Here is a 144,179-nt window from a genome sequence, read left to right as displayed (position 1 = left end):
CTGGCTTTTTCTGGTTTGGACCACGTACTAATGTGGTACCACACTGAAACAGTCGATTAAACCTGGTTTCGATCAATATTTTTGAGGATAACGCATGTTAGCTCTGGGTAAGGTCTAGGATTTGCCCTCATCAGGCTCATACTCTCGCATATTACTCATACTTGTTGGCTAGATCCTGGGCTTTTTCTGGATTGGATCACGTATTAATGTGGTACCACACTAAAACTGTCAATTAAACCCGGTTTCCGTCAATAGTTTAGAGGAGAACACATGTTAGGTCTAGGTTAGGTCTGGGATTTGCCCTCATCAGGGTCATACTTTCGCAGTTTTAACATACATGTTGTCCTGATCGGGGGTTTTTTCTGCTTTGTATCACGTAGCAAATTGGTACCACACTAAAACTGTCAATTAAACCTGGTTTCGAACAATATTTTGGAGGATAACGCAGGTTATGTCTAGGTTAGGCCTGGGATTTGCCCGCATCAGACTCATACTTTCGCATTCTTCACATACTTGTTGAACAGATCCCTGTATTTTGCTGGTTTGGATCACGTAGTAATGTGGTACCACACTGAAACAGTCAATTAAACCTTGTTTCGAACAATATTTTTGAGGATAACGCATGTTAGGTCTGGGTTTAGTCTAGGATTTGCCCTCAGCTGGGTCATACTCTCGCATGTTACTCAAACTTGTTGGCCAGATTCTGGGCTCTCACTGGTCTGGATCACGTAGTAATGTGGTACCACACTGAAACAGTCCATTAAACCTGGTTTCGATCAATTTTTTAGAGGATAACGCAAGTTAGGTCTGGGACAGGTCTGGGATCTGCCCTCATCAGGCTCATACCTTTGCATTTTTCACATACTTGTTGAACACATCCTGGGTTTTGTCTTGTTTAGATCACGTAGTAATGTGGTACCACACTGAAACAGTCAATTAGACCTGGTTTCGATCAATATTTTAGAGGATAACGCAAGTTAGGTCTGGGATAGGTCTGGGATCTGCCCTCATCAGGCTCATACCTTTGCATTTTTCACATACTTGTTGAACACATCCTGGGTTTTGTCTTGTTTAGATCACGTAGTAATGTGGTACCACACTGAAACAGTCAATTAGAACTGGTTTCGATCAATATTTTAGAGGATAACGCAAGTTAGGTCTGGGATAGGTCTCGGATTTGCCCTCATCAGGGTCAGATTTTCGCATTTTTCACATACTTGTTGAGCAGATCCTGGGATTCTTTCTGGTTTGGATCACGTGGTAACGTGGTACCACACTGAAACAGTGAATTAATCCTGGTTTCGATCAATATTTTAGAGGATAACGCAAGTTAGGTCTGGGATAGGTCTGGGATCTGCCCTCATCAGGCTCATACCTTTGCATTTTTCACATACTTGTTGAACACATCCTGGGTTTTGTCTTGTTTAGATCACGTAGTAATGTGGTACCACACTGAAACAGTCAATTAGACCTGGTTTCGATCAATATTTTAGAGGATAACGCAAGTTAGGTCTGGGATAGGTCTGGGATCTGCCCTCATCAGGCTCATACCTTTGCATTTTTCACATACTTGTTGAACACATCCTGGGTTTTGTCTTGTTTAGATCACATAGTAATGTGGTACCACACTGAAACAGTCAATTAAACCTGGTTTCGATCAAAATTTTATAGGATAACGCAAGTTAGGTCTGGGATAGGTCTGGGATTTGCCCTCATCAGGGTCATATTTTCGCGTTTTTCACATACTTGATGGCCAGAGTCTGTGCTTTTTCTGGTTTGGATCACGTAGTAATGTGGTACCGCACTGAAACAGTCCATTAAACCTTGTTTCGAACAATATTTTTGAGGACAACTCATGTTAGGTCTAGGTTAGGCCAGGGATTTTCCATCATCAGACTCATACTTTCGCATTCTTCACATTCTTGTTGAACATATTCTGGGTTTTTTCTGGTTTGGATCACGTAGTAATGTGGTACCACACTGAAACAGTCAATTAAACCTGGTTTCGGTTAATATTTTAGTGGATAACGCATGTTAGGTCCAGGTTAGTCCTGGGATTTGCCCCCATCAGACTCATACTTTTGCACTCTTCACATACTTGCTGAACAGATCCTGGGATTTTTTCTGGTTTGGATCACGTGGTAATGAGGTATCACAGTGAAACTGTCATTTAAACGTGGTTTCCGTCAATATTTTAGAGGATAGCACAGGTTAGGTCTAGGTTAGGTCTAGGATTTGCCCTCATCAGTCTCATACTTTCGCATTCTTCACATACTTCTCGAACAGATCCTGCGTTTTTTCTCGTTTCGATCACGTAGTAATGTGGTACCACACTGAAACAGTCCATTAAACCTGGTTTCGATCAATATTTTAGAGGATAACGCAAGTTAGGACTGGGATAGGTCTCGGATTTACCCTCATCATGGTCAGATTTTCGCATTTTTCACATACTTGTTGAACAGATCCTGGGATTTTTTCTGGTTTGGATCACGTGGTAATGTGGTATCACACTGAAACTGTCATTTAAACGTGGTTTCCGTCAATATTTTAGAGGATAGCACACGTTAGGTCTAGGTTAGGTCTAGGATTTGCCCTCATCAGGGTCATACTTTCGCAGTTTTAACATACATGTTGTCCTGATCGGGGGTTTTTTCTGCTTTGTATCACGTAGCAAATTGGTACCACACTAAAACTGTCAATTAAACCTGGTTTCGAACAATATTTTGGAGGATAACGCAGGTTATGTCTGGAATAGGTCTGGGATTTGCTATCATCAGGCTCGTACTTTCGCAATCTTCACATGCTTGTTGAACAGATCCGGGGTTTTTTTCTAGTTTGGAACACGTAGTAATGTGGTACCTCACTGAAACAGTCGATTAAACCTGGTTTCGATCAATATTTTTGAGGATAACGCATGTTAGGTCTAGGTTAGGCCTGGGATTTTCCCACATCAGACTCATACTTTCGCATTCTTCACACACTTGTTGGAGAAATCCTGGGCATTTTCTGGATTGGATCACGTAGTAATGTGGTACCACACTGAAACAGTCCATTCAACCTGGTTTCGATCAATATTTTAGAGAATAATTCATGTTAGGTCTAGGTTAGGTCTGGGATTTGCTCTCATCAGGCTCGTACTTTCGCATTCTTCACATACTTGTTGAACAGATCCTGGGTTTCTTCTGGTTTGGATCACGTAGTAATGTGGTTCCACACTGAAACAGTCCATTAAACCTGGTTTCGATCAATATTTTTGAGGATAACGCATGTTAGGTCTAGGTTACGCCTGGGATTTTCCCACATCAGACTCATACTTTCGCATTCTTCACATACTTGTTGGAGAAATCCTGGGCATTTTCTGGATTGGATCACGTAGTAATGTGGTACCACACTGAAACAGTCCATTCAACCTGGTTTCGATCAATATTTTAGAGAATAATTCATGTTAGGTCTAGGTTAGGTCTGGGATTTGCTCTCATCAGGCTCGTACTTTCGCATATTTCTCATACTTCATGGCCAGATTCTAGGCTTTTTCTGGTTTGGATCACGTAGTAATGTGGTACCACACTGAAAGAGTCCATTAAACCTGGTTTCGATCAATATTTTAGAGGATAACGCATGTTATGTCTAGGTTAGGCCTGGGATTTGCCAGCATCAGACTCATACTTTCGCATTCTTCACATACTTGTTGAACAGATCCCTGTATTTTGCTGGTTTGGATCACGTAGTAATGTGGTACCACACTGAAACAGTCAATTAGACCTGGGTTCGATCAATATTTTAGAGGATAACGCAAGTTAGGACTGTGATATGTCTGGGATCTGCCCTCATCAGGCTCATACCTTTGCATTTTTCACATACTCGTTGAACAGATCCCTGTATTTTGCTGGTTTGGATCACGTAGTAATGTGGTACCACACTGAAACAGTCAATTAAACCTGGTTTCCATCAGTATTATAGAGAATAACACATGCTAGGTCTGTGTTAGGTCCAGGATTAGCCCTCATCAGTCTCATACATTCGCATTCTTCACATACTTCTTGAACAGATCCTGGGTTTTTTCTGGGTTGGATCACATAGTAATGTGGTACCACACTGAAACAGTCAATTAAACCTGGTTTCGATCAATATTTTATAGGATAACGCAAGTTTGGTCTGGGATAGGTCTGGGATTTGCCCTCATCAGGGTCATATTTTCGCGTTTTTCACATACTTGATGGCCAGAGTCTGTGCTTTTTCTGGTTTGGATCACGTAGTAATGTGGTACCGCACTGAAACAGTCCATTAAACCTTGTTTCGAACAATATTTTTGAGGACAACTCATGTTAGGTCTAGGTTAGTCCTGGGATTTGCCCCCATCAGACTCATACTTTTGCACTCTTCACATACTTGTTGAACAGATCCTGGGATTTTTTCTGGTTTGGATCACGTGGTAATGTGGTATCACAGTGAAACTGTCATTTAAACGTGGTTTCCGTCAATATTTTAGAGGATAGCACAGGTTAGGTCTAGGTTAGGTCTAGGATTTACCCTCATCACTCTCATACTTTCGCATTCTTCACATACTTCTCGAACAGATCCTGCGTTTTTTCTTGTTTCGATCACGTAGTAATGTGGTACCACACTGAAACAGTCCATTAAACCTGGTTTCGATCAATATTTTAGAGGATAACGCAAGTTAGGACTGGGATAGGTCTCGGATTTGCCCTCATCAGGGTCATATTTTCGCATTTTTCACATACTTGTTGAACAGATCCTGGGATTTTTTCTGGTTTGGATCACGTGGTAATGTGGTATCACACTGCAACTGTCATTTAAACGTGGTTTCCGTCAATATTTTAGAGGATAGCACATGTTAGGTCTAGGTTAGGTCTAGGATTTGCCCTCATCAGTCTCATACTTTCGCATTCTTCACATACTTCTCGAACAGATCCTGCGTTTTTTCTTGTTTCGATCACGTAGTAATGTGGTACCACACTGAAACAGTCCATTAAACCTGGTTTCGATCAATATTTTAGAGGATAACGCAAGTTAGGACTGGGATAGGTCTCGGATTTGCCCACATCATGGTCAGATTTTCGCATTTTTCACATACTTGTTGAACAGATCCTGGGATTTTTTCTGGTTTGGATCACGTGGTAATGTGGTATCACACTGAAACTGTCATTTAAACGTGGTTTCCGTCAATATTTTAGAGGATAGCACATGTTAGGTCTAGGTTAGGTCTAGGATTTGCCCTCATCAGGGTCATACTTTCGCAGTTTTAACATACATGTTGTCCTGATCGGGGGTTTTTTCTGCTTTGTATCACGTAGCAAATTGGTACCACAATGAAACTGTCAATTAGACCTGGTTTCGAACAATATTTTGGAGGATAACGCAGGTTATGTCTGGAATAGGTCTGGGATTTGCTATCATCAGGCTCGTACTTTCGCAATCTTCACATGCTTGTTGAACAGATCCGGGGTTTTTTTCTAGTTTGGAACACGTAGTAATGTGGTACTTCACTGAAACAGTCGATTAAACCTGGTTTCGATCAATATTTTTGAGGATAACGCATGTTAGGTCTAGGTTAGGCCTGGGATTTTCCCACATCAGACTCATGCTTTCGCATTCTTCACATAATTGTTGGAGAAATCCTGGGCATTTTCTGGATTGGATCACGTAGTAATGTGGTACCACACTGAAACAGTCCATTCAACCTGGTTTCGATCAATATTTTAGAGAATAATTCATGTTAGGTCTAGGTTAGGTCTGGGATTTGCTCTCATCAGGCTCGTACTTTCGCATTCTTCACATACTTGTTGAACAGATCCTGGGTTTCTTCTGGTTTGGATCACGTAGTAATGTGGTTCCACACTGAAACAGTCCATTAAACCTGGTTTCGATCAATATTTTAGAGGATAACGCATGTTAGGTCTAGGTTACGCCTGGGATTTTCCCACATCAGACTCATACTTTCGCATTCTTCACATACTTGTTGGAGAAATCCCGGGCATTTTCTGGATTGGATCACGTAGTAATGTGGTACCACACTGAAACAGTCCATTCAACCTGGTTTCGATCAATATTTTAGAGAATAATTCATGTTAGGTCTAGGTTAGGTCTGGGATTTGCTCTCATCAGGCTCGTACTTTCGCATATTTCTCATACTTCATGGCCAGATTCTAGGCTTTTTCTGGTTCGGATCACGTAGTAATGTGGTACCACACTGAAGGAGTCCATTAAACCTGGTTTCGATCAATATTTTATAGGATAACGCAAGTTAGGTCTGGGATAGGTCTCGGATTTGCCCTCATCAGGGTCATATTTTCGCGTTTTTCACATACTTGATGGCCAGAGTCTGGGCTTTTTCTGGTTTGGATCACGTAGTAATGTGGTACCACACTGAAACAGTCCATTAAACCTTGTTTCGAACAATATTTTTGCGGACAACTCATGTTAGGTCTAGGTTAGGCCAGGGATTTGCCCTCATCAGGGTCATACTTTCGCAGTTTTAACATACATGTTGACCTGATCGAGTGTTTTTTCTGCACCGGATCGCGTAGCAATGTGGTACCACACTAAAACAGTCAATTAAACCTGGTTTCGAACAATGTTTTAGAGGATAACGCAAGTTACGTCTGGGATAGGTCCGGGATTTGCCCTCATCTGGCTCATACTTTCGCGTTTTTCACATACTTGTTGAAGAGATCCTGGGCTTTTTCTGGATTGGATCACGTAGTAATGTGGCACCACACTGAAACAGTCCATTAAACCTGGTTTCGATCAATATTTTAGAGAATAATTCATGTTAGGTCTAGGTTAGGCCTGGCATCTGCTCTCATCGGGCTCGTACTTTCGCATATTTCTCATACTTGATGGCCAGATTCTAGGCTTTTTCTGGTTTGGATCACGTAGTAATGTGGTACCACACTGAAACAGTCAATTAAACCTGGTTGCGGTTAATATTTTAGTGGATAACGCATGTTAGGTCCAGGTTAGTCCTGGGATTTGCCCCCATCAGACTCATACTTTTGCATTCTTCACATACTTGTTGAACAGCTCCTGGGTTTTTTCTAGTTTGGATCACGTAGTAATGTGGTACCACGCAGAAACAGTCGATTAAACCTCGTATCGATCAATATTTTTGAGGATAACGCATGTTAGGTCTCGGTTTGGTCTAGGATTTGCCCTCAGCTGGGTCATACTCTCGCATGTTACTCAAACTTGTTGGCCAGATTCTGGGCTTTCACTGGTCTGAATCACGTAGTAATGTGGTACCACACTGAAACTGTCCATTAAACCTGGTTTCGATCAATATTTTAGAGGATAACGCAAGTTAGGTCTGGGATAGGTCTCGGATTTGCCCTCATGAGGGTCAGATTTTCGCATTTTTCACATACTTGTTGAGCAGATCCTGGGATTCTTTCTGGTTTGGATCACGTGGTAATGTGGTACCACACTGAATCAGTGAATTAAACCTGGTTTCGATCAATATTTTAGAGGATAACGCAAGTTAGGTCTGGGATAGGTCTGGGATCTGCCCTCATCAGGCTCATACCTTCGCATTTTTCACATACTTGTTGAACACATCCTGGGTTCTTCTGGTTTGGATCACATAGTAATGTGGTACCACACTGAAACAGACCAGTAAACCTGGTTTCGATCAATATTTTAGAGGATAACGCATGTTAGGTCTAGGTTAGGCCAGGGATTTGCCCTCATCAGGGTCATACTTTCGCAGTTTTAACATACATGTTGACCTGAGCGAGTGTTTTTTCTGCATCGGATCGCGTAGCAATGTGGTACCACACTAACACAGTCAATTAAACCTGGTTTCGGTTAATATTTTAGTGGATAACGCATGTTAGGTCCAGGTTAGTCCTGGGATTTGCCCCCATCAGACTCATACTTTTGCACTCTTCACATACTTGTTGAACAGATCCTGGGATTTTTTCTGGTTTGGATCACGTGGTAATGTGGTATCACACTGAAACTGTCATTTAAACGTGGTTTCCGTCAATATTTTAGAGGATAGCACATGTTAGGTCTAGGTTAGGTCTAGGATTTGCCCTCATCAGTCTCATACTTGCGCATTCTTCATATACTTCTCGAACAGATCCTGCGTTTTTTCTTGTTTCGATCACGTAGTAGTGTGGTACTACACTGAAACAGTCCATTAAACCTGGTTTCGATTAATATTTTAGAGGATAACACATGTTAGGTCTAGGTTAGGTCTGGGATTTGCCCTCATCGGGGTCATACTTTCGCAGTTTTAACATACATGTTGACCTGATCGATGGTTTTTTCTGCTTTGGATCACGTCGTAAAGTGGTACCAGACTGAAACAGTCAATTAAACCTGGTTTCGATCAATATTTTATAGGATAACGCAAGTTAGGTCTGGGAAATGTCTGGGATTTGCCCTCATTAGGGTCATATTTTCGCGTTTTTCGCATACTTGTTGAACAGATCCTGGGTTTTTTCTGGATTGGATCACGTAGTAATGTGGTACCACACTGAAACAGTCCATTCAACCTGGTTTCGATCAATCTTTTAGAGAATAATTCATGTTAGTTCTAGGTTAGGTCTGGGATTTGCTCTCATCAGGCTCGTACTTTCGCATTCTTCACATACTTGTTGAACAGATCCTGGGTTTCTTCTGGTTTGGATCACGTATTAATGTGGTACCACACTGAAACAGTCCATTACACCTGGTTTCGATCAATATTTTAGAGAATAAGTCATGTTAGGTCTAGGTTAGGTCTGAGATTTGCTCTCATCAGACTCATACTTTCGCATATTTCTCATTTTCGTTGGCCAGAACCTGGGCTTCCACTGGTTTGGACCACGAAGTAATGTGGTACCACAGTGAAGCAGTCAATTAAACCTGGTCTTGGTAAATATTTTAGAGGATTACTCATGTTAGCTCTGGGTTAGGTCGCGGATTTGCCCTCATCAGGCTCATACTTTCGCATATTACTCATTCTTGTTGGCTAGATCCTGGGCTTTTTCTGGATTGGATCACGTATTAATGTGGTACCACACTGAAACTGTCATTTAAACGTGGTTTCCGTCAATATTTTAGAGGATAACACATGTTAGGTCTAGGGTAGGTCTAGGATTTGCCCTCATCAGTCTCATACTTTCGCAGTTTTAACATACATGTAAACCTGATCGATGGTTTTTTCTGCTTTGGATCACGTCGTAAAGTGGTACCACACTGAAACAGTCAATTAAACCTGGTTCCGATCAATATTTTATAGGATAACGCAAGTTAGGTCTGGGACAGGTCAGGGGTTTGCTCTCATCAGGGTCATATTTTCGCGTTTTTCACATACTTGTTGAACAGTTCCCTGGCTTTTTCTGGTTTGGACCACGTACTACTGTGGTACCATACTGAAACAGTCGATTTAACCTGGTTTCGATCAATATTTTTGAGGATAACGCATGTTAGCTCTGGGTAAGGTCTAGGATTTGCCCTCATCAGGCTCATACTCTCGCATATTACTCATACTTGTTGGCTAGATCCTGGGCTTTTTCTGGATTGGATCACGTATTAATGTGGTACCACACTGAAACAGTCAATTAAACCTTGTTTCGAACAATATTTTTGAGGATAACGCATGTTAGGTCTCGGTTTAGTCTAGGATTTGCCCTCAGCTGGGTCATACTCTCGCATGTTACTCAAACTTGTTGGCCAGATTCTGGGCTCTCACTGGTCTGGATCACGTAGTAATGTGGTACCACACTGAAACAGTCCATTAAACCTGGTTTCGATCAATATTTTAGAGGATAACGCAAGTTAGGTCTGGGATAGGTCTGGGATCTGCCCTCATCAGGCTCATACCTTTGCATTTTTCACATACTTGTTGAACACATCCTGGGTTTTGTCTTGTTTAGATCACGTAGTAATGTGGTACCACACTGAAACAGTCAATTAGACCTGGTTTCGATCAATATTTTAGAGGATAACGCAAGTTAGGTCTGGGATAGGTCTGGGATCTGCCCTCATCAGGCTCATACCTTTGCATTTTTCACATACTTGTTGAACACATCCTGGGTTTTGTCTTGTTTAGATCACGTAGTAATGTGGTACCACACTGAAACAGTCAATTAGACCTGGTTTCGATCAATACTTTAGAGGATAACGCAAGTTAGGTCTGGGATAGGTCTCGGATTTGCCCTCATCAGGGTCAGATTTTCGCATTTTTCACATACTTGTTGAGCAGATCCTGGGATTCTTTCTGGTTTGGATCACGTGGTAACGTGGTACCACACTGAAACAGTGAATTAAACCTGGTTTCGATCAATATTTTAGAGGATAACGCAAGTTAGGTCTGGGATAGGTCTGGGATCTGCCCTCATCAGGCTCATACCTTTGCATTTTTCACATACTTGTTTGACACATCCAGGGTTTTGTCTTGTTTAGATCACGTAGTAATGTGGTACCACACTGAAACAGTCAATTAGACCTGGTTTCGATCAATATTTTAGAGGATAACGCAAGTTAGGTCTGGGATAGGTCTGGGATCTGCCCTCATCAGGCTCATACCTTTGCATTTTTCACATACTTGTTGAACACACCCTGGGTTTTGTCTTGTTTAGATCACGTAGTAATGTGGTACCACACTGAAACAGTCATTTAGACCTGGTTTCGATCAATATTTTAGAGGATAACGCAAGTTAGGTCTGGGATAGGTCTGGGATTTTCCCTCATCAGACTCATACTTTCGCATTCTTCACATACTTGTTGTTCAGATCCTGGGTTTTTTCTAGTTGTGATCACACAGTAATGTGGTACCACACTGAAACAGTCAATTAAACCTGGTTTCGATCAAAATTTTATAGGATAACGCAAGTTAGGTCTGGGATAGGTCTGGGATTTGCCCTCATCAGGGTCATATTTTCGCGTTTTTCACATACTTGATGGCCAGAGTCTGTGCTTTTTCTGGTTTGGATCACGTAGTAATGTGGTACCGCACTGAAACAGTCCATTAAACCTTGTTTCGAACAATATTTTTGAGGACAACTCATGTTAGGTCTAGGTTAGGCCAGGGATTTTCCATCATCAGACTCATACTTTCGCATTCTTCACATTCTTGTTGAACATATTCTGGGTTTTTTCTGGTTTGGATCACGTAGTAATGCGGTACCACACTGAAACAGTCAATTAAACCTGGTTTCGGTTAATATTTTAGTGGATAACGCATGTTAGGTCCAGGTTAGTCCTGGGATTTGCCCCCATCAGACTCATACTTTTGCACTCTTCACATACTTGCTGAACAGATCCTGGGATTTTTTCTGGTTTGGATCACGTGGTAATGAGGTATCACAGTGAAACTGTCATTTAAACGTGGTTTCCGTCAATATTTTAGAGGATAGCACAGGTTAGGTCTAGGTTAGGTCTAGGATTTGCCCTCATCAGTCTCATACTTTCGCATTCTTCACATACTTCTCGAACAGATCCTGCGTTTTTTCTTGTTTCGATCACGTAGTAATGTGGTACCACACTGAAACAGTCCATTAAACCTGGTTTCGATCAATATTTTAGAGGATAACGCAAGTTAGGTCTGGGATAGGTCTCGGATTTGCCCTCATCATGGTCAGATTTTCGCATTTTTCACATACTTGTTGAACAGATCCTGGGATTTTTTCTGGTTTGGATCACGTGGTAATGTGGTATCACACTGAAACTGTCATTTAAACGTGGTTTCCGTCAATATTTTAGAGGATAGCACACGTTAGGTCTAGGTTAGGTCTAGGATTTGCCCTCATCAGGGTCATACTTTCGCAGTTTTAACATACATGTTGTCCTGATCGGGGGTTTTTTCTGCTTTGTATCACGTAGCAAATTGGTACCACACTAAAACTGTCAATTAAACCTGGTTTCGAACAATATTTTGGAGGATAACGCAGGTTATGTCTGGAATAGGTCTGGGATTTGCTATCATCAGGCTCGTACTTTCGCAATCTTCACATGCTTGTTGAACAGATCCGGGGTTTTTTTCTAGTTTGGAACACGTAGTAATGTGGTACCTCACTGAAACAGTCGATTAAACCTGGTTTCGATCAATATTTTTGAGGATAACGCATGTTAGGTCTAGGTTAGGCCTGGGATTTTCCCACATCGGACTCATACTTTCGCATTCTTCACATACTTGTTGGAGAAATCCTGGGCATTTTCTGGATTGGATCACGTAGTAATGTGGTACCACACTGAAACAGTCCATTCAACCTGGTTTCGATCAATATTTTAGAGAATAATTCATGTTAGGTCTAGGTTAGGTCTGGGATTTGCTCTCATCAGGCTCGTACTTTCGCATTCTTCAGATACTTGTTGAACAGATCCTGGGTTTCTTCTGGTTTGGATCACGTAGTAATGTGGTTCCACACTGAAACAGTCCATTAAACCTGGTTTCGATCAATATTTTAGAGGATAACGCATGTTAGGTCTAGGTTACGCCTGGGATTTTCCCACATCAGACTCATACTTTCGCATTCTTCACATACTTGTTGGAGAAATCCTGGGCATTTTCTGGATTGGATCACGTAGTAATGTGGTACCACACTGAAACAGTCCATTCAACCTGGTTTCGATCAATATTTTAGAGAATAATTCATGTTAGGTCTAGGTTAGGTCTGGGATTTGCTCTCATCAGGCTCGTACTTTCGCATTCTTCAGATACTTGTTGAACAGATCCTGGGTTTCTTCTGGTTTGGATCACGTAGTAATGTGGTTCCACACTGAAACAGTCCATTAAACCTGGTTTCGATCAATATTTTAGAGGATAACGCATGTTATGTCTAGGTTAGGCCTGGGATTTTCCCACATCAGACTCATACTTTCGCATTCTTCACATACTTGTTGAACAGATCCCTGTATTTTGCTGGTTTGGATCACGTAGTAATGTGGTACCACACTGAAACAGTCAATTAGACCTGGGTTCGATCAATATTTTAGAGGATAACGCAAGTTAGGACTGGGATATGTCTGGGATCTGCCCTCATCAGGCTCATACCTTTGCATTTTTCACATACTCGTTGAACAGATCCCTGTATTTTGCTGGTTTGGATCACGTAGTAATGTGGTACCACACTGAAACAGTCAATTAAACCTGGTTTCCATCAATATTATAGAGAATAACACATGCTATGTCTGTGTTGGGTCCAGGATTAGCCCTCATCAGTCTCATACATTCGCATTCTTCACATACTTCTTGAACAGATCCTGGGTTTTTTCTGGGTTGGATCACATAGTAATGTGGTACCACACTGAAACAGTCAATTAAACCTGGTTTCGATCAATATTTTATAGGATAACGCAAGTTAGGTCTGGGATAGGTCTGGGATTTGCCCTCATCAGGGTCATATTTTCGCGTTTTTCACATACTTGATGGCCAGAGTCTGTGCTTTTTCTGGTTTGGATCACGTAGTAATGTGGTACCGCACTGAAACAGTCCATTAAACCTTGTTTCGAACAATATTTTTGAGGACAACTCATGTTAGGTCTAGGTTAGGCCAGGGATTTTCCATCATCAGACTCATACTTTCGCATTCTTCACATTCTTGTTGAACATATTCTGGGTTTTTTCTGGTTTGGATCACGTAGTAATGCGGTACCACACTGAAACAGTCAATTAAACCTGGTTTCGGTTAATATTTTAGTGGATAACGCATGTTAGGTCCAGGTTAGTCCTGGGATTTGCCCCCATCAGACTCATACTTTTGCACTCTTCACATACTTGCTGAACAGATCCTGGGATTTTTTCTGGTTTGGATCACGTGGTAATGAGGTATCACAGTGAAACTGTCATTTAAACGTGGTTTCCGTCAATATTTTAGAGGATAGCACAGGTTAGGTCTAGGTTAGGTCTAGGATTTGCCCTCATCAGTCTCATACTTTCGCATTCTTCACATACTTCTCGAACAGATCCTGCGTTTTTTCTTGTTTCGATCACGTAGTAATGTGGTACCACACTGAAACAGTCCATTAAACCTGGTTTCGATCAATATTTTAGAGGATAACGCAAGTTAGGACTGGGATAGGTCTCGGATTTGCCCTCATCATGGTCAGATTTTCGCATTTTTCACATACTTGTTGAACAGATCCTGGGATTTTTTCTGGTTTGGATCACGTGGTAATGTGGTATCACACTGAAACTGTCATTTAAACGTGGTTTCCGTCAATATTTTAGAGGATAGCACACGTTAGGTCTAGGTTAGGTCTAGGATTTGCCCTCATCAGGGTCATACTTTCGCAGTTTTAACATACATGTTGTCCTGATCGGGGGTTTTTTCTGCTTTGTATCACGTAGCAAATTGGTACCACACTAAAACTGTCAATTAAACCTGGTTTCGAACAATATTTTGGAGGATAACGCAGGTTATGTCTGGAATAGGTCTGGGATTTGCTATCATCAGGCTCGTACTTTCGCAATCTTCACATGCTTGTTGAACAGATCCGGGGTTTTTTTCTAGTTTGGAACACGTAGTAATGTGGTACCTCACTGAAACAGTCGATTAAACCTGGTTTCGATCAATATTTTTGAGGATAACGCATGTTAGGTCTAGGTTAGGCCTGGGATTTTCCCACATCGGACTCATACTTTCGCATTCTTCACATACTTGTTGGAGAAATCCTGGGCATTTTCTGGATTGGATCACGTAGTAATGTGGTACCACACTGAAACAGTCCATTCAACCTGGTTTCGATCAATATTTTAGAGAATAATTCATGTTAGGTCTAGGTTAGGTCTGGGATTTGCTCTCATCAGGCTCGTACTTTCGCATTCTTCAGATACTTGTTGAACAGATCCTGGGTTTCTTCTGGTTTGGATCACGTAGTAATGTGGTTCCACACTGAAACAGTCCATTAAACCTGGTTTCGATCAATATTTTAGAGGATAACGCATGTTAGGTCTAGGTTACGCCTGGGATTTTCCCACATCAGACTCATACTTTCGCATTCTTCACATACTTGTTGGAGAAATCCTGGGCATTTTCTGGATTGGATCACGTAGTAATGTGGTACCACACTGAAACAGTCCATTCAACCTGGTTTCGATCAATATTTTAGAGAATAATTCATGTTAGGTCTAGGTTAGGTCTGGGATTTGCTCTCATCAGGCTCGTACTTTCGCATTCTTCAGATACTTGTTGAACAGATCCTGGGTTTCTTCTGGTTTGGATCACGTAGTAATGTGGTTCCACACTGAAACAGTCCATTAAACCTGGGTTCGATCAATATTTTAGAGGATAACGCAAGTTAGGACTGGGATATGTCTGGGATCTGCCCTCATCAGGCTCATACCTTTGCATTTTTCACATACTCGTTGAACAGATCCCTGTATTTTGCTGGTTTGGATCACGTAGTAATGTGGTACCACACTGAAACAGTCAATTAAACCTGGTTTCCATCAATATTATAGAGAATAACACATGCTATGTCTGTGTTAGGTCCAGGATTAGCCCTCATCAGTCTCATACATTCGCATTCTTCACATACTTCTTGAACAGATCCTGGGTTTTTTCTGGGTTGGATCACATAGTAATGTGGTACCACACTGAAACAGTCAATTAAACCTGGTTTCGATCAATATTTTATAGGATAACGCAAGTTAGGTCTGGGATAGGTCTGGGATTTGCCCTCATCAGGGTCATATTTTCGCGTTTTTCACATACTTGATGGCCAGAGTCTGTGCTTTTTCTGGTTTGGATCACGTAGTAATGTGGTACCGCACTGAAAGAGTCCATTAAACCTGGTTTCGATCAATATTTTAGAGGATAACGCATGTTATGTCTAGGTTAGGCCAGGGATTTTCCATCATCAGACTCATACTTTCGCATTCTTCACATTCTTGTTGAACATATTCTGGGTTTTTTCTGGTTTGGATCACGTAGTAATGTGGTACCACACTGAAACAGTCAATTAAACCTGGTTTCGGTTAATATTTTAGTGGATAACGCATGTTAGGTCCAGGTTAGTCCTGGGATTTGCCCCCATCAGACTCATACTTTTGCACTCTTCACATACTTGTTGAACAGATCCTGGGATTTTTTCTGGTTTGGATCACGTGGTAATGTGGTATCACAGTGAAACTGTCATTTAAACGTGGTTTCCGTCAATATTTTAGAGGATAGCACAGGTTAGGTCTAGGTTAGGTCTAGGATTTGCCCTCATCAGTCTCATACTTTCGCATTCTTCACATACTTCTCGAACAGATCCTGCGTTTTTTCTTGTTTCGATCACGTAGTAATGTGGTACCACACTGAAACAGTCCATTAAACCTGGTTTCGATCAATATTTTAGAGGATAACGCAAGTTAGGACTGGGATAGGTCTCGGATTTGCCCTCATCAGGGTCATATTTTCGCATTTTTCACATACTTGTTGAACAGATCCTGGGATTTTTTCTGGTTTGGATCACGTGGTAATGTGGTATCACACTGCAACTGTCATTTAAACGTGGTTTCCGTCAATATTTTAGAGGATAGCACATGTTAGGTCTAGGTTAGGTCTAGGATTTGCCCTCATCAGTCTCATGCTTTCGCATTCTTCACATACTTCTCGAACAGATCCTGCGTTTTTTCTTGTTTCGATCACGTAGTAATGTGGTACCACACTGAAACAGTCCATTAAACCTGGTTTCGATCAATATTTTAGAGGATAACGCAAGTTAGGACTGGGATAGGTCTCGGATTTGCCCACATCATGGTCAGATTTTCGCATTTTTCACATACTTGTTGAACAGATCCTGGGATTTTTTCTGGTTTGGATCACGTGGTAATGTGGTATCACACTAAAACTGTCATTTAAACGTGGTTTCCGTCAATATTTTAGAGGATAGCACATGTTAGGTCTAGGTTAGGTCTAGGATTTGCCCTCATCAGGATCATACTTTCGCAGTTTTAACATACATGTTGTCCTGATCGGGGGTTTTTTCTGCTTTGTATCACGTAGCAAATTGGTACCACACTAAAACTGTCAATTAGACCTGGTTTCGAACAATATTTTGGAGGATAACGCAGGTTATGTCTGGAATAGGTCTGGGATTTGCTATCATCAGGCTCGTACTTTCGCAATCTTCACATGCTTGTTGAACAGATCCGGGGTTTTTTTCTAGTTTGGAACACGTAGTAATGTGGTACCTCACTGAAACAGTCGATTAAACCTGGTTTCGATCAATATTTTTGAGGATAACGCATGTTAGGTCTAGGTTAGGCCTGGGATTTTCCCACATCAGACTCATGCTTTCGCATTCTTCACATACTTGTTGGAGAAATCCTGGGCATTTTCTGGATTGGATCACGTAGTAATGTGGTACCACACTGAAACAGTCCATTCAACCTGGTTTCGATCAATATTTTAGAGAATAATTCATGTTAGGTCTAGGTTAGGTCTGGGATTTGCTCTCATCAGGCTCGTACTTTCGCATTCTTCATATACTTGTTGAACAGATCCTGGGTTTCTTCTGGTTTGGATCACGTAGTAATGTGGTTCCACACTGAAACAGTCCATTAAACCTGGTTTCGATCAATATTTTAGAGGATAACGCATGTTAGGTCTAGGTTACGCCTGGGATTTTCCCACATCAGACTCATACTTTCGCATTCTTCACATACTTGTTGGAGAAATCCCGGGCATTTTCTGGATTGGATCACGTAGTAATGTGGTACCACACTGAAACAGTCCATTCAACCTGGTTTCGATCAATATTTTAGAGAATAATTCATGTTAGGTCTAGGTTAGGTCTGGGATTTGCTCTCATCAGGCTCGTACTTTCGCATATTTCTCATTCTTCATGGCCAGATTCTAGGCTTTTTCTGGTTCGGATCACGTAGTAATGTGGTACCACACTGAAAGAGTCCATTAAACCTGGTTTCGATCAATATTTTAGAGGATAACGCATGTTATGTCTAGGTTAGGCCTGGGATTTGCCAGCATCAGACTCATACTTTCGCATTCTTCACATACTTGTTGAGCAGCTCCTGGGTTTTTTCTAGTTTGGATCACGTAGTAATGTGGTACCACGCTGAAACAGTCGATTAAACCTCGTATCGATCAATATTTTTGAGGATAACGCATGTTAGGTCTCGGTTTGGTGTAGGATTTGCCCTCAGCTGGGTCATACTCTCGCATGTTACTCAAACTTGTTGGCCAGATTCTGGGCTTTCACTGGTCTGAATCACGTAGTAATGTGGTACCACACTGAAACTGTCCATTAAACCTGGTTTCGATCAATATTTTAGAGGATAACGCAAGTTAGGTCTGGGATAGGTCTCGGATTTGCCCTCATGAGGGTCAGATTTTCGCATTTTTCACATACTTGTTGAGCAGATCCTGGGATTCATTCTGGTTTGGATCACGTGGTAATGTGGTACCACACTGAAACAGTGAATTAAACCTGGTTTCGATCAATATTTTAGAGGATAACGCAACTTAGGTCTGGGATAGGTCTGGGATCTGCCCTCATCAGGCTCATACCTTCGCATTTTTCACATACTTGTTGAACACATCCTGGGTTCTTCTGGTTTGGATCACATAGTAATGTGGTACCACACTGAAACAGACCAGTAAACCTGGTTTCGATCAATATTTTAGAGGATAACGCATGTTAGGTCTAGGTTAGGCCAGGGATTTGCCCTCATCAGGGTCATACTTTCGCAGTTTTAACATACATGTTGACCTGAGCGAGTGTTTTTTCTGCATCGGATCGCGTAGCAATGTGGTACCACACTAACACAGTCAATTAAACCTGGTTTCGGTTAATATTTTAGTGGATAACGCATGTTAGGTCCAGGTTAGTCCTGGGATTTGCCCCCATCAGACTCATACTTTTGCACTCTTCACATACTTGTTGAACAGATCCTGGGATTTTTTCTGGTTTGGATCACGTGGTAATGTGGTATCACACTGAAACTGTCATTTAAACGTGGTTTCCGTCAATATTTTAGAGGATAGCACACGTTAGGTCTAGGTTAGGTCTAGGATTTGCCCTCATCAGTCTCATACTTGCGCATTCTTCACATACTTCTCGAACAGATCCTGCGTTTTTTCTTGTTTCTATCACGTAGTAGTGTGGTACTACACTGAAACAGTCCATTAAACCTGGTTTCGATTAATATTTTAGAGGATAACACATGTTAGGTCTAGGTTAGGTCTGGGATTTGCCCTCATCGGGGTCATACTTTCGCAGTTTTAACATACATGTTGACCTGAACGATGGTTTTTTCTGCTTTGGATCACGTCGTAAAGTGGTACCAGACTGAAACAGTCAATTAAACCTGGTTTCGATCAATATTTTATAGGATAACGCAAGTTAGGTCTGGGAAATGTCTGGGATTTGCCCTCATCAGGGTCATATTTTCGCGTTTTTCGCATACTTGTTGAACAGATCCTGGGTTTTTTCTGGATTGGATCACGTAGTAATGTGGTACCACACTGAAACAGTCCATTCAACCTGGTTTCGATCAATATTTTAGAGAATAATTCATGTTAGGTCTAGGTTAGGTCTGGGATTTGCTCTCATCAGGCTCGTACTTTCGCATTCTTCACATACTTGTTGAACAGATCCTGGGTTTCTTCTGGTTTGGATCACGTATTAATGTGGTACCACACTGAAACAGTCCATTACACCTGGTTTCGATCAATATTTTAGAGAATAAGTCATGTTAGGTCTAGGTTAGGTCTGAGATTTGCTCTCATCAGACTCATACTTTCGCATATTTCTCATTTTCGTTGGCCAGAACCTGGGCTTCCACTGGTTTGGACCACGAAGTAATGTGGTACCACAGTGAAGCAGTCAATTAAACCTGGTCTTGGTAAATATTTTAGAGGATTACTCATGTTAGCTCTGGGTTAGGTCGCGGATTTGCCCTCATCAGGCTCATACTTTCGCATATTACTCATTCTTGTTGGCTAGATCCTGGGCTTTTTCTGGATTGGATCACGTATTAATGTGGTACCACACTGAAACTGTCATTTAAACGTGGTTTCCGTCATTATTTTAGAGGATAACACATGTTAGGTCTAGGGTAGGTCTAGGATTTGCCCTCATCAGTCTCATACTTTCGCATATTACTCATACTTGTTGGCTAGATCCTGGGCTTTTTCTGGATTGGATCACGTATTAATGTGGTACCACACTAAAACTGTCAATTAAACCCGGTTTCCGTCAATAGTTTAGAGGAGAACACATGTTAGGTCTAGGTTAGGTCTGGGATTTGCCCTCATCAGGGTCATACTTTCGCAGTTTTAACATACATGTTGTCCTGATCGGGGGTTTTTTCTGCTTTGTATCACGTAGCAAATTGGTACCACACTAAAACTGTCAATTAAACCTGGTTTCGAACAATATTTTGGAGGATAACGCAGGTTATGTCTGGAATAGGTCTGGGATTTGCCCTCATCAGGCTCATACTCTCGCAGTTTTAACATACATGTAAACCTGATCGATGGTTTTTTCTGCTTTGGATCACGTCGTAAAGTGGTACCACACTGAAACAGTCAATTAAACCTGGTTCCGATCAATATTTTATAGGATAACGCAAGTTAGGTCTGGGACAGGTCAGGGGTTTGCTCTCATCAGGGTCATATTTTCGCGTTTTTCACATACTTGTTGAACAGATACCTGGCTTTTTCTGGTTTGGACCACGTACTAATGTGGTACCACACTGAAACAGTCGATTAAACCTGGTTTCGATCAATATTTTTGAGGATAACGCATGTTAGCTCTGGGTAAGGTCTAGGATTTGCCCTCATCAGGCTCATACTCTCGCATATTACTCATACTTGTTGGCTAGATCCTGGGCTTTTTCTGGATTGGATCACGTATTAATGTGGTACCACACTAAAACTGTCAATTAAACCCGGTTTCCGTCAATAGTTTAGAGGAGAACACATGTTAGGTCTAGGTTAGGTCTGGGATTTGCCCTCATCAGGGTCATACTTTCGCAGTTTTAACATACATGTTGTCCTGATCGGGGGTTTTTTCTGCTTTGTATCACGTAGCAAATTGGTACCACACTAAAACTGTCAATTAAACCTGGTTTCGAACAATATTTTGGAGGATAACGCAGGTTATGTCTGGAATAGGTCTGGGATTTGCTATCATCAGGCTCGTACTTTCGCAATCTTCACATACTTGTTGAACAGATCCGGGGTATTTTTCTAGTTTGGAACACGTAGTAATGTGGTACCTCACTGAAACAGCCGATTAAACCTGGTTTCGATCAATATTTTTGAGGATAACGCATGTTAGGTCTAGGTTAGGCCTGGGATTTTCCCACATCAGACTCATACTTTCGCATTCTTCACATATTTGTTGGAGAAATCCTGGGCATTTTCTGGATTGGATCACGTAGTAATGTGGTACCACACTGAAACAGTCCATTCAACCTGGTTTCGATCAATATTTTAGAGAATAATTCATGTTAGGTCTAGGTTAGGTCTGGGATTTGCTCTCATCAGGCTCGTACTTTCGCATATTTCTCATACTTCATGGCCAGATTCTAGGCTTTTTCTGGTTCGGATCACGTAGTAATGTGGTACCACACTGAAAGAGTCCATTAAACCTGGTTTCGATCAATATTTTAGAGGATAACGCATGTTATGTCTAGGTTAGGCCTGGGATTTGCCCGCATCAGACTCATACTTTCGCATTCTTCACATACTTGTTGAACAGATCCCTGTATTTTGCTGGTTTGGATCACGTAGTAATGTGGTACCACACTGAAACAGTCAATTAAACCTTGTTTCGAACAATATTTTTGAGGATAACGCATGTTAGGTCTCGGTTTAGTCTAGGATTTGCCCTCAGCTGGGTCATACTCTCGCATGTTACTCAAACTTGTTGGCCAGATTCTGGGCTCTCACTGGTCTGGATCACGTAGTAATGTGGTACCACACTGAAACAGTCCATTAAACCTGGTTTCGATCAATATTTTAGAGGATAACGCAAGTTAGGTCTGGGATAGGTCTGGGATCTGCCCTCATCAGGCTCATACCTTTGCATTTTTCACATACTTGTTGAACACATCCTGGGTTTTGTCTTGTTTAGATCACGTAGTAATGTGGTACCACACTGAAACAGTCAATTAGACCTGGTTTCGATCAATATTTTAGAGGATAACGCAAGTTAGGTCTGGGATAGGTCTGGGATCTGCCCTCATCAGGCTCATACCTTTGCATTTTTCACATACTTGTTGAACACATCCTGGGTTTTGTCTTGTTTAGATCACGTAGTAATGTGGTACCACACTGAAACAGTCAATTAGACCTGGTTTCGATCAATATTTTAGAGGATAACGCAAGTTAGGTCTGGGATAGGTCTCGGATTTGCCCTCATCAGGGTCAGATTTTCGCATTTTTCACATACTTGTTGAGCAGATCCTGGGATTCTTTCTGGTTTGGATCACGTGGTAACGTGGTACCACACTGAAACAGTGAATTAAACCTGGTTTCGATCAATATTTTAGAGGATAACGCAAGTTAGGTCTGGGATAGGTCTGGGATCTGCCCTCATCAGGCTCATACCTTTGCATTTTTCACATACTTGTTGAACACATCCTGGGTTTTGTCTTGTTTAGATCACGTAGTAATGTGGTACCACACTGAAACAGTCAATTAGACCTGGTTTCGATCAATATTTTAGAGGATAACGCAAGTTAGGTCTGGGATAGGTCTGGGATCTGCCCTCATCAGGCTCATACCTTTGCATTTTTCACATACTTGTTGAACACATCCTGGGTTTTGTCTTGTTTAGATCACGTAGTAATGTGGTACCACACTGAAACAGTCATTTAGACCTGGTTTCGATCAATATTTTAGAGGATAACGCAAGTTAGGTCTGGGATAGGTCTGGGATTTTCCCTCATCAGACTCATACTTTCGCATTCTTCACATACTTGTTGTTCAGATCCTGGGTTTTTTCTAGTTGTGATCACATAGTAATGTGGTACCACACTGAAACAGTCAATTAAACCTGGTTTCGATCAAAATTTTATAGGATAACGCAAGTTAGGTCTGGGATAGGTCTGGGATTTGCCCTCATCAGGGTCATATTTTCGCGTTTTTCACATACTTGATGGCCAGAATCTGGGCTTTTTCTGGTTTGGATCACGTAGCAATGTGGTACCATACTGAAACAGTCGACTAAACCTCGTTTCGATCAATATTTTTGAGGGTAACGCATGTTAGGTCTAGGTTAGGCCTGGGATTTTCCCTCTTCAGACACATACTTTCGCATTTTTCTCATGCTTGTTGAACACATCCTGGGTTTTTCTGGTTTGGATCACGTAGTAATGTGGTACCACACTGAAACAGACCAGTAAACCTGGTTTCGATCAATATTTTAGAGGATAACGCAAGTTATGTCTGGGATCCCCTCAGGGGCTGCCAGCCTTTCAGCTGCAGTACGGGCTTAACGAACTCGGGGTACCCGAGTCATACACACACCGTAAGCCTCCTGTTGGTCGTCACAACGACCCATTCACAATTCCCTATTGGTTTTGTGAATAGTACGTGACGGCAGGAAGAGCGGGGGTCTTGGCTTAACCGCCTGGGCCACGAGTATGGCGACTCTATAAAATCGCCCTCCAATCCTAAGCTATGGTGCGCGGCGATGGGATGCATGGTTGGGGGAGAAGGCCCAATCCCATGCGACCACCTCCGGGGAACCTGCCGAACCCCCGGAGTATTAGGCTTACCCGGGTAAGGCGGCTCTGCCCGGGTGGTCCTTTATTTCCGACCATCTCGTGGGATTTTTATGGACACAGAAAATAAAATGGGGATGGGGCGGGTTTTGTCGGTTGGGGAGGACGGAGACGGGGTTGGGGTTAGGGTGGCGGCGCTCGCGCCCCACTGAGCGCCAGGTCCGGCTTCGTGGAGGGTGGAGGAGGACGACGAGACGGCGTCGGTCTCGTCCTTCTCCTCCAGCACGAGCCACATAGGCTCCAAGAGGAAGAGGACGGGGCAGGCCGTCGTCGAGGTGGGCGGGGCGATGAGCCCGTCGGTGAGGCTGAGTTGCCTCAGGGACGAGGTGACCGAGGAGATATCGGAGAGGATCTCCTCGTCCCTGAGGCGGGTGGAGAAAGTCGCCGCTGCCTGCGCCTTTAAGGGGCAGAAAAGCGGTGGCGCGGAGGCCCTGAAGGCCGCGGCGGAGGAAATGAGGGAGGCGGCGCGGGAGCTCAGAGGGCGGAACGCCCGTCTGCAGCTCCTGTTGGAGGAGGAGCGACAGGGGAGGAGGAGGGCAGAGGCGCTGTGGAACAGCGCTGCCCTCCCTCCCATCCTCCCTCCTCCTCCACCGCTGCGTCCCTCGGCGGAGGTAAATAAGCGGAGTGCGGCGGCAGTGGTGCGGGGCACCGCGGGCCCCTCCACCCGCACTCCGCCCGTGAAGAAGTCCCCGTCCTCCTCAGAAGACGATCTTCTGAGGAGGATTGGGGACATGATTGATGGCAAGCTGGCCGCCTTCCGGGAGGAGCTCCTCGCCGGAAGAGCGGTCAGCAGGAAGGCGGTGCCTCCCCGACCTGTTCCGGTACAGTCGGGGAAGGCAAAGAAGGGCGGAGTGAAGGCTCCGCCCAGCGTTGCGGCACCAGGGCCCCGGGTCGCGACCCCCAAGGGGGGTGGTGTACCCGTGGTCGCGGTGGTCGCGTCCTCCACAGCACCCTCCCAAGGGGGGGTGGCGTGGAGTGAGGTGGTGGGGCGGAAGGCGAAGCGGGCGGCGAGGAAGGCCTCGCAACCGCAGCCTCCGCCTCCGCCGCCGGCGGCCAAGGTAATGGCCGCGAAGGTCGGGAAGGCACGACCAGGTCGTCCCCCAAAAACGGCAGCGGTGACGCTGACCGTTGCGCAGGGGGGCGACCTGACCCTCGCGGAGGCGATGCGGCTCGCCAGGGAGAATATCTCCCTGGAAGAGCTGGGCGTCGCCTCCGTGAGGGCGAAGAGGGCCGTGACCGGGGGTCTCTTGCTGGAGATCCCCGGTGCAGAAGGCGGCGCGAAGGCGGATCGTCTCGCCCAGAGGCTCCGGGAGCAGCTGGGCGAGCGAGGTGTCCGGGTCGCCCGGCCCACGAAGCGCACGGAGATGCGCGTTTGTGGGCTGGACGACTCGGTCAGCGCACAGGATGTGTCCCGTGCCCTTGCGAGGGCGGGGGACTGTCCTGTGGAGGACCTGCGGATCGGAGAGATCCGCAGGTCGCCCTCCGGCCTCGGGTCGGTGTGGGCCCGGTGCCCCCTCTCCGCCGCCCGTAAGGTGGCGGAATCCGGGAGGGTGTTGGTGGGGTGGGTTTCGGCGCGAGTGGAAATCCTCGCGCCGCGCCCTCTCCAGTGTCACCGCTGCCTCGAATTGGGGCACGTGAGGCAGTGGTGCACCTCGCCGGTGGACCGCAGCGGTCAGTGTTACCGCTGCGGTGCCAAAGAGCACCGTGCGAGCCAGTGCTCGGCGGCCCCCCACTGCCCGCTGTGTGCGGACATGGGGAGGCCAGCCGATCACAGGGTGGGGAGCAAGAAGTGCTCCCCCCCCCCCTCCCGGAAGGAGAGGAAGAGGCGGGCTGCACCGGCTCCGGTGCCGAGGGCGGTGGCATCGTCCTCCATGGAGGTGGACGGTGCTACGGGGACGGACGGCCAGGAGGAGGCTGGCGCGGCCATTAATTAATGCCGCCCCGCCTCCTCCTCCAGTCCAACCTCAACCACTGCCGCGCGGCACAGGACTTGATGTCCCAAGTCCTCGCGGAGTGGGGGGTTGGCCTGGCGGTCGCCGCCGAGCCGTACCGCGTCCCTGATCACCCTCATTGGGTGGGCGACGCGGACGGCTTGGTGGCGACGGTATGGGGAGGGGGCGACGGGTCCCCACCGTTCTCCTTGTTGGAGCGCGGTCGGGGATTCGTCGCCGTGGACTGGGGGGGAGTCGCTGTGGTGGGGTGCTACATTTCGCCCCGTAGCGGTCACGCTGCGTTCGAGCTGTACTTGGCCGAGGTCGCGGCATGCGTGCAGCGCTACGCGGCCCGGCCGGTGCTGGTCCTGGGGGATTTTAATGCCAAGTCGGTGGCTTGGGGATCCCCCAGGACCTCCGTTCGCGGCGGGATCCTGGGCGATTGGGCGGCGGGGCTCGACCTCCGGGTATTGAACCGGGGGTCGGAGCACACATGCGTGCGGCGATATGGGGGGTCCATCGTGGATGTTGGATTCGCGACCCCCAACGCCGTGCGCATGGTGTCGGGTTGGCACGTGGTCGCGGGGGCAGAGACACTCTCCGATCACCGGTACATCCGGATGGAGGTCTCTGCCGCCGCGAGTGCATCCCGACACGGCCGCCTGCGTGGCACCCCACCACGCCGCTGGGCGCTTCGGCGCCTGGACAAGGACGCCCTGATGGCAGCTGCCCTCGCTGCAACTTGGCCGCAGGGAGCGGCCGAGTTGCCGAGCATAGAGGAGGAGGTCGCCCGGCTCGGAGCATTGGTCGCGGGTATTTGCGACGCGGCGATGCCTCGGGTCGGGCGGGCTTCCCCTCGCCGGGCGGTGTACTGGTGGTCGGACGCGATCGCGGAGTTGCGAGTCGCGACTGTCCGCGCCCGACGCCAGTACACCCGCGCACGCCGTCGTCAACGTACAGGCGACGGCGTGGCGCGAGCGAGGGCAGCTGATGACCTGTATGGAGCATACCGCGTGGCGCGGGTTGCTCTGCAGGTCGCCATCAAACGGGCCAAGACCCAGGCATGGAAGGAGCTCCTCCAGACCCTTGATGACGATCCATGGGGGCGCCCATATAAGGTGGTGCTGAATAAGCTCCGCCCGTGGGCGCCCCCCGTCACCGAAGGTCTTGACCCCCGGCTGCTGGAGGACGTGGTCAATACACTCTTCCCAATTGGGGAGAGGGGACCGCGTCCTCCGGCGGCGGCGGCTGTCCCAGTGGAGTGGACGGCCGAGCTGGGGGTCACGCAGGAGGAGCTGGCAGCGGCCATCAGACGGCTCGGGGTTCGTAACACGGCCCCGGGTCCGGATGGTGTGCCCGGCCGGGTTTGGGTCTTGACCCAGGGCGTCCTTGGGGCCGACCTCAGGCGGTTGTTCGACCGCTGCCTGAGGGACGGGCGATTCCCCCCCAGTTGGAAGGTGGCGAGGATGGTCCTCCTCCGGAAGGAGGGTCGGCCCGCGGAGTCTCCCTCCGCATACCGGCCCATTTGTCTCCTCGACGAGGTGGGCAAGCTCTTCGAGCGTGTGATTGCTGCCCGACCCCTCGTCGAGCACCTGTCGCGGGGTGATCCCGGTCTGGCCGACTGCCAGTTCGGTTTCCGGGGGGGCCGATCGACTATCGACGCGATAGGTCGTGTGAGGGCCCTCTCGGAGGCGGCCGTCTCCCGGGGAGGGGTGGCATTGGCAATATCCTTGGATATTGCCAATGCATTTAACACCCTCCCCTGGGAAGAGATAAGGAGGGGGCTCGAATATCATCGAGTCCCCCCTTGTCTCAGGGCGGTCGTCGGGGATTATCTCCGCGGCAGGTGGATCGAGTATCCGGGCCGGGATGGTGATATGCGGAGGGAGGTGTACTGCGGTGTTCCGCAGGGGTCGGTCCTCGGGCCACTCCTGTGGAACATCGCGTACGACTCGGTGTTGCGGGCCGGCCTCCCCGACGGCGTCAGCACGGTGTGTTATGCGGATGACACACTGGTGCTGGCCGTCGGGGCGCACTGGGGGAGGGCCATGCGTCGCGCGGAGGAGGGGTCGCAACGCGTCGTCGACCGGATCAGGGGGATGGGGATGACGGTGGCGGTCCATAAGACCGAGGTGATTGCGTTTCATTCACCTCGGCAGGATCCGCCACCCCCTCTGATTCGGGTGGGTGGGGCTGACATCGAGGTGAAGCCCCAGATCAGGTATCTGGGGCTGATCCTCGATAGCCACTGGCGTTTCGAGAAGCATTTCCGCTGCCTGGTCCCCCGGTTGGAAAGGATGGTTGCGGCTCTGGGCCGGATCCTGCCCAACCTGGGGGGCCCGGCGGGCCGAGTTCGTCGCCTCTATGTGGCAATGGTCCAGTCGGTGGCCCTATACGGGGCCCCCGTCTGGGCGGACGACCTGGCTGCCTCCCGGCGCAGCATGACTATGCTGCGTCGGGTGCAGAGGCGCATGGCGCTCAGGGTCGTCCGCGGGTATCGGACCATGTCACATGAGGCGGCGACGGTTCTAGCGGGGATGCCGCCCATGGACCTGCTCGCGCGGTCGCACGCGGTCATGTACCGGCACCGCGTCGACCGTCGCGCGGGGGTGGGGGCGGTCCCGGGCGGGCAGGAACCTGCTTGGGGCGATTTGAAGCGCCACGCCCGGCAGTTCGTGTTGCTCGCGTGGCAGGAGCGGCTGGCTCTGCCAACCGCGGGGTACCGGACTGTCGGGGCGGTTCGGCCACTCCTGAAGGAGTGGCTGGACAGAGGCCATGGCAGCCTCACCTACCGGATGGCACAGGTATTTTCCGGGCATGGCAGCTTCGGAAGATACCTGTGCCGGATAGGGAAGGAGCCGACGGCGCGTTGCTGCCACTGCGACGCTGAGCAGGACACGGCGGATCATACCCAGGAGGTATGCCCCGCGTGGGAGGGGGAGCGCCGTGTCCTGGTCGGCGTCGTCGGGCGGGATGTCTCGCTGCCGGGCGTGGTGCGCGCCATGCTCGGCAGCGAGGAGAAGTGGAGGGCCGTGGCCTCCTTCTGCGAGAACGTAATGTTGCAGAAGGAGGCCGCGGGGAGGGAGCGCGAGCGTCAGCGGCGTGCTGAAGCTCGCGCTCGTGCGGTGGCCCGAGGTCGTCGCCCGGTCGCGAGGCGTCGCGGGCGGCCGCCTCGGCGTGGCGGATGACCTAGGCTGGGAGGGGGGTCCTGAGGGGACCCTCCTCCCGCCAGGCGGCGACGGGTCGGACCGTTTGGGGGTAGGAGTGCCTCCCCCTACCGGTCCGACGCAAGGGGAGGCACCCTCGGCGGTCTGGTGCGGCCATGAACGCCCGGCCGCCGAGGGGTGGAAACGGGGTCGCGGGCGGTTGCGAGTTGGGGCTCGCAGCCGCCACTAAACGCGGCCCCGGGACGGATAGCGGCGGGATGGAGTGGCCCCGTCCCGCCGCTATGAGGCAGTGTGTCTACTGGGGGGACCGATTGTCCCCCGGGGGATGGGCGCGAAAGCGCGGGCACGGGGAGGATACCGGAAGAATGCTTCGAGCGATTCCCGGTATCCTCCCAAAGCGTGCCGAAGGGTCACCGTGGGGTTTTTAGTGGGTAGGTCCCGCGCCTGTCGTTGTACGGGCGCGGGGAATCTCACACACCCCTCCCACCTCTCCCCAAGGAGGTGGGTGGGAGTCTTTCGAAGATTTTCCCCACGAGAAAAAAAAAAAAAAAGTTATGTCTGGGATAGGTCCGGGATTTGCCCTCATCAGGCTCATACTTTCGCGTTTTTCACATACTTGTTGAAGAGATCCTGGGCTTTTTCTGGATTGGATCACGTAGTAATGTGGTACCACACTGAAACAGTCCATTAAACCTGGTTTCGATCAATATTTTAGAGAATAATTCATGTTAGGTCTAGGTTAGGTCTGGCATCTGCTCTCATCGGGCTCGTACTTTCGCATATTTCTCATACTTGATGGCCAGATTCTAGGCTTTTTCCGGTTTGGATCACGTAGTAATGTGGTACCACACTGAAACAGTCCATTAAACCTGGTTTCGATCAATATTTTAGAGGATAACGCATGTTATGTCTAGGTTAGGCCTGGGATTTGCCCACATCAGGCTCATACTTTCGCATTCCTCACATACTTGTTGAACAGATCCCTGTATTTTGCTGGTTTGGATCACGTAGTAATGTGGTACCACACTGAAACAGTCAATTAAACCTGGTTTCCATCAATATTATAGAGAATAACACATGCTAGGTCTGGGTTAGGTCCAGGATTAGCCCTCATCAGTCTCATACATTCGCATTCTTCACATACTTCTTGAACAGATCCTGGGTTTGTTCTGGGTTGGATCACATAGTAATGTGGTACCACACTGATACAGTCAATTAAACCTGGTTTCCATCAATATTTTAGAGGATAACATATGTTAGGTCTAGGTTAGGTCTAGAGTTTGCCCTCATCAGTCTCATACTTTCGCATTCTTCACATACTTCTCGAACAGATCCTGCGTTTTTTCTTGTTTCGATCACGTAGTAATGTGGTACCACACTGAAACAGGCCATTGAACCTGGTTTCGATTAATATTTTAGTGGATAACACATGTTAGGTCAAGGTTAGGTCTGGGATTTGCCCTCATCAGGGTCATACTTACGCAGTTTTAACATACATGTTGAACACATCCCCGGATTTTGCTGGTTTGGATCACGTAGTAATGTGGTACCACACTGAAACAGTCAATTAAACCTGGTTTCCATCAATATTTTAGAGGATAACATATGTTAGGTCTGGGTTAGGTCCAGGATTTGCCCTCATCAGTCTCATACATTCGCATTCTTCACATACTTCTTGAACAGATCCTGGGTTTTCTCTGGTTTGGGTCACATAGTAATGTGGTACCATACTGAAACAGTCAATTAAACCTGGTTTCGATCAATATTTTAGAGGATAACGCATGTTAGGTCTAGGTTAGACCTGGGATTAGCCCTCATCAGACTCATACTTTCGCATTTTTCGCATTCTTGTTGAACAGATCCTGGGTTATTTCTGGTTTGGATCAGGTAGTAATGTCGTACCACACTGAAACAGTCGATTAAACCAGGTTCCGATCAATATTCTAGATGATAACGCATGTTAGGTCTGGGTTAGGTCTAGGATTTGCCCTCATCTGGCTTATACATTCGCATATTTCTCATACTTGTTAGCCAGATCCTTTGCTTTTTTTGGATTGGGTGACACAGTAATGTGGTACCACACTGAAACGGTCGATTAAACCTGGTTTCGATCAATATTTTAGATGATAACGCATGTTAGGTCTGGTTTAGTTCTTGGATTTGCCCGCATCTGGCTCATACTTTCGCATTCTTCACATACTTGTTGAACAGATCCTGGGTTTTTTCTGGTTTGGATCACGTAGAAATGTGATACCACACTGCAACAGTCGACTAACCCTGGCCACGATCATCAGTTTAGAGGATCATGCCGGTTAGGTCTGGGTTAGATCCAGGATTTGCCCGCATCAGGCTCATGCTTTCGCATATTTCAAATACTAGTTGGCCAGATCCTGGGCTTTTTCTGGTTTGGATCACGCAGTAATGTGGTACCACACTGAAACAGTCGATTAAACCTGGTTTTGATCAATATTTTAGATGAAAACGCATGTTAGGTCTCGGTTAGGTCTAGGATTTGCCCTCATCTGGCTCATACTTTCGCATTCTTCACGTACTTGTTGGACAGATCCTGGGTTTTTTCTGGTTTGGATCAGGTGGTAATGCGGTACCACACCGAAACAGTCGACTAAACCTGGTTTCGATCTAAATTTTAGAGGAAAACGCATGTTAGGACTAGGTTAGGACTGGGATATGCTCTCATCAGGCTCGTACCTCCGCATATATCTCATACTTGATGGACAGATTCTGTACTGTTTCTGGTTTGGATCACGTAGTAATGTGGTGCCACACGGAACCAGTCGATTAAACCTGGTTTCGATCAATATTTTTGAGGATAACGCATGTTGGGTCTGGTTTAGGTCTTGCATTTGCCCTCATCTGGTTCATACTTTCGCATTCTTCACATACTTGTTGAACGGATCCTGGGTTTCTTCTAGTTTGGATCAGGTAGTAATGTGGTACCACACTGAAACAGCCTGATTAACCCTAGTCACGATGAACATTTTAGAGGATAACGCCGGTTAGGTCTCGGTTTGGTGTGGGATTTGCCCTCATCAGGCTCATACTTCCGCATGTTTCTCATACTTGTTTGCCAGATCCTGTGCTTTTTCTGGATTGGGTCACACAGTAACGTGGTACCACACTGAAACAGTCGATTAAACCTGGGTTCGATCAATATTTTAGATGATAACGCATGTTAGGTCCGGGTTAGGTCTAGGATTTGCCCTCATCTGGCTCATACTTTCGCATTTTTCACATACTTGTTGTAAAGATCCTGGGTTTTTTCTGGATTGAATCACGTGGTAATGTGGTACCACACTGAAACAGTCCATGAAACCTAGTGTCGGTCAATATTTCAAAGGATATCGCATGTTAGGTCTCGGTCAGGTCTGGGATTTACCCTCATGAGGCTCATACTTTCGCATATTTCTCATACATGTTGGCCTGATCCTGGGCTTTTTCAGTTTTGGATCACGTGGTAATGTGGGACCACACTGAAACAGTCCATCAAACCTGGTCTCGGTCAATATTTTAAACGATATCGCATGTTAGGTCTGGGTTAGGTCTGGAATTTGCTCTCATCAGGCTCATACTTTCCCATATTTCTCATACTTGTTAGCCAGATCCTTTGCTTTTTCTGGATTGGATCACACAGTAATGTAGTACCACACAGAAACAGTCAACTTTACCTGGTCTCGATCAATATTTTAGAGGATAACTCATGCTAGGTCTAAGTTAGGCCTGGGATTAGCACTCATCAGACTCATACTTTCGCATTTTTCGCATACTTGTTGAACAGATGCTGGGTTATTTCTGGTTTGGATCAGGTTGTAATGTCGTACCACAGTGAAACAGTCGATTAAACCTGGTTTCGATCAATATTTTAGAGGATAACGCATGTTAGGTCCGGGTTAGGTCTAGGATTTGCCCTCATCTGGATCATACTTTCGCATTTTTCACATACTTGTTGTAAAGATCCTGGGTTTCTTCTGGATTGAATCACGTGGTAATGTGGTACCACACTGAAACAGTCCATGAAACCTAGTGTCGGTCAATATTTCAAAGGATATCGCATGTTATGTCTAGGTTAGGCCTGGGATTAGCCCTCATCAGACTCATACTTTCGCATTTTTCACATACTTGTTAGCCAGATCCTTTGCTTTTTCTGGATTGGGTCACACAGTAATGTGGTACCACACTGAAACGGTCGATTAAATCTGGTTTCGATCAATATTTTAGATGGTAACGCATGTTAGGTCTGGTTTAGTTCTTGGATTTGCCCGCATCTGGCTCATACTTTCGCATTCTTCACATACTTGTTGGACAGATCCTGCGTTTTTTCTGGTTTGGATCACGTAGTAATGTGGTGCCACACGGAAACAGTCGATTAAACCTGGTCTCGATCAATATTTTAGAGGATAACGCATGTTAGGTCTTGGTTAGATCTGGAGTTTGCTCTCATCAGTCTCATACCTTCGCATTCTTCACATACTTGTTGAACAGATCCTGCGTTTTTTCTGGTTTGAATCACGTAGTAATGTGGTATCACACTGAAACAGTCCATGAAATGTGGTTTCGATCAATATTTTAGAGGATAACGCATGTTAGGTCTAGGTTAGGCCTGGGATTAGCCCTCATCAGACTCATACTTTCGCATTTTTCGCATACTTGTTGTAAAGATCCTGGGTTTTTTCTGGATTGAATCACGTGGTAATGTGGTACCACACTGAAACAGTCCATGAAACCTAGTGTCGGTCAATATTTCAAAGGATATCGCATGTTAGGTCTCGGTCAGGTCTGGGATTTACCCTCATGAGGCTCATACTTTCGCATATTTCTCATACATGTTGGCCTGATCCTGGGCTTTTTCAGTTTTGGATCACGTGGTAATGTGGGACCACACTGAAACAGTCCATCAAACCTGGTCTCGGTCAATATTTTAAACGATATCGCATGTTAGGTCTGGGTTAGGTCTGGAATTTGCTCTCATCAGGCTCATACTTTCCCATATTTCTCATACTTGTTAGCCAGATCCTTTGCTTTTTCTGGATTGGATCACACAGTAATGTAGTACCACACAGAAACAGTCAACTTTACCTGGTCTCGATCAATATTTTAGAGGATAACTCATGCTAGGTCTAAGTTAGGCCTGGGATTAGCACTCATCAGACTCATACTTTCGCATTTTTCGCATACTTGTTGAACAGATGCTGGGTTATTTCTGGTTTGGATCAGGTTGTAATGTCGTACCACAGTGAAACAGTCGATTAAACCTGGTTTCGATCAATATTTTAGAGGATAACGCATGTTAGGTCCGGGTTAGGTCTAGGATTTGCCCTCATCTGGATCATACTTTCGCATTTTTCACATACTTGTTGTAAAGATCCTGGGTTTCTTCTGGATTGAATCACGTGGTAATGTGGTACCACACTGAAACAGTCCATGAAACCTAGTGTCGGTCAATATTTCAAAGGATATCGCATGTTATGTCTAGGTTAGGCCTGGGATTAGCCCTCATCAGACTCATACTTTCGCATTTTTCACATACTTGTTAGCCAGATCCTTTGCTTTTTCTGGATTGGGTCACACAGTAATGTGGTACCACACTGAAACGGTCGATTAAATCTGGTTTCGATCAATATTTTAGATGGTAACGCATGTTAGGTCTGGTTTAGTTCTTGGATTTGCCCGCATCTGGCTCATACTTTCGCATTCTTCACATACTTGTTGGACAGATCCTGCGTTTTTTCTGGTTTGGATCACGTAGTAATGTGGTGCCACACGGAAACAGTCGATTAAACCTGGTCTCGATCAATATTTTAGAGGATAACGCATGTTAGGTCTTGGTTAGATCTGGAGTTTGCTCTCATCAGTCTCATACCTTCGCATTCTTCACATACTTGTTGAACAGATCCTGCGTTTTTTCTGGTTTGAATCACGTAGTAATGTGGTATCACACTGAAACAGTCCATGAAATGTGGTTTCGATCAATATTTTAGAGGATAACGCATGTTAGGTCTAGGTTAGGCCTGGGATTAGCCCTCATCAGACTCATACTTTCGCATTTTTCGCATACTTGTTAAACAGAACCTTTGCTTTTTCTGGATTGGATCACACAGTAATGTAGTACCACATTGAAACAGTCAACTTTACCTGGTCTCGATCAATATTTTAGAGGATAACTCATGCTAGGTCTAGGTTAGGCCTGGAATTTGCTCTCATCAGTCTCATACCTTCGCATTCTTCACATACTTGTTGAACAGATCCTGCGTTTTTTCTAGATTGTATCACGTGGTAATGTGGTACCACACTGAAACAGTACATCAGACCTGGTCTCGGTCAATATTATAAACGATATCGCATGTTAGGTCCGGGTTAGGTCTGGGATTTGCCCTCATGAGGCTCATACTTTCCCATATTTCTCATACTTGTTGGCCTGATCCTGGGCTTTTTCCGGTTTGGATCAGGTAGTAACGTGGTACCACACTGATGCAGTCGATTAAACCTGGACACGATCAACATTTTAGAGGATAACGCCGGTTAGGTCTCGGTTTGGTGTGGGATTTGCCCTCATCAGGCTCATACTTCCGCATGTTTCTCATACTTGTTTGCCAGATCCTGTGCTTTTTCTGGATTGGGTCACACAGTAACGTGGTACCACACTGAAACAGTCGATTAAACCTGGGTTCGATCAATATTTTAGATGATAACGCATGTTAGGTCCGGGTTAGGTCTAGGATTTGCCCTCATCTGGCTCATACTTTCGCATTTTTCACATACTTGTTGTAAAGATCCTGGGTTTTTTCTGGATTGAATCACGTGGTAATGTGGTACCACATTGAAACAGTCCATGAAACCTAGTGTCGGTCAATATTTCAAAGGATATCGCATGTTAGGTCTCGGTTAGGTCTGGGATTTACCCTCATGAGGCTCATACTTTCGCATATTTCTCATACATGTTGGCCTGATCCTGGGCTTTTTCAGTTTTGGATCACGTGGTAATGTGGGACCACACTGAAACAGTCCATCAAACCTGGTCTCGGTCAATATTTTAAACGATATCGCATGTTAGGTCTGGGTTAGGTCTGGAATTTGCTCTCATCAGGCTCATACTTTCCCATATTTCTCATACTTGTTAGCCAGATCCTTTGCTTTTTCTGGATTGGATCACACAGTAATGTAGTACCACACAGAAACAGTCAACTTTACCTGGTCTCGATCAATATTTTAGAGGATAACTCATGCTAGGTCTAGGTTAGGCCTGGGATTAGCACTCATCAGACTCATACTTTCGCATTTTTCGCATACTTGTTGAACAGATGCTGGGTTATTTCTGGTTTGGATCAGGTTGTAATGTCGTACCACAGTGAAACAGTCGATTAAACCTGGTTTCGATCAATATTTTAGAGGATAACGCATGTTAGGTCCGGGTTAGGTCTAGGATTTGCCCTCATCTGGATCATACTTTCGCATTTTTCACATACTTGTTGTAAAGATCCTGGGTTTCTTCTGGATTGAATCACGTGGTAATGTGGTACCACACTGAAACAGTCCATGAAACCTAGTGTCGGTCAATATTTCAAAGGATATCGCATGTTATGTCTAGGTTAGGCCTGGGATTAGCCCTCATCAGACTCATACTTTCGCATTTTTCGCATACTTGTTAGCCAGATCCTTTTTCTTTTTCTGGATTGGGTCACACAGTAATGTGGTACCACACTGAAACGGTCGATTAAACCTGGTTTCGATCAATATTTTAGATGGTAACGCATGTTAGGTCTGGTTTAGTTCTTGGATTTGCCCGCATCTGGCTCATACTTTCGCATTCTTCACATACTTGTTGGACAGATCCTGCGTTTTTTCTGGTTTGGATCACGTAGTAATGTGGTGCCACACGGAAACAGTCGATTAAACCTGGTCTCGATCAATATTTTAGAGGATAACGCATGTTAGGTTTTGGTTAGATCTGGAGTTTGCTCTCATCAGTCTCATACCATCGCATTCTTCACATACTTGTTGAACAGATCCTGCGTTTTTTCTGGTTTGAATCACGTAGTAATGTGGTATCACACTGAAACAGTCCATGAAATATGGTTTCGATCAATATTTTAGAGGATAAAGCATGTTAGGTCTAGGTTAGGCCTGGGATTAGCCCTCATCAGACTCATACTTTCGCAATTTTCGCATACTTGTTAAACAGAACCTTTGCTTTTTCTGGATTGGATCACACAGTAATGTAGTACCACATTGAAACAGTCAACTTTACCTGGTCTCGATCAATATTTTAGAGGATAACTCATGCTAGGTCTAGGTTAGGCCTGGAATTTGCTCTCATCAGTCTCATACCTTCGCATTCTTCACATACTTGTTGAACAGATCCTGCGTTTTTTCTAGATTGTATCACGTGGTAATGTGGTACCACACTGAAACAGTCCATCAGACCTGGTCTCGGTCAATATTTTAAACGATATCGCATGTTAGGTCCGGGTTAGGTCTGGGATTTGACCTCATGAGGCTCATACTTTCCCATATTTCTCATACTTGTTGGCCTGATCCTGGGCTTTTTCCGGTTTGGATCAGGTAGTAACGTGGTACCACACTGATGCAGTCGATTAAACCTGGACACGATCAACATTTTAGAGGATAACGCCGGTTAGGACTCGGTTAGGTGTGGGATTTGCCCTCATCAGGCTCATACTTTCCCATATTTCTCATACTTGCTAGCCAGATCCTTTGCTTTTCCTGGATTGGATCACACAGTAATGTAGTACCACACTGAAACAGTCAATTTTACATGGTCTCGATCAATATTTTAGAGGATAACGCATGTTAGGTCTAGGTTAGGTCTGGGATTTGCTCTCTACAGGCTCGTAGTTCCGCATATTTCTCATACTTGTTGGCCTGATCCTTGCCCTTTTCTGGTTTGGATCACGTAGTAATATGGTACCACACTGGAGCAGTCGACTAAACCTGGTCTCGATCAATATTTTAGAGGATAACTCATGCTAGGTCTAGGTTAGGTCTGTAATATGCTTTCATCAGTCTCATATCTTCGCATTCTTCACATACTTGTTGAACAGACCCTGCGTTTTTTCTGGTTTGAATCACGTGGTAATGTGGTACCACACTGAAACAGTCCATGAAACCTAGTCTCGGTCAAAATTTTAAAGGATATCGCATGTTAGGTCTGGGTTGGGTCTGGGATTTACCCTCACGAGGCTCATACTTTCGCATATTTCTCATACATGTAGGCCTGATCCTGGGCTTTTTCTGTTTTTGATCACGTGGTAATGTGGTACCACATTGAAACAGTCCATGAAACCTGGTTTCGATCAATATTTTAGAGGATAACGCATGTTAGGTCTAGGTTAGGTCTAGGATTTGCCCTCATCTGGCTCATACTTTCGCATATTTCTCATACTTGTTGGCCTGATCCTTGCCCTTTTCTGGTTTGGATCACGTAGTAATGTGGTACCACACTGAAGCAGTCGACTAAACCTGGTCTCGATCAATATTTTGGAGGATAACGCATGTTAGGTCTGGGTTAGGTCTGGAATTTGCTCTCATGAGTCTCATATCTTCGCATTCTTCACATACTCGTTGAACAGATCCCGGGCTTTTTCAGGTTAGGATCAGGTGGTTATGTGGTGGTACCACACTGAAACAGTCGATTAAACATGGTTTCGATCTATATTTTAGAGGATAACGCATGTTAGGTCTAGGTTAGGTCTGGGATTTGCTCTCTACAGGCTCGTAGTTCCGCATATTTCTCATACTTGATGGCCAGATTCTGGGTTATTTCTGGATTGGATTATGTAGTAATATGGTATCACACTGAAGCAGTCGATTAAACCAGGTTTCGATCAATATTCTAGATGATAACGCATGTTAGGTCTGGGTTAGGTCTAGGATTTGCCCTCATGAGGCTCATACTTTCCCATATTTCTCATACTTGTTAGCCAGATCCTTTGCTTTTTCTGGATTGGATCACACAGTAATGTAGTACCGCACTGAAACAGTCAATTTTACCTGGTCTCGATCAATATTTTAGAGGATAACGCATGTTAGGTCTGGGTTAGGTCTGGAATTTGCTCTCATCAGTCTCATATCTTCGCATTCTTCACATACTTGTTGAACAGATCCTGCGTTTTTTTTGGTTTGAATCACGTAGTAATGTGGCATCACACTGAAACAGTCCATGAAACCTGGTTTCGATCAATATTTTAGAGGATAACGCATGTTAGGTCTAGGTTAGGCCTGGGATTAGCCCTCATCAGACTCATACTTTCGCATATTTCTCATACTTGATGACCAGATTCTGGGTTATTTCTGGTTTGGATTCTGTAGTAACATGGTATCACACTGAAACAGACGATTAAACCTGGACACGATCAACATTTTAGAGGATAACGCATGTTAGGTCAAGGTTAGGCCTGGGATTTGCCCTCATCAGGCTCATATTTTCGCATATTTCTCATACTTGTTGGCCTGATCCTTGCCCTTTTCTGGTTTGGATCACGTAGTAATGTGGTACCACACTGAAGCAGTCGACTAAACCTGGTCTCGATCAATATTTTGGAGGATAACGCATGTTAGGTCTGGGTTAGGTCTGGAATTTGCTCTCATCAGTCTCATATCTTCGCATTCTTCACATACTCGTTGAACAGATCCTGGGTTATTTCTGGTTTGGAACAGGTAGTAATGTCGTACCACACTGAAACAGCCGATTAACCCTAGGCACGAAGAACATTTTAGAGGATAACGCCGGTTAGGTCTCGGTTAGGTGTGGGATTTGCCCTCATCAGGCTCATATTTTCGCATATTTCTCATACTTGTTAGCCAGATCCTTTGCTTTTTCTGGATTGGGTCACACAGTAATGTGGTACCACACTGAAACAGTCGATTAAACCTGGTTTCGATCAATATTTTAGATGATAACGCATGTTAGGTCTGGTTTAGTTCTTGGATTTGCCCGCATCTAGCTCATACTTTCGCATTCTTCTCATACATGTTGGCCTGATCCAGGGCTTTTTCTGTTTTTGATCACGTGGTAATTTGGTACCACATTGAAACAGTCCATGAAACCTAGTCTCGGTCAACATTTTAGAGGATAACGCATGTTAGGTCTAGGTTAGGTCTAGGATTTGCCCTCATCTGGCTCATACTTTCGCATATTTCTCATACTTGTTGGCCTGATCCTTGCCCTTTTCTGGTTTGGATCACGTAGTAATGTGGTACCACACTGAAGCAGTCGACTAAACCTGGTCTCGATCAATATTTTGGAGGATAACGCATGTTAGGTCTGGGTTAGGTCTGGAATTTGCTCTCATGAGTCTCATATCTTCGCATTCTTCACATACTCGTTGAACAGATCCCGGGCTTTTTCAGGTTAGGATCAGGTGGTTATGTGGTGGTACCACACTGAAACAGTCGATTAAACATGGTTTCGATCTATATTTTAGAGGATAACGCATGTTAGGTCTAGGTTAGGTCTGGGATTTGCTCTCTACAGGCTCGTAGTTCCGCATATTTCTCATACTTGATGGCCAGATTCTGGGTTATTTCTGGATTGGATTATGTAGTAATATGGTATCACACTGAAGCAGTCGATTAAACCAGGTTTCGATCAATATTCTAGATGATAACGCATGTTAGGTCTGGGTTAGGTCTAGGATTTGCCCTCATGAGGCTCATACTTTCCCATATTTCTCATACTTGTTAGCCAGATCCTTTGCTTTTTCTGGATTGGATCACACAGTAATGTAGTACCGCACTGAAACAGTCAATTTTACCTGGTCTCGATCAATATTTTAGAGGATAACGCATGTTAGGTCTGGGTTAGGTCTGGAATTTGCTCTCATCAGTCTCATATCTTCGCATTCTTCACATACTTGTTGAACAGATCCTGCGTTTTTTTTGGTTTGAATCACGTAGTAATGTGGTATCACACTGAAACAGTCCATGAAACCTGGTTTCGATCAATATTTTAGAGGATAACGCATGTTAGGTCTAGGTTAGGCCTGGGATTAGCCCTCATCAGACTCATACTTTCGCATATTTCTCATACTTGATGACCAGATTCTGGGTTATTTCTGGTTTGGATTCTGTAGTAACATGGTATCACACTGAAACAGACGATTAAACCTGGACACGATCAACATTTTAGAGGATAACGCATGTTAGGTCAAGGTTAGGCCTGGGATTTGCCCTCATCAGGCTCATATTTTCGCATATTTCTCATACTTGTTGGCCTGATCCTTGCCCTTTTCTGGTTTGGATCACGTAGTAATGTGGTACCACACTGAAGCAGTCGACTAAACCTGGTCTCGATCAATATTTTGGAGGATAACGCATGTTAGGTCTGGGTTAGGTCTGGAATTTGCTCTCATCAGTCTCATATCTTCGCATTCTTCACATACTCGTTGAACAGATCCTGGGTTATTTCTGGTTTGGAACAGGTAGTAATGTCGTACCACACTGAAACAGCCGATTAACCCTAGGCACGAAGAACATTTTAGAGGATAACGCCGGTTAGGTCTCGGTTAGGTGTGGGATTTGCCCTCATCAGGCTCATATTTTCGCATATTTCTCATACTTGTTAGCCAGATCCTTTGCTTTTTCTGGATTGGGTCACACAGTAATGTGGTACCACACTGAAACAGTCGATTAAACCTGGTTTCGATCAATATTTTAGATGATAACGCATGTTAGGTCTGGTTTAGTTCTTGGATTTGCCCGCATCTAGCTCATACTTTCGCATTCTTCTCATACATGTTGGCCTGATCCAGGGCTTTTTCTGTTTTTGATCACGTGGTAATTTGGTACCACATTGAAACAGTCCATGAAACCTAGTCTCGGTCAACATTTTAGAGGATAACGCATGTTAGGTCAAGGTTAGGCCTGGGATTTGCCCTCATCAGGCTCATATTTTCGCATATTTCTCATACTTGTTGGCCTGATCCTTGCCCTTTTCTGGTTTGGATCACGTAGTAATGTGGTACCACACTGAAACAGTCAATTAAACCTGGTTTCCATCAATATTTTAGAGGATAACATATGTTAGGTCTGGGTTAGGTCCAGGATTTGCCCTCATCAGTCTCATACATTCGCATTCTTCACATACTTCTTGAACAGATCCTGGGTTTTCTCTGGTTTGGGTCACATAGTAATGTGGTACCATACTGAAACAGTCAATTAAACCTGGTTTCGATCAATATTTTAGAGGATAACGCATGTTAGGTCTAGGTTAGACCTGGGATTAGCCCTCATCAGACTCATACTTTCGCATTTTTCGCATTCTTGTTGAACAGATCCTGGGTTATTTCTGGTTGGGATCAGGTAGTAATGTCGTACCACACTGAAACAGCCGATTAACCCTAGGCACGATGAACATTTTAGAGGATAACGCCGGTTAGGTCTCGGTTAGGTGTGGGATTTGCCCTCATCAGGCTCATATTTTCGCATATTTCTCATACTTGTTAGCCAGATCCTTTGCTTTTTCTGGATTGGGTCACACAGTAATGTAGTACCGCACTGAAACAGTCAATTTTACCTGGTCTCGATCAATATTTTAGAGGATAACGCATGTTAGGTCTGGGTTAGGTCTGGAATTTGCTCTCATCAGTCTCATATCTTCGCATTCTTCACATACTCGTTGAACAGATCCTGGGTTATTTCTGGTTTGGAACAGGTAGTAATGTCGTACCACACTGAAACAGACGATTAACCCTAGGCACGATGAACATTTTAGAGGATAACGCCGGTTAGGTCTCGGTTAGGTGTGGGATTTGCCCTCATCAGGCTCATATTTTCGCATATTTCTCATACTTGTTAGCCAGATCCTTTGCTTTTTCTGGATTGGGTCACACAGTAATGTGGTACCACACTGAAACAGTCGATTAAACCTGGTTTCGATCAATATTTTAGATGATAACGCATGTTAGGTCTGGTTTAGTTCTTGGATTTGCCCGCATCTAGCTCATACTTTCGCATTCTTCTCATACATGTTGGCCTGATCCTTGCCCTTTTCTGGTTTGGATCACGTAGTAATGTGGTACCACACTGAAACAGTCAATTAAACCTGGTTTCGATCAATATTTTAGAGGATAACGCATGTTAGGTCTAGGTTAGACCTGGGATTAGCCCTCATCAGACTCATACATTCGCATTTTTCGCATTCTTGTTGAACAGATCCTGGGTTATTTCTGGTTGGGATCAGGTAGTAATGTCGTACCACACTGAAACAGTCGATTAAACCAGGTTCCGATCAATATTCTAGATGATAACGCATGTTAGGTCTGGGTTAGGTCTAGGATTTGCCCTCATCTGGCTTATACATTCGCATATTTCTCATACTTGTTAGCCAGATCCTTTGCTTTTTTTGGATTGGGTCACACAGTAATGTGGTACCACACTGAAACGGTCGATTAAACCTGGTTTCGATCAATATTTTAGATGATAACGCATGTTAGGTCTGGTTTAGTTCTTGGATTTGCCCGCATCTGGCTCATACTTTCGCATTCTTCACATACTTGTTGAACAGATCCTGGGTTTTTTCTGGTTTGGATCACGTAGAAATGTGATACCACACTGCAACAGTCGACTAACCCTGGCCATGATCATCAGTTTAGAGGATCATGCCGGTTAGGTCTGGGTTAGATCCAGGATTTGCCCGCATCAGGCTCATGCTTTCGCATATTTCAAATACTAGTTGGCCAGATCCTGGGCTTTTTCTGGTTTGGATCACGCAGTAATGTGGTACCACACTGAAACAGTCGATTAAACCTGGTTTCGATCAATATTTTAGATGATAACGCATGTTAGGTCTGGGTTAGGTCTAGGATTTGCCCTCATCTGGCTCATACTTTCGCATTCTTCACGTACTTGTTGGACAGATCCTGGGTTTTTTCTGGTTTGGATCAGGTGGTAATGCGGTACCACGCCGAAACAGTCGACTAAACCTGGTTTCGATCTAAATTTTAGAGTAAAACGCATGTTAGGACTAGGTTAGGTCTGGGATATGCTCTCATCAGGCTCGTACCTCCGCATATATCTCATACTTGATGGACAGATTCTGGACTTTTTCTGGTTTGGATCACGTAGTAATGTGGTGCCACACGGAACCAGTCGATTAAACCTGGTTTCGATCAATATTTTTGAGGATAACGCATGTTGGGTCTGGTTTAGGTCTTGCATTTGCCCTCATCTGGTTCATACTTTCGCATTCTTCACATACTTGTTGAACGGATCCTGGGTTTCTTCTAGTTTGGATCAGGTAGTAATGTGGTACCACACTGAAACAGCCTGATTAACCCTAGTCACGATGAACATTTTAGAGGATAACGCCGGTTAGGTCTCGGTTTGGTGTGGGATTTGCCCTCATCAGGCTCATACTTCCGTATGTTTCTCATACTTGTTTGCCAGATCCTGTGCTTTTTCTGGATTGGGTCACACAGTAACGTGGTACCACACTGAAACAGTCGATTAAACCTGGGTTCGATCAATATTTTAGATGATAACGCATGTTAGGTCCGGGTTAGGTCTAGGATTTGCCCTCATCTGGCTCATACTTTCGCATTTTTCACATACTTGTTGTAAAGATCCTGGGTTTTTTCTGGATTGAATCACGTGGTAATGTGGTACCACACTGAAACAGTCCATGAAACCTAGTGTCGGTCAATATTTCAAAGGATATCGCATGTTAGGTCTCGGTTAGGTCTGGGATTTACCCTCATGAGGCTCATACTTTCGCATATTTCTCATACATGTTGGCCTGATCCTGGGCTTTTTCAGTTTTGGATCACGTGGTAATGTGGGACCACACTGAAACAGTCCATCAAACCTGGTCTCGGTCAATATTTTAAACGATATCGCATGTTAGGTCTGGGTTAGGTCTGGAATTTGCTCTCATCAGGCTCATACTTTCCCATATTTCTCATACTTGTTAGCCAGATCCTTTGCTTTTTCTGGATTGAATCACACAGTAATGTAGTACCACACAGAAACAGTCAACTTTACCTGGTCTCGATCAATATTTTAGAGAATAATTCATGTTAGGTCTAGGTTAGGTCTGGGATTTGCTCTCATCAGGCTCGTACTTTCGCATATTTCTCATACTTCATGGCCAGATTCTAGGCTTTTTCTGGTTCGGATCACGTAGTAATGTGGTACCACACTGAAAGAGTCCATTAAACCTGGTTTCGATCAATATTTTAGAGGATAACGCATGTTATGTCTAGGTTAGGCCTGGGATTTGCCCGCATCAGACTCATACTTTCGCATTCTTCACATACTTGTTGAACAGATCCCTGTATTTTGCTGGTTTGGATCACGTAGTAATGTGGTACCACACTGAAACAGTCAATTAAACCTTGTTTCGAACAATATTTTTGAGGATAACGCATGTTAGGTCTCGGTTTAGTCTAGGATTTGCCCTCAGCTGGGTCATACTCTCGCATGTTACTCAAACTTGTTGGCCAGATTCTGGGCTCTCACTGGTCTGGATCACGTAGTAATGTGGTACCACACTGAAACAGTCCATTAAACCTGGTTTCGATCAATATTTTAGAGGATAACGCAAGTTAGGTCTGGGATAGGTCTGGGATCTGCCCTCATCAGGCTCATACCTTTGCATTTTTCACATACTTGTTGAACACATCCTGGGTTTTGTCTTGTTTAGATCACGTAGTAATGTGGTACCACACTGAAACAGTCAATTAGACCTGGTTTCGATCAATATTTTAGAGGATAACGCAAGTTAGGTCTGGGATAGGTCTGGGATCTGCCCTCATCAGGCTCATACCTTTGCATTTTTCACATACTTGTTGAACACATCCTGGGTTTTGTCTTGTTTAGATCACGTAGTAATGTGGTACCACACTGAAACAGTCAATTAGACCTGGTTTCGATCAATATTTTAGAGGATAACGCAAGTTAGGTCTGGGATAGGTCTCGGATTTGCCCTCATCAGGGTCAGATTTTCGCATTTTTCACATACTTGTTGAGCAGATCCTGGGATTCTTTCTGGTTTGGATCACGTGGTAACGTGGTACCACACTGAAACAGTGAATTAAACCTGGTTTCGATCAATATTTTAGAGGATAACGCAAGTTAGGTCTGGGATAGGTCTGGGATCTGCCCTCATCAGGCTCATACCTTTGCATTTTTCACATACTTGTTGAACACATCCTGGGTTTTGTCTTGTTTAGATCACGTAGTAATGTGGTACCACACTGAAACAGTCAATTAGACCTGGTTTCGATCAATATTTTAGAGGATAACGCAAGTTAGGTCTGGGATAGGTCTGGGATCTGCCCTCATCAGGCTCATACCTTTGCATTTTTCACATACTTGTTGAACACATCCTGGGTTTTGTCTTGTTTAGATCACGTAGTAATGTGGTACCACACTGAAACAGTCATTTAGACCTGGTTTCGATCAATATTTTAGAGGATAACGCAAGTTAGGTCTGGGATAGGTCTGGGATTTTCCCTCATCAGACTCATACTTTCGCATTCTTCACATACTTGTTGTTCAGATCCTGGGTTTTTTCTAGTTGTGATCACATAGTAATGTGGTACCACACTGAAACAGTCAATTAAACCTGGTTTCGATCAAAATTTTATAGGATAACGCAAGTTAGGTCTGGGATAGGTCTGGGATTTGCCCTCATCAGGGTCATATTTTCGCGTTTTTCACATACTTGATGGCCAGAATCTGGGCTTTTTCTGGTTTGGATCACGTAGCAATGTGGTACCATACTGAAACAGTCGACTAAACCTCGTTTCGATCAATATTTTTGAGGGTAACGCATGTTAGGTCTAGGTTAGGCCTGGGATTTTCCCTCTTCAGACACATACTTTCGCATTTTTCTCATGCTTGTTGAACACATCCTGGGTTTTTCTGGTTTGGATCACGTAGTAATGTGGTACCACACTGAAACAGACCAGTAAACCTGGTTTCGATCAATATTTTAGAGGATAACGCAAGTTATGTCTGGGATCCCCTCAGGGGCTGCCAGCCTTTCAGCTGCAGTACGGGCTTAACGAACTCGGGGTACCCGAGTCATACACACACCGTAAGCCTCCTGTTGGTCGTCACAACGACCCATTCACAATTCCCTATTGGTTTTGTGAATAGTACGTGACGGCAGGAAGAGCGGGGGTCTTGGCTTAACCGCCTGGGCCACGAGTATGGCGACTCTATAAAATCGCCCTCCAATCCTAAGCTATGGTGCGCGGCGATGGGATGCATGGTTGGGGGAGAAGGCCCAATCCCATGCGACCACCTCCGGGGAACCTGCCGAACCCCCGGAGTATTAGGCTTACCCGGGTAAGGCGGCTCTGCCCGGGTGGTCCTTTATTTCCGACCATCTCGTGGGATTTTTATGGACACAGAAAATAAAATGGGGATGGGGCGGGTTTTGTCGGTTGGGGAGGACGGAGACGGGGTTGGGGTTAGGGTGGCGGCGCTCGCGCCCCACTGAGCGCCAGGTCCGGCTTCGTGGAGGGTGGAGGAGGACGACGAGACGGCGTCGGTCTCGTCCTTCTCCTCCAGCACGAGCCACATAGGCTCCAAGAGGAAGAGGACGGGGCAGGCCGTCGTCGAGGTGGGCGGGGCGATGAGCCCGTCGGTGAGGCTGAGTTGCCTCAGGGACGAGGTGACCGAGGAGATATCGGAGAGGATCTCCTCGTCCCTGAGGCGGGTGGAGAAAGTCGCCGCTGCCTGCGCCTTTAAGGGGCAGAAAAGCGGTGGCGCGGAGGCCCTGAAGGCCGCGGCGGAGGAAATGAGGGAGGCGGCGCGGGAGCTCAGAGGGCGGAACGCCCGTCTGCAGCTCCTGTTGGAGGAGGAGCGACAGGGGAGGAGGAGGGCAGAGGCGCTGTGGAACAGCGCTGCCCTCCCTCCCATCCTCCCTCCTCCTCCACCGCTGCGTCCCTCGGCGGAGGTAAATAAGCGGAGTGCGGCGGCAGTGGTGCGGGGCACCGCGGGCCCCTCCACCCGCACTCCGCCCGTGAAGAAGTCCCCGTCCTCCTCAGAAGACGATCTTCTGAGGAGGATTGGGGACATGATTGATGGCAAGCTGGCCGCCTTCCGGGAGGAGCTCCTCGCCGGAAGAGCGGTCAGCAGGAAGGCGGTGCCTCCCCGACCTGTTCCGGTACAGTCGGGGAAGGCAAAGAAGGGCGGAGTGAAGGCTCCGCCCAGCGTTGCGGCACCAGGGCCCCGGGTCGCGACCCCCAAGGGGGGTGGTGTACCCGTGGTCGCGGTGGTCGCGTCCTCCACAGCACCCTCCCAAGGGGGGGTGGCGTGGAGTGAGGTGGTGGGGCGGAAGGCGAAGCGGGCGGCGAGGAAGGCCTCGCAACCGCAGCCTCCGCCTCCGCCGCCGGCGGCCAAGGTAATGGCCGCGAAGGTCGGGAAGGCACGACCAGGTCGTCCCCCAAAAACGGCAGCGGTGACGCTGACCGTTGCGCAGGGGGGCGACCTGACCCTCGCGGAGGCGATGCGGCTCGCCAGGGAGAATATCTCCCTGGAAGAGCTGGGCGTCGCCTCCGTGAGGGCGAAGAGGGCCGTGACCGGGGGTCTCTTGCTGGAGATCCCCGGTGCAGAAGGCGGCGCGAAGGCGGATCGTCTCGCCCAGAGGCTCCGGGAGCAGCTGGGCGAGCGAGGTGTCCGGGTCGCCCGGCCCACGAAGCGCACGGAGATGCGCGTTTGTGGGCTGGACGACTCGGTCAGCGCACAGGATGTGTCCCGTGCCCTTGCGAGGGCGGGGGACTGTCCTGTGGAGGACCTGCGGATCGGAGAGATCCGCAGGTCGCCCTCCGGCCTCGGGTCGGTGTGGGTCCGGTGCCCCCTCTCCGCCGCCCGTAAGGTGGCGGAATCCGGGAGGGTGTTGGTGGGGTGGGTTTCGGCGCGAGTGGAAATCCTCGCGCCGCGCCCTCTCCAGTGTCACCGCTGCCTCGAATTGGGGCACGTGAGGCAGTGGTGCACCTCGCCGGTGGACCGCAGCGGTCAGTGTTACCGCTGCGGTGCCAAAGAGCACCGTGCGAGCCAGTGCTCGGCGGCCCCCCACTGCCCGCTGTGTGCGGACATGGGGAGGCCAGCCGATCACAGGGTGGGGAGCAAGAAGTGCTCCCCCCCCCCCTCCCGGAAGGAGAGGAAGAGGCGGGCTGCACCGGCTCCGGTGCCGAGGGCGGTGGCATCGTCCTCCATGGAGGTGGACGGTGCTACGGGGACGGACGGCCAGGAGGAGGCTGGCGCGGCCATTAATTAATGCCGCCCCGCCTCCTCCTCCAGTCCAACCTCAACCACTGCCGCGCGGCACAGGACTTGATGTCCCAAGTCCTCGCGGAGTGGGGGGTTGGCCTGGCGGTCGCCGCCGAGCCGTACCGCGTCCCTGATCACCCTCATTGGGTGGGCGACGCGGACGGCTTGGTGGCGACGGTATGGGGAGGGGGCGACGGGTCCCCACCGTTCTCCTTGTTGGAGCGCGGTCGGGGATTCGTCGCCGTGGACTGGGGGGGAGTCGCTGTGGTGGGGTGCTACATTTCGCCCCGTAGCGGTCACGCTGCGTTCGAGCTGTACTTGGCCGAGGTCGCGGCATGCGTGCAGCGCTACGCGGCCCGGCCGGTGCTGGTCCTGGGGGATTTTAATGCCAAGTCGGTGGCTTGGGGATCCCCCAGGACCTCCGTTCGCGGCGGGATCCTGGGCGATTGGGCGGCGGGGCTCGACCTCCGGGTATTGAACCGGGGGTCGGAGCACACATGCGTGCGGCGATATGGGGGGTCCATCGTGGATGTTGGATTCGCGACCCCCAACGCCGTGCGCATGGTGTCGGGTTGGCACGTGGTCGCGGGGGCAGAGACACTCTCCGATCACCGGTACATCCGGATGGAGGTCTCTGCCGCCGCGAGTGCATCCCGACACGGCCGCCTGCGTGGCACCCCACCACGCCGCTGGGCGCTTCGGCGCCTGGACAAGGACGCCCTGATGGCAGCTGCCCTCGCTGCAACTTGGCCGCAGGGAGCGGCCGAGTTGCCGAGCATAGAGGAGGAGGTCGCCCGGCTCGGAGCATTGGTCGCGGGTATTTGCGACGCGGCGATGCCTCGGGTCGGGCGGGCTTCCCCTCGCCGGGCGGTGTACTGGTGGTCGGACGCGATCGCGGAGTTGCGAGTCGCGACTGTCCGCGCCCGACGCCAGTACACCCGCGCACGCCGTCGTCAACGTACAGGCGACGGCGTGGCGCGAGCGAGGGCAGCTGATGACCTGTATGGAGCATACCGCGTGGCGCGGGTTGCTCTGCAGGTCGCCATCAAACGGGCCAAGACCCAGGCATGGAAGGAGCTCCTCCAGACCCTTGATGACGATCCATGGGGGCGCCCATATAAGGTGGTGCTGAATAAGCTCCGCCCGTGGGCGCCCCCCGTCACCGAAGGTCTTGACCCCCGGCTGCTGGAGGACGTGGTCAATACACTCTTCCCAATTGGGGAGAGGGGACCGCGTCCTCCGGCGGCGGCGGCTGTCCCAGTGGAGTGGACGGCCGAGCTGGGGGTCACGCAGGAGGAGCTGGCAGCGGCCATCAGACGGCTCGGGGTTCGTAACACGGCCCCGGGTCCGGATGGTGTGCCCGGCCGGGTTTGGGTCTTGACCCAGGGCGTCCTTGGGGCCGACCTCAGGCGGTTGTTCGACCGCTGCCTGAGGGACGGGCGATTCCCCCCCAGTTGGAAGGTGGCGAGGATGGTCCTCCTCCGGAAGGAGGGTCGGCCCGCGGAGTCTCCCTCCGCATACCGGCCCATTTGTCTCCTCGACGAGGTGGGCAAGCTCTTCGAGCGTGTGATTGCTGCCCGACCCCTCGTCGAGCACCTGTCGCGGGGTGATCCCGGTCTGGCCGACTGCCAGTTCGGTTTCCGGGGGGGCCGATCGACTATCGACGCGATAGGTCGTGTGAGGGCCCTCTCGGAGGCGGCCGTCTCCCGGGGAGGGGTGGCATTGGCAATATCCTTGGATATTGCCAATGCATTTAACACCCTCCCCTGGGAAGAGATAAGGAGGGGGCTCGAATATCATCGAGTCCCCCCTTGTCTCAGGGCGGTCGTCGGGGATTATCTCCGCGGCAGGTGGATCGAGTATCCGGGCCGGGATGGTGATATGCGGAGGGAGGTGTACTGCGGTGTTCCGCAGGGGTCGGTCCTCGGGCCACTCCTGTGGAACATCGCGTACGACTCGGTGTTGCGGGCCGGCCTCCCCGACGGCGTCAGCACGGTGTGTTATGCGGATGACACACTGGTGCTGGCCGTCGGGGCGCACTGGGGGAGGGCCATGCGTCGCGCGGAGGAGGGGTCGCAACGCGTCGTCGACCGGATCAGGGGGATGGGGATGACGGTGGCGGTCCATAAGACCGAGGTGATTGCGTTTCATTCACCTCGGCAGGATCCGCCACCCCCTCTGATTCGGGTGGGTGGGGCTGACATCGAGGTGAAGCCCCAGATCAGGTATCTGGGGCTGATCCTCGATAGCCACTGGCGTTTCGAGAAGCATTTCCGCTGCCTGGTCCCCCGGTTGGAAAGGATGGTTGCGGCTCTGGGCCGGATCCTGCCCAACCTGGGGGGCCCGGCGGGCCGAGTTCGTCGCCTCTATGTGGCAATGGTCCAGTCGGTGGCCCTATACGGGGCCCCCGTCTGGGCGGACGACCTGGCTGCCTCCCGGCGCAGCATGACTATGCTGCGTCGGGTGCAGAGGCGCATGGCGCTCAGGGTCGTCCGCGGGTATCGGACCATGTCACATGAGGCGGCGACGGTTCTAGCGGGGATGCCGCCCATGGACCTGCTCGCGCGGTCGCACGCGGTCATGTACCGGCACCGCGTCGACCGTCGCGCGGGGGTGGGGGCGGTCCCGGGCGGGCAGGAACCTGCTTGGGGCGATTTGAAGCGCCACGCCCGGCAGTTCGTGTTGCTCGCGTGGCAGGAGCGGCTGGCTCTGCCAACCGCGGGGTACCGGACTGTCGGGGCGGTTCGGCCACTCCTGAAGGAGTGGCTGGACAGAGGCCATGGCAGCCTCACCTACCGGATGGCACAGGTATTTTCCGGGCATGGCAGCTTCGGAAGATACCTGTGCCGGATAGGGAAGGAGCCGACGGCGCGTTGCTGCCACTGCGACGCTGAGCAGGACACGGCGGATCATACCCAGGAGGTATGCCCCGCGTGGGAGGGGGAGCGCCGTGTCCTGGTCGGCGTCGTCGGGCGGGATGTCTCGCTGCCGGGCGTGGTGCGCGCCATGCTCGGCAGCGAGGAGAAGTGGAGGGCCGTGGCCTCCTTCTGCGAGAACGTAATGTTGCAGAAGGAGGCCGCGGGGAGGGAGCGCGAGCGTCAGCGGCGTGCTGAAGCTCGCGCTCGTGCGGTGGCCCGAGGTCGTCGCCCGGTCGCGAGGCGTCGCGGGCGGCCGCCTCGGCGTGGCGGATGACCTAGGCTGGGAGGGGGGTCCTGAGGGGACCCTCCTCCCGCCAGGCGGCGACGGGTCGGACCGTTTGGGGGTAGGAGTGCCTCCCCCTACCGGTCCGACGCAAGGGGAGGCACCCTCGGCGGTCTGGTGCGGCCATGAACGCCCGGCCGCCGAGGGGTGGAAACGGGGTCGCGGGCGGTTGCGAGTTGGGGCTCGCAGCCGCCACTAAACGCGGCCCCGGGACGGATAGCGGCGGGATGGAGTGGCCCCGTCCCGCCGCTATGAGGCAGTGTGTCTACTGGGGGGACCGATTGTCCCCCGGGGGATGGGCGCGAAAGCGCGGGCACGGGGAGGATACCGGAAGAATGCTTCGAGCGATTCCCGGTATCCTCCCAAAGCGTGCCGAAGGGTCACCGTGGGGTTTTTAGTGGGTAGGTCCCGCGCCTGTCGTTGTACGGGCGCGGGGAATCTCACACACCCCTCCCACCTCTCCCCAAGGAGGTGGGTGGGAGTCTTTCGAAGATTTTCCCCACGAGAAAAAAAAAAAAAAAGTTATGTCTGGGATAGGTCCGGGATTTGCCCTCATCAGGCTCATACTTTCGCGTTTTTCACATACTTGTTGAAGAGATCCTGGGCTTTTTCTGGATTGGATCACGTAGTAATGTGGTACCACACTGAAACAGTCCATTAAACCTGGTTTCGATCAATATTTTAGAGAATAATTCATGTTAGGTCTAGGTTAGGTCTGGCATCTGCTCTCATCGGGCTCGTACTTTCGCATATTTCTCATACTTGATGGCCAGATTCTAGGCTTTTTCCGGTTTGGATCACGTAGTAATGTGGTACCACACTGAAACAGTCCATTAAACCTGGTTTCGATCAATATTTTAGAGGATAACGCATGTTATGTCTAGGTTAGGCCTGGGATTTGCCCACATCAGGCTCATACTTTCGCATTCCTCACATACTTGTTGAACAGATCCCTGTATTTTGCTGGTTTGGATCACGTAGTAATGTGGTACCACACTGAAACAGTCAATTAAACCTGGTTTCCATCAATATTATAGAGAATAACACATGCTAGGTCTGGGTTAGGTCCAGGATTAGCCCTCATCAGTCTCATACATTCGCATTCTTCACATACTTCTTGAACAGATCCTGGGTTTGTTCTGGGTTGGATCACATAGTAATGTGGTACCACACTGATACAGTCAATTAAACCTGGTTTCCATCAATATTTTAGAGGATAACATATGTTAGGTCTAGGTTAGGTCTAGAGTTTGCCCTCATCAGTCTCATACTTTCGCATTCTTCACATACTTCTCGAACAGATCCTGCGTTTTTTCTTGTTTCGATCACGTAGTAATGTGGTACCACACTGAAACAGGCCATTGAACCTGGTTTCGATTAATATTTTAGTGGATAACACATGTTAGGTCAAGGTTAGGTCTGGGATTTGCCCTCATCAGGGTCATACTTACGCAGTTTTAACATACATGTTGAACACATCCCCGGATTTTGCTGGTTTGGATCACGTAGTAATGTGGTACCACACTGAAACAGTCAATTAAACCTGGTTTCCATCAATATTTTAGAGGATAACATATGTTAGGTCTGGGTTAGGTCCAGGATTTGCCCTCATCAGTCTCATACATTCGCATTCTTCACATACTTCTTGAACAGATCCTGGGTTTTCTCTGGTTTGGGTCACATAGTAATGTGGTACCATACTGAAACAGTCAATTAAACCTGGTTTCGATCAATATTTTAGAGGATAACGCATGTTAGGTCTAGGTTAGACCTGGGATTAGCCCTCATCAGACTCATACTTTCGCATTTTTCGCATTCTTGTTGAACAGATCCTGGGTTATTTCTGGTTTGGATCAGGTAGTAATGTCGTACCACACTGAAACAGTCGATTAAACCAGGTTCCGATCAATATTCTAGATGATAACGCATGTTAGGTCTGGGTTAGGTCTAGGATTTGCCCTCATCTGGCTTATACATTCGCATATTTCTCATACTTGTTAGCCAGATCCTTTGCTTTTTTTGGATTGGGTGACACAGTAATGTGGTACCACACTGAAACGGTCGATTAAACCTGGTTTCGATCAATATTTTAGATGATAACGCATGTTAGGTCTGGTTTAGTTCTTGGATTTGCCCGCATCTGGCTCATACTTTCGCATTCTTCACATACTTGTTGAACAGATCCTGGGTTTTTTCTGGTTTGGATCACGTAGAAATGTGATACCACACTGCAACAGTCGACTAACCCTGGCCACGATCATCAGTTTAGAGGATCATGCCGGTTAGGTCTGGGTTAGATCCAGGATTTGCCCGCATCAGGCTCATGCTTTCGCATATTTCAAATACTAGTTGGCCAGATCCTGGGCTTTTTCTGGTTTGGATCACGCAGTAATGTGGTACCACACTGAAACAGTCGATTAAACCTGGTTTTGATCAATATTTTAGATGAAAACGCATGTTAGGTCTCGGTTAGGTCTAGGATTTGCCCTCATCTGGCTCATACTTTCGCATTCTTCACGTACTTGTTGGACAGATCCTGGGTTTTTTCTGGTTTGGATCAGGTGGTAATGCGGTACCACACCGAAACAGTCGACTAAACCTGGTTTCGATCTAAATTTTAGAGGAAAACGCATGTTAGGACTAGGTTAGGACTGGGATATGCTCTCATCAGGCTCGTACCTCCGCATATATCTCATACTTGATGGACAGATTCTGTACTGTTTCTGGTTTGGATCACGTAGTAATGTGGTGCCACACGGAACCAGTCGATTAAACCTGGTTTCGATCAATATTTTTGAGGATAACGCATGTTGGGTCTGGTTTAGGTCTTGCATTTGCCCTCATCTGGTTCATACTTTCGCATTCTTCACATACTTGTTGAACGGATCCTGGGTTTCTTCTAGTTTGGATCAGGTAGTAATGTGGTACCACACTGAAACAGCCTGATTAACCCTAGTCACGATGAACATTTTAGAGGATAACGCCGGTTAGGTCTCGGTTTGGTGTGGGATTTGCCCTCATCAGGCTCATACTTCCGCATGTTTCTCATACTTGTTTGCCAGATCCTGTGCTTTTTCTGGATTGGGTCACACAGTAACGTGGTACCACACTGAAACAGTCGATTAAACCTGGGTTCGATCAATATTTTAGATGATAACGCATGTTAGGTCCGGGTTAGGTCTAGGATTTGCCCTCATCTGGCTCATACTTTCGCATTTTTCACATACTTGTTGTAAAGATCCTGGGTTTTTTCTGGATTGAATCACGTGGTAATGTGGTACCACACTGAAACAGTCCATGAAACCTAGTGTCGGTCAATATTTCAAAGGATATCGCATGTTAGGTCTCGGTCAGGTCTGGGATTTACCCTCATGAGGCTCATACTTTCGCATATTTCTCATACATGTTGGCCTGATCCTGGGCTTTTTCAGTTTTGGATCACGTGGTAATGTGGGACCACACTGAAACAGTCCATCAAACCTGGTCTCGGTCAATATTTTAAACGATATCGCATGTTAGGTCTGGGTTAGGTCTGGAATTTGCTCTCATCAGGCTCATACTTTCCCATATTTCTCATACTTGTTAGCCAGATCCTTTGCTTTTTCTGGATTGGATCACACAGTAATGTAGTACCACACAGAAACAGTCAACTTTACCTGGTCTCGATCAATATTTTAGAGGATAACTCATGCTAGGTCTAAGTTAGGCCTGGGATTAGCACTCATCAGACTCATACTTTCGCATTTTTCGCATACTTGTTGAACAGATGCTGGGTTATTTCTGGTTTGGATCAGGTTGTAATGTCGTACCACAGTGAAACAGTCGATTAAACCTGGTTTCGATCAATATTTTAGAGGATAACGCATGTTAGGTCCGGGTTAGGTCTAGGATTTGCCCTCATCTGGATCATACTTTCGCATTTTTCACATACTTGTTGTAAAGATCCTGGGTTTCTTCTGGATTGAATCACGTGGTAATGTGGTACCACACTGAAACAGTCCATGAAACCTAGTGTCGGTCAATATTTCAAAGGATATCGCATGTTATGTCTAGGTTAGGCCTGGGATTAGCCCTCATCAGACTCATACTTTCGCATTTTTCACATACTTGTTAGCCAGATCCTTTGCTTTTTCTGGATTGGGTCACACAGTAATGTGGTACCACACTGAAACGGTCGATTAAATCTGGTTTCGATCAATATTTTAGATGGTAACGCATGTTAGGTCTGGTTTAGTTCTTGGATTTGCCCGCATCTGGCTCATACTTTCGCATTCTTCACATACTTGTTGGACAGATCCTGCGTTTTTTCTGGTTTGGATCACGTAGTAATGTGGTGCCACACGGAAACAGTCGATTAAACCTGGTCTCGATCAATATTTTAGAGGATAACGCATGTTAGGTCTTGGTTAGATCTGGAGTTTGCTCTCATCAGTCTCATACCTTCGCATTCTTCACATACTTGTTGAACAGATCCTGCGTTTTTTCTGGTTTGAATCACGTAGTAATGTGGTATCACACTGAAACAGTCCATGAAATGTGGTTTCGATCAATATTTTAGAGGATAACGCATGTTAGGTCTAGGTTAGGCCTGGGATTAGCCCTCATCAGACTCATACTTTCGCATTTTTCGCATACTTGTTAAACAGAACCTTTGCTTTTTCTGGATTGGATCACACAGTAATGTAGTACCACATTGAAACAGTCAACTTTACCTGGTCTCGATCAATATTTTAGAGGATAACTCATGCTAGGTCTAGGTTAGGCCTGGAATTTGCTCTCATCAGTCTCATACCTTCGCATTCTTCACATACTTGTTGAACAGATCCTGCGTTTTTTCTAGATTGTATCACGTGGTAATGTGGTACCACACTGAAACAGTACATCAGACCTGGTCTCGGTCAATATTATAAACGATATCGCATGTTAGGTCCGGGTTAGGTCTGGGATTTGCCCTCATGAGGCTCATACTTTCCCATATTTCTCATACTTGTTGGCCTGATCCTGGGCTTTTTCCGGTTTGGATCAGGTAGTAACGTGGTACCACACTGATGCAGTCGATTAAACCTGGACACGATCAACATTTTAGAGGATAACGCCGGTTAGGTCTCGGTTTGGTGTGGGATTTGCCCTCATCAGGCTCATACTTCCGCATGTTTCTCATACTTGTTTGCCAGATCCTGTGCTTTTTCTGGATTGGGTCACACAGTAACGTGGTACCACACTGAAACAGTCGATTAAACCTGGGTTCGATCAATATTTTAGATGATAACGCATGTTAGGTCCGGGTTAGGTCTAGGATTTGCCCTCATCTGGCTCATACTTTCGCATTTTTCACATACTTGTTGTAAAGATCCTGGGTTTTTTCTGGATTGAATCACGTGGTAATGTGGTACCACATTGAAACAGTCCATGAAACCTAGTGTCGGTCAATATTTCAAAGGATATCGCATGTTAGGTCTCGGTTAGGTCTGGGATTTACCCTCATGAGGCTCATACTTTCGCATATTTCTCATACATGTTGGCCTGATCCTGGGCTTTTTCAGTTTTGGATCACGTGGTAATGTGGGACCACACTGAAACAGTCCATCAAACCTGGTCTCGGTCAATATTTTAAACGATATCGCATGTTAGGTCTGGGTTAGGTCTGGAATTTGCTCTCATCAGGCTCATACTTTCCCATATTTCTCATACTTGTTAGCCAGATCCTTTGCTTTTTCTGGATTGGATCACACAGTAATGTAGTACCACACAGAAACAGTCAACTTTACCTGGTCTCGATCAATATTTTAGAGGATAACTCATGCTAGGTCTAGGTTAGGCCTGGGATTAGCACTCATCAGACTCATACTTTCGCATTTTTCGCATACTTGTTGAACAGATGCTGGGTTATTTCTGGTTTGGATCAGGTTGTAATGTCGTACCACAGTGAAACAGTCGATTAAACCTGGTTTCGATCAATATTTTAGAGGATAACGCATGTTAGGTCCGGGTTAGGTCTAGGATTTGCCCTCATCTGGATCATACTTTCGCATTTTTCACATACTTGTTGTAAAGATCCTGGGTTTCTTCTGGATTGAATCACGTGGTAATGTGGTACCACACTGAAACAGTCCATGAAACCTAGTGTCGGTCAATATTTCAAAGGATATCGCATGTTATGTCTAGGTTAGGCCTGGGATTAGCCCTCATCAGACTCATACTTTCGCATTTTTCGCATACTTGTTAGCCAGATCCTTTTTCTTTTTCTGGATTGGGTCACACAGTAATGTGGTACCACACTGAAACGGTCGATTAAACCTGGTTTCGATCAATATTTTAGATGGTAACGCATGTTAGGTCTGGTTTAGTTCTTGGATTTGCCCGCATCTGGCTCATACTTTCGCATTCTTCACATACTTGTTGGACAGATCCTGCGTTTTTTCTGGTTTGGATCACGTAGTAATGTGGTGCCACACGGAAACAGTCGATTAAACCTGGTCTCGATCAATATTTTAGAGGATAACGCATGTTAGGTTTTGGTTAGATCTGGAGTTTGCTCTCATCAGTCTCATACCTTCGCATTCTTCACATACTTGTTGAACAGATCCTGCGTTTTTTCTGGTTTGAATCACGTAGTAATGTGGTATCACACTGAAACAGTCCATGAAATATGGTTTCGATCAATATTTTAGAGGATAAAGCATGTTAGGTCTAGGTTAGGCCTGGGATTAGCCCTCATCAGACTCATACTTTCGCAATTTTCGCATACTTGTTAAACAGAACCTTTGCTTTTTCTGGATTGGATCACACAGTAATGTAGTACCACATTGAAACAGTCAACTTTACCTGGTCTCGATCAATATTTTAGAGGATAACTCATGCTAGGTCTAGGTTAGGCCTGGAATTTGCTCTCATCAGTCTCATACCTTCGCATTCTTCACATACTTGTTGAACAGATCCTGCGTTTTTTCTAGATTGTATCACGTGGTAATGTGGTACCACACTGAAACAGTCCATCAGACCTGGTCTCGGTCAATATTTTAAACGATATCGCATGTTAGGTCCGGGTTAGGTCTGGGATTTGACCTCATGAGGCTCATACTTTCCCATATTTCTCATACTTGTTGGCCTGATCCTGGGCTTTTTCCGGTTTGGATCAGGTAGTAACGTGGTACCACACTGATGCAGTCGATTAAACCTGGACACGATCAACATTTTAGAGGATAACGCCGGTTAGGACTCGGTTAGGTGTGGGATTTGCCCTCATCAGGCTCATACTTTCCCATATTTCTCATACTTGCTAGCCAGATCCTTTGCTTTTCCTGGATTGGATCACACAGTAATGTAGTACCACACTGAAACAGTCAATTTTACATGGTCTCGATCAATATTTTAGAGCACAACGCATGTTAGGTCTGGGCTAGGTCTAGGATTTGCCCTCATCTGGCTCATACTTTCGCATTTTTCGCATACTTGTTGAACAGATCCAGGGATTTTTCTGGTTTGGATCAGGTGGTAACATGGTATCACACTGAAACAGTCGACTAAACCTGGTCTCGATCAATATTTTAGAGGATAACGCATGTTAGGTCTGGGTTGGGTCTGGGATTTACCCTCACGAGGCTCATTCTTTCGCATATTTCTCATACATGTTGGCCTGATCCTGGGCTTTTTCTGTTTTTGATCACGTGGGAATGTGGTACCACATTGAAACAGTCCATGAAACCTGGTTTCGATCAATATTTTAGAGGATAACGCATGTTAGGTCTAGGTTAGGTCTAGGATTTGCCCTCATCTGGCTCATACTTTCGCATATTTCTCATACTTGTTGGCCTGATCCTTGCCCTTTTCTGGTTTGGATCACGTAGTAATGTGGTACCACACTGGAGCAGTCGACTAAACCTGGTCTCGATCAATATTTTAGAGGATAACTCATGCTAGGTCTAGGTTAGGTCTGTAATATGCTTTCATCAGTCTCATATCTTCGCATTCTTCACATACTTGTTGAACAGACCCTGCGTTTTTTCTGGTTTGAATCACGTGGTAATGTGGTACCACACTGAAACAGTCCATGAAACCTAGTCTCGGTCAAAATTTTAAAGGATATCGCATGTTAGGTCTGGGTTGGGTCTGGGATTTACCCTCACGAGGCTCATACTTTCGCATATTTCTCATACATGTAGGCCTGATCCTGGGCTTTTTCTGTTTTTGATCACGTGGTAATGTGGTACCACATTGAAACAGTCCATGAAACCTGGTTTCGATCAATATTTTAGAGGATAACGCATGTTAGGTCTAGGTTAGGTCTAGGATTTGCCCTCATCTGGCTCATACTTTCGCATATTTCTCATACTTGTTGGCCTGATCCTTGCCCTTTTCTGGTTTGGATCACGTAGTAATGTGGTACCACACTGAAGCAGTCGACTAAACCTGGTCTCGATCAATATTTTGGAGGATAACGCATGTTAGGTCTGGGTTAGGTCTGGAATTTGCTCTCATGAGTCTCATATCTTCGCATTCTTCACATACTCGTTGAACAGATCCCGGGCTTTTTCAGGTTAGGATCAGGTGGTTATGTGGTGGTACCACACTGAAACAGTCGATTAAACATGGTTTCGATCTATATTTTAGAGGATAACGCATGTTAGGTCTAGGTTAGGTCTGGGATTTGCTCTCTACAGGCTCGTAGTTCCGCATATTTCTCATACTTGATGGCCAGATTCTGGGTTATTTCTGGATTGGATTATGTAGTAATATGGTATCACACTGAAGCAGTCGATTAAACCAGGTTTCGATCAATATTCTAGATGATAACGCATGTTAGGTCTGGGTTAGGTCTAGGATTTGCCCTCATGAGGCTCATACTTTCCCATATTTCTCATACTTGTTAGCCAGATCCTTTGCTTTTTCTGGATTGGATCACACAGTAATGTAGTACCGCACTGAAACAGTCAATTTTACCTGGTCTCGATCAATATTTTAGAGGATAACGCATGTTAGGTCTGGGTTAGGTCTGGAATTTGCTCTCATCAGTCTCATATCTTCGCATTCTTCACATACTTGTTGAACAGATCCTGCGTTTTTTTTGGTTTGAATCACGTAGTAATGTGGTATCACACTGAAACAGTCCATGAAACCTGGTTTCGATCAATATTTTAGAGGATAACGCATGTTAGGTCTAGGTTAGGCCTGGGATTAGCCCTCATCAGACTCATACTTTCGCATATTTCTCATACTTGATGACCAGATTCCGGGTTATTTCTGGTTTGGATTCTGTAGTAACATGGTATCACACTGAAACAGACGATTAAACCTGGACACGATCAACATTTTAGAGGATAACGCATGTTAGGTCAAGGTTAGGCCTGGGATTTGCCCTCATCAGGCTCATATTTTCGCATATTTCTCATACTTGTTGGCCTGATCCTTGCCCTTTTCTGGTTTGGATCACGTAGTAATGTGGTACCACACTGAAGCAGTCGACTAAACCTGGTCTCGATCAATATTTTGGAGGATAACGCATGTTAGGTCTGGGTTAGGTCTGGAATTTGCTCTCATCAGTCTCATATCTTCGCATTCTTCACATACTCGTTGAACAGATCCTGGGTTATTTCTGGTTTGGAACAGGTAGTAATGTCGTACCACACTGAAACAGCCGATTAACCCTAGGCACGAAGAACATTTTAGAGGATAACGCCGGTTAGGTCTCGGTTAGGTGTGGGATTTGCCCTCATCAGGCTCATATTTTCGCATATTTCTCATACTTGTTAGCCAGATCCTTTGCTTTTTCTGGATTGGGTCACACAGTAATGTGGTACCACACTGAAACAGTCGATTAAACCTGGTTTCGATCAATATTTTAGATGATAACGCATGTTAGGTCTGGTTTAGTTCTTGGATTTGCCCGCATCTAGCTCATACTTTCGCATTCTTCTCATACATGTTGGCCTGATCCAGGGCTTTTTCTGTTTTTGATCACGTGGTAATTTGGTACCACATTGAAACAGTCCATGAAACCTAGTCTCGGTCAACATTTTAGAGGATAACGCATGTTAGGTCTAGGTTAGGTCTAGGATTTGCCCTCATCTGGCTCATACTTTCGCATATTTCTCATACTTGTTGGCCTGATCCTTGCCCTTTTCTGGTTTGGATCACGTAGTAATGTGGTACCACACTGAAGCAGTCGACTAAACCTGGTCTCGATCAATATTTTGGAGGATAACGCATGTTAGGTCTGGGTTAGGTCTGGAATTTGCTCTCATGAGTCTCATATCTTCGCATTCTTCACATACTCGTTGAACAGATCCCGGGCTTTTTCAGGTTAGGATCAGGTGGTTATGTGGTGGTACCACACTGAAACAGTCGATTAAACATGGTTTCGATCTATATTTTAGAGGATAACGCATGTTAGGTCTAGGTTAGGTCTGGGATTTGCTCTCTACAGGCTCGTAGTTCCGCATATTTCTCATACTTGATGGCCAGATTCTGGGTTATTTCTGGATTGGATTATGTAGTAATATGGTATCACACTGAAGCAGTCGATTAAACCAGGTTTCGATCAATATTCTAGATGATAACGCATGTTAGGTCTGGGTTAGGTCTAGGATTTGCCCTCATGAGGCTCATACTTTCCCATATTTCTCATACTTGTTAGCCAGATCCTTTGCTTTTTCTGGATTGGATCACACAGTAATGTAGTACCGCACTGAAACAGTCAATTTTACCTGGTCTCGATCAATATTTTAGAGGATAACGCATGTTAGGTCTGGGTTAGGTCTGGAATTTGCTCTCATCAGTCTCATATCTTCGCATTCTTCACATACTTGTTGAACAGATCCTGCGTTTTTTTTGGTTTGAATCACGTAGTAATGTGGTATCACACTGAAACAGTCCATGAAACCTGGTTTCGATCAATATTTTAGAGGATAACGCATGTTAGGTCTAGGTTAGGCCTGGGATTAGCCCTCATCAGACTCATACTTTCGCATATTTCTCATACTTGATGACCAGATTCCGGGTTATTTCTGGTTTGGATTCTGTAGTAACATGGTATCACACTGAAACAGACGATTAAACCTGGACACGATCAACATTTTAGAGGATAACGCATGTTAGGTCAAGGTTAGGCCTGGGATTTGCCCTCATCAGGCTCATATTTTCGCATATTTCTCATACTTGTTGGCCTGATCCTTGCCCTTTTCTGGTTTGGATCACGTAGTAATGTGGTACCACACTGAAGCAGTCGACTAAACCTGGTCTCGATCAATATTTTGGAGGATAACGCATGTTAGGTCTGGGTTAGGTCTGGAATTTGCTCTCATCAGTCTCATATCTTCGCATTCTTCACATACTCGTTGAACAGATCCTGGGTTATTTCTGGTTTGGAACAGGTAGTAATGTCGTACCACACTGAAACAGCCGATTAACCCTAGGCACGAAGAACATTTTAGAGGATAACGCCGGTTAGGTCTCGGTTAGGTGTGGGATTTGCCCTCATCAGGCTCATATTTTCGCATATTTCTCATACTTGTTAGCCAGATCCTTTGCTTTTTCTGGATTGGGTCACACAGTAATGTGGTACCACACTGAAACAGTCGATTAAACCTGGTTTCGATCAATATTTTAGATGATAACGCATGTTAGGTCTGGTTTAGTTCTTGGATTTGCCCGCATCTAGCTCATACTTTCGCATTCTTCTCATACATGTTGGCCTGATCCAGGGCTTTTTCTGTTTTTGATCACGTGGTAATTTGGTACCACATTGAAACAGTCCATGAAACCTAGTCTCGGTCAACATTTTAGAGGATAACGCATGTTAGGTCTAGGTTAGGTCTAGGATTTGCCCTCATCTGGCTCATACTTTCGCATATTTCTCATACTTGTTGGCCTGATCCTTGCCCTTTTCTGGTTTGGATCACGTAGTAATGTGGTACCACACTGAAGCAGTCGACTAAACCTGGTCTCGATCAATATTTTGGAGGATAACGCATGTTAGGTCTGGGTTAGGTCTGGAATTTGCTCTCATGAGTCTCATATCTTCGCATTCTTCACATACTCGTTGAACAGATCCCGGGCTTTTTCAGGTTAGGATCAGGTGGTTATGTGGTGGTACCACACTGAAACAGTCGATTAAACATGGTTTCGATCTATATTTTAGAGGATAACGCATGTTAGGTCTAGGTTAGGTCTGGGATTTGCTCTCTACAGGCTCGTAGTTCCGCATATTTCTCATACTTGATGGCCAGATTCTGGGTTATTTCTGGATTGGATTATGTAGTAATATGGTATCACACTGAAGCAGTCGATTAAACCAGGTTTCGATCAATATTCTAGATGATAACGCATGTTAGGTCTGGGTTAGGTCTAGGATTTGCCCTCATGAGGCTCATACTTTCCCATATTTCTCATACTTGTTAGCCAGATCCTTTGCTTTTTCTGGATTGGATCACACAGTAATGTAGTACCGCACTGAAACAGTCAATTTTACCTGGTCTCGATCAATATTTTAGAGGATAACGCATGTTAGGTCTGGGTTAGGTCTGGAATTTGCTCTCATCAGTCTCATATCTTCGCATTCTTCACATACTTGTTGAACAGATCCTGCGTTTTTTTTGGTTTGAATCACGTAGTAATGTGGTATCACACTGAAACAGTCCATGAAACCTGGTTTCGATCAATATTTTAGAGGATAACGCATGTTAGGTCTAGGTTAGGCCTGGGATTAGCCCTCATCAGACTCATACTTTCGCATATTTCTCATACTTGATGACCAGATTCTGGGTTATTTCTGGTTTGGATTCTGTAGTAACATGGTATCACACTGAAACAGACGATTAAACCTGGACACGATCAACATTTTAGAGGATAACGCATGTTAGGTCAAGGTTAGGCCTGGGATTTGCCCTCATCAGGCTCATATTTTCGCATATTTCTCATACTTGTTGGCCTGATCCTTGCCCTTTTCTGGTTTGGATCACGTAGTAATGTGGTACCACACTGAAGCAGTCGACTAAACCTGGTCTCGATCAATATTTTGGAGGATAACGCATGTTAGGTCTGGGTTAGGTCTGGAATTTGCTCTCATCAGTCTCATATCTTCGCATTCTTCACATACTCGTTGAACAGATCCTGGGTTATTTCTGGTTTGGAACAGGTAGTAATGTCGTACCACACTGAAACAGCCGATTAACCCTAGGCACGAAGAACATTTTAGAGGATAACGCCGGTTAGGTCTCGGTTAGGTGTGGGATTTGCCCTCATCAGGCTCATATTTTCGCATATTTCTCATACTTGTTAGCCAGATCCTTTGCTTTTTCTGGATTGGGTCACACAGTAATGTGGTACCACACTGAAACAGTCGATTAAACCTGGTTTCGATCAATATTTTAGAGGATAACGCATGTTAGGTCTAGGTTAGACCTGGGATTAGCCCTCATCAGACTCATACTTTCGCATTTTTCGCATTCTTGTTGAACAGATCCTGGGTTATTTCTGGTTGGGATCAGGTAGTAATGTCGTACCACACTGAAACAGCCGATTAACCCTAGGCACGATGAACATTTTAGAGGATAACGCCGGTTAGGTCTCGGTTAGGTGTGGGATTTGCCCTCATCAGGCTCATATTTTCGCATATTTCTCATACTTGTTAGCCAGATCCTTTGCTTTTTCTGGATTGGGTCACACAGTAATGTAGTACCGCACTGAAACAGTCAATTTTACCTGGTCTCGATCAATATTTTAGAGGATAACGCATGTTAGGTCTGGGTTAGGTCTGGAATTTGCTCTCATCAGTCTCATATCTTCGCATTCTTCACATACTCGTTGAACAGATCCTGGGTTATTTCTGGTTTGGAACAGGTAGTAATGTCGTACCACACTGAAACAGCCGATTAACCCTAGGCACGATGAACATTTTAGAGGATAACGCCGGTTAGGTCTCGGTTAGGTGTGGGATTTGCCCTCATCAGGCTCATATTTTCGCATATTTCTCATACTTGTTAGCCAGATCCTTTGCTTTTTCTGGATTGGGTCACACAGTAATGTGGTACCACACTGAAACAGTCGATTAAACCTGGTTTCGATCAATATTTTAGATGATAACGCATGTTAGGTCTGGTTTAGTTCTTGGATTTGCCCGCATCTAGCTCATACTTTCGCATTCTTCTCATACATGTTGGCCTGATCCTTGCCCTTTTCTGGTTTGGATCACGTAGTAATGTGGTACCACACTGAAACAGTCAATTAAACCTGGTTTCGATCAATATTTTAGAGGATAACGCATGTTAGGTCTAGGTTAGACCTGGGATTAGCCCTCATCAGACTCATACTTTCGCATTTTTCGCATTCTTGTTGAACAGATCCTGGGTTATTTCTGGTTGGGATCAGGTAGTAATGTCGTACCACACTGAAACAGTCGATTAAACCAGGTTCCGATCAATATTCTAGATGATAACGCATGTTAGGTCTGGGTTAGGTCTAGGATTTGCCCTCATCTGGCTTATACATTCGCATATTTCTCATACTTGTTAGCCAGATCCTTTGCTTTTTTTGGATTGGGTCACACAGTAATGTGGTACCACACTGAAACGGTCGATTAAACCTGGTTTCGATCAATATTTTAGATGATAACGCATGTTAGGTCTGGTTTAGTTCTTGGATTTGCCCGCATCTGGCTCATACTTTCGCATTCTTCACATACTTGTTGAACAGATCCTGGGTTTTTTCTGGTTTGGATCACGTAGAAATGTGATACCACACTGCAACAGTCGACTAACCCTGGCCATGATCATCAGTTTAGAGGATCATGCCGGTTAGGTCTGGGTTAGATCCAGGATTTGCCCGCATCAGGCTCATGCTTTCGCATATTTCAAATACTAGTTGGCCAGATCCTGGGCTTTTTCTGGTTTGGATCACGCAGTAATGTGGTACCACACTGAAACAGTCGATTAAACCTGGTTTCGATCAATATTTTAGATGATAACGCATGTTAGGTCTGGGTTAGGTCTAGGATTTGCCCTCATCTGGCTCATACTTTCGCATTCTTCACGTACTTGTTGGACAGATCCTGGGTTTTTTCTGGTTTGGATCAGGTGGTAATGCGGTACCACGCCGAAACAGTCGACTAAACCTGGTTTCGATCTAAATTTTAGAGTAAAACGCATGTTAGGACTAGGTTAGGTCTGGGATATGCTCTCATCAGGCTCGTACCTCCGCATATATCTCATACTTGATGGACAGATTCTGGACTTTTTCTGGTTTGGATCACGTAGTAATGTGGTGCCACACGGAACCAGTCGATTAAACCTGGTTTCGATCAATATTTTTGAGGATAACGCATGTTGGGTCTGGTTTAGGTCTTGCATTTGCCCTCATCTGGTTCATACTTTCGCATTCTTCACATACTTGTTGAACGGATCCTGGGTTTCTTCTAGTTTGGATCAGGTAGTAATGTGGTACCACACTGAAACAGCCTGATTAACCCTAGTCACGATGAACATTTTAGAGGATAACGCCGGTTAGGTCTCGGTTTGGTGTGGGATTTGCCCTCATCAGGCTCATACTTCCGTATGTTTCTCATACTTGTTTGCCAGATCCTGTGCTTTTTCTGGATTGGGTCACACAGTAACGTGGTACCACACTGAAACAGTCGATTAAACCTGGGTTCGATCAATATTTTAGATGATAACGCATGTTAGGTCCGGGTTAGGTCTAGGATTTGCCCTCATCTGGCTCATACTTTCGCATTTTTCACATACTTGTTGTAAAGATCCTGGGTTTTTTCTGGATTGAATCACGTGGTAATGTGGTACCACACTGAAACAGTCCATGAAACCTAGTGTCGGTCAATATTTCAAAGGATATCGCATGTTAGGTCTCGGTTAGGTCTGGGATTTACCCTCATGAGGCTCATACTTTCGCATATTTCTCATACATGTTGGCCTGATCCTGGGCTTTTTCAGTTTTGGATCACGTGGTAATGTGGGACCACACTGAAACAGTCCATCAAACCTGGTCTCGGTCAATATTTTAAACGATATCGCATGTTAGGTCTGGGTTAGGTCTGGAATTTGCTCTCATCAGGCTCATACTTTCCCATATTTCTCATACTTGTTAGCCAGATCCTTTGCTTTTTCTGGATTGAATCACACAGTAATGTAGTACCACACAGAAACAGTCAACTTTACCTGGTCTCGATCAATATTTTAGAGGATAACTCATGCTAGGTCTAGGTTAGGCCTGGGATTAGCACTCATCAGACTCATACTTTCGCATTTTTCGCATACTTGTTGAACAGATGCTGGGTTATTTCTGGTTTGGATCAGGTTGTAATGTCGTACCACAGTGAAACAGTCGATTAAACCTGGTTTCGATCAATATTTTAGAGGATAACGCATGTTAGGTCCGGGTTAGGTCTAGGATTTGCCCTCATCTGGATCATACTTTCGCATTTTTCACATACTTGTTGTAAAGATCCTGGGTTTCTTCTGGATTGAATCACGTGGTAATGTGGTACCACACTGAAACAGTCCATGAAACCTAGTGTCGGTCAATATTTCAAAGGATATCGCATGTTATGTCTAGGTTAGGCCTGGGATTAGCCCTCATCAGACTCATACTTTCGCATTTTTCGCATACTTGTTAGCCAGATCCTTTGCTATTTCTGGATTGGGTCACACAGTAATGTGGTACCACACTGAAACGGTCGATTAAACCTGGTTTCGATCAATATTTTAGATGGTAACGCATGTTAGGTCTGGTTTAGTTCTTGGATTTGCCCGCATCTGGCTCATACTTTCGCATTCTTCACATACTTGTTGGACAGATCCTGCGTTTTTTCTGGTTTGGATCACGTAGGAATGTGGTGCCACACGGAAACAGTCGATTAAACCTGGTCTCGATCAATATTTTAGAGGATAACGCATGTTAGGTCTTGGTTAGATCTGGAGTTTGCTCTCATCAGTCTCATACCTTCGCATTCTTCACATACTTGTTGAACAGATCCTGCGTTTTTTCTGGTTTGAATCACGTAGTAATGTGGTATCACACTGAAACAGTCCATGAAATGTGGTTTCGATCAATATTTTAGAGGATAACGCATGTTAGGTCTAGGTTAGGCCTGGGATTAGCCCTCATCAGACTCATACTTTCGCATTTTTCGCATACTTGTTAAACAGGTCTTTGCTTTTTCTGGATTGGATCACACAGTAATGTAGTACCACATTGAAACAGTCAACTTTACCTGGTCTCGATCAATATTTTAGAGGATAACTCATGCTAGGTCTAGGTTAGGCCTGGAATTTGCTCTCATCAGTCTCATACCTTCGCATTCTTCACATACTTGTTGAACAGATCCTGCGTTTTTTCTAGATTGTATCACGTGGTAATGTGGTACCACACTGAAACAGTCCATCAGACCTGGTCTCGGTCAATATTTTAAACGATATCGCATGTTAGGTCTGGGTTAGGTCTGGGATTTGCCCTCACGAGGCTCACACTTTCGCATTCTTCACATACTTGTTGAACAGGTCCTGCGTTTTTTCTGGTTTGAATCACGTAGTAATGTGGTATCACACTGAAACAGTCCATGAAACCTGGTTTCGATCTATATTTTTGAGGATAGCGCATGTTAGGTCTGGTTAAGGTCTTGGATTTGCCCGCATCTGGCTCATACTTTCGCATTCTTCACATACTTGATGAAGAGACCCTGGGTTTCTACTAGTTTGGATCAGGTAGTAATGTGGTACCACACTGAAACAGCCGATTAACCCTAGTCACGATGAACATTTTAGAGGATAACGCCGGTTAGGTCTAGGTTAGGCCTGGGATTAGCCCGCATCAGACTCATACTTTTGCATTTTTCGCATACTTGTTGAACAGATCCCGGGCTTTTTCTGGTTTGGATCGCGTGGTAATGTGGTATCACACTGAAACGGTCCAATAAACCCGGTTTCGATCAATATTTTAGGGAATAACTCATGTTAGGTCTAAGTTAGGCCTGGGATTTGCTCTCATCAGGCTCGTACTTCCGCATTTCTCATACTTGATGACCAGATTCTGGGTTATTTCTGGTTTGGATCATGTAGTATCATGGTATCACACTGAAACAGCCGATTAAACCTGGACACAATCAACATTTTAGAGGATAACGCCGGTTATGTCTCGGTTAGGTCTGGGATTTGCCCTCATCTGGCTCGTACTTTCGCACTTTTCGCATACTTGTTGGCCAGATCCTTTGCTTTTTCTGGATTGGGTCACACAGTAATGTGGTACCACACTGAAACAGTCAGTTAAACCTGGATACGACCAATATTTTAGAGGATAACGCTTGTTAGGTCTGGGTTAGGTCTAGGATTTGCCATCATCTGGCTCATACTTTCGCATTATTCGCATACTTGTTGTACAGATCCTGGGTTTTCTCTGGTTTGATTCACGTGGTAATGTGGTACCACACTGAAACAGTCCATGAAACCTAGTCACAGTCAATATCTTAAAATATCGCATGTTAGGTCTGGGTTAGGTCTGGGATTTGCCCTCATGAGGCTTATACTTTCGCATGTTTCTCATACTTGTTGGCCTGATCCTGGGCTTTTTCCGTTTTGGATCAAGGAAAAACGTGATATCTCACTGAAACAGTCGACTAAACCTGGTCTCGATCAATATTTTAGAGGATAACTCATGCTAGGTCTAGATTAGGCCTGGGATTAGCCCTGATCAGACTCATACTTTCGCATTCTTCACATACTTGTTGTACAGATCCTGCGTTTTTTCTGTTTTGAATCACGTAGTAATGTGGTATCACACTGAAACAGTCCATGAAACCTGGTTTCGATCTATATTTTTGAGGATAGCGCATGTTAGGTCTGGTTTAGGTCTTGGATTTAACCGCATCTGGCTCATACTTTCGCCTTCTTCACATACTTGTTGAAGAGACCCTGGGTTTCTACTAGTTTGGATCAGGTAGTAATGTGGTACCACACTGAAACAGCCGTTTAACCATAGTCACGATGAACATTTTAGAGGATAACGCCGGTTAGGTCTCGGTTAGGTGTGGGATTTGCCCTCATCAGGCTCATACTTTCGCATATTTCTCATACTTGTTAGCCAGATCCTTTGCTTTTTCTGGATTGGGACACACAGAAATGTGGTGCCACACGGAAACAGTCGACTAAACCTGGATACGATCAATATTTTTGAGGATAACGCTTATTAGGTCTGGGTTAGGTCTACGATTTGCCCTCATGAGGCTCATACTTTCGCATATTTCTCATACTTGTTGGCCTGATCCTTGGCTTTTTCTAGTTTGGATCACGTAGTAATGTGGTACCACACTGAAACAGTCGACTAAACCTGGTCTCGATCAATATTTTAGAGGATAGCTCATGCTAGGTCTAGGTTAGACCTGGGATATGCCCTCATCAGACTCATACTTTCGCATTCATCACAATACTTGTTGTACAGATCCTGGGTTCTTTCTGGTTTGAATCACGTGGTAGTGTGGTACCACACTGAAACAGTCCATGAAACCTAGCCTCGGTCAAAATTTTAAAGGATATCGCATGTTAGGTCTGGGTTGGGTCTGGGATTTGCCCTCACGAGGCTCATACTTTCGCATATTTCTCATACTTGTTGGCCTGATCCTGGGCTTTTTCCGGTTTGGATCAGGTAGTAACGTGGTACCACACTGATGCAGTCGATTAAACCTGGACACGATCAGCATTTTAGAGGATAACGCCGGTTAGGCCTAGGTTAGGCCTGGGATTTTCCCTCATCTGGCTCGTACTTTCGCATTTTTCGCATTCTTGTTGGCCAGATCCTGGCCTTTTTCTGGTTTGGATCACGTAGTAATGTGGTACCACACTGAAACAGTCATTGAAGGCATGTTCCGGTTCGTATTTTAGAGGATAACTCTGGTTATGTCAGGGTTAGTTGTGGTATTTGTAATCATCTGGCTCATACTTTCGCATTTTTCTCATACTTGTTGGCAAGATCCTGGCCTTTTTCTGGTTTGGATCACGTAGTAATGCGGTACCACACCGAAACAGTCAATTAAACCTGGTTGCGATTAATATTTTAGAGGATAACGCCGGTTATGTCTCGGTTAGGTCTGGGATTTGCCCTCATCTGGATCGTACTTTCGCATTTTTCGCATACTTGTTGGCCAGATCCTGGGCTTCTTCTGGTTTGGATCCCGTAGTAATGCGTTTCCACACGGAAACAGTCAATTAAAGCCGGTTGCGATTATTATTTTAGAGGATAACGCCGGTTATGTCTGGGTTCGGTCTGGTATTTGCCCTCATCTGGCTCGTACTTTCGCATTCATCTCATACTTGTTGGCCAGATCCTGGCCTTTTTCTGGTTTGGATCACGTAGTAATGCGGTACCACACCGAAACAGTCAATTAAACCTGGTTGCGATTAATATTTTAGAGGATAACGCTGGTTATGTCTGGGTTAGTTCTGGTATTTGCAATCATCTGGTTCATACTTTCGCATTTTTCGCATACCTGTTGGCCAGATCCAGGGCTATTTCCGGCTTGGACCACGTAGTAATGTGGTACTACATCGAAACAGTCAATTAAACCTGGTTGCGATTAATATTTTAGAGGATAACACTGGTTATGTCTGGGTTAGTTCTGGTATTTGCAATCATCTGGTTCATACTTTCGCATTTTTCGCATACCTGTTGGCCAGATCCTGGGTTTCTTTCTGGTTTGGATCACGTAGTAATGCGCTACCACACCGAAACAGTCAATTAAACCTGGTTGCGATTAATATTTTAGAGGATAACGCCGGTTTTGTCTCGGTTTGGTCTGGTATTTGCCCACAACTGGCTCGTACTTTCGCATTTTTCGCATACTTGTTAGACATATCCTGGCCTCTTTCTGGTTTGGATCATCGTAGCAATGCGGTACCACACCGAAACAGTCAATTATACCTGGTTGCGATTAATATTTTAGCGGATAACGCCGGTTACGTCTCGGTTAGGTCTGGGATTTTCCCTCATCTGGCTCGTACTTTCGCATTTTTTGCATTCTTGTTGGCCCGATCCTGGGCTTTTTCTGGTTTGGATGACGTAGTAATGTGGTACCAATCCGAAACAGTCATTGAAGGCATGTTCCGGGTCGTATTTTAGAGGATAACTCTGGTTATGTCAGGGTTAGTTGTGGTATTTGCAATCATCTGGCTCATACTTTCGCATTTTTCTCATACTTGTTGGCAAGATCCTGGCCTTTTTCTGGTTTGGATCACGTAGTAATGCGGTACCACACCGAAACAGTCAATTAAACCTGGTTGCGATTAATATTTAAGAGGATAACGCCGGTTATGTCTCGGTTAGGTCTGGGATTTGCCCTCATCTGGATCGTAATTTCGCATTTTTCGCATACTTGTTGGCCAGATCCTGGCCTTTTTCTGGTTTGGATCACGTAGTAATGCGGTACCACACCGAAACAGTCAATTAAACCTGGTTGCGATTATTATTTTAGAGGATAACGCTGGTTATGTCTGGGTTAGTTCTGGTATTTGCAATCATCTGGTTCATACTTTCGCATTTTTCGCATACCTGTTGGCCAGATCCTGGGTTTCTTTCTAGTTTGAATACCGTAGTAATGTGGTTCCACACCGAAACAGTCAATTAAACCTGGTTGCGATTAATATTTTAGAGGATAACGCTGGTTATGTCAGGCATAGTTCTGGTATTTGCAATCATCTGGCACATACTTTCGCATTTTTCTCATTCTTCTTGGCAAGATCCTAGCCTTTCTCTGGTTTGGATCACGTAGTAATGCGGTACCACACCGAAACAGTCAATTAAACCTGGTTGCGATTAATATTTTAAAGGATAACGCAGGTTATGTTTGGGTTAGTTCTGGTATTTGCAATCATCTGGCTCATACTTTCGCATTTTGCGCATACTTGTTGGTCAGATCCAGGGCTATTTCTGGCATGGACCACGTAGTAATGTGGTACTACACCGAAGCAGTCAATTAAACCCGGTTGCGATTAATATTTTAGAGGATAACACTGGTTATGTCTGGGTTAGTTCTGGTATTTGCAATCATCTGGTTCATACTTTCGCATTTTTCGCATACCTGTTGGCCAGATCCTGGGTTTCTTTCTGGTTTGGATCACGTAGTAATGCGCTACCACACCGAAACAGTCAATTAAACCTGGTTGCGATTAATATTTTAGAGGATAACGCCGGTTTTGTCTCGGTTTGGTCTGGTATTTGCCCACAACTGGCTCGTACTTTCGCATTTTTCGCATACTTGTTAGACATATCCTGGCCTCTTTCTGGTTTGGATCATCGTAGCAATGCGGTACCACACCGAAACAGTCAATTATACCTGGTTGCGATTAATATTTTAGCGGATAACGCCGGTTACGTCTCGGTTAGGTCTGGGATTTTCCCTCATCTGGCTCGTACTTTCGCATTTTTTGCATTCTTGTTGGCCCGATCCTGGGCTTTTTCTGGTTTGGATGACGTAGTAATGTGGTACCAATCCGAAACAGTCATTGAAGGCATGTTCCGGGTCGTATTTTAGAGGATAACTCTGGTTATGTCAGGGTTAGTTGTGGTATTTGCAATCATCTGGCTCATACTTTCGCATTTTTCTCATACTTGTTGGCAAGATCCTGGCCTTTTTCTGGTTTGGATCACGTAGTAATGCGGTACCACACCGAAACAGTCAATTAAACCTGGTTGCGATTAATATTTAAGAGGATAACGCCGGTTATGTCTCGGTTAGGTCTGGGATTTGCCCTCATCTGGATCGTAATTTCGCATTTTTCGCATACTTGTTGGCCAGATCCTGGCCTTTTTCTGGTTTGGATCACGTAGTAATGCGGTACCACACCGAAACAGTCAATTAAACCTGGTTGCGATTATTATTTTAGAGGATAACGCTGGTTATGTCTGGGTTAGTTCTGGTATTTGCAATCATCTGGTTCATACTTTCGCATTTTTCGCATACCTGTTGGCCAGATCCTGGGTTTCTTTCTAGTTTGAATACCGTAGTAATGTGGTTCCACACCGAAACAGTCAATTAAACCTGGTTGCGATTAATATTTTAGAGGATAACGCTGGTTATGTCAGGCATAGTTCTGGTATTTGCAATCATCTGGCACATACTTTCGCATTTTTCTCATTCTTCTTGGCAAGATCCTAGCCTTTCTCTGGTTTGGATCACGTAGTAATGCGGTACCACACCGAAACAGTCAATTAAACCTGGTTGCGATTAATATTTTAAAGGATAACGCAGGTTATGTTTGGGTTAGTTCTGGTATTTGCAATCATCTGGCTCATACTTTCGCATTTTGCGCATACTTGTTGGTCAGATCCAGGGCTATTTCTGGCATGGACCACGTAGTAATGTGGTACTACACCGAAGCAGTCAATTAAACCCGGTTGCGATTAATATTTTAGAGGATAACGTCGGTTACGTCTGTGTTAGGTCTGGTATTTGCCATCTTCTGGCTCGTACTTTCGCATTTTTCGCATACTTGTTGGCCAGATCCTGGCCTCTTTCTGGTTTGGATCATCGTAGCAATGCGGTACCACACCGAAACAGTCAATCATACCTGGTTGCGATTAATATTTTTGGGGATAACGCCGGTTACGTCTCGGTTAGGTCTGGGATTTGCCCTCATTTGGATCGTACTTTCGCATTTTTCGCATACTTGTTGGCCAGATCCTGGGCTTCTTCTGGTTTGGATCCCGTAGTAATGCGTTTCCACACGGAAACAGTCAATTAAAGCCGGTTGCGATTATTATTTTAGAGGATAACGCCGGTTATGTCTGGGTTAGGTCTGGGACTTTCCCTCATCTGGCTCGTACTTTCGCGTTTCTCGCATTCTTGTTGGCCCGATCCTGGGATTTTTCTGGTTTGGATCACGTAGTAATGTGTTACCACACTGAAACAGTCATTAATAGCATGTTCCGATTCGTATTTTAGAGGATAACGCTGGTTATGTCAGGCATAGTTCTGGTATTTGCCCTCATCTGGCTCGTACCTTCGCATTTTTCGCATACTTGTTGGCCATATCCTGGGTTTTTTTCTGGTTTGGATCCCGTAGTAATGTAGTACCACACTGAAACAGTCAATTAAACCTGGTTGCGATTAATATTTTAGAGGATAACGCCGTTTATGTCTTGGGTAGGTCTGGGATTTGCCCCCATCTGGCTCGTACTTTCGCGTTTTTCGCATTCTTGTTGGCCAGATCCTGGGCTTTTTCAGATTTGGAGCCCGTAGTAATGTGGTACCACACTGAAACAGTCAATAAAAGCTGGTTCCGATTAGTATTCTAGAGGATAACGCTGGTTATGTCTGTGTTAGTTCTGGTATTTGCATTCATCTGGCTCATACCTTCGCGTTTTTCGCACACTTGTTGGCCAGACCCTGGCCCTTTTCTGGTTTGGATCACGTAGTAATGTGGTACCACACTGAAACAGTCAATAGAAGCTGGTTCCGATAAGTATTTTAGAGGATAACGCTGGTTATGTCTGGGTTATTTCTGGTATTTGCAATCATCCGGCTCGTACTTACGCGTTTTTCTCATAGTTGTTGGCCAGATCCTGGGTTTTCTCTGGTTTTGATCCCGTAGTAATGTGGTACCTCACTGAAACAGTCAATTAAACCTGGTTGCGATTAGTATTTTAGAGGATAACGCCGTTTATGACTCGGGTAGGTCTGGTATTTGCCCTCATCTGGCTCGGACTTTCGCATTTTTCGCATACTTGTTGGCCAGATCCTGGCCTTCTTCTGGCTTGGGCCACGTAGTAAAGTGGTACCAGAGTGAAACAGTCAATTAAACGTGGTTGCGAATAATATTTTAGAGGATAACGCTGGTTATGTCTGGGACAGGTCTGGTATTTGCCATCATCTGGCTCATACTTTCGCGTTTTTCTCATGGTTGTTGGCCAGATCCTGGGTTTTTTCTGGTTTGGATCCCGTAGGAATGTGGTTCCACACCGAAACAGTCAATTAAACCTGGGTCCGATTAATATTTTAGAGGATAACGCCGGTTATGTCTGTGTTAGGTCTGGTATTTGCCCTCATCTGGCTCATACTTTCGCATTTTTCGCATACTTGTTGGCCAGATCTTGGGTTTTTTGTGGATTTGATCCCGTCGTATTGTGGTTCCACACCGAAACAGTCAATTAAACCAGGTTGGGATTAATATTTTAGAGGATAACGCCGGTTATGTCTAGGTTAGGTCTGGTATTTGCCCTCATCTCGCTCGTACTTTCGCATCTTTCGCTTACTTGTTGGCCCCCATCCTAGCCTTTTTATGGTTTCGATCACGTAGTAATGCGGTACCACACCGAAACAGTCAATTAAACCTGTTTGCGATAAATATTTTAGTGGATAACGCCGGTTATGTCACGGTTAGGTCTAGGATTTGCCCTCATCTGCCTCGTACTTTCGCACGTTTCGTTTACTTGTTGGCCAGGTCCTGGGCTTTTTCTGGTTTGGATCACGTAGTAATGTGGTACCACACTGAAACAGTCAATAGGAGCTGGTTCCGCTTAGTATTTTAGACGATAACGCTGGTTATGCCTGGGTTAGTTCTGGTATTTGCAATCATCTGGCTCATACTTTCGCGTTTTTCGCATACTTGTTGGCCAGATCCTGGGTTTTTTCTGGTTTGGATCCGGTAGTAATGTGGTTCCACACCGAAACGGTCAATTAAACCTGGTTGCGATTAATATTTTAGGGGATAACGGCGGTTACGTCTCGGTTAGGTCTGGGATTTTCCCTCATCTGGCTTGTACTTTCGCGTTTCTCGCATTCTTGTTGGCCCGATCCTGGGATTTTTCTGGTTTGGATCACGTAGTAATGTGTTACCACACTGAAACAGTCATTAAAAGCATGTTCCGATTCGCATTTTAGAGGATAACGCTGGTTATGTGAGGGTTAGTTCTGGTATTTGCAATCATCTGGCTCATACTTTCGCATTTTTCACATACTTGTTGGCAAGATCCTGGCCTTTTTCTGGTTTGGATCACGTAGTGATGCGGTACCACACCGAAACAGTCAATTAAACTTGGTTGCGATTAATATTTTAGGGGATAACGCCGGTTACGTCTCGGGTGGGTCCGGGATTATCCCTCATCTGGCTCGTACTTTCGCATTTTTCGCATTCTTGTTGGCCAGATCCTGGCCTTTTTCTGGTTTTGATCACGTAGTAATGTGGTACCACACTGAAACAGTCATTGAAAGCATGTTCCGATTCGTATTTTAGAGGATAACGGTGGTTATGTCAGGTCTAGTTGTCGTATTTGCAATCATCTGGCTCATACTTTCGCATTTTTCTGATACTTGTTGGCCAGATCCTGGGCTTCTTCTGGTTTGGATCCCGTAGTAATGCGTTTCCACACGGAAACAGTGAATTAAACCCGCTTGCGATTATTATTTTAGAGGATAACGCCGGTAATGACTGGGTTAGGTCTGGGATTTTCCCACATCTGGCTCGTACTTTCGCGTTTCTCGCATTCTTGTTGGCCCGATCCTGGGATTTTTCTGGTTTGGATCACGTAGTAATGTGTTACCACACTGAAGCAGTCATTAAAAGCATGTTCCGATTCGTATTTTAGAGGATAACGCTGGTTATGTCAGGCATAGTTCTGGTATTTGCAATCATCTGGCTCAGACTTTCGCATTTTTCTCATTCTTGTTGGCAAGATCCTTGCCTTTCTCTGGTTTGGATCACGTAGTGATGCGGTACCACACCGAAACAGTCAATAAAACTTGGTTGCGATTAATATTTTAGGGGATAACGCCGGTTACGTCTCGGGTGGGTCCGGGATTATCCCTCATTTGGCTCGTACTTTCGCATTTTTCGCATTCTTGTTGGCCAGATCCTGGCCTTTTTCTGGTTTGGATCACGTAGTAATGTGGTACCACACTGAAACAGTCATTAAACGCATGTTCCGATTCGTATTTTAGAGGATAACGCTAGCTATGTCAGGGTTAGTTGTGGTATTTGCAATCATCTGGCTCATACTTTCGCATTTTTCTCATACTTGTTGGCAAGATCCTGGCCTTTCTCTGGTTTGGATCACGTAGTAATGTGGTACCACACTGAAACAGTCATTAAAAGCATGTTCCGATTCGTATTTTAGAGGATAACGCTGGTTATGTCAGGCATAGTTCTGGTATTTGCCCTCATCTGGCTCGTACTTTCGCATTTTTCGCATTCTTGTTGGCCAGATCCTGCCCTTTCTCCGGTTTGGATCACGTAGTAATGCGGTACCACACCGAAACAGTCAATTAAACCTGGTTGCGATTAATATTTTAGCGGATAACGCCGGTTATGTCTGGGTTAGGTCTGGTATTTGCCCTCATCTGCCTCATACCTTCGCATTTTTCGCATACTTGTTGGCCATATCCTGGGTTTTCTCTGGTTTGGATCCCGTAGTAATGTGGTTCCACAACGAAACAGTCAATTAAACCTGGTTGAGATTAATATTTTAGCGGATAACGCCGGTTATGTCTGGGTTAGGTCTGGTATTTGCCCTCATCTGCCTCATACCTTCGCATTTTTCGCATACTTGTTGGCCATATCCTGGGTTTTTTTCTGGTTTGGATCCCGTAGTAATGTGGTACCACGCTGAAACAGTCAATTAAACCTGGTTGCGATTAATACTTTAGAGGATAACGCTGGTTATGTCTCGGTTAGGTCTGGGATTTGCCCCCATCTGGCTCGTACTTTCGCGTTTTTCGCATTCTTGTTGGCCAGATCCTGGGGTTTTTCTGATTTGGATCCCGTAGTAATGTCGTACCACACTGAAACAGTCAATAAATCTGGTTCCGATTAGTATTTTAGAGGAGAACGCTGGTTATGTCTGTGCTAGTTCTGGTATTTGCAATCATCTGGCTCATACTTTCGCGTTTTTCGCACGCTTGTTGGTCAGACCCTGGCCCTTTTCTGGTTTGGATCACGTAGTAATGTGGTACCACACTGAAACAGTCAATACAAGCTGGTTCCGATAAGTATTTTAGAGGATAACGCTGGTTATGGCTCGGGTAGGTCTGGTATTTGCCGTCATCTGGCTCGGACTTTCGCATTTTTCGCATACTTGTTGGCCAGATCCTGGCCTTCTTCTGGCTTGGACCACGTAGTAAAGTGGTACCAGAGTGAAACAGTCAATTAAACCTGGTTGCGAATAATATTTTAGAGGATAACGCTGGTTATGTCTGGGATAGTTCTGGTATTTGCCATCATCTGGCTCATACTTTCGCGTTTTTCTCATGGTTGTTGGCCAGATCCTGGGTTTTTTTCTGGTTTGGATCCCGTAGGAATGTGGTTCCACACCGAAACAGTCAATTAAACCTGGGTCCGATTAATATTTTAGAGGGTAACGCCGGTTATGTCTGTGTTAGGTCAGGTATTTGCCCTCATCTGGCTTATACTTTCGCATTTTTCGCATACTTGTTGGCCAGATCTCGGGTTTTTTGTGGATTGGATCCCGTCGTATTGTGGTTCCACACCGAAACAGTCAATTAAACCTGGTTGGGATTAATATTTTAGAGGATAACGCCGGTTATGGCTAGGTTAGGTCTGGTATTTGCCCTCATCTCGCTCGTACTTTCGCATCTTTCGCTTACTTGTTGGCCTCATCCTTGCCTTTTTATGGTTTCGATCACGTAGTAATGCGGTACCACACCGAAACAGTCAATTAAACCTGGTTGCGATTAATATTTTAGGGGATAACGCCGGTTATGTCTGGGTTAGGTCTGGGATTTTCCCTCATCTGGCTCGTACTTTCGCGTTTCTCGCATTCTTGTTGGCCCGATCCTGGGATTTTTCTGGTTTGGATCACGTAGTAATGTGTTACCACACTGAAACAGTCATTAAAAGCATGTTCCGATTCGTGTTTTAGAGGATGACGCTGGTTATGTCAGGCATATTTCTGGTATTTGCCCTCATCTGGCTCGTACTTTCGCATTTTCCGCATTCTTGTTGGCCAGATCCTGCCCTTTCTCTGGTTTGGATCACGTAGTAATGCGGTACCACACCGAAACAGTCAATTAAACCTGGTTGCGATTAATATTTTAGAGGATAACGCTGGTTATGTCTGGGTTAGTTCTGGTATTTGCCCCCATCTGCCTCATACCTTCGCATTTTTCGCATACTTGTTGGCCATATCCTGGGTTTTTTTCTGGTTTGGATCCCGTAGTAATGTGGTACCACACTGAAACAGTCAATTAAACCTGGTTGCGATTAATACTTTAGAGGATAACGCTGGTTATGTCTCGGTTAGGTCTGGGATTTGCCCCCATCTGGCTCGTACTTTCGCGTTTTTCGCATTCTTGTTGGCCAGATCCTGGGCTTCTTCTGATTTGGATCCCGTAGTAATATGGTACCACACTGAAACAGTCAATAAAAGCTGGTTCCGATTAGTATTTTAGAGGATAACGCTGGTTATGTCTGTGTTAGTTCTGGTATTTGCAATCATCTGGCTCATACTTTCGCGTTTTTCGCACACTTGTTGGTCAGACCCTGGCCCTTGTCTGGTTTGGATCACGTAGTAATGTGGTACCACACTGAAACAGTCAATAGAAGCTGGTTCCGATAAGCATTTTAGAGGATAACGCTGGTTATGTCTGGGTTAGTTCTGGTATTTGCAATCATCTGGCTCATACTTACGCGTTTTTCTCATAGTTGTTGGCCAGATCCTGGGTTTTTTCTGGTTTGGATCCCGTAGTAATGTGGTACCACACTGAAACAGTCAATTAAACCTGGTTGCGACAAGTATTTTAGAGGATAACGCCGTTTATGACTCGGGTAGGTCTGGTATTTGCCCTCATCTGGCTCGGACTTTCGCATTTTTCGCATACTTGTTGGCCAGATCCTGGCCTTCTTCTGGCTTGGACCACGTAGTAAAGTGGTACCAGAGTGAAACAGTCAATTAAACCTGGTTGCGAATAATATTTTAGAGGATAACGCTGGTTATGTCTGGGTTAGTTCTGGTATTTGCAATCATCTGGCTCATACTTTCGCGTTTTTCTCATGGTTGTTGGCCAGATCCTGGGTTTTTTCTGGTTTGGATCCCGTAGGAATGTGGTTCCACACCGAAACAGTCAATTAAACCTGGGTCCGATTAATATTTTAGAGGATAACGCTGGTTATGTCTGTGTTAGGTCTGGTATTTGCCCTCATCTGGCTCGGACTCTCGCATTTTTCGCATACTTGTTGGCCAGATCCTGGCCTTCTTCTGGCTTGGGCCACGTAGTAAAGTGGTACCAGAGTGAAACAGTCAATTAAACGTGGTTGCGAATAATATTTTAGAGGATAACGCTGGTTATGTCTGGGACAGGTCTGGTATTTGCCATCATCTGGCTCATACTTTCGCGTTTTTCTCATGGTTGTTGGCCAGATCCTGGGTTTTTTCTGGTTTGGATCCCGTAGGAATGTGGTTCCACACCGAAACAGTCAATTAAACCTGGGTCCGATTAATATTTTAGAGGATAACGCCGGTTATGTCTGTGTTAGGTCTGGTATTTGCCCTCATCTGGCTCATACTTTCGCATTTTTCGCATACTTGTTGGCCAGATCTTGGGTTTTTTGTGGATTTGATCCCGTCGTATTGTGGTTCCACACCGAAACAGTCAATTAAACCAGGTTGGGATTAATATTTTAGAGGATAACGCCGGTTATGTCTAGGTTAGGTCTGGTATTTGCCCTCATCTCGCTCGTACTTTCGCATCTTTCGCTTACTTGTTGGCCTCATCCTAGCCTTTTTATGGTTTCGATCACGTAGTAATGCGGTACCACACCGAAACAGTCAATTAAACCTGTTTGCGATAAATATTTTAGTGGATAGCGCCGGTTATGTCACGGTTAGGTCTAGGATTTGCCCTCATCTGCCTCGTACTTTCGCACGTTTCGTTTACTTGTTGGCCAGGTCCTGGGCTTTTTCTGGTTTGGATCACGTAGTAATGTGGTACCACACTGAAACAGTCAATAGGAGCTGGTTCCGCTTAGTATTTTAGACGATAACGCTGGTTATGCCTGGGTTAGTTCTGGTATTTGCAATCATCTGGCTCATACTTTCGCGTTTTTCGCATACTTGTTGGCCAGATCCTGGGTTTTTTCTGGTTTGGATCCGGTAGTAATGTGGTTCCACACCGAAACGGTCAATTAAACCTGGTTGGGATTAATATTTTAGGGGATAACGCCGGTAATGACTGGGTTATGTCTGGGATTTTCCCACATCTGGCTCGTACTTTCGCGTTTCTCGCACTCTTGTTGGCCCGATCCTGGGATTTTTCTGGTTTGGATCACGTAGTAATGTGTTACCACACTGAAGCAGTCATTAAAAGCATGTTCCGATTCGTATTTTAGAGGATAACGCTGGTTATGTCAGGCATAGTTCTGGTATTTGCAATCATCTGGCTCAGACTTTCGCATTTTTCTCATTCTTGTTGGCAAGATCCTTGCCTTTCTCTGGTTTGGATCACGTAGTGATGCGGTACCACACCGAAACAGTCAATAAAACTTGGTTGCGATTAATATTTTAGGGGATAACGCCGGTTACGTCTCGGGTGGGTCCGGGATTATCCCTCATCTGGCTCGTACTTTCGCATTTTTCGCATTCTTGTTGGCCAGATCCTGGCCTTTTTCTGGTTTGGATCACGTAGTAATGTGGTACCACACTGAAACAGTCATTAAACGCATGTTCCGATTCGTATTTTAGAGGATAACGCTAGCTATGTCAGGGTTAGTTGTGGTATTTGCAATCATCTGGCTCATACTTTCGCATTTTTCTCATACTTGATGGCAAGATCCTGGCCTTTCTCTGGTTTGGATCACGTAGTAATGTGGTACCACACTGAAACAGTCATTAAAAGCATGTTCCGATTCGTATTTTAGAGGATAACGCTGGTTATGTCAGGCATAGTTCTGGTATTTGCCCTCATCTGGCTCGTACTTTCGCATTTTTCGCATTCTTGTTGGCCAGATCCTGCCCTTTCTCCGGTTTGGATCACGTAGTAATGCGGTACCACACCGAAACAGTCAATTAAACCTGGTTGCGATTAATATTTTAGCGGATAACGCCGGTTATGTCTGGGTTAGGTCTGGTATTTGCCCTCATCTGCCTCATACCTTCGCATTTTTCGCATACTTGTTGGCCATATCCTGGGTTTTCTCTGGTTTGGATCCCGTAGTAATGTGGTTCCACAACGAAACAGTCAATTAAACCTGGTTGAGATTAATATTTTAGCGGATAACGCCGGTTATGTCTGGGTTAGGTCTGGTATTTGCCCTCATCTGCCTCATACCTTCGCATTTTTCGCATACTTGTTGGCCATATCCTGGGTTTTTTTCTGGTTTGGATCCCGTAGTAATGTGGTACCACGCTGAAACAGTCAATTAAACCTGGTTGCGATTAATACTTTAGAGGATAACGCTGGTTATGTCTCGGTTAGGTCTGGGATTTGCCCCCATCTGGCTCGTACTTTCGCGTTTTTCGCATTCTTGTTGGCCAGATCCTGGGGTTTTTCTGATTTGGATCCCGTAGTAATGTCGTACCACACTGAAACAGTCAATAAATCTGGTTCCGATTAGTATTTTAGAGGGTAACGCCGGTTATGTCTGTGTTAGGTCAGGTATTTGCCCTCATCTGGCTTATACTTTCGCATTTTTCGCATACTTGTTGGCCAGATCTTGGGTTTTTTGTGGATTGGATCCCGTCGTATTGTGGTTCCACACCGAAACAGTCAATTAAACCTGGTTGGGATTAATATTTTAGAGGATAACGCCGGTTATGGCTAGGTTAGGTCTGGTATTTGCCCTCATCTCGCTCGTACTTTCGCATCTTTCGCTTACTTGTTGGCCTCATCCTAGCCTTTTTATGGTTTCGATCACGTAGTAATGCGGTACCACACCGAAACAGTCAATTAAACCTGGTTGCGATTAATATTTTAGGGGATAACGCCGGTTATGTCTGGGTTAGGTCTGGGATTTTCCCTCATCTGGCTCGTACTTTCGCGTTTCTCGCATTCTTGTTGGCCCGATCCTGGGATTTTTCTGGTTTGGATCACGTAGTAATGTGTTACCACACTGAAACAGTCATTAAAAGCATGTTCCGATTCGTATTTTAGAGGATGACGCTGGTTATGTCAGGCATATTTCTGGTATTTGCCCTCATCTGGCTCGTACTTTCGCATTTTCCGCATTCTTGTTGGCCAGATCCTGCCCTTTCTCTGGTTTGGATCACGTAGTAATGCGGTACCACACCGAAACAGTCAATTAAACCTGGTTGCGATTAATATTTTAGAGGATAACGCTGGTTATGTCTGGGTTAGTTCTGGTATTTGCCCCCATCTGCCTCATACCTTCGCATTTTTCGCATACTTGTTGGCCATATCCTGGGTTTTTTTCTGGTTTGGATCCCGTAGTAATGTGGTACCACACTGAAACAGTCAATTAAACCTGGTTGCGATTAATACTTTAGAGGATAACGCTGGTTATGTCTCGGTTAGGTCTGGGATTTGCCCCCATCTGGCTCGTACTTTCGCGTTTTTCGCATTCTTGTTGGCCAGATCCTGGGCTTCTTCTGATTTGGATCCCGTAGTAATATGGTACCACACTGAAACAGTCAATAAAAGCTGGTTCCGATTAGTATTTTAGAGGATAACGCTGGTTATGTCTGTGTTAGTTCTGGTATTTGCAATCATCTGGCTCATACTTTCGCGTTTTTCGCACACTTGTTGGTCAGACCCTGGCCCTTGTCTGGTTTGGATCACGTAGTAATGTGGTACCACACTGAAACAGTCAATAGAAGCTGGTTCCGATAAGCATTTTAGAGGATAACGCTGGTTATGTCTGGGTTAGTTCTGGTATTTGCAATCATCTGGCTCATACTTACGCGTTTTTCTCATAGTTGTTGGCCAGATCCTGGGTTTTTTCTGGTTTCGATCCCACAGTAATGTGGTACCACACTGAAACAGTCAATTAAACCTGGTTGCGACAAGTATTTTAGAGGATAACGCCGTTTATGAATCGGGTAGGTCTGGTATTTGCCCTCATCTGGCTCGGACTTTCGCATTTTTCGCATACTTGTTGGCCAGATCCTGGCCTTCTTCTGGCTTGGACCACGTAGTAAAGTGGTACCAGAGTGAAACAGTCAATTAAACCTGGTTGCGAATAATATTTTAGAGGATAACGCTGGTTATGTCTGGGTTAGTTCTGGTATTTGCAATCATCTGGCTCATACTTTCGCGTTTTTCTCATGGTTGTTGGCCAGATCCTGGGTTTTTTCTTGTTTGGATCCCGTAGGAATGTGGTTCCACACCGAAACATTCAATTAAACCTGGGTCCGATTAATATTTTAGAGGATAACGCCGGTTATGTCTGTGTTAGGTCTGGTATTTGCCCTCATCTGGCTCATACTTTCGCATTTTCCGCATACTTGTTGGCCAGATCTTGGGTTTTTTGTGGATTGGATCCCGTCGTATTGTGGTTCCACATCGAAACAGTCAATTAAACCTGGTTGGGATTAATATTTTAGGGGATAACGCCGGTAATGACTGGGTTATGTCTGGGATTTTCCCACATCTGGCTCGTACTTTCGCGTTTCTCGCACTCTTGTTGGCCCGATCCTGGGATTTTTCTGGTTTGGATCACGTAGTAATGTGTTACCACACTGAAACAGTCATTAAAAGCATGTTCCGATTCGTATTTTAGAGGATAACGCTGGTTATGTCAGGCATGGTTCTGGTATTTGCAATCATCTGGCACATACTTTCGCATTTTTCTCATTCTTGTTGGCAAGATCCTGACCTTTCTCTGGTTTGGATCACGTAGTAATGCGGTACCACACCGAAACAGTCAATTAAACCTGGTTGCGATTAATATTTTAGGGGATAACGCCGGTTATGTCTGGGTTAGGTCCGGTATTTGCCCTCATCTGGCTCGTACTTTCGCATTCATCTCATACTTGTTGGCCAGATCCTGGCCTTTTTCTGGTTTGGATCACGTAGTAATGCGGTACCACACCGAAACAGTCAATTAAACCTGGTTGCGATTAATATTTTAGAGGATAACGCCGGTTATGTCTCGGTTTGGTCTGGGATTTGTCCTCATCTGGCTCGTACTTTCGCATTTTGCGCATACTTGTTGGCCAGATCCAGGGCTATTTCCGGCTTGGACCACGTAGTAATGTGGTACTACACCGAAACAGTCAATTAAACCCGGTTGCGATTAATATTTTAGAGTTTAACGCCGGTTACGTCTGTGTTAGGTCTGGTATTTGCCATCATCTGGCTCGTACTTTCGCATTTTTCGCACACTTGTTGGCCAGATCCTGGGCTTCTTCTGGTTTGGATCCCGTAGTAATGCGTTTCCACACGGAAACAGTCAATTAAGGCCGGTTGCGATTATTATTTTAGAGGATAACGCCGGTTATGTCTGGGTTAGGTCTGGGATTTTCCCTCATCTGGCTCGGACTTTCGCGTTTCTCGCATTCTTGTTGGCCCGATCCTAGGATTTTTCTGGTTTGGATCACGTAGTAATGTGTTACCACACTGAAACAGTCATTAAAAGCATGTTCCGATACGTATTTTAGAGGATAACGCTGGTTATGTCAGGCATAGTTCTGGTATTTGTAATCATCTGGCTCATACTTTCGCATTTTTCTCATTCTTATAGGCAAGATCCTGGCCTTTCTCTGGTTTGGATCACGTAGCAATGCGGTACCACACCGAAACAGTCAATTAAACGTGGTTGCGATTAATATTTTAGGGGATAACGCCGGTTATGTCTGGGTTAGGTCTGGTATTTGCCCTCATCTGGCTCGTACTTTCGCATTTTTCTCATACTTGTTGGCCAGATCCTGGCCTTTTTCTGGTTTGGATCACGTAGTAATGTGGTACCACACTGTAACAGTCATTAAACGCATGTTCCGATTCGTATTTTAGAGGATAACGCTGGTTATGTCAGGCATAGTTCTGGTATTTGCCCTCATCTGGCTCGTTCTTTCGCATTTTCCGCATTCTTGTTGGCCAGATCCTGCCCTTTCTCTGGTTTGGATCACGTAGTAATGCGGTACCACACCGAAACAGTCAATTAAACCTGGTTGCGATTAATATTTTAGAGGATAACGCTGGTTATGTCTGGGTTAGTTCTGGTATTTGCAATCGTCTGGCTCATACTTTCGCATTTTTCGCATACCTGTTGGCCAGATCCTGGGTTTTCTCTGGTTTGGATCCCGTAGTAATGTGGTTCCACAACGAAACAGTCAATTAAACCTGGTTGAGATTAATATTTTAGCGGATAACGCCGGTTATGTCTGGGTTAGGTCTGGTATTTGCCCCCATCTGCCTCATACCTTCGCATTTCCCGCATACTTGTTGGCCATATCCTGGGTTTTTTTCTGGTTTGGATCCCGTAGTAATGTGGTACCACACTGAAACAGTCAATTAAACCTGGTTGCGATTAATACTTTAGAGGATAACACTGGTTATGTCTCGGTTAGGTCTGGGATTTGCCCCCATCTGGCTCGTACTTTCGCGTTTTTCGCATTCTTGTTGGCCAGATCCTGGGGTTTTTCTGATTTGGATCCCGTAGTAATGTCGTACCACACTGAAACAGTCAATAAATCTGGTTCCGATTAGTATTTTAGAGGAGAACGCTGGTTATGTCTGTGCTAGTTCTGGTATTTGCAATCATCTGGCTCATACTTTCGCGTTTTTCGCACGCTTGTTGGTCAGACCCTGGCCCTTTTCTGGTTTGGATCACGTAGTAATGTGGTACCACACTGAAACAGTCAATACAAGCTGGTTCCGATAAGTATTTTAGTGGATAACGCTGGTTATGGCTCGGGTAGGTCTGGTATTTGCCGTCATCTGGCTCGGACTTTCGCATTTTGCGCATTCTTGTTGGCCAGATCCTGGCCTTTTTCTGGTTTGGATCACGTAGTAATGTGGTACCACACTGAAACAGTCATTAAACGCATGTTCCGATTCGTATTTTAGAGGATAACGCTAGCTATGTCAGGGTTAGTTGTGGTATTTGCAATCATCTGGCTCATACTTTCGCATTTTTCTCATACTTGTTGGCAAGATCCTGGCCTTTCTCTGGTTTGGATCACGTAGTAATGTGGTACCACACTGAAACAGTCATTAAAAGCATGTTCCGATTCGTATTTTAGAGGATAACGCTGGTTATGTCAGGCATAGTTCTGGTATTTGCCCTCATCTGGCTCGTACTTTCGCATTTTTCGCATTCTTGTTGGCCAGATCCTGCCCTTTCTCCGGTTTGGATCACGTAGTAATGCGGTACCACACCGAAACAGTCAATTAAACCTGGTTGCGATTAATATTTTAGCGGATAACGCCGGTTATGTCTGGGTTAGGTCTGGTATTTGCCCTCATCTGCCTCATACCTTCGCATTTTTCGCATACTTGTTGGCCATATCCTGGGTTTTCTCTGGTTTGGATCCCGTAGTAATGTGGTTCCACAACGAAACAGTCAATTAAACCTGGTTGAGATTAATATTTTAGCGGATAACGCCGGTTATGTCTGGGTTAGGTCTGGTATTTGCCCTCATCTGCCTCATACCTTCGCATTTTTCGCATACTTGTTGGCCATATCCTGGGTTTTTTTCTGGTTTGGATCCCGTAGTAATGTGGTACCACGCTGAAACAGTCAATTAAACCTGGTTGCGATTAATACTTTAGAGGATAACGCTGGTTATGTCTCGGTTAGGTCTGGGATTTGCCCCCATCTGGCTCGTACTTTCGCGTTTTTCGCATTCTTGTTGGCCAGATCCTGGGGTTTTTCTGATTTGGATCCCGTAGTAATGTCGTACCACACTGAAACAGTCAATAAATCTGGTTCCGATTAGTATTTTAGAGGGTAACGCCGGTTATGTCTGTGTTAGGTCAGGTATTTGCCCTCATCTGGCTTATACTTTCGCATTTTTCGCATACTTGTTGGCCAGATCTTGGGTTTTTTGTGGATTGGATCCCGTCGTATTGTGGTTCCACACCGAAACAGTCAATTAAACCTGGTTGGGATTAATATTTTAGAGGATAACGCCGGTTATGGCTAGGTTAGGTCTGGTATTTGCCCTCATCTCGCTCGTACTTTCGCATCTTTCGCTTACTTGTTGGCCTCATCCTAGCCTTTTTATGGTTTCGATCACGTAGTAATGCGGTACCACACCGAAACAGTCAATTAAACCTGGTTGCGATTAATATTTTAGGGGATAACGCCGGTTATGTCTGGGTTAGGTCTGGGATTTTCCCTCATCTGGCTCGTACTTTCGCGTTTCTCGCATTCTTGTTGGCCCGATCCTGGGATTTTTCTGGTTTGGATCACGTAGTAATGTGTTACCACACTGAAACAGTCATTAAAAGCATGTTCCGATTCGTATTTTAGAGGATGACGCTGGTTGTGTCAGGCATATTTCTGGTATTTGCCCTCATCTGACTCGTACTTTCGCATTTTCCGCATTCTTGTTGGCCAGATCCTGCCCTTTCTCTGGTTTGGATCACGTAGTAATGCGGTACCACACCGAAACAGTCAATTAAACCTGGTTGCGATTAATATTTTAGAGGATAACGCTGGTTATGTCTGGGTTAGTTCTGGTATTTGCCCCCATCTGCCTCATACCTTCGCATTTTTCGCATACTTGTTGGCCATATCCTGGGTTTTTTTCTGGTTTGGATCCCGTAGTAATGTGGTACCACACTGAAACAGTCAATTAAACCTGGTTGCGATTAATACTTTAGAGGATAACGCTGGTTATGTCTCGGTTAGGTCTGGGATTTGCCCCCATCTGGCTCGTACTTTCGCGTTTTTCGCATTCTTGTTGGCCAGATCCTGGGCTTCTTCTGATTTGGATCCCGTAGTAATATGGTACCACACTGAAACGGTCAATAAAAGCTGGTTCCGATTAGTATTTTAGAGGATAACGCTGGTTATGTCTGTGTTAGTTCTGGTATTTGCAATCATCTGGCTCATACTTTCGCGTTTTTCGCACACTTGTTGGTCAGACCCTGGCCCTTGTCTGGTTTGGATCACGTAGTAATGTGGTACCACACTGAAACAGTCAATAGAAGCTGGTTCCGATAAGCATTTTAGAGGATAACGCTGGTTATGTCTGGGTTAGTTCTGGTATTTGCAATCATCTGGCTCATACTTACGCGTTTTTCTCATAGTTGTTGGCCAGATCCTGGGTTTTTTCTGGTTTGGATCCCGTAGTAATGTGGTACCACACTGAAACAGTCAATTAAACCTGGTTGCGACAAGTATTTTAGAGGATAACGCCGTTTATGAATCGGGTAGGTCTGGTATTTGCCCTCATCTGGCTCGGACTTTCGCATTTTTCGCATACTTGTTGGCCAGATCCTGGCCTTCTTCTGGCTTGGACCACGTAGTAAAGTGGTACCAGAGTGAAACAGTCAATTAAACCTGGTTGCGAATAATATTTTAGAGGATAACGCTGGTTATGTCTGGGTTAGTTCTGGTATTTGCAATCATCTGGCTCATACTTTCGCGTTTTTCTCATGGTTGTTGGCCAGATCCTGGGTTTTTTCTTGTTTGGATCCCGTAGGAATGTGGTTCCACACCGAAACAGTCAATTAAACCTGGGTCCGATTAATATTTTAGAGGATAACGCCGGTTATGTCTGTGTTAGGTCTGGTATTTGCCCTCATCTGGCTCATACTTTCGCATTTTCCGCATACTTGTTGGCCAGATCTTGGGTTTTTTGTGGATTGGATCCCGTCGTATTGTGGTTCCACATCGAAACAGTCAATTAAACCTGGTTGGGATTAATATTTTAGGGGATAACGCCGGTAATGACTGGGTTATGTCTGGGATTTTCCCACATCTGGCTCGTACTTTCGCGTTTCTCGCACTCTTGTTGGCCCGATCCTGGGATTTTTCTGGTTTGGATCACGTAGTAATGTGTTACCACACTGAAACAGTCATTAAAAGCATGTTCCGATTCGTATTTTAGAGGATAACGCTGGTTATGTCAGGCATGGTTCTGGTATTTGCAATCATCTGGCACATACTTTCGCATTTTTCTCATTCTTGTTGGCAAGATCCTGACCTTTCTCTGGTTTGGATCACGTAGTAATGCGGTACCACACCGAAACAGTCAATTAAACCTGGTTGCGATTAATATTTTAGGGGATAACGCCGGTTATGTCTGGGTTAGGTCCGGTATTTGCCCTCATCTGGCTCGTACTTTCGCATTCATCTCATACTTGTTGGCCAGATCCTGGCCTTTTTCTGGTTTGGATCACGTAGTAATGCGGTACCACACCGAAACAGTCAATTAAACCTGGTTGCGATTAATATTTTAGAGGATAACGCCGGTTATGTCTCGGTTTGGTCTGGGATTTGTCCTCATCTGGCTCGTACTTTCGCATTTTGCGCATACTTGTTGGCCAGATCCAGGGCTATTTCCGGCTTGGACCACGTAGTAATGTGGTACTACACCGAAACATTCAATTAAACCCGGTTGCGATTAATATTTTAGAGTTTAACGCCGGTTACGTCTGTGTTAGGTCTGGTATTTGCCATCATCTGGCTCGTACTTTCGCATTTTTCGCACACTTGTTGGCCAGATCCTGGGCTTCTTCTGGTTTGGATCCCGTAGTAATGCGTTTCCACACGGAAACAGTCAATTAAGGCCGGTTGCGATTATTATTTTAGAGGATAACGCCGGTTATGTCTGGGTTAGGTCTGGGATTTTCCCTCATCTGGCTCGGACTTTCGCGTTTCTCGCATTCTTGTTGGCCCGATCCTAGGATTTTTCTGGTTTGGATCACGTAGTAATGTGTTACCACACTGAAACAGTCATTAAAAGCATGTTCCGATACGTATTTTAGAGGATAACGCTGGTTATGTCAGGCATAGTTCTGGTATTTGTAATCATCTGGCTCATACTTTCGCATTTTTCTCATTCTTATAGGCAAGATCCTGGCCTTTCTCTGGTTTGGATCACGTAGCAATGCGGTACCACACCGAAACAGTCAATTAAACGTGGTTGCGATTAATATTTTAGGGGATAACGCCGGTTATGTCTGGGTTAGGTCTGGTATTTGCCCTCATCTGGCTCGTACTTTCGCATTTTTCTCATACTTGTTGGCCAGATCCTGGCCTTTTTCTGGTTTGGATCACGTAGTAATGTGGTACCACACTGTAACAGTCAATACAAGCTGGTTCCGATAAGTATTTTAGAGTTTAACGCTGGTTATGTCAGGCATAGTTCTGGTATTTGCCCTCATCTGGCTCGTTCTTTCGCATTTTCCGCATTCTTGTTGGCCAGATCCTGCCCTTTCTCTGGTTTGGATCACGTAGTAATGCGGTACCACACCGAAACAGTCAATTAAACATGGTTGCGATTAATATTTTAGAGGATAACGCTGGTTATGTCTGGCTTAGTTCTGGTATTTGCAATCGTCTGGCTCATACTTTCGCATTTTTCGCATACCTGTTGGCCAGATCCTGGGTTTTCTCTGGTTTGGATCCCGTAGTAATGTGGTTCCACCACGAAACAGTCAATTAAACCTGGTTGAGATTAATATTTTAGCGGATAACGCCGGTTATGTCTGGGTTAGGTCTGGTATTTGCCCCCATCTGCCTCATACCTTCGCATTTCTCGCATACTTGTTGGCCATATCCTGGGTTTTTTTCTGGTTTGGATCCCGTAGTAATGTGGTACCACACTGAAACGGTCAATTAAACCTGGTTGCGATTAATACTTTAGAGGATAACGCTGGTTATGTCTCGGTTAGGTCTGGGATTTGCCCCCATCTGGCTCGTACTTTCGCGTTTTTCGCATTCTTGTTGGCCAGATCCTGGGGTTTTTCTGATTTGGATCCCGTAGTAATGTCGTACCACACTGAAACAGTCAATAAATCTGGTTCCGATTAGTATTTTAGAGGAGAACGCTGGTTATGTCTGTGCTAGTTCTGGTATTTGCAATCATCTGGCTCATACTTTCGCGTTTTTCGCACGCTTGTTGGTCAGACCCTGGCCCTTTTCTGGTTTGGATCACGTAGTAATGTGGTACCACACTGAAACAGTCAATACAAGCTGGTTCCGATAAGTATTTTAGTGGATAACGCTGGTTATGGCTCGGGTAGGTCTGGTATTTGCCGTCATCTGGCTCGGACTTTCGCATTTTTCGCATACTTGTTGGCCAGATCCTGGCCTTCTTCTGGCTTGGACCACGTAGTAAAGTGGTACCAGAGTGAAACAGTCAATTAAACCTGGTTGCGAATAATATTTTAGAGGATAACGCTGGTTATGTCTGGGATAGTTCTGGTATTTGCCATCATCTGGCTCATACTTTCGCGTTTTTCTCATGGTTGTTGGCCAGATCCTGGGTTTTTTTCTGGTTTGGATCCCGTAGGAATGTGGTTCCACACCGAAACAGTCAATTAAACCTGGGTCCGATTAATATTTTAGAGGGTAACGCCGGTTATGTCTGTGTTAGGTCAGGTATTTGCCCTCATCTGGCTTATACTTTCGCATTTTTCGCATACTTGTTGGCCAGATCTTGGGTTTTTTGTGGATTGGATCCCGTCGTATTGTGGTTCCACACCGAAACAGTCAATCAAACCTGGTTGGGATTAATATTTTAGAGGATAACGCCGGTTATGGCTAGGTTAGGTCTGGTATTTGCCCTCATCTCGCTCGTTCTTTCGCATCTTTCGCTTACTTGTTGGCCTCATCCTAGCCTTTTTATGGTTTCGATCACGTAGTAATGCGGTACCACACCGAAACAGTCAATTAAACCTGGTTGCGATTAGTATTTTAGGGGATAACGCCGGTTATGTCTGGGTTAGGTCTGGGATTTTCCCTCATCTGGCTCGTACTTTCGCGTTTCTCGCATTCTTGTTGGCCCGATCCTGGGATTTTTCTGGTTTGGATCACGTAGTAATGTGTTACCACACTGAAACAGTCATTAAAAGCATGTTCCGATTCGTATTTTAGAGGATGACGCTGGTTATGTCAGGCATATTTCTGGTATTTGCCCTCATCTGGCTCGTACTTTCGCATTTTCCGCATTCTTGTTGGCCAGATCCTGCCCTTTCTCTGGTTTGGATCACGTAGTAATGCGGTACCACACCGAAACAGTCAATTAAACCTGGTTGCGATTAATATTTTAGAGGATAACGCTGGTTATGTCTGGGTTAGTTCTGGTATTTGCCCCCATCTGCCTCATACCTTCGCATTTTTCGCATACTTGTTGGCCATATCCTGGGTTTTTTTCTGGTTTGGATCCCGTAGTAATGTGGTACCACACTGAAACAGTCAATTAAACCTGGTTGCGATTAATACTTTAGAGGATAACGCTGGTTATGTCTCGGTTAGGTCTGGGATTTGCCCCCATCTGGCTCGTACTTTCGCGTTTTTCGCATTCTTGTTGGCCAGATCCTGGGCTTCTTCTGATTTGGATCCCGTAGTAATATGGTACCACACTGAAACAGTCAATAAAAGCTGGTTCCGATTAGTATTTTAGAGGATAACGCTGGTTATGTCTGTGTTAGTTCTGGTATTTGCAATCATCTGGCTCATACTTTCGCGTTTTTCGCACACTTGTTGGTCAGACCCTGGCCCTTGTCTGGTTTGGATCACGTAGTAATGTGGTACCACACTGAAACAGTCAATAGAAGCTGGTTCCGATAAGCATTTTAGAGGATAACGCTGGTTATGTCTGGGTTAGTTCTGGTATTTGCAATCATCTGGCTCATACTTACGCGTTTTTCTCATAGTTGTTGGCCAGATCCTGGGTTTTTTCTGGTTTGGATCCCGTAGTAATGTGGTACCACACTGAAACAGTCAATTAAACCTGGTTGCGACAAGTATTTTAGAGGATAACGCCGTTTATGAATCGGGTAGGTCTGGTATTTGCCCTCATCTGGCTCGGACTTTCGCATTTTTCGCATACTTGTTGGCCAGATCCTGGCCTTCTTCTGGCTTGGACCACGTAGTAAAGTGGTACCAGAGTGAAACAGTCAATTAAACCTGGTTGCGAATAATATTTTAGAGGATAACGCTGGTTATGTCTGGGTTAGTTCTGGTATTTGCAATCATCTGGCTCATACTTTCGCGTTTTTCTCATGGTTGTTGGCCAGATCCTGGGTTTTTTCTTGTTTGGATCCCGTAGGAATGTGGTTCCACACCGAAACATTCAATTAAACCTGGGTCCGATTAATATTTTAGAGGATAACGCCGGTTATGTCTGTGTTAGGTCTGGTATTTGCCCTCATCTGGCTCATACTTTCGCATTTTCCGCATACTTGTTGGCCAGATCTTGGGTTTTTTGTGGATTGGATCCCGTCGTATTGTGGTTCCACATCGAAACAGTCAATTAAACCTGGTTGGGATTAATATTTTAGGGGATAACGCCGGTAATGACTGGGTTATGTCTGGGATTTTCCCACATCTGGCTCGTACTTTCGCGTTTCTCGCACTCTTGTTGGCCCGATCCTGGGATTTTTCTGGTTTGGATCACGTAGTAATGTGTTACCACACTGAAACAGTCATTAAAAGCATGTTCCGATTCGTATTTTAGAGGATAACGCTGGTTATGTCAGGCATGGTTCTGGTATTTGCAATCATCTGGCACATACTTTCGCATTTTTCTCATTCTTGTTGGCAAGATCCTGACCTTTCTCTGGTTTGGATCACGTAGTAATGCGGTACCACACCGAAACAGTCAATTAAACCTGGTTGCGATTAATATTTTAGGGGATAACGCCGGTTATGTCTGGGTTAGGTCCGGTATTTGCCCTCATCTGGCTCGTACTTTCGCATTCATCTCATACTTGTTGGCCAGATCCTGGCCTTTTTCTGGTTTGGATCACGTAGTAATGCGGTACCACACCGAAACAGTCAATTAAACCTGGTTGCGATTAATATTTTAGAGGATAACGCCGGTTATGTCTCGGTTTGGTCTGGGATTTGTCCTCATCTGGCTCGTACTTTCGCATTTTGCGCATACTTGTTGGCCAGATCCAGGGCTATTTCCGGCTTGGACCACGTAGTAATGTGGTACTACACCGAAACAGTCAATTAAACCCGGTTGCGATTAATATTTTAGAGTTTAACGCCGGTTACGTCTGTGTTAGGTCTGGTATTTGCCATCATCTGGCTCGTACTTTCGCATTTTTCGCACACTTGTTGGCCAGATCCTGGGCTTCTTCTGGTTTGGATCCCGTAGTAATGCGTTTCCACACGGAAACAGTCAATTAAGGCCGGTTGCGATTATTATTTTAGAGGATAACGCCGGTTATGTCTGGGTTAGGTCTGGGATTTTCCCTCATCTGGCTCGGACTTTCGCGTTTCTCGCATTCTTGTTGGCCCGATCCTAGGATTTTTCTGGTTTGGATCACGTAGTAATGTGTTACCACACTGAAACAGTCATTAAAAGCATGTTCCGATACGTATTTTAGAGGATAACGCTGGTTATGTCAGGCATAGTTCTGGTATTTGTAATCATCTGGCTCATACTTTCGCATTTTTCTCATTCTTATAGGCAAGATCCTGGCCTTTCTCTGGTTTGGATCACGTAGCAATGCGGTACCACACCGAAACAGTCAATTAAACGTGGTTGCGATTAATATTTTAGGGGATAACGCCGGTTATGTCTGGGTTAGGTCTGGTATTTGCCCTCATCTGGCTCGTACTTTCGCATTTTTCTCATACTTGTTGGCCAGATCCTGGTCCTTTTCTGGTTTGGATCACGTAGTAATGTGGTACCACACTGTAACAGTCATTAAACGCATGTTCCGATTCGTATTTTAGAGGATAACGCTGGTTATGTCAGGCATAGTTCTGGTATTTGCCCTCATCTGGCTCGTTCTTTCGCATTTTCCGCATTCTTGTTGGCCAGATCCTGCCCTTTCTCTGGTTTGGATCACGTAGTAATGCGGTACCACACCGAAACAGTCAATTAAACCTGGTTGCGATTAATATTTTAGAGGATAACGCTGGTTATGTCTGGGTTAGTTCTGGTATTTGCAATCGTCTGGCTCATACTTTCGCATTTTTCGCATACCTGTTGGCCAGATCCTGGGTTTTCTCTGGTTTGGATCCCGTAGTAATGTGGTTCCACAACGAAACAGTCAATTAAACCTGGTTGAGATTAATATTTTAGCGGATAACGCCGGTTATGTCTGGGTTAGGTCTGGTATTTGCCCCCATCTGCCTCATACCTTCGCATTTCCCGCATACTTGTTGGCCATATCCTGGGTTTTTTTCTGGTTTGGATCCCGTAGTAATGTGGTACCACACTGAAACAGTCAATTAAACCTGGTTGCGATTAATACTTTAGAGGATAACGCTGGTTATGTCTCGGTTAGGTCTGGGATTTGCCCCCATCTGGCTCGTACTTTCGCGTTTTTCGCATTCTTGTTGGCCAGATCCTGGGGTTTTTCTGATTTGGATCCCGTAGTAATGTCGTACCACACTGAAACAGTCAATAAATCTGGTTCCGATTAGTATTTTAGAGGAGAACGCTGGTTATGTCTGTGCTAGTTCTGGTATTTGCAATCATCTGGCTCATACTTTCGCGTTTTTCGCACGCTTGTTGGTCAGACCCTGGCCCTTTTCTGGTTTGGATCACGTAGTAATGTGGTACCACACTGAAACAGTCAATACAAGCTGGTTCCGATAAGTATTTTAGTGGATAACGCTGGTTATGGCTCGGGTAGGTCTGGTATTTGCCGTCATCTGGCTCGGACTTTCGCATTTTGCGCATTCTTGTTGGCCAGATCCTGGCCTTTTTCTGGTTTGGATCACGTAGTAATGTGGTACCACACTGAAACAGTCATTAAACGCATGTTCCGATTCGTATTTTAGAGGATAACGCTAGCTATGTCAGGGTTAGTTGTGGTATTTGCAATCATCTGGCTCATACTTTCGCATTTTTCTCATACTTGTTGGCAAGATCCTGGCCTTTCTCTGGTTTGGATCACGTAGTAATGTGGTACCACACTGAAACAGTCATTAAAAGCATGTTCCGATTCGTATTTTAGAGGATAACGCTGGTTATGTCAGGCATAGTTCTGGTATTTGCCCTCATCTGGCTCGTACTTTCGCATTTTTCGCATTCTTGTTGGCCAGATCCTGCCCTTTCTCCGGTTTGGATCACGTAGTAATGCGGTACCACACCGAAACAGTCAATTAAACCTGGTTGCGATTAATATTTTAGCGGATAACGCCGGTTATGTCTGGGTTAGGTCTGGTATTTGCCCTCATCTGCCTCATACCTTCGCATTTTTCGCATACTTGTTGGCCATATCCTGGGTTTTCTCTGGTTTGGATCCCGTAGTAATGTGGTTCCACAACGAAACAGTCAATTAAACCTGGTTGAGATTAATATTTTAGCGGATAACGCCGGTTATGTCTGGGTTAGGTCTGGTATTTGCCCTCATCTGCCTCATACCTTCGCATTTTTCGCATACTTGTTGGCCATATCCTGGGTTTTTTTCTGGTTTGGATCCCGTAGTAATGTGGTACCACGCTGAAACAGTCAATTAAACCTGGTTGCGATTAATACTTTAGAGGATAACGCTGGTTATGTCTCGGTTAGGTCTGGGATTTGCCCCCATCTGGCTCGTACTTTCGCGTTTTTCGCATTCTTGTTGGCCAGATCCTGGGGTTTTTCTGATTTGGATCCCGTAGTAATGTCGTACCACACTGAAACAGTCAATAAATCTGGTTCCGATTAGTATTTTAGAGGGTAACGCCGGTTATGTCTGTGTTAGGTCAGGTATTTGCCCTCATCTGGCTTATACTTTCGCATTTTTCGCATACTTGTTGGCCAGATCTTGGGTTTTTTGTGGATTGGATCCCGTCGTATTGTGGTTCCACACCGAAACAGTCAATTAAACCTGGTTGGGATTAATATTTTAGAGGATAACGCCGGTTATGGCTAGGTTAGGTCTGGTATTTGCCCTCATCTCGCTCGTACTTTCGCATCTTTCGCTTACTTGTTGGCCTCATCCTAGCCTTTTTATGGTTTCGATCACGTAGTAATGCGGTACCACACCGAAACAGTCAATTAAACCTGGTTGCGATTAATATTTTAGGGGATAACGCCGGTTATGTCTGGGTTAGGTCTGGGATTTTCCCTCATCTGGCTCGTACTTTCGCGTTTCTCGCATTCTTGTTGGCCCGATCCTGGGATTTTTCTGGTTTGGATCACGTAGTAATGTGTTACCACACTGAAACAGTCATTAAAAGCATGTTCCGATTCGTATTTTAGAGGATGACGCTGGTTATGTCAGGCATATTTCTGGTATTTGCCCTCATCTGACTCGTACTTTCGCATTTTCCGCATTCTTGTTGGCCAGATCCTGCCCTTTCTCTGGTTTGGATCACGTAGTAATGCGGTACCACACCGAAACAGTCAATTAAACCTGGTTGCGATTAATATTTTAGAGGATAACGCTGGTTATGTCTGGGTTAGTTCTGGTATTTGCCCCCATCTGCCTCATACCTTCGCATTTTTCGCATACTTGTTGGCCATATCCTGGGTTTTTTTCTGGTTTGGATCCCGTAGTAATGTGGTACCACACTGAAACAGTCAATTAAACCTGGTTGCGATTAATACTTTAGAGGATAACGCTGGTTATGTCTCGGTTAGGTCTGGGATTTGCCCCCATCTGGCTCGTACTTTCGCGTTTTTCGCATTCTTGTTGGCCAGATCCTGGGCTTCTTCTGATTTGGATCCCGTAGTAATATGGTACCACACTGAAACAGTCAATAAAAGCTGGTTCCGATTAGTATTTTAGAGGATAACGCTGGTTATGTCTGTGTTAGTTCTGGTATTTGCAATCATCTGGCTCATACTTTCGCGTTTTTCGCACACTTGTTGGTCAGACCCTGGCCCTTGTCTGGTTTGGATCACGTAGTAATGTGGTACCACACTGAAACAGTCAATAGAAGCTGGTTCCGATAAGCATTTTAGAGGATAACGCTGGTTATGTCTGGGTTAGTTCTGGTATTTGCAATCATCTGGCTCATACTTACGCGTTTTTCTCATAGTTGTTGGCCAGATCCTGGGTTTTTTCTGGTTTGGATCCCGTAGTAATGTGGTACCACACTGAAACAGTCAATTAAACCTGGTTGCGACAAGTATTTTAGAGGATAACGCCGTTTATGAATCGGGTAGGTCTGGTATTTGCCCTCATCTGGCTCGGACTTTCGCATTTTTCGCATACTTGTTGGCCAGATCCTGGCCTTCTTCTGGCTTGGACCACGTAGTAAAGTGGTACCAGAGTGAAACAGTCAATTAAACCTGGTTGCGAATAATATTTTAGAGGATAACGCTGGTTATGTCTGGGTTAGTTCTGGTATTTGCAATCATCTGGCTCATACTTTCGCGTTTTTCTCATGGTTGTTGGCCAGATCCTGGGTTTTTTCTTGTTTGGATCCCGTAGGAATGTGGTTCCACACCGAAACAGTCAATTAAACCTGGGTCCGATTAATATTTTAGAGGATAACGCCGGTTATGTCTGTGTTAGGTCTGGTATTTGCCCTCATCTGGCTCATACTTTCGCATTTTCCGCATACTTGTTGGCCAGATCTTGGGTTTTTTGTGGATTGGATCCCGTCGTATTGTGGTTCCACATCGAAACAGTCAATTAAACCTGGTTGGGATTAATATTTTAGGGGATAACGCCGGTAATGACTGGGTTATGTCTGGGATTTTCCCACATCTGGCTCGTACTTTCGCGTTTCTCGCACTCTTGTTGGCCCGATCCTGGGATTTTTCTGGTTTGGATCACGTAGTAATGTGTTACCACACTGAAACAGTCATTAAAAGCATGTTCCGATTCGTATTTTAGAGGATAACGCTGGTTATGTCAGGCATGGTTCTGGTATTTGCAATCATCTGGCACATACTTTCGCATTTTTCTCATTCTTGTTGGCAAGATCCTGACCTTTCTCTGGTTTGGATCACGTAGTAATGCGGTACCACACCGAAACAGTCAATTAAACCTGGTTGCGATTAATATTTTAGGGGATAACGCCGGTTATGTCTGGGTTAGGTCCGGTATTTGCCCTCATCTGGCTCGTACTTTCGCATTCATCTCATACTTGTTGGCCAGATCCTGGCCTTTTTCTGGTTTGGATCACGTAGTAATGCGGTACCACACCGAAACAGTCAATTAAACCTGGTTGCGATTAATATTTTAGAGGATAACGCCGGTTATGTCTCGGTTTGGTCTGGGATTTGTCCTCATCTGGCTCGTACTTTCGCATTTTGCGCATACTTGTTGGCCAGATCCAGGGCTATTTCTGGCTTGGACCACGTAGTAATGTGGTACTACACCGAAACAGTCAATTAAACCCGGTTGCGATTAATATTTTAGAGTTTAACGCCGGTTACGTCTGTGTTAGGTCTGGTATTTGCCATCATCTGGCTCGTACTTTCGCATTTTTCGCACACTTGTTGGCCAGATCCTGGGCTTCTTCTGGTTTGGATCCCGTAGTAATGCGTTTCCACACGGAAACAGTCAATTAAGGCCGGTTGCGATTATTATTTTAGAGGATAACGCCGGTTATGTCTGGGTTAGGTCTGGGATTTTCCCTCATCTGGCTCGGACTTTCGCGTTTCTCGCATTCTTGTTGGCCCGATCCTAGGATTTTTCTGGTTTGGATCACGTAGTAATGTGTTACCACACTGAAACAGTCATTAAAAGCATGTTCCGATACGTATTTTAGAGGATAACGCTGGTTATGTCAGGCATAGTTCTGGTATTTGTAATCATCTGGCTCATACTTTCGCATTTTTCTCATTCTTATAGGCAAGATCCTGGCCTTTCTCTGGTTTGGATCACGTAGCAATGCGGTACCACACCGAAACAGTCAATTAAACGTGGTTGCGATTAATATTTTAGGGGATAACGCCGGTTATGTCTGGGTTAGGTCTGGTATTTGCCCTCATCTGGCTCGTACTTTCGCATTTTTCTCATACTTGTTGGCCAGATCCTGGCCTTTTTCTGGTTTGGATCACGTAGTAATGTGGTACCACACTGTAACAGTCAATACAAGCTGGTTCCGATAAGTATTTTAGAGTTTAACGCTGGTTATGTCAGGCATAGTTCTGGTATTTGCCCTCATCTGGCTCGTTCTTTCGCATTTTCCGCATTCTTGTTGGCCAGATCCTGCCCTTTCTCTGGTTTGGATCACGTAGTAATGCGGTACCACACCGAAACAGTCAATTAAACATGGTTGCGATTAATATTTTAGAGGATAACGCTGGTTATGTCTGGCTTAGTTCTGGTATTTGCAATCGTCTGGCTCATACTTTCGCATTTTTCGCATACCTGTTGGCCAGATCCTGGGTTTTCTCTGGTTTGGATCCCGTAGTAATGTGGTTCCACCACGAAACAGTCAATTAAACCTGGTTGAGATTAATATTTTAGCGGATAACGCCGGTTATGTCTGGGTTAGGTCTGGTATTTGCCCCCATCTGCCTCATACCTTCGCATTTCTCGCATACTTGTTGGCCATATCCTGGGTTTTTTTCTGGTTTGGATCCCGTAGTAATGTGGTACCACACTGAAACAGTCAATTAAACCTGGTTGCGATTAATACTTTAGAGGATAACGCTGGTTATGTCTCGGTTAGGTCTGGGATTTGCCCCCATCTGGCTCGTACTTTCGCGTTTTTCGCATTCTTGTTGGCCAGATCCTGGGGTTTTTCTGATTTGGATCCCGTAGTAATGTCGTACCACACTGAAACAGTCAATAAATCTGGTTCCGATTAGTATTTTAGAGGAGAACGCTGGTTATGTCTGTGCTAGTTCTGGTATTTGCAATCATCTGGCTCATACTTTCGCGTTTTTCGCACGCTTGTTGGTCAGACCCTGGCCCTTTTCTGGTTTGGATCACGTAGTAATGTGGTACCACACTGAAACAGTCAATACAAGCTGGTTCCGATAAGTATTTTAGTGGATAACGCTGGTTATGGCTCGGGTAGGTCTGGTATTTGCCGTCATCTGGCTCGGACTTTCGCATTTTTCGCATACTTGTTGGCCAGATCCTGGCCTTCTTCTGGCTTGGACCACGTAGTAAAGTGGTACCAGAGTGAAACAGTCAATTAAACCTGGTTGCGAATAATATTTTAGAGGATAACGCTGGTTATGTCTGGGATAGTTCTGGTATTTGCCATCATCTGGCTCATACTTTCGCGTTTTTCTCATGGTTGTTGGCCAGATCCTGGGTTTTTTTCTGGTTTGGATCCCGTAGGAATGTGGTTCCACACCGAAACAGTCAATTAAACCTGGGTCCGATTAATATTTTAGAGGGTAACGCCGGTTATGTCTGTGTTAGGTCAGGTATTTGCCCTCATCTGGCTTATACTTTCGCATTTTTCGCATACTTGTTGGCCAGATCTTGGGTTTTTTGTGGATTGGATCCCGTCGTATTGTGGTTCCACACCGAAACAGTCAATTAAACCTGGTTGGGATTAATATTTTAGAGGATAACGCCGGTTATGGCTAGGTTAGGTCTGGTATTTGCCCTCATCTCGCTCGTTCTTTCGCATCTTTCGCTTACTTGTTGGCCTCATCCTAGCCTTTTTATGGTTTCGATCACGTAGTAATGCGGTACCACACCGAAACAGTCAATTAAACCTGGTTGCGATTAGTATTTTAGGGGATAACGCCGGTTATGTCTGGGTTAGGTCTGGGATTTTCCCTCATCTGGCTCGTACTTTCGCGTTTCTCGCATTCTTGTTGGCCCGATCCTGGGATTTTTCTGGTTTGGATCACGTAGTAATGTGTTACCACACTGAAACAGTCATTAAAAGCATGTTCCGATTCGTATTTTAGAGGATGACGCTGGTTATGTCAGGCATATTTCTGGTATTTGCCCTCATCTGGCTCGTACTTTCGCATTTTCCGCATTCTTGTTGGCCAGATCCTGCCCTTTCTCTGGTTTGGATCACGTAGTAATGCGGTACCACACCGAAACAGTCAATTAAACCTGGTTGCGATTAATATTTTAGAGGATAACGCTGGTTATGTCTGGGTTAGTTCTGGTATTTGCCCCCATCTGCCTCATACCTTCGCATTTTTCGCATACTTGTTGGCCATATCCTGGGTTTTTTTCTGGTTTGGATCCCGTAGTAATGTGGTACCACACTGAAACAGTCAATTAAACCTGGTTGCGATTAATACTTTAGAGGATAACGCTGGTTATGTCTCGGTTAGGTCTGGGATTTGCCCCCATCTGGCTCGTACTTTCGCGTTTTTCGCATTCTTGTTGGCCAGATCCTGGGCTTCTTCTGATTTGGATCCCGTAGTAATATGGTACCACACTGAAACAGTCAATAAAAGCTGGTTCCGATTAGTATTTTAGAGGATAACGCTGGTTATGTCTGTGTTAGTTCTGGTATTTGCAATCATCTGGCTCATACTTTCGCGTTTTTCGCACACTTGTTGGTCAGACCCTGGCCCTTGTCTGGTTTGGATCACGTAGTAATGTGGTACCACACTGAAACAGTCAATAGAAGCAGGTTCCGATAAGCATTTTAGAGGATAACGCTGGTTATGTCTGGGTTAGTTCTGGTATTTGCAATCATCTGGCTCATACTTACGCGTTTTTCTCATAGTTGTTGGCCAGATCCTGGGTTTTTTCTGGTTTGGATCCCGTAGTAATGTGGTACCACACTGAAACAGTCAATTAAACCTGGTTGCGACAAGTATTTTAGAGGATAACGCCGTTTATGACTCGGGTAGGTCTGGTATTTGCCCTCATCTGGCTCGGACTTTCGCATTTTTCGCATACTTGTTGGCCAGATCTTGGGTTTTTTGTGGATTGGATCCCGTCGTATTGTGGTTCCACACCGAAACAGTCAATTAAACCTGGTTGGGATTAATATTTTAGAGGATAACGCCGGTTATGGCTAGGTTAGGTCTGGTATTTGCCCTCATCTCGCTCGTACTTTCGCATCTTTCGCTTACTTGTTGGCCTCATCCTAGCCTTTTTATGGTTTCGATCACGTAGTAATGCGGTACCACACCGAAACAGTCAATTAAACCTGGTTGCGATTAGTATTTTAGGGGATAACGCCGGTTATGTCTGGGTTAGGTCTGGGATTTTCCCTCATCTGGCTCGTACTTTCGCGTTTCTCGCATTCTTGTTGGCCCGATCCTGGGATTTTTCTGGTTTGGATCACGTAGTAATGTGTTACCACACTGAAACAGTCATTAAAAGCATGTTCCGATTCGTATTTTAGAGGATGACGCTGGTTATGTCAGGCATATTTCTGGTATTTGCCCTCATCTGGCTCGTACTTTCGCATTTTCCGCATTCTTCTTGGCCAGATCCTGCCCTTTCTCTGGTTTGGATCACGTAGTAATGCGGTACCACACCGAAACAGTCAATTAAACCTGGTTGCGATTAATATTTTAGAGGATAACGCTGGTTATGTCTGGGTTAGTTCTGGTATTTGCCCCCATCTGCCTCATACCTTCGCATTTTTCGCATACTTGTTGGCCATATCCTGGGTTTTTTTCTGGTTTGGATCCCGTAGTAATGTGGTACCACACTGAAACAGTCAATTAAACCTGGTTGCGATTAATACTTTAGAGGATAACGCTGGTTATGTCTCGGTTAGGTCTGGGATTTGCCCCCATCTGGCTCGTACTTTCGCGTTTTTCGCATTCTTGTTGGCCAGATCCTGGGCTTCTTCTGATTTGGATCCCGTAGTAATATGGTACCACACTGAAACAGTCAATAAAAGCTGGTTCCGATTAGTATTTTAGAGGATAACGCTGGTTATGTCTGTGTTAGTTCTGGTATTTGCAATCATCTGGCTCATACTTTCGCGTTTTTCGCACACTTGTTGGTCAGACCCTGGCCCTTGTCTGGTTTGGATCACGTAGTAATGTGGTACCACACTGAAACAGTCAATAGAAGCAGGTTCCGATAAGCATTTTAGAGGATAACGCTGGTTATGTCTGGGTTAGTTCTGGTATTTGCAATCATCTGGCTCATACTTACGCGTTTTTCTCATAGTTGTTGGCCAGATCCTGGGTTTTTTCTGGTTTGGATCCCGTAGTAATGTGGTACCACACTGAAACAGTCAATTAAACCTGGTTGCGACAAGTATTTTAGAGGATAACGCCGTTTATGACTCGGGTAGGTCTGGTATTTGCCCTCATCTGGCTCGGACTTTCGCATTTTTCGCATACTTGTTGGCCAGATCCTGGCCTTCTTCTGGCTTGGACCACGTAGTAAAGTGGTACCAGAGTGAAACAGTCAATTAAACCTGGTTGCGAATAATATTTTAGAGGATAACGCTGGTTATGTCTGGGTTAGTTCTGGTATTTGCAATCATCTGGCTCATACTTTCGCGTTTTTCTCATGGTTGTTGGCCAGATCCTGGGTTTTTTCTGGTTTGGATCCCGTAGGAATGTGGTTCCACACCGAAACAGTCAATTAAACCTGGGTCCGATTAATATTTTAGAGGATAACGCCGGTTATGTCTGTGTTAGGTCTGGTATTTGCCCTCATCTGGCTCATACTTTCGCATTTTTCGCATACTTGTTGGCCAGATCTTGGGATTTTTCTGGTTTGGATCACGTAGTAATGTGTTACCACACTGAAACAGTCATTAAAAGCATGTTCCGATTCGTATTTTAGAGGATAACGCTGGTTATGTCAGGCATGGTTCTGGTATTTGCAATCATCTGGCACATACTTTCGCATTTTTCTCATTCTTGTTGGCAAGATCCTGACCTTTCTCTGGTTTGGATCACGTAGTAATGCGGTACCACACCGAAACAGTCAATTAAACCTGGTTGCGATTAATATTTTAGGGGATAACGCCGGTTATGTCTGGGTTAGGTCCGGTATTTGCCCTCATCTGGCTCGTACTTTCGCATTCATCTCATACTTGTTGGCCAGATCCTGGCCTTTTTCTGGTTTGGATCACGTAGTAATGCGGTACCACACCGAAACAGTCAATTAAACCTGGTTGCGATTAATATTTTAGAGGATAACGCCGGTTATGTCTCGGTTTGGTCTGGGATTTGTCCTCATCTGGCTCGTACTTTCGCATTTTGCGCATACTTGTTGGCCAGATCCAGGGCTATTTCTGGCTTGGACCACGTAGTAATGTGGTACTACACCGAAACAGTCAATTAAACCCGGTTGCGATTAATATTTTAGAGTTTAACGCCGGTTACGTCTGTGTTAGGTCTGGTATTTGCCATCATCTGGCTCGTACTTTCGCATTTTTCGCACACTTGTTGGCCAGATCCTGGGCTTCTTCTGGTTTGGATCCCGTAGTAATGCGTTTCCACACGGAAACAGTCAATTAAAGCCGGTTGCGATTATTATTTTAGAGGATAACGCCGGTTATGTCTGGGTTAGGTCTGGGATTTTCCCTCATCTGGCTCGTACTTTCGCGTTTCTCGCATTCTTGTTGGCCCGATCCTAGGATTTTTCTGGTTTGGATCACGTAGTAATGTGTTACCACACTGAAACAGTCATTAAAAGCATGTTCCGATACGTATTTTAGAGGATAACGCTGGTTATGTCAGGCATAGTTCTGGTATTTGTAATCATCTGGCTCATACTTTTTTTTTTTTTTTTTTTTTTTTTTTGTCGTGGGGAAAATCTTCGAAAGACTCCCTCCCACCTCCTTGGGGAGAGGTGGGAGGGGTGTGTGGGATTCCCCGCGCCCGTACAACGACAGGCGCGGGACCTACCCACTAAAAACCCCACGGTGACCTTTCGGCACGCTTTGGGAGGATACCGGGAATCGCTCGAAGCATTCTTCCGGTATCCTCCCCGTGCCCGCGCTTGCGCGCCCATCCCCCGGGGGGACAATCGGTCCCCCCAGTAGACACACTGCCTCATAGCGGCGGGACGGGGCCACTCCATCCCGCCGCTATCCGTCCCGGGGCCGCGTTTAGTGGCGGCTGCGAGCCCCAACTCGCAACCGCCCGCGACCCCGTTTCCACCCCTCGGCGGCCGGGCGTTCATGGCCGCACCAGACCGCCGAGGGTGCCTCCCCTTGCGTCGGACCGGTAGGGGGAGGCACTCCTACCCCCAACCGGTCCGACCCGGCGCCACCTGGCGGGAGGAGGGTCCCCTCAGGACCCCCCACCCAGCCTAGGTCATCCGCCACGCCGAGGCGGCCGCCCGCGACGCCTCGCGACCGGGCGACGACCTCGGGCCACCGCACGAGCGCGAGCCTCAGCGCGCCGCTGAAGCTCGCGCTCCCTCCCCGCGGCCTCCTTCTGCAACATTACGTTCTCGCAGAAGGAGGCCACGGCCCTCCACTTCTCCTCGCTGCCGAGCATGGCGCGCACCACGCCCGGCAGCGAGACATCCCGGCCGACGACGCCGACCAGGACACGGCGCTCCCCCTCCCACGCGGGGCATACCTCCAGGGTATGATCCGCCGTGTCCTGCTCAGCGTCGCAGTGGCAGCAACGCGCCGTCGGCTCCTTCCCTATCCGGCACAGGTATCTTCCGAAGCTGCCATGCCCGGAAAACACCTGTGCCAGCCGGTAGGTGAGGCTGCCATGGCCTCTGTCCAGCGACTCCTTCAGGAGTGGCCGAACAGCCCCGACAGTCCGGTGCCCCGCGGTTGGCAGAGCCAGCCGCTCCTGCCACGCGAGCAACACGGACTGCCGGGCCTGGCGCTTCAAATCGCCCCAAGCAGGTTCCTGCCCGCCCGGGACCGCTCCCACCCCCGCGCGACGGTCGACGCGGTGCCGGTACATCACCGCGTGCGACCGCGCGAGCAGGTCCATGGGCGGCATCCCCGCTAGAACCGTCGCCGCCTCATGTGACATGGTCCGATACCCACGGACGACCCTGAGCGCCATGCGCCTCTGCACCCGACGCAGCATAGTCATGCTGCGCCGGGAGGCAGCCAGGTCGTCCGCCCAGACGGGGGCCCCGTATAGGGCCACCGACTGGACCATTGCCACATAGAGGCGACGAACTCGGCCCGCCGGGCCCCCCAGGTTGGGCAGGATCCGGCCCAGAGCCGCAACCATCCTTTCCAACCGGGGGACCAGGCAGCGGAAATGCTTCTCGAAACGCCAGTGGCTATCGAGGATCAGCCCCAGATACCTGATCTGGGGCTTCACCTCGATGTCAGCCCCACCCACCCGAATCAGAGGGGGTGGCGGATCCTGCCGAGGTGAATGAAACGCAATCACCTCGGTCTTATGGACCGCCACCGTCATCCCCATCCCCCTGATCCGGTCGACGACGCGTTGCGACCCCTCCTCCGCGCGACGCATGGCCCTCCCCCAGTGCGCCCCGACGGCCAGCACCAGTGTGTCATCCGCATAACACACCGTGCTGACGCCGTCGGGGAGGCCGGCCCGCAACACCGAGTCGTACGCGATGTTCCACAGGAGTGGCCCGAGGACCGACCCCTGCGGAACACCGCAGTACACCTCCCTCCGCATATCACCATCCCGGCCCGGATACTCGATCCACCTGCCGCGGAGATAATCCCCGACGATCGCCCTGAGACAAGGGGGGACTCGATGATATTCGAGCCCCCTCCTTATCTCTTCCCAGGGGAGGGTGTTAAAGGCATTGGCAATATCCAAGGATATTGCCAATGCCACCCCTCCCCGGGAGACGGCCGCCTCCGAGAGGGCCCTCACACGACTTATCGCGTCGATAGTCGATCGGCCCCCCCGGAAACCGAACTGGCAGTCGGCCAGACCGGGATCACCCCGCGACAGGTGCTCGACGAGGCGGGCAGCAATCACACGCTCGAAGAGCTTGCCCACCTCGTCGAGGAGACAAATGGGCCGGTATGCGGAGGGAGACTCCGCGGGCCGACCCTCCTTCCGGAGGAGGACCATCCTCGCCACCTTCCAACTGGGGGGGAATCGCCCGTCCCTCAGGCAGCGGTCGAACAACCGCCTGAGGTCGGCCCCAAGGACGCCCTGGGTCAAGACCCAAACCCGGCCGGGCACACCATCCGGACCCGGGGCCGTGTTACGAACCCCGAGCCGTCTGATGGCCGCTGCCAGCTCCTCCTGCGTGACCCCCAGCTCGGCCGTCCACTCCACTGGGACAGCCGCCGCCGCCGGAGGACGCGGTCCCCTCTCCCCAATTGGGAAGAGTGTATTGACCACGTCCTCCAGCAGCCGGGGGTCAAGACCCTCGGTGATGGGGGGCGCCCACGGGCGGAGCTTATTCAGCACCACCTTATATGGGCGCCCCCATGGATCGTCATCAAGGGTCTGGAGGAGCTCCTTCCATGCCTGGGTCTTGGCCCGTTTGATGGCGACCTGCAGAGCAACCCGCGCCACGCGGTATGCTCCATACAGGTCATCAGCTGCCCTCGCTCGCGCCACGCCGTCGCCTGTACGTTGACGACGGCGCGCGCGGGTGTACTGGCGTCGGGCGCGGACAGTCGCGACTCGCAACTCCGCGATCGCGTCCGACCACCAGTACACCGCCCGGCGAGGAGAAGCCCGCCCGACCCGAGGCATCGCCGCGTCGCAAATACCCGCGACCAATGCTCCGAGCCGGGCGACCTCCTCCTCTATGCTCGGCAACTCGGCCGCTCCCTGCGGCCAAGTTGCAGCGAGGGCAGCTGCCATCAGGGCGTCCTTGTCCAGGCGCCGAAGCGCCCAGCGGCGTGGTGGGGTGCCACGCAGGCGGCCGTGTCGGGATGCACTCGCGGCGGCAGAGACCTCCATCCGGATGTACCGGTGATCGGAGAGTGTCTCTGCCCCCGCGACCACGTGCCAACCCGACACCAAGCGCACGGCGTTGGGGGTCGCGAATCCAACATCCACGATGGACCCCCCATATCGCCGCACGCATGTGTGCTCCGACCCCCGGTTCAATACCCGGAGGTCGAGCCCCGCCGCCCAATCGCCCAGGATCCCGCCGCGAACGGAGGTCCCGGGGGATCCCCAAGCCACCGACTTGGCATTAAAATCCCCCAGGACCAGCACCGGCCGGGCCGCGTAGCGCTGCACGCATGCCGCGACCTCGGCCAAGTACAGCTCGAACGCAGCGTGACCGCTACGGGGCGAAATGTAGCACCCCACCACAGCGACTCCCCCCCAGTCCACGGCGACGAATCCCCGACCGCGCTCCAACAAGGAGAACGGTGGGGACCCGTCGCCCCCTCCCCATACCGTCGCCACCAAGCCGTCCGCGTCGCCCACCCAATGAGGGTGATCAGGGACGCGGTACGGCTCGGCGGCGACCGCCAGGCCAACCCCCCACTCCGCGAGGACTTGGGACATCAAGTCCTGTGCCGCGCGGCAGTGGTTGAGGTTGGCCTGGAGGAGGAGGCGGGGCGGCATTAATTAATGGCCGCGCCAGCCTCCTCCCGGCCATCCGTCCCCGTAGCACCGTCCACCTCCATGGAGGACGATGCCACCGCCCTCGGCACCGGAGCCGGTGCAGCCCGCCTCTTCCTCTCCTTCCGGGAGGGGGGGGAGCACTTCTTGCTCCCCACCCTGTGATCGGCTGGCCTCCCCATGTCCGCACACAGCGGGCAGTGGGGGGCCGCCGAGCACTGGCTCGCACGGTGCTCTTTGGCACCGCAGCGGTAACACTGACCGCTGCGGTCCACCGGCGAGGTGCACCACTGCCTCACGTGCCCCAATTCGAGGCAGCGGTGACACTGGAGCGGGCGCGGCGCGAGGATTTCCACTCGCGCCGAAACCCACCCCACCAACACCCTCCCGGATTCCGCCACCTTACGGGCGGCGGAGAGGGGGCACCGGGCCCACACCGACCCGAGGCCGGAGGGCGACCTGCGGATCTCTCCGATCCGCAGGTCCTCCACAGGACAGTCCCCCGCCCTCGCAAGGGCACGGGACACATCCTGTGCGCTGACCGAGTCGTCCAGCCCACAAACGCGCATCTCCGTGCGCTTCGTGGGCCGGGCGACCCGGACACCTCGCTCGCCCAGCTGCTCCCGGAGCCTCTGGGCGAGACGATCCGCCTTCGCGCCGCCTTCTGCACCGGGGATCTCCAGTAAGAGACCCCCGGTCACGGCCCTCTTCGCCCTCACGGAGGCGATGCCCAGCTCTTCCAGGGAGATATTCTCCCTGGCGAGCCGCATCGCCTCCGCGAGGGTCAGGTCGCCCCCCTGCGCAACGGTCAGCGTCACCGCTGCCGTTTTTGGGGGACGACCTGGTCGTGCCTTCCCGACCTTCGCGGCCTTTACCTTGGCCGCCGGCGGCGGAGGCGGAGGCTGCGGTTGCGAGGCCTTCCTCGCCGCCCGCTTCGCCTTCCGCCCCACCACCTCACTCCACGCCACCCCCCCTTGGGAGGGTGCTGTGGAGGACGCGACCACCGCGACCACGGGTACACCACCCCCCTTGGGGGTCGCGACCCGGGGCCCTGGTGCCGCAACGCTGGGCGGAGCCTTCACTCCGCCCTTCTTTGCCTTCCCCGACTGTACCGGAACAGGTCGGGGAGGCACCGCCTTCCTGCTGACCGCTCTTCCGGCGAGGAGCTCCTCCCGGAATGCGGCCAGCTTGCCATCAATCATGTCCCCAATCCTCCTCAGAAGATCGTCTTCTGAGGAGGACGGGGACTTCTTCACGGGCGGAGTGCGGGTGGAGGGGCCCGCGGTGCCCCGCACCACTGCCGCCGCACTCCGCTTATTTACCTCCGCCGAGGGACGCGGCGGTGGAGGAGGAGGGAGGATGGGAGGGAGGGCCGCGCTGTTCCACAGCGCCTCTGCCCTCCTCCTCCCCTGTCGCTCCTCCTCCAACAGGAGCTGCAGACGGGCGTTCCGCCCTCTGAGCTCCCGCGCCGCCTCCCTCATTTCCTCCGCCGCGGCCTTCAGGGCCTCCGCGCCACCGCTTTTCTGCCCCTTAAAGGCGCAGGCAGCGGCGACTTTCTCCACCCGCCTCAGGGACGAGGAGATCCTCTCCGATATCTCCTCGGTCACCTCGTCCCTGAGGCAACTCAGCCTCACCGACGGGCTCATCGCCCCGCCCACCTCGACGACGGCCTGCCCCGTCCTCTTCCTCTTAGAGCCTATGTGGCTCGTGCTGGAGGAGAAGGACGAGACCGACGCCGTCTCGTCGTCCTCCTCCACCCTCCACGAAGCCGGACCTGGCGCTGAGTGGGGCGCGAGCGCCGCCACCCTAACCCCAACCCCGTTTCCGTCCTCCCCAACCGACAAAACCCGCCCCATCCCCATTTTATTTTCTGTGTCCATAAAAATCCCACGAGATGGTCGGAAATAAAGGTCCACCCGGGCAGAGCCGCCGTACCCGGGTAAGCCTAATACTCCGGAGGTTCGGCAGGTTCCCCGGAGGTGGTCGCTTGGGATTGGGCCTTCTCCCCCAACCATGCATCCCATCGCCGCGCACCATAGCTTAGGATTGGAGGGCGATTTTATAGAGTCGCCATACTCGTGGCCCAGGCGGTTAAGCCAAGACCCCCGTTCCTCCTGCCGTCACGTACCATTCACAAAAACCAATAGGGAATTGTGAATGGGTCGTTGTGACGACCAACAGGAGGCTTACGGTGTGTGTATGACTCGGGTACCCCGGGTTCGTTATGCCCGTACTGCAGCTGAAAGGCTGGCAGCCCCTGAGGGGATCTGGCTCATACTTTCGCATTTTTCTCATTCTTATAGGCAAGATCCTGGCCTTTCTCTGGTTTGGATCACGTAGCAATGCGGTACCACACCGAAACAGTCAATTAAACGTGGTTGCGATTAATATTTTAGGGGATAACGCCGGTTATGTCTGGGTTAGGTCTGGTATTTGCCCTCATCTGGCTCGTACTTTCGCATTTTTCTCATACTTGTTGGCCAGATCCTGGCCTTTTTCTGGTTTGGATCACGTAGTAATGTGGTACCACACTGTAACAGTCATTAAACGCATGTTCCGATTCGTATTTTAGAGGATAACGCTGGTTATGTCAGGCATAGTTCTGGTATTTGCCCTCATCTGGCTCGTACTTTCGCATTTTCCGCATTCTTGTTGGCCAGATCCTGCCCTTTCTCTGGTTTGGATCACGTAGTAATGCGGTACCACACCGAAACAGTCAATTAAACCTGGTTGCGATTAATATTTTAGAGGATAACGCTGGTTATGTCTGGGTTAGTTCTGGTATTTGCAATCGTCTGGCTCATACTTTCGCATTTTTCGCATACCTGTTGGCCAGATCCTGGGTTTTCTCTGGTTTGGATCCCGTAGTAATGTGGTTCCACAACGAAACAGTCAATTAAACCTGGTTGAGATTAATATTTTAGCGGATAACGCCGGTTATGTCTGGGTTAGGTCTGGTATTTGCCCCCATCTGCCTCATACCTTCGCATTTCTCGCATACTTGTTGGCCATATCCTGGGTTTTTTTCTGGTTTGGATCCCGTAGTAATGTGGTACCACACTGAAACAGTCAATTAAACCTGGTTGCGATTAATACTTTAGAGGATAACGCTGGTTATGTCCCGGTTAGGTCTGGGATTTGCCCCCATCTGGCTCGTACTTTCGCGTTTTTCGCATTCTTGTTGGCCAGATCCTGGGCTTTTTCTGATTTGGATCCCGTAGTAATGTGGTACCACACTGAAACAGTCAATAAAAGCTGGTTCCGATTAGTATTTTAGAGGATAACGCTGGTTATGTCTGTGTTAGTTCTGGTATTTGCAATCATCTGGCACATACTTTCGCATTTTACTCATTCTTGTTGGCAAGATCCTGACCTTTCTCTGGTTTGGATCACGTAGTAATGCGGTACCACACCGAAACAGTCAATTAAACCTGGTTGCGATTAATATTTTAGGGGATAACGCCGGTTATGTCTGGGTTAGGTCCGGTATTTGCCCTCATCTGGCTCGTACTTTCGCATTCATCTCATACTTGTTGGCCAGATCCTGGCCTTTTTCTGGTTTGGATCACGTAGTAATGCGGTACCACACCGAAACAGTCAATTAAACCTGGTTGCGATTAATATTTTAGAGGATAACGCCGGTTATGTCTCGGTTTGGTCTGGGATTTGCCCTCATCTGGCTCGTACTTTCGCATTTTGCGCATGCTTGTTGGCCAGATCCAGGGCTATTTCTGGCTTGGACCACGTAGTAATGTGGTACTACACCGAAACAGTCAATTAAACCCGGTTGCGATTAATATTTTAGAGTTTAACGCCGGTTACGTCTGTGTTAGGTCTGGTATTTGCCATCATCTGGCTCGTACTTTCGCATTTTTCGCACACTTGTTGGCGAGATCCTGGGCTTCTTCTGGTTTGGATCCCGTAGTAATGCGTTTCCACACGGAAACAGTCAATTAAAGCCGGTTGCGATTATTATTTTAGAGGATAACGCCGGTTATGTCTGGGTTAGGTCTGGGATTTTCCCTCATCTGGCTCGTACTTTCGCGTTTCTCGCATTCTTGTTGGCCCGATCCTAGGATTTTTCTGGTTTGGATCACGTAGTAATGTGTTACCACACTGAAACAGTCATTAAAAGCATGTTCCGATACGTATTTTAGAGGATAACGCTGGTTATGTCAGGCATAGTTCTGGTATTTGTAATCATCTGGCTCATACTTTCGCATTTTTCTCATTCTTATAGGCAAGATCCTGGCCTTTCTCTGGTTTGGATCACGTAGCAATGCGGTACCACACCGAAACAGTCAATTAAACGTGGTTGCGATTAGTATTTTAGGGGATAACGCCGGTTATGTCTGGGTTAGGTCTGGTATTTGCCCTCATCTGGCTCGTACTTTCGCATTTTTCTCATACTTGTTGGCCAGATCCTGGCCTTTTTCTGGTTTGGATCACGTAGTAATGTGGTACCACACTGTAACAGTCATTAAACGCATGTTCCGATTCGTATTTTAGAGGATAACGCTGGTTATGTCAGGCATAGTTCTGGTATTTGCCCTCATCTGGCTCGTACTTTCGCATTTTCCGCATTCTTGTTGGCCAGATCCTGCCCTTTCTCTGGTTTGGATCACGTAGTAATGCGGTACCACACCGAAACAGTCAATTAAACCTGGTTGCGATTAATATTTTAGAGGATAACGCTGGTTATGTCTGGGTTAGTTCTGGTATTTGCAATCGTCTGGCTCATACTTTCGCATTTTTCGCATACCTGTTGGCCAGATCCTGGGTTTTCTCTGGTTTGGATCCCGTAGTAATGTGGTTCCACAACGAAACAGTCAATTAAACCTGGTTGAGATTAATATTTTAGCGGATAACGCCGGTTATGTCTGGGTTAGGTCTGGTATTTGCCCCCATCTGCCTCATACCTTCGCATTTCTCGCATACTTGTTGGCCATATCCTGGGTTTTTTTCTGGTTTGGATCCCGTAGTAATGTGGTACCACACTGAAACAGTCAATTAAACCTGGTTGCGATTAATACTTTAGAGGATAACGCTGGTTATGTCCCGGTTAGGTCTGGGATTTGCCCCCATCTGGCTCGTACTTTCGCGTTTTTCGCATTCTTGTTGGCCAGATCCTGGGCTTTTTCTGATTTGGATCCCGTAGTAATGTGGTACCACACTGAAACAGTCAATAAAAGCTGGTTCCGATTAGTATTTTAGAGGATAACGCTGGTTATGTCTGTGTTAGTTCTGGTATTTGCAATCATCTGGCACATACTTTCGCATTTTACTCATTCTTGTTGGCAAGATCCTGACCTTTCTCTGGTTTGGATCACGTAGTAATGCGGTACCACACCGAAACAGTCAATTAAACCTGGTTGCGATTAATATTTTAGGGGATAACGCCGGTTATGTCTGGGTTAGGTCCGGTATTTGCCCTCATCTGGCTCGTACTTTCGCATTCATCTCATACTTGTTGGCCAGATCCTGGCCTTTTTCTGGTTTGGATCACGTAGTAATGCGGTACCACACCGAAACAGTCAATTAAACCTGGTTGCGATTAATATTTTAGAGGATAACGCCGGTTATGTCTCGGTTTGGTCTGGGATTTGCCCTCATCTGGCTCGTACTTTCGCATTTTGCGCATGCTTGTTGGCCAGATCCAGGGCTATTTCTGGCTTGGACCACGTAGTAATGTGGTACTACACCGAAACAGTCAATTAAACCCGGTTGCGATTAATATTTTAGAGTTTAACGCCGGTTACGTCTGTGTTAGGTCTGGTATTTGCCATCATCTGGCTCGTACTTTCGCATTTTTCGCACACTTGTTGGCGAGATCCTGGGCTTCTTCTGGTTTGGATCCCGTAGTAATGCGTTTCCACACGGAAACAGTCAATTAAAGCCGGTTGCGATTATTATTTTAGAGGATAACGCCGGTTATGTCTGGGTTAGGTCTGGGATTTTCCCTCATCTGGCTCGTACTTTCGCGTTTCTCGCATTCTTGTTGGCCCGATCCTAGGATTTTTCTGGTTTGGATCACGTAGTAATGTGTTACCACACTGAAACAGTCATTAAAAGCATGTTCCGATACGTATTTTAGAGGATAACGCTGGTTATGTCAGGCATAGTTCTGGTATTTGTAATCATCTGGCTCATACTTTCGCATTTTTCTCATTCTTATAGGCAAGATCCTGGCCTTTCTCTGGTTTGGATCACGTAGCAATGCGGTACCACACCGAAACAGTCAATTAAACGTGGTTGCGATTAGTATTTTAGGGGATAACGCCGGTTATGTCTGGGTTAGGTCTGGTATTTGCCCTCATCTGGCTCGTACTTTCGCATTTTTCTCATACTTGTTGGCCAGATCCTGGCCTTTTTCTGGTTTGGATCACGTAGTAATGTGGTACCACACTGTAACAGTCATTAAACGCATGTTCCGATTCGTATTTTAGAGGATAACGCTGGTTATGTCAGGCATAGTTCTGGTATTTGCCCTCATCTGGCTCGTACTTTCGCATTTTCCGCATTCTTGTTGGCCAGATCCTGCCCTTTCTCTGGTTTGGATCACGTAGTAATGCGGTACCACACCGAAACAGTCAATTAAACCTGGTTGCGATTAATATTTTAGAGGATAACGCTGGTTATGTCTGGGTTAGTTCTGGTATTTGCAATCGTCTGGCTCATACTTTCGCATTTTTCGCATACCTGTTGGCCAGATCCTGGGTTTTCTCTGGTTTGGATCCCGTAGTAATGTGGTTCCACAACGAAACAGTCAATTAAACCTGGTTGAGATTAATATTTTAGCGGATAACGCCGGTTATGTCTGGGTTAGGTCTGGTATTTGCCCCCATCTGCCTCATACCTTCGCATTTCTCGCATACTTGTTGGCCATATCCTGGGTTTTTTTCTGGTTTGGATCCCGTAGTAATGTGGTTCCACAACGAAACAGTCAATTAAACCTGGTTGCGATTAATACTTTAGAGGATAACGCTGGTTATGTCTCGGTTAGGTCTGGGATTTGCCCCCATCTGGCTCGTACTTTCGCGTTTTTCGCATTCTTGTTGGCCAGATCCTGGGCTTTTTCTGATTTGGATCCCGTAGTAATGTGGTACCACACTGAAACAGTCAATAAAAGCTGGTTCCGATTAGTATTTTAGAGGATAACGCTGGTTATGTCTGTGTTAGTTCTGGTATTTGCAATCATCTGGCTCATACTTTCGCGTTTTTCGCACACTTGTTGGTCAGACCCTGGCCCTTGTCTGGTTTGGACCACGTAGTAATGTGGTACCACATTGAAACAGTCAATAGAAGCTGGTTCCGATAAGCATTTTAGAGGATAACGCTGGTTATGTCTGGGTTAGTTCTGGTATTTGCAATCATCTGGCTCATACTTACGCGTTTTTCTCATAGTTGTTGGCCAGATCCTGGGTTTTTTCTGATTTGGATCCCGTAGTAATGTGGTACCACACTGAAACAGTCAATTAAACCTGGTTGCGATTAGTATTTTAGAGGATAACGCCGTTTATGACTCGGGTAGGTCTGGTATTTGCCCTCATCTGGCTCGGACTTTCGCATTTTTCGCATACTTGTTGGCCAGATCCTGGCCTTCTTCTGGCTTGGACCACGTAGTAAAGTGGTACCAGAGTGAAACAGTCAATTAAACCTGGTTGCGAATAATATTTTAGAGGATAACGCTGGCTATGTCTGGGTTAGTTCTGGTATTTGCAATCATCTGGCTCATACTTTCGCGTTTTTCTCATGGTTGTTGGCCAGATCCTGGGTTTTTTCTGGTTTGGATCCCGTAGGAATGTGGTTCCACACCGAAACAGTCAATTAAACCTGGGTCCGATTAATATTTTAGAGGATACCGCCGGTTATGTCTGTGTTAGGTCTGGTATTTGCCCTCATCTGGCTCATACTTTCGCATTTTTCGCATACTTGTTGGCCAGATCTTGGGTTTTTTGTGGATTGGATCCCGTCGTATTGTGGTTCCACACCGAAACAGTCAATTAAACCTGGTTGGGATTAATATTTTAGGGGATAACGCCGGTAATGACTGGGTTAGGTCTGGGATTTTCCCACATCTGGCTCGTACTTTCGCGTTTCTCGCACTCTTGTTGGCCCGATCCTGGGATTTTTCTGGTTTGGATCACGTAGTAATGTGTTACCACACTGAAACAGTCATTAAAAGCATGTTCCGATTCGTATTTTAGAGGATAACGCTGGTTATGTCAGGCATGGTTCTGGTATTTGCAATCATCTGGCACATACTTTCGCATTTTTCTCATTCTTGTTGGCAAGATCCTGACCTTTCTCTGGTTTGGATCACGTAGTAATGCGGTACCACACCGAAACAGTCAATTAAACCTGGTTGCGATTAATATTTTAGGGGATAACGCCGGTTATGTCTGGGTTAGGTCCGGTATTTGCCCTCATCTGGCTCGTACTTTCGCCTTCATCTCATACTTGTTGGCCAGATCCTGGCCTTTTTCTGGTTTGGATCACGTAGTAATGCGGTACCACACCGAAACAGTCAATTAAACCTGGTTGCGATTAATATTTTAGAGGATAACGCCGGTTATGTCTCGGTTTGGTCTGGGATTTGCCCTCATCTGGCTCGTACTTTCGCATTTTGCGCATACTTGTTGGCCAGATCCAGGGCTATTTCTGGCTTGGACCACGTAGTAATGTGGTACTACACCGAAACAGTCAATTAAACCCGGTTGCGATTAATATTTTAGAGTTTAACGCCGGTTACGTCTGTGTTAGGTCTGGTATTTGCCATCATCTGGCTCGTACTTTCGCATTTTTCGCACACTTGTTGGCCAGATCCTGGGCTTCTTCTGGTTTGGATCCCGTAGTAATGCGTTTCCACACGGAAACAGTCAATTAAAGCCGGTTGCGATTATTATTTTAGAGGATAACGCCGGTTATGTCTGGGTTAGGTCTGGGATTTTCCCTCATCTGGCTCGTACTTTCGCGTTTCTCGCATTCTTGTTGGCCCGATCCTAGGATTTTTCTGGTTTGGATCACGTAGTAATGTGTTACCACACTGAAACAGTCATTAAAAGCATGTTCCGATACGTATTTTAGAGGATAACGCTGGTTATGTCAGGCATAGTTCTGGTATTTGTAATCATCTGACTCATACTTTCGCATTTTTCTCATTCTTGTAGGCAAGATCCTGGCCTTTCTCTGGTTTGGATCACGTAGCAATGCGGTACCACACCGAAACAGTCAATTAAACCTGGTTGCGATTAATATTTTAGGGGATAACGCCGGTTATGTCTGGGTTAGGTCTGGTATTTGCCCTCATCTGGCTCGTACTTTCGCATTTTTCTCATACTTGTTGGCCAGATCCTGGCCTTTTTCTGGTTTGGATCACGTAGTAATGTGGTACCACACTGTAACAGTCATTAAACGCATGTTCCGATTCGTATTTTAGAGGATAACGCTGGTTATGTCAGGCATAGTTCTGGTATTTGCCCTCATCTGGCTCGTACTTTCGCATCTTCCGCATTCTTGTTGGCCAGATCCTGCCCTTTCTCTGGTTTGGATCACGTAGTAATGCGGTACCACACCGAAACAGTCAATTAAACCTGGTTGCGATTAATATTTTAGAGGATAACGCTGGTTATGTCTGTGTTAGTTCTGGTATTTGCAATCATCTGGCTCATACTTTCGCATTTTTCGCATACCTGTTGGCCAGATCCTGGGTTTTCTCTGGTTTGGATCCCGTAGTAATGTGGTACCTCACTGAAACAGTCAATAAAAGCTGGTTCCGATTAGTATTTTAGAGGATAACGCTGGTTATGTCTGTGTTAGTTCTGGTATATCCAATCATCTGGCTCATACTTTCGCGTTTTTCGCACACTTGTTGGCCAGACCCTGGCCCTTTTCTGGTTTGGATCACGTAGTAATGTGGTACCACACTGAAACAGTCATTAAACGCATGTTCCGATTCGTATTTTAGAGGATAACGCTGGTTATGTCTGGGTTAGTTCTGGTATTTGCAATCATCTGGCTCATACTTACGCGTTTTTCTCATAGTTGTTGGCCAGATCCTGGGTTTTTTCTGGTTTGGATCCCGTAGTAATGTGGTACCACACTGAAACAGTCAATTAAACCTGGTTGCGATTAGTATTGTTGCGACGGTATGAAGATGCCGCGCAATACCGCGAAATTGCATCGTCGCAATGGTGTGAAGAGGCTTCGCGATGAAGTGAAGCTGCCACACGAAAACGAGCGGATGCGAGATCCCGAGCCTTCCGGTTGCTGAGAGACCGGAAACGATTTGAAGATTAGAATTACGACAGATCGCAAGGCGAACAGACGTATTGAAAAGCACTGTTGTTAATAAAGTTCCCAGTTTACATTAGTGTGTTACGTTGTGCTGTTTTAATTGTGTTGAGACAATATGAGGCGAGCGACGAGCAATACTACCCGGCGCAACAGTGGTGTCAGAAGTGGGATAATCCTGTTGTTGCTGGACTCGCGATGCCTTCCACTTCGCAGTCGGCTCCTCCGTTGGAAGCGACTGGTGGATTTCTGGGGTACGTCCTAAAACCACCAGCGTTTGATGGAAGAGCTTGTTGGGAGGAGTACCGGGTGCAATTCGAGGCGATTGCGAAGGCGAATGGATGGGATGCACCAAGGAAAGCGTTGGCCTTGGTCGCATGTCTGGAGGGGCCCGCTCGGAGTGTTTTGACTACTCTTTCCGAGGAGTCGCGTTGTGATTTTGGTGTCTTGGTTTCCGCTTTGGAGTTCCGTTTCGGAACCAAGAATTTCGCGAATCTAAATTACGTGAAATTCCAAAATTATACTCAACGGAAGGGGGAGTCGATTTCTGATTTGGCTTCGGAGATTGAGAGGTTGGCGCAGGCTTCCTTTGGTGATTGTCCAATGGAAGTCAGGGATAAGCTGGCCGCCTCTCAGTTCGTCTCCGCCCTGGCCAATGAGGAAATGAGGAGGACGCTGAGGCTAGGCGGTTTCAATACTCTCAGGGCGGCTGTGATCAGAGCCCTGGAGATTGAGGCCGTCGAGTCTGTGGCCCCTGGTCCTTGCCGTGTTAAGGACTGCATTCAGGGTGTCACTTGTTTTCCCAAGGGAAAGTTGGAGAAGAGGACTGCTGGGAAGCCGGTCTCGGAGTGCTGGAACTGCGGACAGGAGGGACATTTACAGCGGAACTGCCCGAAGAAGAGGAGGAGAGAAGAGGCCCCCTAGAAGAAGGGAAACTGGAAGAAGTTGGCGTAGTGGGGCTCCCGCCGACTTCGTCTTCATCCGCCCCCGTCGTGCGCAGGATCGCTGTCAAGGATTGTTCTTCCGTCGAGGAGGGAGAGTCTCGCAAGAGGAGATATCCGGACGAAGAAGAGGATACACCGGAAAAGGGGACTGAATGCGAAAGACCCATGGAGTGTTGGAACTGCGGGGAAACGGGACCTATGCGGTGGAATTGCCCCAGGAAGTACCAGCAGAAGGCGGCGTAGAAGGAGAATTGTTCCGCGTTGAAGGAATCGCCGAGATGATTTGGAAAATGAATCATCGTCATGGTCAACTGACTGCAATGGAAGGACCTTTTAAGAAGGGAAGAGGAGTACCCTTTGGAGGGATAAGGCTCGCCGGAGCACCTTCTCAGGGGATGGCGCTCGGCGGGGCATCTTTTGGAAGGATAGGGCTCGTGGGAGCACCTTTCGAAGGGATAAGGCTCGTCGCAGCACTCTTTGAAGGGATAGGGCTCGCCAGAGCACCTTCTGGAGGGATGGCGCTCGTCGGGGCATCTTTCGGAAGGATAGGGCTTATGGGAGCACCTTCTGAAGGGAAAGCGCTGTATGTTATGGGTTCCCTGCCAAGGTCTGTGCTGAAGGTGACAACAAGAATGCGATGTGAAGAATCGGCTGGATAAGTTGGGTTTCCGTATAGTCCGTTTCCAGAAGTCCAAACCAAGGGTTGAGCATGTGAATCGACTGGCTCGGTACGATTCACGAGACGCCCCCTGCGAAGATATTGCGAGGTGAGGATCGAGGAAGATGGCCGACATCTTCGCCCAAGAAGAGGACGTTTCATCGCAGAAGGCGAGGATCGGGTTTTCCTACCGGCCGCGGAGGACTCTCCATTTCCGCAGGTCAGAACGGCCGGGGAAGTGCGATTCTCCCCGGGGAGGGTCGCCCCCCAGTCATGCTCGACTCTAATAGCGGAGTGGGGCACAGACGGTCGGACGGCGGAATTGTGGTATGTTCCACAACCGATCTTCGAGGAAATTCTCCTTGGAGATCGGGGAACATCCCATGGGAAGTTCTTTCGTGAGGCTGGGGGGGAATCCGAATCCGGGAAGTCCTCAAGAAAGAAGCACGCAAGCCGCAAGAGTCAAGGGGAAGGGCGAGGAGCAGTCGGGATTTCCTCATCCTCGAAGATGTCTAAGTTCGGACGAAGTATTCCGAAGGTTACACCGGCGCCATGCTCAAGGTTTTTGAGTGGTTTTCCTTGGGACGAAGGACGAATGTCAAGGTGCTGACTGTCTGATAAAGGCCACTCAGGTAAATGTTCGACCTATTAGTTTATCTACTTTACAGACAGAGGTGTACAGGTTTGACGCAGCTTCGCGACAACCCGGAGGTTAGGAGACTACGGGTGAAGCTGGCTGTTCGAACGGAATTTGCAGCGGTCGGGACGACCGCTCTGAAGGAAGAGGGAGCAGTGTTGCGACGGTATGAAGATGCCGCGCAATACCGCGAAATTGCATCGTCGCAATGGTGTGAAGAGGCTTCGCGATGAAGTGAAGCTGCCACACGAAAACGAGCGGATGCGAGATCCCGAGCCTTCCGGTTGCTGAGAGACCGGAAACGATTTGAAGATTAGAATTACGACAGATCGCAAGGCGAACAGACGTATTGAAAAGCACTGTTGTTAATAAAGTTCCCAGTTTACATTAGTGTGTTACGTTGTGCTGTTTTAATTGTGTTGAGACAATATGAGGCGAGCGACGAGCAATACTCCCCGGCGCAACAGTATTTTAGAGGATAACGCCGTTTATGACTCGGGTAGGTCTGGTATTTGCCCCCATCTGGCTCATACTTTCGCATTTTTCTCATTCTTGTTGGCAAGCTCCTGGCCTTTCTCTGGTTTGGATCACGCAGTAATGCGGTACCACACCGAAACAGTCAATTAAACCTGGTTGCGATTAATATTTTAGGGGATAACGCCGGTTATGTCTGGGTTAGGTCTGGGATTTTCCCTCATCTGGCTCGTACTTTCGCGTTTCTCGCATTCTTGTTGGCCCGATCCTGCGATTTTTCTGGTTTGGATCACGTAGTAATGTGTTACCACACTGAAACAGTCATTAAAAGCATGTTCCGATTCGTATTTTAGTGGATAACGCTGGTTATGTCAGGCATAGTTCTGGTATCTGCAATCATCTGGCTCATACTTTCGCATTTTTCTCATTCTTGTTGGCAAGATCCTAGCCTTTCTCTGGTTTGGATCACGTAGTAATGCGGTACCACACCGAAACAGTCAATTAAACCTGGTTGCGATTAATATTTTAGAGGATAACGCTGGTTATGTCTGGGTTAGTTCTGGTATTTGCAATGATCTGGTTCATACTTTCGCATTTTTCGCATACCTGTTGGCCAGATCCTGGGTTTCTTTCTGGTTTGGAAACCGTAGTAATGTGGTTCCACACCGAAACAGTCAATTAAACCTGGTTGCGATTAATATTTTGGAGGATAACGCTGGTTATGTCTGTGTTTGTTCTGGTATTTGCAATCATCTGGTTCATACTTTCGCATTTTTCGCATACCTGTTGGCCAGATCCTGGGTTTCTTTCTGGTTTGGATCACGTAGTAATGCGCTACCACACCGAAACAGTCAATTAAACCTGGTTGCGATTAATATTTTAGAGGATAACGCCGGTTATGTCTCGGTTTGGTCTGGTATTTGCCCTCATCTGGCTCGTACTTTCGCATTTTTCGCATACTTGTTAGGCAGATCCTGGCCTCTTTCTGGTTTGGATCATCGTAGCAATGCGGTACCACACCGAAACAGTCAATTAAACCTGGTTGCGATAAAAAATATTTTAGAGGATAACGCTGGTTATGTCTGGGTTAGTTCTGGTATTTGCAATCATCTGGTTCATACTTTCGCATTTTTCGCATACCTGTTGGCCAGATCCTGGGTTTCTTTCTAGTTTGAATACCGTAGTAATGTGGTTCCACACCGAAACAGTCAATTAAACCTGGTTGCGATTAATATTTTAGAAGAAAACGACGGTTTTGTCTGGGTTAGGTCTGGTATTTGCCCTCATCTGGCTCGAACTTTCGCATTTTTCTCATACTTGTTGGCCAGATCCTGGCCTTTTTCTGGTTTGGATCACGTAGTAATGCGTTACAACACCGAAACAGTCAATTAAACCTGGTTGCGATTAATATTTTAGAGGATAACGCCGGTTATGTCTCGGTTTGGTCTGGGATTTGCCCTCATCTGGCTCGTACTTTCGCATTTTGCGCATACTTGTTGGCCAGATCCAGGGCTATTTCTGGCTTGGACCACGTAGTAATGTGGTACTACACCGAAACAGTCAATTAAACCCGGTTGCGATTAATATTTTAGAGGATTTCGCCGGTTACGTCTGTGTTAGGTCTGGTATTTGCCATCATCTGGCTCGTACTTTCGCATTTTTCGCATACTTGTTGGCCAGATCCTGGCCTTTTTCTGGTTTGGATCACGTAGTAATGCGGTACCACACCGAAACAGTCAATTAAACCTGGTTGCGATTAATATTTTAGAGGATAACGCTGGTTATGTCTGGGTTAGTTCTGGTATTTGTAATCATCTGGTTCATACTTTCGCATTTTTCGCATACCTGTTGGCCAGATCCTGGCCTCTTTCTGGTTTGGATCATCGTAGCAATGCGGTACCACACCGAAACAGTCAATTATACCTGGTTGCGATTAATATTTTAGGGGATAACGCCGGTTACGTCTCGGTTAGGTCTGGGATTTGCCCTCATCTGGATCGTACTTCCGCATTTTTCGCATACTTGTTGGCCAGATCCTGGGCTTCTTCTGGTTTGGATCCCGTAGTAATGCGTTTCCACACGGAAACAGTCAATTACAGGCGGTTGCGATTATTATTTTAGAGGATAACGCCGGTTATGTCTGGGTTAGGTCTGGGATTTTCCCTCATCTGGCTCGTACTTTCGCGTTTCTCGCATTCTTGTTGGCCCTGTCCTGGGATTTTTCTGGTTTGGATCACGTAGTAATGTGTTACCACACTGAAGCAGTCATTAAAAGCATGTTCCGATTCGTATTTTAGAGGATAACGCTGGTTATGTCAGGCATAGTTCTGGTATTTGCAATCATCTGGCTCATACTTTTGCATTTTTCTCATTCTTATTGGCAAGATCCTGGCCTTTCTCTGGTTTGGATCACGTAGTAATGCGGTACCATACCGAAACAGTCAATTAAACCTGGATGCGATTAATATTTTAGGGGATAACGCCGGTTATGTCTGGGTTAGGTCTGGTATTTGCCCTCATCTGGCTCGTACTTTCGCATTTTTCTCATACTTGTTGGCCAGATCCTGGCCTTTTTCTGGTTTGGATCACGTAGTAATGTGGTACCACACTGAAACAGTCATTAAACGCATGTTCCGATTCGTATTTTAGAGGATAACGCTGGTTATGTCAGGGTTAGTTGTGGTATTTGCAATCATCTGGCTCATACTTTCGCATTTTTCTCATACTTGTTGGCAAGATCCTGGCCTTTTTCTGGTTTGGATCACGTAGTCATGCGGTACCACACCGAAACAGTCAATTAAACCTGGTTGCGATTAATATTTTAGAGGATAACGCCGGTTATGTCTCGGTTAGGTCTGGGATTTGCCCTCATCTGGATCGTACTTTCGCATTTTTCGCATACTTGTTGGCCAGATCCTGGGCTTCTTCTTGTTTGGATCCCGTAGTAATGCGTTTCCACACGGAAACAGTCAATTAAAGCCGGTTGCGATTACTATTTTAGAGGATAACGCCGGTTATGTCTGGGTTAGGTCTGGGATTTTCCCTCATCTGGCTCGTACTTTCGCGTTTCTCGCATTCTTGTTGGCCCGATCCTGCGATTTTTCTGGTTTGGATCACGTAGTAATGTGTTACCACACTGAAACAGTCATTAAAAGCATGTTCCGATTCGTATTTTAGAGGATGACGCTGGTTATGTCAGGCATATTTCTGGTATTTGCCCTCATCTGGCTCGTACTTTCGCAATTTCCGCATTCTTGTTGGCCAGATCCTGCCCTTTCTCTGGTTTGGATCACGTAGTAATGCGGTACCACACCGAAACAGTCAATTAAACCTGGTTGCGATTAATATTTTAGAGGATAACGCTGGTTATGTCTGGGTTAGTTCTGGTATTTACAATCATCTGGTTCATACTTTCGCATTTTTCGCATACCTGTTGGCCAGATCCTGGGTTTCTTTCTGGTTTGGATACCGTAGAAATGTGGTTCCACACCGAAACAGTCAATTAAACCTGGTTGCGGTTAATATTTTAGAGGATAACGTCGGTTTTGTCTGGGATAGGTCTGGTATTTGCCCTCATCTGGCTCGAACTTTCTCATTTTTCTCATACTTGTTGTCCAGATCCTGGCATTTTTCTGGTTTGGATCACGTAGTAAAGCAGTACCACACCGAAACAGTCAATTAAACCTGGTTGCGATTAATATTTTAGAGGATAACGCCGGTTATGTCTCGGTTTGGTCTGGGATTTGCCCTCATCTGGCTCGTACTTTCGCATTTTGCGCATACTTGTTGGCCAGATCCAGGGCTATTTCTGGCTTGGATCACGTAGTAATGTGGTACCACACTGAAATAGTCAATAGAAGCTGGTTCCGATAAGCATTTTAGAGGATAACGCTGGTTATGTCTGGGTTAGGTGTGGTATTTGCCCCCATCTGGCTCATACTTTCGCATTTTTCGCATACTTGTTGGCCAGATCTTGGGTTTTTTGTGGATTGGATCCCGTCGTATTGTGGTTCCACACCGAAACAGACAATTAAACCTGGTTGGGATTAATATTTTAGAGGATAACGCCGGTAATGACTGGGTTAGGTCTGGGATTTTCCAACATCTGGCTCGTACTTTCGCGTTTCTCGCACTCTTGTTGGCCCGATCCTGGGATTTTTCTGGTTTGGATCACGTAGTAATGTGTTACCACACTGAAACAGTCATTAAAAGCATGTTCCGATTCGTATTTTAGAGGATAACGCTGGTTATGTCAGGCATAGTTCTGGTATTTGCAATCATCTGGCACATACTTTCGCATTCATCTCATACTTGTTGGCCAGATCCTGGCCTTTTTCTGGTTTGGATCACGTAGTAATGCGGTACCACACCGAAACAGTCAATTAAACCTGGTTGCGATTAATATTTTAGAGGATGACGCTGGTTATGTCTGGGTTAGTTCTGGTATTTGCAATCATCTGGTTCATACCTTCGCATTTTTCGCATACCTGTTGGCCAGATCTTGGGTTTCTTTCTCGTTTGAATACCGTAGTAATGTGGTTCCACACCGAAACAGTCAGTTAAACCTGGTTGCGATTAATATTTTAGAGGATAACGCCGGTTACGTCTGTGTTAGGTCTGGTATTTGCCATCATCTGGCTCGTACTTTCGCATTTTTCGCACACTTGTTGGCCAGATCCTGGGCTTCTTCTGGTTTGGATCCCGTAGTAATGCGTTTCCACACGGAAACAGTCAATTAAAGCCGGTTGCGATTATTATTTTAGAGGATAACGCTGGTTATGCCAGGGTTAGTTCTGGTATTTGCAATCATCTGGCTCATACTTTCGCATTTTTCTCATTCTTGTTGGCAAGATCCTGGCCTTTCTCTGGTTTGGATCACGTAGCAATGCGGTACCACACCGAAACAGTCAATTAAACCTGGTTGCGATTAATATTTTAGGGGATAACGCCGGTTATGTCTGGGTTAGGTCTGGTATTTGCCCTCATCTGGCTCGTACTTTCGCATTTATCGCATTCTTGTTGGCCAGATCCTGGCCTTTTTCTGGTTTGGATCACGTAGCAATGCGGTACCACACCGAAACAGTCAATTACACCTGGTTGCGATTAATATTTTAGGGGATAACGCCGGTTATGTCTGGGTTAGGTCTGGTATTTGCCCTCATCTGGCTCGTACTTTCGCATTTTTCGCATTCTTGTTGGCAAGATCCTGGCATTTTTAAGGTTTGGATCACGTAGTAATGCGGTACCACACCGAAACAGTCAATTAAACCTGGTTGCGATTAGTATTTTAGAGTTTAACGCCGGTTACGTCTGTGTTAGATCTGGTATTTGCCATCATCTGGCTCGTACTTTCGCATTTTTCGCACACTTGTTGGCCAGATCCTGGGCTTCTTCTGATTTGGATCCCGTAGTAATGCGTTTCCATACGGAAACAGTCAATTAAAGCCGGTTGCGATTATTATTTTAGAGGATAACGCCGGTTATGTCTGGGTTAGGTCTGGGATTTTCCCTCATCTGGCTCGTACTTTCGCGTTTCTCGCATTCTTGTTGGCCCGATCCTGGGATTTTTCTGGTTTGGATCACGTAGTAATGTGTTACCACACTGAAACAGTCAATTAAACCTGGGTCCGATTAATATTTTAGAGGATAACGCCGGTTATGTGTGTGTTAGGTCTGGTATTTGCCCTCATCTGGCTCATACTTTCGCATTTTTCGCATACTTGTTGGCCAGATCTTGGGTTTTTTGTGGATTGGATCCTGTCGTATTGTGGTTCCACACCGAAACAGTCAATTAAACCTGGTTGCGATTAATATTTTAGAGGATAACCCCGGTTATGTCTAGGTTAGGTCTGGTATTTGCCCTCAACTCGCTCGTACTTTCGCATCTTTCGCTTACTTGTTGGCCTCATCCTAGCCTTTTTATGGTTTCGATCACGTAGTAATGCGGTACCACACCGAAACAGTCAATTAAACCTGTTTGCGATAAATATTTTAGTGGATAACGCCGGTTATGTCACGGTTAGGTCTAGGATTTGCACGTATCTGTCTCGTACTTTCGCACGTTTCGCATACTTGTTGGCCAGATCCTGGGCTTTTTCTGGTTTGGATCACGTAGTAATGTGGTACCACACTGAAACAGTCAATAGAAGCTGGTTCCGCTTAGTATTTTAGAGGATAACGCTGGTTATGCCTGGGTTAATTCTGGTATTTGCAATCATCTGGCTCATACTTTCGCGTTTTTCGCATACTTGTTGGCCAGATCCTGGGTTTTTTCTGGTTTGGATCCCGTAATAATGTGGTTCCACACCGAAACAGTCAATTAAACCTGGTTGCGATTAATATTTTAGGGGATAACGCCGGTTACGTCTCGGTTGGGTCTGGGATTTTCCCTCATCTGGCTCGTACTTTCGCATTTTGCGCATACTTGTTGGCCAGATCCTGGCCTTTTTCTGGTTTGGATCACGTAGTAATGCGTTACAACACCGAAACAGTCAATTAAACCTGGTTGCGATTAATATTTTAGAGGATAACGCCGGTTATGTCTCGGTTTGGTCTGGGATTTGCCCTCATCTGGCTCGTACTTTCGCATTTTGCGCATACTTGTTGGCCAGATCCAGGGCTATTTCTGGCTTGGACCACGTAGTAATGTGGTACTACACCGAAACAGTCAATTAAACCCGGTTGCGATTAATATTTTAGAGGATAACGCCGGTTACGTCTGTGTTAGGTCTGGTATTTGCCATCATCTGGCTCGTACTTTCGCATTTTTCGCATACTTGTTGGCCAGATCCTGGCCTTTTTCTGGTTTGGATCACGTAGTAATGCGGTACCACACCGAAACAGTCAATTAAACCTGGTTGCGATTAATATTTTAGAGGATAACGCTGGTTATGTCTGGGTTAGTTCTGGTATTTGTAATCATCTGGTTCATACTTTCGCATTTTTCGCATACCTGTTGGCCAGATCCTGGGTTTCTTTCTAGTTTGAATACCGTAGTAATGTGGTTCCACACCGAAACAGTCAATTAAACCTGGTTGCGATTAATATTTTAGAGGATAACGCCGGTTATGTCTCGGTTTGGTCTGGGATTTGCCCTCATCTGGCTCGCACTTTCGCATTTTGCGCAAACTTGTTGGCCAGATCCTGGCCTCTTTCTGGTTTGGATCATCGTAGCAATGCGGTACCACACCGAAACAGTCAATTATACCTGGTTGCGATTAATATTTTAGGGGATAACGCCGGTTACGTCTCGGTTAGGTCTGGGATTTGCCCTCATCTGGATCGCACTTCCGCATTTTTCGCATACTTGTTGGCCAGATCCTGGGCTTCTTCTGGTTTGGATCCCGTAGTAATGCGTTTCCACACGGAAACAGTCAATTACAGGCGGTTGCGATTATTATTTTAGAGGATAACGCCGGTTATGTCTGGGTTAGGTCTGGGATTTTCCCTCATCTGGCTCGTACTTTCGCGTTTCTCGCATTCTTGTTGGCCCTGTCCTGGGATTTTTCTGGTTTGGATCACGTAGTAATGTGTTACCACACTGAAGCAGTCATTAAAAGCATGTTCCGATTCGTATTTTAGAGGATAACGCTGGTTATGTCAGGCATAGTTCTGCTATTTGCAATCATCCGGTTCATACTTTTGCATTTTTCTCATTCTTATTGGCAAGATCCTGGCCTTTCTCTGGTTTGGATCACGTAGTAATGCAGTACCATACCGAAACAGTCAATTAAACCTGGATGCGATTAATATTTTAGGGGATAACGCCGGTTATGTCTGGGTTAGTTCTGGTATTTACAATCATCTGGTTCATACTTTCGCATTTTTCGCATACCTGTTGGCCAGATCCTGGGTTTCTTTCTGGTTTGGATACCGTAGAAATGTGGTTCCACACCGAAACAGTCAATTAAACCTGGTTGCGGTTAATATTTTAGAGGATAACGTCGGTTTTGTCTGGGTTAGGTCTGGTATTTGCCCTCATCTGGCTCGAACTTTCTCATTTTTCTCATACTTGTTGGCCAGATCTTGGGTTTTTTGTGGATTGGATCCCGTCGTATTGTGGTTCCACACCGAAACAGACAATTAAACCTGGTTGGGATTAATATTTTAGAGGATAACGCCGGTAATGACTGGGTTAGGTCTGGGATTTTCCCACATCTGGCTCGTACTTTCGCGTTTCTCGCACTCTTGTTGGCCCGATCCTGGGATTTTTCTGGTTTGGATCACGTAGTAATGTGTTACCACACTGAAACAGTCATTAAAAGCATGTTCCGATTCGTATTTTAGAGGATAACGCTGGTTATGTCAGGCATAGTTCTGGTATTTGCAATCATCTGGCACATACTTTCGCATTTTTCTCATTCTTGTTGGCAAGATCCTGACCTTTCTCTGGTTTGGATCACGTAGCAATGCGGTACCACACCGAAACAGTCAATTAAACCTGGTTGCGATTAATATTTTAGGGGATAACGCCGGTTATGTCTGGGTTAGGTCTGGTATTTGCCATCATCTGGCTCGTACTTTCGCATTTTTCGCAAACTTGTTGGCCAGATCCTGGGCTTCTTCTGGTTTGGATCCCGTAGTAATGCGTTTCCACACGGAAACAGTCAATTAAAGCCGGTTGCGATTATTATTTTAGAGGATAACGCTGGTTATGCCAGGGTTAGTTCTGGTATTTGCAATCATCTGGCTCATACTTTCGCATTTTTCTCATTCTTGTTGGCAAGATCCTGGCCTTTCTCTGGTTTGGATCACGTAGCAATGCGGTACCACACCGAAACAGTCAATTAAACCTGGTTGCGATTAATATTTTAGGGGATAACGCCGGTTATGTCTGGGTTAGGTCTGGTATTTGCCCTCATCTGGCTCGTACTTTCGCATTTTTCGCATTCTTGTTGGCCAGATCCTGGCCTTTTTCTGGTTTGGATCACGTAGCAATGCGGTACCACACCGAAACAGTCAATTACACCTGGTTGCGATTAATATTTTAGGGGATAACGCCGGTTATGTCTGGGTTAGGTCTGGTATTTGCCCTCATCTGGCTCGTACTTTCGCATTTTTCGCATTCTTGTTGGCAAGATCCTGGCATTTTTAAGGTTTGGATCACGTAGTAATGCGGTACCACACCGAAACAGTCAATTAAACCTGGTTGCGATTAGTATTTTAGAGTTTAACGCCGGTTACGTCTGTGTTAGATCTGGTATTTGCCATCATCTGGCTCGTACTTTCGCATTTTTCGCACACTTGTTGGCCAGATCCTGGGCTTCTTCTGATTTGGATCCCGTAGTAATGCGTTTCCATACGGAAACAGTCAATTAAAGCCGGTTGCGATTATTATTTTAGAGGATAACGCCGGTTATGTCTGGGTTAGGTCTGGGATTTTCCCTCATCTGGCTCGTACTTTCGCGTTTCTCGCATTCTTGTTGGCCCGATCCTGGGATTTTTCTGGTTTGGATCACGTAGTAATGTGTTACCACACTGAAACAGTCAATTAAACCTGGGTCCGATTAATATTTTAGAGGATAACGCCGGTTATGTGTGTGTTAGGTCTGGTATTTGCCCTCATCTGGCTCATACTTTCGCATTTTTCGCATACTTGTTGGCCAGATCTTGGGTTTTTTGTGGATTGGATCCTGTCGTATTGTGGTTCCACACCGAAACAGTCAATTAAACCTGGTTGCGATTAATATTTTAGAGGATAACCCCGGTTATGTCTAGGTTAGGTCTGGTATTTGCCCTCAACTCGCTCGTACTTTCGCATCTTTCGCTTACTTGTTGGCCTCATCCTAGCCTTTTTATGGTTTCGATCACGTAGTAATGCGGTACCACACCGAAACAGTCAATTAAACCTGTTTGCGATAAATATTTTAGTGGATAACGCCGGTTATGTCACGGTTAGGTCTAGGATTTGCACGTATCTGTCTCGTACTTTCGCACGTTTCGCATACTTGTTGGCCAGATCCTGGGCTTTTTCTGGTTTGGATCACGTAGTAATGTGGTACCACACTGAAACAGTCAATAGAAGCTGGTTCCGCTTAGTATTTTAGAGGATAACGCTGGTTATGCCTGGGTTAATTCTGGTATTTGCAATCATCTGGCTCATACTTTCGCGTTTTCGCATACTTGTTGGCCAGATCCTGGGTTTTTTCTGGTTTGGATCCCGTAATAATGTGGTTCCACACCGAAACAGTCAATTAAACCTGGTTGCGATTAATATTTTAGGGGATAACGCCGGTTACGTCTCGGTTAGGTCTGGGATTTTCCCTCATCTGGCTCGTACTTTCGCATTTTGCGCATACTTGTTGGCCAGATCCTGGCCTTTTTCTGGTTTGGATCACGTAGTAATGCGTTACAACACCGAAACAGTCAATTAAACCTGGTTGCGATTAATATTTTAGAGGATAACGCCGGTTATGTCTCGGTTTGGTCTGGGATTTGCCCTCATCTGGCTCGTACTTTCGCATTTTGCGCATACTTGTTGGCCAGATCCAGGGCTATTTCTGGCTTGGACCACGTAGTAATGTGGTACTACACCGAAACAGTCAATTAAACCCGGTTGCGATTAATATTTTAGAGGATAACGCCGGTTACGTCTGTGTTAGGTCTGGTATTTGCCATCATCTGCCTCGTACTTTCGCATTTTTCGCATACTTGTTGGCCCGATCCTGGCCTTTTTCTGGTTTGGATCACGTAGTAATGCGGTACCACACCGAAACAGTCAATTAAACCTGGTTGCGATTAATATTTTAGAGGATAACGCTGGTTATGTCTGGGTTAGTTCTGGTATTTGTAATCATCTGGTTCATACTTTCGCATTTTTCGCATACCTGTTGGCCAGATCCTGGGTTTCTTTCTAGTTTGAATACCGTAGTAATGTGGTTCCACACCGAAACAGTCAATTAAACCTGGTTGCGATTAATATTTTAGAGGATAACGCCGGTTATGTCTCGGTTTGGTCTGGGATTTGCCCTCATCTGGCTCGCACTTTCGCATTTTGCGCAAACTTGTTGGCCAGATCCTGGCCTCTTTCTGGTTTGGATCATCGTAGCAATGCGGTACCACACCGAAACAGTTAATTATACCTGGTTGCGATTAATATTTTAGGGGATAACGCCGGTTACGTCTCGGTTAGGTCTGGGATTTGCCCTCATCTGGATCGCACTTCCGCATTTTTCGCATACTTGTTGGCCAGATCCTGGGCTTCTTCTGGTTTGGATCCCGTAGTAATGCGTTTCCACACGGAAACAGTCAATTACAGGCGGTTGCGATTATTATTTTAGAGGATAACGCCGGTTATGTCTGGGTTAGGTCTGGGATTTTCCCTCATCTGGCTCGTACTTTCGCGTTTCTCGCATTCTTGTTGGCCCTGTCCTGGGATTTTTCTGGTTTGGATCACGTAGTAGTGTGTTACCACACTGAAGCAGTCATTAAAAGCATGTTCCGATTCGTATTTTAGAGGATAACGCTGGTTATGTCAGGCATAGTTCTGCTATTTGCAATCATCTGGTTCATACTTTTGCATTTTTCTCATTCTTATTGGCAAGATCCTGGCCTTTCTCTGGTTTGGATCACGTAGTAATGCAGTACCATACCGAAACAGTCAATTAAACCTGGATGCGATTAATATTTTAGGGGATAACGCCGGTTATGTCTGGGTTAGGTCTGGTATTTGCCCTCATCTGGCTCGTACTTTCGCATTTTTCTCATACTTGTTGGCCAGATCCTGGCCTTTTTCTGGTTTGGATCACGTAGTAATGTGGTACCACACTGAAACAGTCATTAAACGCATGTTCCGATTCGTATTTTAGAGGATAACGCTGGTTATGTCAGGGTTAGTTGTGGTATTTGCAATCATCTGGCTCATACTTTCGCATTTTTCTCATACTTGTTGGCAAGATCCTGGCCTTTTTCTGGTTTGGATCACGTAGTCATGCGGTACCACACCGAAACAGTCAATTAAACCTGGTTGCGATTAATATTTTAGAGGATAGCGCCGGTTATGTCTCGGTTAGGTCTGGGATTTGCCCTCATCTGGATCGTACTTTCGCATTATTCGCATACTTGTTGGCCAGATCCTGGGCTTCTTCTTGTTTGGATCCCGTAGTAATGCGTTTCCACACGGAAACAGTCAATTAAAGCCGGTTGCGATTACTATTTTAGAGGATAACGCCGGTTATGTCTGGGTTAGGTCTGGGATTTTCCCTCATCTGGCTCGTACTTTCGCGTTTCTCGCATTCTTGTTGGCCCGATCCTGGGATTTTTCTGGTTTGGATCACGTAGTAATGTGTTACCACACTGAAACAGTCATTAAAAGCATGTTCCGATTCGTATTTTAGAGGATGACGCTGGTTATGTCAGGCATATTTCTGGTATTTGCCCTCATCTGGCTCGTACTTTCGCAATTTCCGCATTCTTGTTGGCCAGATCCTGCCCTTTCTCTGGTTTGGATCACGTAGTAATGCGGTACCACACCGAAACAGTCAATTAAACCTGGTTGCGATTAATATTTTAGAGGATAACGCTGGTTATGTCTGGGTTAGTTCTGGTATTTACAATCATCTGGTTCATACTTTCGCATTTTTCGCATACCTGTTGGCCAGATCCTGGGTTTCTTTCTGGTTTGGATACCGTAGTAATGTGGTTCCACACCGAAACAGTCAATTAAACCTGGTTGCGGTTAATATTTTAGAGGATAACGTCGGTTTTGTCTGGGTTAGGTCTGGTATTTGCCCTCATCTGGCTCGAACTTTCTCATTTTTCTCATACTTGTTGTCCAGATCCTGGCATTTTTCTGGTTTGGATCACGTAGTAAAGCAGTACCACACCGAAACAGTCAATTAAACCTGGTTGCGATTAATATTTTAGAGGATAACGCCGGTTATGTCTCGGTTTGGTCTGGGATTTGCCCTCATCTGGCTCGTACTTTCGCATTTTGCGCATACTTGTTGGCCAGATCCAGGGCTATTTCTGGCTTGGATCACGTAGTAATGTGGTACCACACTGAAATAGTCAATAGAAGCTGGTTCCGATAAGCATTTTAGAGGATAACGCTGGTTATGTCTGGGTTAGGTGTGGTATTTGCCCCCATCTGGCTCATACTTTCGCATTTTTCGCATACTTGTTGGCCAGATCTTGGGTTTTTTGTGGATTGGATCCCGTCGTATTGTGGTTCCACACCGAAACAGACAATTAAACCTGGTTGGGATTAATATTTTAGAGGATAACGCCGGTAATGACTGGGTTAGGTCTGGGATTTTCCCACATCTGGCTCGTACTTTCGCGTTTCTCGCACTCTTGTTGGCCCGATCCTGGGATTTTTCTGGTTTGGATCACGTAGTAATGTGTTACCACACTGAAACAGTCATTAAAAGCATGTTCCGATTCGTATTTTAGAGGATAACGCTGGTTATGTCAGGCATAGTTCTGGTATTTGCAATCATCTGGCACATACTTTCGCATTTTTCTCATTCTTGTTGGCAAGATCCTGACCTTTCTCTGGTTTGGATCACGTAGTAATGCGGTACCACACCGAAACAGTCAATTAAACCTGGTTGCGATTAATATTTTAGGGGATAACGCCGGTTATGTCTGGGTTAGGTCCGGTATTTGCCCTCATCTGGCTCGTACTTTCGCATTCATCTCATACTTGTTGGCCAGATCCTGGCCTTTTTCTGGTTTGGATCACGTAGTAATGCGGTACCACACCGAAACAGTCAATTAAACCTGGTTGCGATTAATATTTTAGAGGATGACGCTGGTTATGTCTGGGTTAGTTCTGGTATTTGCAATCATCTGGTTCATACCTTCGCATTTTTCGCATACCTGTTGGCCAGATCTTGGGTTTCTTTCTCGTTTGAATACCGTAGTAATGTGGTTCCACACCGAAACAGTCAGTTAAACCTGGTTGCGATTAATATTTTAGAGGATAACGCCGGTTACGTCTGTGTTAGGTCTGGTATTTGCCATCATCTGGCTCGTACTTTCGCATTTTTCGCACACTTGTTGGCCAGATCCTGGGCTTCTTCTGGTTTGGATCCCGTAGTAATGCGTTTCCACACGGAAACAGTCAATTAAAGCCGGTTGCGATTATTATTTTAGAGGATAACGCTGGTTATGCCAGGGTTAGTTCTGGTATTTGCAATCATCTGGCTCATACTTTCGCATTTTTCTCATTCTTGTTGGCAAGATCCTGGCCTTTCTCTGGTTTGGATCACGTAGCAATGCGGTACCACACCGAAACAGTCAATTAAACCTGGTTGCGATTAATATTTTAGGGGATAACGCCGGTTATGTCTGGGTTAGGTCTGGTATTTGCCCTCATCTGGCTCGTACTTTCGCATTTTTCGCATTCTTGTTGGCCAGATCCTGGCCTTTTTCTGGTTTGGATCACGTAGCAATGCGGTACCACACCGAAACAGTCAATTACACCTGGTTGCGATTAATATTTTAGGGGATAACGCCGGTTATGTCTGGGTTAGGTCTGGTATTTGCCCTCATCTGGCTCGTACTTTCGCATTTTTCGCATTCTTGTTGGCAAGATCCTGGCATTTTTAAGGTTTGGATCACGTAGTAATGCGGTACCACACCGAAACAGTCAATTAAACCTGGTTGCGATTAGTATTTTAGAGTTTAACGCCGGTTACGTCTGTGTTAGATCTGGTATTTGCCATCATCTGGCTCGTACTTTCGCATTTTTCGCACACTTGTTGGCCAGATCCTGGGCTTCTTCTGATTTGGATCCCGTAGTAATGCGTTTCCATACGGAAACAGTCAATTAAAGCCGGTTGCGATTATTATTTTAGAGGATAACGCCGGTTATGTCTGGGTTAGGTCTGGGATTTTCCCTCATCTGGCTCGTACTTTCGCGTTTCTCGCATTCTTGTTGGCCCGATCCTGGGATTTTTCTGGTTTGGATCACGTAGTAATGTGTTACCACACTGAAACAGTCAATTAAACCTGGGTCCGATTAATATTTTAGAGGATAACGCCGGTTATGTGTGTGTTAGGTCTGGTATTTGCCCTCATCTGGCTCATACTTTCGCATTTTTCGCATACTTGTTGGCCAGATCTTGGGTTTTTTGTGGATTGGATCCTGTCGTATTGTGGTTCCACACCGAAACAGTCAATTAAACCTGGTTGCGATTAATATTTTAGAGGATAACCCCGGTTATGTCTAGGTTAGGTCTGGTATTTGCCCTCAACTCGCTCGTACTTTCGCATCTTTCGCTTACTTGTTGGCCTCATCCTAGCCTTTTTATGGTTTCGATCACGTAGTAATGCGGTACCACACCGAAACAGTCAATTAAACCTGTTTGCGATAAATATTTTAGTGGATAACGCCGGTTATGTCACGGTTAGGTCTAGGATTTGCACGTATCTGTCTCGTACTTTCGCACGTTTCGCATACTTGTTGGCCAGATCCTGGGCTTTTTCTGGTTTGGATCACGTAGTAATGTGGTACCACACTGAAACAGTCAATAGAAGCTGGTTCCGCTTAGTATTTTAGAGGATAACGCTGGTTATGCCTGGGTTAATTCTGGTATTTGCAATCATCTGGCTCATACTTTCGCGTTTTTCGCATACTTGTTGGCCAGATCCTGGGTTTTTTCTGGTTTGGATCCCGTAATAATGTGGTTCCACACCGAAACAGTCAATTAAACCTGGTTGCGATTAATATTTTAGGGGATAACGCCGGTTACGTCTCGGTTAGGTCTGGGATTTTCCCTCATCTGGCTCGTACTTTCGCATTTTGCGCATACTTGTTGGCCAGATCCTGGCCTTTTTCTGGTTTGGATCACGTAGTAATGCGTTACAACACCGAAACAGTCAATTAAACCTGGTTGCGATTAATATTTTAGAGGATAACGCCGGTTATGTCTCGGTTTGGTCTGGGATTTGCCCTCATCTGGCTCGTACTTTCGCATTTTGCGCATACTTGTTGGCCAGATCCAGGGCTATTTCTGGCTTGGACCACGTAGTAATGTGGTACTACACCGAAACAGTCAATTAAACCCGGTTGCGATTAATATTTTAGAGGATAACGCCGGTTACGTCTGTGTTAGGTCTGGTATTTGCCATCATCTGCCTCGTACTTTCGCATTTTTCGCATACTTGTTGGCCAGATCCTGGCCTTTTTCTGGTTTGGATCACGTAGTAATGCGGTACCACACCGAAACAGTCAATTAAACCTGGTTGCGATTAATATTTTAGAGGATAACGCTGGTTATGTCTGGGTTAGTTCTGGTATTTGTAATCATCTGGTTCATACTTTCGCATTTTTCGCATACCTGTTGGCCAGATCCTGGGTTTCTTTCTAGTTTGAATACCGTAGTAATGTGGTTCCACACCGAAACAGTCAATTAAACCTGGTTGCGATTAATATTTTAGAGGATAACGCCGGTTATGTCTCGGTTTGGTCTGGGATTTGCCCTCATCTGGCTCGCACTTTCGCATTTTGCGCAAACTTGTTGGCCAGATCCTGGCCTCTTTCTGGTTTGGATCATCGTAGCAATGCGGTACCACACCGAAACAGTTAATTATACCTGGTTGCGATTAATATTTTAGGGGATAACGCCGGTTACGTCTCGGTTAGGTCTGGGATTTGCCCTCATCTGGATCGCACTTCCGCATTTTTCGCATACTTGTTGGCCAGATCCTGGGCTTCTTCTGGTTTGGATCCCGTAGTAATGCGTTTCCACACGGAAACAGTCAATTACAGGCGGTTGCGATTATTATTTTAGAGGATAACGCCGGTTATGTCTGGGTTAGGTCTGGGATTTTCCCTCATCTGGCTCGTACTTTCGCGTTTCTCGCATTCTTGTTGGCCCTGTCCTGGGATTTTTCTGGTTTGGATCACGTAGTAGTGTGTTACCACACTGAAGCAGTCATTAAAAGCATGTTCCGATTCGTATTTTAGAGGATAACGCTGGTTATGTCAGGCATAGTTCTGCTATTTGCAATCATCTGGTTCATACTTTTGCATTTTTCTCATTCTTATTGGCAAGATCCTGGCCTTTCTCTGGTTTGGATCACGTAGTAATGCAGTACCATACCGAAACAGTCAATTAAACCTGGATGCGATTAATATTTTAGGGGATAACGCCGGTTATGTCTGGGTTAGGTCTGGTATTTGCCCTCATCTGGCTCGTACTTTCGCATTTTTCTCATACTTGTTGGCCAGATCCTGGCCTTTTTCTGGTTTGGATCACGTAGTAATGTGGTACCACACTGAAACAGTCATTAAACGCATGTTCCGATTCGTATTTTAGAGGATAACGCTGGTTATGTCAGGGTTAGTTGTGGTATTTGCAATCATCTGGCTCATACTTTCGCATTTTTCTCATACTTGTTGGCAAGATCCTGGCCTTTTTCTGGTTTGGATCACGTAGTCATGCGGTACCACACCGAAACAGTCAATTAAACCTGGTTGCGATTAATATTTTAGAGGATAGCGCCGGTTATGTCTCGGTTAGGTCTGGGATTTGCCCTCATCTGGATCGTACTTTCGCATTATTCGCATACTTGTTGGCCAGATCCTGGGCTTCTTCTTGTTTGGATCCCGTAGTAATGCGTTTCCACACGGAAACAGTCAATTAAAGCCGGTTGCGATTACTATTTTAGAGGATAACGCCGGTTATGTCTGGGTTAGGTCTGGGATTTTCCCTCATCTGGCTCGTACTTTCGCGTTTCTCGCATTCTTGTTGGCCCGATCCTGGGATTTTTCTGGTTTGGATCACGTAGTAATGTGTTACCACACTGAAACAGTCATTAAAAGCATGTTCCGATTCGTATTTTAGAGGATGACGCTGGTTATGTCAGGCATATTTCTGGTATTTGCCCTCATCTGGCTCGTACTTTCGCAATTTCCGCATTCTTGTTGGCCAGATCCTGCCCTTTCTCTGGTTTGGATCACGTAGTAATGCGGTACCACACCGAAACAGTCAATTAAACCTGGTTGCGATTAATATTTTAGAGGATAACGCTGGTTATGTCTGGGTTAGTTCTGGTATTTACAATCATCTGGTTCATACTTTCGCATTTTTCGCATACCTGTTGGCCAGATCCTGGGTTTCTTTCTGGTTTGGATACCGTAGTAATGTGGTTCCACACCGAAACAGTCAATTAAACCTGGTTGCGGTTAATATTTTAGAGGATAACGTCGGTTTTGTCTGGGTTAGGTCTGGTATTTGCCCTCATCTGGCTCGAACTTTCTCATTTTTCTCATACTTGTTGTCCAGATCCTGGCATTTTTCTGGTTTGGATCACGTAGTAAAGCAGTACCACACCGAAACAGTCAATTAAACCTGGTTGCGATTAATATTTTAGAGGATAACGCCGGTTATGTCTCGGTTTGGTCTGGGATTTGCCCTCATCTGGCTCGTACTTTCGCATTTTGCGCATACTTGTTGGCCAGATCCAGGGCTATTTCTGGCTTGGATCACGTAGTAATGTGGTACCACACTGAAATAGTCAATAGAAGCTGGTTCCGATAAGCATTTTAGAGGATAACGCTGGTTATGTCTGGGTTAGGTGTGGTATTTGCCCCCATCTGGCTCATACTTTCGCATTTTTCGCATACTTGTTGGCCAGATCTTGGGTTTTTTGTGGATTGGATCCCGTCGTATTGTGGTTCCACACCG

The sequence above is a fragment of the Colletes latitarsis genome, unplaced genomic scaffold, assembly GCF_051014445.1.
Source record: "Colletes latitarsis isolate SP2378_abdomen unplaced genomic scaffold, iyColLati1 scaffold0027, whole genome shotgun sequence".
NCBI lineage: Eukaryota > Metazoa > Arthropoda > Insecta > Hymenoptera > Colletidae > Colletes > Colletes latitarsis.
This window is presented reverse-complemented; position numbering follows the sequence as displayed.